Source organism: Hylobates moloch, unplaced genomic scaffold (genome assembly GCF_009828535.3).
Source record: "Hylobates moloch isolate HMO894 unplaced genomic scaffold, HMol_V3 SCAFFOLD_2, whole genome shotgun sequence".
In the NCBI taxonomy this organism is placed as follows: domain Eukaryota; kingdom Metazoa; phylum Chordata; class Mammalia; order Primates; family Hylobatidae; genus Hylobates; species Hylobates moloch.
In genome coordinates this window covers 163,515,382-163,659,560 of record NW_026652277.1, presented here as the reverse complement: position 1 = coordinate 163,659,560, position 144,179 = coordinate 163,515,382, and the positions used below count along the sequence as shown (strand labels likewise).

At 39.3% G+C, this 144,179-nt stretch overlaps 1 protein-coding gene across 1 annotated transcript; it reads left to right on the top strand.

Annotated features, from left to right (window-relative positions):
• The first annotated feature begins 38,686 nt into the window (after window positions 1-38,686).
• Window positions 38,687-99,800, top strand: NOX3 (NADPH oxidase 3). Its single transcript, XM_032161111.2, has 14 exons — window positions 38,687-38,773; window positions 39,395-39,490; window positions 39,603-39,713; window positions 41,043-41,127; window positions 50,769-50,914; window positions 54,322-54,503; window positions 57,903-58,032; window positions 63,764-63,856; window positions 65,653-65,906; window positions 71,835-71,997; window positions 83,598-83,744; window positions 87,745-87,869; window positions 98,045-98,198; window positions 99,432-99,800. The coding sequence occupies exons 1-13, from the start codon at window positions 38,726-38,728 to the stop codon at window positions 98,169-98,171; spliced, it is 1,707 nt and encodes a 568-aa protein (XP_032017002.1). The 5' UTR covers window positions 38,687-38,725; the 3' UTR covers window positions 98,172-98,198; window positions 99,432-99,800.
• Window positions 99,801-144,179: the final 44,379 nt, after the last annotated feature.

Here is a 144,179-nt window from a genome sequence, read left to right as displayed (position 1 = left end):
ATGCTAGCTAAAATTAGGTAGTAAGTATGTGCATTAGTTTTAACTATGAATTAAGCCATTTGTTTACTTATCTACTCATCAACTTGACTGGAAAACACAAAGAAAACATCAAAGTGTTATCTCCTGAAAGTACTCCATTCTCCCCAGTGCCTTCTTTTGGTCACTGCCTTACTTGTTCTAGGAGAGCCCTTACTTTCTCTATCATTTACCTATAATATTTTTTTAAATCCCTACTAGGTGGTTGGTAAGAAATATAATGTGAATTTGGACTAATAAGTGAATATGGACTAATTTGGACTAATAAGTGAATATAACAGAGTGAATTAGCCCTTTCTGATATTATTATATTTTATCAGAGACCTTCAATATTCAACATAAGTACATGATGCTGCAAGCATCAGGTGACCTAGAAGTTTGAAAGGAGTGAGACTTTGAGTCTGGAAAGTGCTTTTGACCTTTTTAAAAGTAAACTTTATTTGTCTAGCCTAGAGCCAATGCTGGAAAATACTAGTAATATGTCTCTGGTCCTAGAATAAATCCACATTTCAATGTTGAAAGAACTGCTTACATTATTTGCTTGGGGAGATGACTCAAGACGTCTGGCATAAGCCGCAAAACAGCTCAGGCGAATTGAATTTGCATCTGGGAAGTAAGAGGCTTACCATAAGCATTCTTCTGTGATTACTCACATAGTCAAGGGAAGAAAACTCCTGACTAAATTTTTGCACTCATTTCTAGAAATCCCTTTATTATAAGGATGGAGAGACCCACTAGCTCAGTTGTCTCTCTATCAAGGGAGGACACTTAAACCTCCCTTGACTGGTAAGAGATTAAGGATCTCCCAGGAAGGAAATGCCACTGCTTCTTGTGATTGTCTTTGCCAATGTGCCATTAAAAATAAGACTGTATGTCTCCTTGCCCCTCTTGCCCTGATTCCAACCCCTCTGAGTCTCCCTTTTTCTCTTCTTTTCAGAATGCCATTTTCACTCTCCTGACCCTCCTCCCCTCATCCACCCCCCACCCCAGATTAATCTTTGCCAAGTGTGTTAGTCCATTTTCATACTACTATGAAGAAATACCCAAGACTGGGTAATTTGTAAAGAAAAGAGGTTTAATGTAGTCACAGAGAGGAGGCCTCACAATCATGGTGGAAGGTGAAGGAGGAGCAAAGTCACGTCTTACAAGGTGGCAGGCAAGAGAGCACGTGCAGGGGAACTGCGCTTTCTAAAACCATCAGATCTTATGAGATTTATTCACTATCATGAGTACAGCACGGGAAAAACCTGCCCCCATGATTCAATTACCTCCCACCAGTCCCTTCTACGACACCTGGGGATTATGAGAGCTATTTAATACAATTAAATAGAAGCTCTGGGTGGGGACACAGCCAAACCATATCACCAAGCTCAGAGAATTCCAGTGACTCTATTTGCTTCCAGAATAAAAACCAAACTTACCTGGTGCTCCAGATTCTTCATCAGCCACCTTAATCCTATCGTTTTAGGCTGACATCCCACACTCTTTTCAAAAATCCTCTGACTTCAACAAAGCTAACCATTGTGCCTACCCGCAGTGATGCAAACCTTTTCACACCAGCTCCTAGTGTCCTGTCAGCCTGAGTGTTCTTTGCTACTTGCTTCCACGTGAGTGTGCTCTACCTGCCTTTAGCACGAATGCGTCCATGAAGATTTATTTGCTACTGCTCATGATTTCTCCTCCTAAACCCTTGGGGAATTGTGCTTTTTCCTTTCTTGTGATAGGTACATGGTCTAACTTGCACTATTTTACCATCTTCCTCCCTGACTACATGCTCTCCTATAGCAGAGCCTAGTACCATGTCTTGCATCCAGTAGTGCTCAATAAGTGCTTATCAGATAGCATCAAACATTTGCCAGTAACCTGAGTTTATTCACAAACTCAGATGCCAATGAAAAACAAATCAAGAAGGACTAAATGGCATATGTGCATGTTCATTTTAGCTTTTCAGAATATTGACTTTAATCACTTAATTCAAGGGAGTTTTGTGGTTATATCACTGAGTCCTTTGTTATGTACATATGTGGTGATTAGAAGAAAAGGAAAAAAGTTCATAACTTGCCTTCATCAAGTTTTAGTGCTGATAAACCATGCTAGAAACTATTCACATTTCCCTTGCTTCTGGCTCCCTCACCACTTTTTATTCCATTGGTGCTATTGTGTCCCTCTTAACATTTGTGTGCTGTTCTCTTGAAGTCTTTGGAGTTCTTGCAGAGTATCATAATGCCTTATAATCAGTGAGAAAAATGGAACAATTCAATTTCCCACCAACATAACTCTGGGTAATCCTCCTTTGCTGCTAATTCTAAAAAGGACTGGAAAACACACACAAAAAAATCAAAATGCTATTTCCTGAAATAATTCCATTCTCCCTGATGCCTCCTCCAAAGTGGCAGCAGAAGCAGAAGAAACAAAGTGAGCTTCCAGGAGCTAATGATAGTGCCACCATCCAGGACTGCAATAATTGAGTTTTAATGTCCTGAGCTGTTGCTTGTCATAAATCCTCTATATGTAAAACTGGAGCATCTGCTACACAAGATTAATGGTTAGCAGTGTATATAATATTTATTAAACCTCTTTTTATGTTGCTTGGCAATCTGTGCTACCATCAAACAAGTCGAAATAATTGACATTTAGCACATCAACCTGCTTTTGACTGAGAAGCCTGACATTCATGTAGATAGTAAACATTTGGCAATTGCTGTAAATGTCTCCAAATTTAACGTCATGACCTTTTCTCAGGTAAATGTTTTTGGATAAAATGTAAATAATGATTCACTGTATGTCAAATACCACAGTATGTCAAATACTGTGCAATGTCAGGTTTACTGTCTTGTTACCCTCCAGGGGTTCATAGATTGGTTGACCTGTTGCATCTTTCAGTAAGTTTTATATGAAAACTCACTATTATTTATTATAATTCATTGGCTTTCCCTACTTTGCCCTCACAATATTTCTGATTAAGAAGAAGTGTGGTTTGGTTTCACCATATAATTAAATGAAACTTGGCACTTTAAAAATCCATACTCCAGCATGAAAAAATTAATTCTATTGCAGTGGCCTCAAAGCACAAGGATGCATAACATGCCATAGGATCTCTGGAATCAGTCACTTTGAATGGTCAAGTAGAAGGTAGCACTAACAGATTCAAGGGGCCCATCCTTTCACCTTCCAAGATCTCTGGGCTCTTCTCCAATCATATAACAAATGCTAATGTTATGAAAGCATAATGTAGCTACATCTGATTGTGCTACTCTACAAAAATTCATCTTCATTGATCAATGTGAAAGGATTGCTCTAAATAATAGTCCAATAGTTCCTTCCAACTGACTACTACATTTAAGTGGTTTCCCTAAGAGGAACTAGACTTTTCCATGATGCTCACTTAGTACACACCAAGTATAAATGGAATTTTTTATGCATCTTCCATTCTTTTAGTTTAATAAAGTAACCTAGACAGAGTATTTTGCAACTGTTGAAGTGATTCAATTACAGTCTTTTAATATAGCAATAGAAATAGATATGTGTTGATGAGCTAACAATAAAATGAAATCTATTTAAATGTTTTTTCTATGTTCAAAGATAAGACAGGCATTTAGGCCTAATTCCTAGAAAGATTTCTGGAAACTCATATAATCAGTTAAAAAAAAAAAAAGGTATGAAGACCCATTGTGTACCTGATATTCGCTTTGCATTTTGAGTATCGTTTTTTTTTTTTAACATTCCTTTGACAGAATTTTCCTGAGTCCCTACTATGAGAAAAAGGCACACTCTAGACATTGCTACTTCAGTTCTGAAGAAGACATCAAGGTGTCCTCCATCTTAAAGCCTACACTATGGGGAAAACTTTATATTTGTCTTCTTTTTGTTTCCACAACACTAACTGGGAGTTAAAACTATTGATACTTTAGAGACCATTTCTTCCAATACCCTCATTTCAGACACGGTGAATTTTAGTCTCAGAATTTATATGTGACTTGTCCAAAGTCGCATACTTCCAGTGGCAGATTAAAGTAAGAACTAAGTTCTTCTGCTTCCTAGGGAACTTCACACTCTACCTACTTCATTCTTGAATCCACTTACAATTGGATTGCAGCTGATGGAAGAGTTTGAAAAACATTATCCAAATTCTCATGTAATTGCCACTACCTGAAGACACAACAAACTCTGTCTGTGCATTTTAATATCTCTTAGGAGTAATGTTAGATTGTGGGTAAAAATAATAATGATGACAATAATCTTATCAAAAATTTTTATAATGCCTATTAGCTTCTAGATCTATTTCTGAGTCTTTTACATACGTGAATACATTGAATCCTCACAACAACCTTATAAGGTACGTATTGCTATTACCCCCACTTTACAGATGAAAAATTTATTAGGCACAGAGAAGTAAAGAAACATGCTCTTAAGATGTTCGTCAAGTTAATGAGTCAGTGCAGCCATTAAAAAGAAGGAGTTTACAACGTGCACCGATGTTGTAAGATTTCTACAGTACATTGTAAAGTGAAAAATTATGTATTTATCTATGCATGTAAATATATATACATACATATATACACATAGGTGTATGCCACTATTGTTTATTTTAATCACCAGAGAACTTTGTCAAAATATACTATCCAGAACTCTAAAAAATCAGAATGTCCCTGCATGGAGGTTATACTCACGGATTCATAAATAGATTCTAACAAGTACTACTGGTTAAGATTGCCACCCTGGTGCAACTCAACTCAGCAGGGAAATGGGGTTCTAGTTAACTAAGCAGAATAAATCATATTAAGTTATAAAGTCCAATACTCTTAAAATTTTCAAGATATATTTATTTTTAAAGCTACAAATATATCTCACATCATGTGCAAAAAATATACACATAACCAGAAGCAAAAGTTGGTACCCCTTGCTGACCCTGGACATCCACGAAATCTCTCATGTCACCAGTATGCCAGAAAAACAGGCATTTAATTGTTAATCCCTGATTTAGACCATTGAACTGCAATGCCCTTTAAGGCTAAGCTAAATTTTAAATTCAATTCACTTGAAGGAGTTCATTGGTGACCTTTGAGAAATCAATTTCACAGTATCCCAGAAAAAAAATGATCTCACTTCCCTGTAAATTGATGACCTGAAAAGACATGTGCTTTTCCTACCAAATAGATTGGGAGAGTGCGTTCACGTTTAAAGTTTAGTGACAGTCTGTTATGTCCTAATGGGAAACTTTTAGTCTCCACAAAAAGAGAGAGTGAAGGGATGAACGGTGAGAGGCAGCTCTGGATGGAGTACTTTTTGCAGAAACATTTAGCAATTTTGATGGGCACTTTTGGGGCCTTATCCACTCATTATTTTGACTACTTAAATAAAAATTAAAATTTTTTTTTGTTAAAATCTTTAAAATCAGAAACTGTTTTTTGTTGTTGAAGTGAAAGTAGTTTACACGGAGACAAAACTTCAGAGGTAGTTATGGAAATACAATGTTCAGAATGGAGAGACAGAAAATAGTAGACATCACAATGAATTCTCCTAACTGTCCAATGAATACACCTCCCATGAGTGACCTTAGTCTGACTGTGTGCTCTCTCTGTCAGGGGCCCAGGATCCCTAAACATCTAGATTCAGGATTCCCTGTGGCTGAACGTTGTTTCCTTTATCTTTCTTATCAATGCCAATGGACCCTCCCAAATGGCATACAACCTCCCTCTGTTGAGAGTCCTGATATCCCAACCATAGCTACTCCTGGGGAAGTCCCAAATCGGCTCCACTATCTTAGCTAAAGAGACAGCAGGAGTCCTTTCAGAGAGCTCTATGATCGACTTCAACCACCAGTTCCTAATTTTGGTGACAATTATTCAATTAATAAATCTATCTATGAGGCCTGGCATGGTGGCTCATGCCTGTAATCCCAGCACTTCGGGAGGCCAATAAGGGCAGATTACATGCCTGTAATCCCAGCACTTTGGGAGGCCAGTGAGGGCAGATTGCTTGAGCTAAGCAGTTAGAGACCAGCCTGGGCAACATGCTGAAACTCTGCCTCTACAAAATATACAAAAAATTAGCCCAGTGTAGTGGTGTGCACCTGTGGCCCTAGCTGCTCATGAGACTGAGTTGGGAGGATCACCTGAGCCTGGGAGGTAGAGGCTGCAGTGAGCCGAGATCACACCACTGCACTCCAGCCTGAGCAATGTGAGTGATACCCTTCCCAAAAAATGATTAATTAATAATAAACCCATCAGTGAGGTAAACAACTGAGTACAAGATTTAGACAAAACAATGAGACAATTCTTGTTTCGTCAGCTCAGTATAAGCTTGTAAGAAAACCGAGAGTTGGTCCAAGATATAATGACAGACAGGTTAAGAAGTCCCAAGTTTCATCTCTTTTCAAGGAGTATTTATGGATTACCCTCTGACTTAGCAAACAATGACTCAAGTCCCACCTCCTGTCTGCGTACCCAGCAGAGTTAAACACTGCTACTCCGGACAGCCTTATATAAATAAGTTATGGACAATATATTGCCAGCTTCCACCACCTAATAACATCATGTATTTTTTATGTATTGTTGGGATTCGTAAGTTGGAGGCATATCCATTGAGATGGATAATGGTCGTCTCTTTTATTTTATGCACTTAGCCTTCTTATTGAGAACTGCATTAATCTTGTGTTTTATAATGCTGAATGCCAAAGAGGTGTCTGTCTATTCCTCTCTGTCTGTTACAACAAAAAACAAAGAGTCCTATTTTGGCTTCTAATATACTTGCTCCTCTGGCCTCTTCTCTGCTTAGACATTTTTATTAGTATAATTGTTTTTAGAAGAATAAACCAAAAGCTAGAATCTAAGGAAACAAAACTTCCTATGGGGTTGATTTATGATCCAATATAATAAAAATCCTTGTACTTTGAAATTCAGTCCCCAAAGTCAAGAAGGATTTGATGTCAGAATGTTTTTAAATCATTTTCTAGAGGAGATCTAATACAAGTGCCTTGAGACACTAAGGTTCCTACAGATGGAGTTAAACTTCGTATTGATTTGTATTGGTATCAAGCAGTATTAGGTGATTTAACCATCATTAGTTTCAAATTGTTATATGGATTGAATAGCTATTTTATTCTAAATGCAAACACAATAGCACAATACAGAGCTATTATTTAAATATTTTAAATAGACTGTAATTTTGAATATTTCTAGGATGACAGTTTTCCCCCACTCCTCTGCAATAAGCCATGCTGCAAATGTGAGAACAAGAACAAGTCAGTGTAAACACACACCATTACACCACCAAAGAGAGGCTTGGACCTTAAGTAGATAAGGGTTTTTTGCAACTGCAAATCTGTATTGACATCCTAATAATTTCCTTGCTTACAGAACATCAGAGATAGACGGGACCTTCAAAGAGAATTTACTCTAGCACCTTTATTGTACATTGGACAACCTGAGTGGGTCAGTAGATTATCACATAGCTATTTAGAGGAAAAGATTAGGTAAGAATGGAGGGCTGCTGTCTTCTACTCTAATGTTCTCTCCACCAGACCGTATCATGTCTGTGACCTTAGAAAACCAAAGCAGTTATGCATACATGAAATTATTTGCCAACCTTGAATGAAAATGGGAAGGACCCCATGATCAATACAAAGGAATCTAATGTTGATATTTTACAAAATGAAACTAGGTAAAACTCAATTTTTTTGTGCATTACAAAGAATACTAGCTACTTGATATTTCCTATGTTCATCGTTTCATTTTTATTGGCGGTTCGTAGGACTTGTTTTTACTGCATCTCTAACCTTGAAGCTGCTGTTTTGAAAGCGATGTTTTCTAACCTTTGTCTCTTGTTTTCACCTACGGGGCAATTATTGTGAATACTTTGTTAAAATTTGAAAAGGAATATCTGTGTCATTTTGCTAATGCTATTCAGAGCTATCACATATCTACCACCAATTACTCTATTAGATGTACACATTTTCACACTAAGTCTAAGAATGTGACTAAGATCACCAGAATAAGGATCTGAGAGGACAAATCTAATTGACATGTTTATATCAATCTTAAAAATTGAAATGTATGAGTCTCACAATAGCTGACATTTGTTGAGCACTTACTGTGTTCTAGACCCTTGTCAAGTGTCATATATATACACATACTTTCTCAACTTTATCCTCTGCACAAAACTAAAAGGTGGATTCAATTATTGCTCTAGTGCTGAAGAAAGAGAAGTTCAGAGAGAACTTGTTCAAGAACACATTGCTAGCAAGTGATAGACTAGGTTCTCATCCCTGGCAATCGGACTCCAGGGCCCTTACCTTTGACCTCTGTGATCTAAAGGGCTAGGGCATACTGTCTCAGCTAGATTCTGCTGCCCTTAATTGGCTCGCCAAGCCAGATCAAAATAAGAACCTAGCAAATCTGACTCAGAAAATAGCATATAGTAACAGAAAGCCAAGTTGGTTTCACTGATCGTGAGGCCAAGTCAGGGTCCAAGGACAACTCATTAAGAGCCTCACTGGGAGCAGATTTAGGACCATGCCATCTTCAACGATGCAGATAACAACTTCATGAGATTTGAAGGTCCTTGTTCCAATAGCCTTCATCAATTGCTTTCAATTTCTTATGTAAATAAATTTATAGATATGGAAATGCCAACTCACTGCAGAAAGAAAAGCCTGATAAACGCTTAATGGATGTAACCCTTATTAACAGCTTATGGTACCAGTGAGAACTCTGCCTATAATTTAAAGCAGCAGCATAATTATTCCATTTTCCATAAATGGCTACTGTAATAATACCAAGTTTATAGTTTGTCACAGGGGTTGGCAGCACAAATACATACGTAGCTGTTGACTTTTAATAAGTCAGATACATTGGTGATATTCTCTAGCATTAGGAATATGGGATACATTTATGAATACGTGGAGACATTTACTTAATGATATGAATTAACACATTAAAGAAGAAGTAAGCACAGCACACAATGAAATACAGCATACAAATAAACAAAAATGTTTTCACACATGTTGTAACCTTTGCCTTGCTACCTCTATAACTTTCCATTTACACCATGTTTTCAGTTAATCTCAGGGTGAAAAATGTCACTACAATCACACTATGTTCTATCAATGTATAAGAAATCATTTCTGTTATAAAATGAAGGATGATAAACTAAAAATCAATCAGCATACGCACATCTGGAAATACTCTGGAGTCCTGTTTCTGAAATATTAGTATTAAATACGAAAGAATTGCTTAATTATTTGATGCTGTTGCTTTAAGTAAACTTTTTATTATTTCACTTCAAAGTCTAGAATATTGATAATGAGATGATTCATAGATAGTGATGACAGTAACCTTTTACCTTTGTTATATCTTGAACAGTCACTTGGTTTTATGGACTTTTATAGGCACTCATTTCCAGTAATTGTGTACCACATTTCAGTGAAATCAGATGTATAATGTCACAGGAGAAAAAGATGCTCCAGCCTAATTTTGCCCTACATCTTCTAGATTGAAGGTCACAATGATGCGTTTTTTACATTAACTTAGTACTCTAAGAGACTTACACTTGAATACATCTAGGATGACAGAAAATGATGTAATGAATCTTCAGTTAGTGGTCCTTATGTTTGCCTCATAACATTGTGTTTTCTTCTATTATATTGCTCTGTAATTGTCTATTTACTGGTCTGTGCCCTACCCCAAATTATAAGCTTCTTGAGCTGGTGATTGTATCTTGCTCCTTTTAATCTTCATGTTCTTCTTTGGGTCCTCAGTGCTGGTACAGTGCTTTGCACATGGTAGACCTGTGCTATACATTTGTGAAATGGAGAAGAAAGGACAAAAGGGAGAGAGAGAAGCAGAAATCAGAGGGAGAGAGGAAGGGAGGAATTCTGTTACATCCTCTTGACAAACCAAGGAAGTCTATCCTTCAAGTCCTAACCAAGGCAAACATATGAAAGACATATCAATTTCTAGATGAAGATATTCACACTGATGATAATGATACCAAGAAAAGGCATCAGCATCAGCAGAATGTTCTGCTGCTATGAAACTTAGAGAAAATTCCTTTGGTTACAATGTATTTGGAGTTCCATTCAGTTAGGTTAATCAGGCATAAGATCATGCTCATCATTTTTTTTAATAATAATTTTAAAACACTCAAGTAGTGTTTATTAGTGTCTAGTATGAGTCCAGTATTATGCTAGCCTCTGAATGAAATGCAAAAGAAGTTGTGCAATCATCCATTCATTCAGCACTTATTGAGTGTTTAGTCATTTGCCAGATGTGCTGAGTGCTTTCCCTGCCCTTGAGATAATTACATTGTTCCTGGGAAGCCAAAGCATGCAAGTACAAAACAGAACACTATGAGAACACTGAGATACACAACAACATTTCATAAGAAAGGTGGTAGTAGCCAACATTTAGAAAGTGCTGTGTCAGGCAAGGTGCTAAGCATTTTATACACTTTATTTTAAGTTCACTATACTTCATACTCATTGTCATTGATATCCCCATTGCACAGCTAAGAAAAGCTCAGCTCAAAGCAGTTAGTTAGCTTGCCTGTGTTAGTCCACTCAGGACTATAACAAAATACCATAAACGGAGTAGCTTATAGACAACAGAAATGTATTTCTCACAGGTCTAGAGGCAGGGAAGTCCAAGGTCACATGCCAACAGATTCAGAATCTGGTGAGGGTCCACTTCCTTACCAACAGTCGTCTTCTTACTCCAACTTCATATGGCAGAAGGAGGAAGGGGCCTCCCTAGGGTCTCCTTTGTAAGGGCATTAATCCCATGCATGAGGGTTCAGGCTCTACCTCTGTGATCTAATTACCTTCTAAAGTCTCCACCTCCTAATACCATCACCTTGTGGTGAATTCTAACATATAAATTTGGGGGAGACATAAACATTCCAAACATAGCGTTGCCCAAGTCACCAGGTAACAACTTGAGCCAATAGTCTTTCTGGTTCTGAAGTTTATGTACTTAAACACTATGAGCTACAACTTCGGATCACCTGCCTAAATTTTTGGATGTATATAATACATCCTAAGGAATAGAGAGAGAGTCTGTATTGACTAAAATTATAAGAAAGATTTCATGGAAGAGATAATACTTGAAATACAGGTCTTGAAGCGTTGACACAATTTATATAATGTGAACAGATGGAAGAAAACAGTGATAATTTCAAGGTGGAGGCAGGGAACAGTAAGTCCCTAAATGTCAATGGAAACTTATTTAAAATGATGAGTTCTATCTAGAAGCAGATAATTTAGTGGGGCCAAAGCTTTCAGTTGTTAAACCTACCAAGATGAATGGACATGCTCAGGATGGCAACCTCGAGCTCCTGAACCACCATATCAACCCCCGACCCTTGGCAACCTCAAGCTCCTGAACCACCACCATATCAACCCCCTAGCCTCACTGTCGCCCCATCCTTTATGATGCCAAGTTCTGTTCCTTTAACCTTTGAATCCGTTTTTCCTTTCCCTCCTCTACCACCCAAACCTTTAGTTCAAGGCTTCACAATTTCTTCCTGGCGTTAGTGCTCCAGTATTAACCTGCTTTGTGACCCCATGCAAGTTACTAAATCTCTCTAATCCTTAGTCTTCCTCCTAGCGAATGGGGCATGATAATAAAACCTTTCTCGCAGGCTAGTGTGTGCATTAAGTGAGACAATCCATGTAAAGTCCATACCTCAGTGCCTGGAAAATAGTATGGAATGATAGGAGAAGAAAAACTTTTTTTCCTCTACCCTCTTAGGTTCAGTTACTAGTGGCTGGCAAATTAAACTGATGAAAGACTTATTAACAAGAGGGGAAAAAATATTTAGTTCCATACATATTTATGTTCTTAGAGCCTTTCCTGTGTCTGCTATTCTTCAGTTGCTGCAAAATGAGTGCTCAAAATGATCCTTATGCCAAAGTGACATATTTTGGGGGTAGAATATTTTAGTCCCCTTCAAACTCAATAAATATTAGCTTTGCCATATTTTTATCTTGTCTCTTTATGATCTGTCTCCCTATTATCCATCTCTTAAACTCTGGTTCGAGTTATCTTTCCAAAAATACGTCTATAATCATCTCAGTCTGCTGCTTTAAAATTTACCAATGATTTTTAATTGCCTCTAAGATCAAACCCAAACTGTTTGGTCTGATATTAGCTTTGTGACCATTTGTCTATTGGTAGATTCACTTAATTCAAAACGAATAAGTAAGCCCCTTTAGGAACTATCCCAGATACACAACAACAATCAATAATGACAACAATAAACTTGGTAATTCAAAAGCTAGTGCTCAACGTGAAGTTCTGGACTAGAAATTGAGATTTGGACTCATCATCATGTGAACTCAATTTCAAGTTCAGAAATGACTATTATATTGTCATTTCTATTAGAATATTCAGGAGTATCAGCATGTGAGTGATCCGTGGGCATGGCTGAGATTACTGATGGAGAACATGTAGCATAAGACAAAAAAAGGGTCTAGAATAAAACCTTTGGAACCCCAACATTTAAGGGACAGACAAAGGCAGGAGAGTCCATGAAGGAAACTGATAAGGAACAATTTAGAGAAATTGAATGGGAACAAGATGAAGCTGCCATTAAAGTCAAGGGAGGAGGAAGCAAAGAAGAGAGTGATCAACCCCACAGGTCAATAGATTCTGTAACTAGAAAGCCATCTGTGAAGTATGCCATGGCAGGGGTGGAAACAACTGCAGTCACTTGAAAGAGAATGGTAAGTGAGAAAATGAAAGCAGGGATTATAGGTTATTTTTCTAGGTGCTTCTCAGTGAAGTGAAAGACATACATATCCCACCCCCACCCCTGCATCTCCAAAAGTCACAGCCAAAAATTTAGTTTTCTTTAAAGGAATGTCTTTATTTGCTAGTAGCTTTTGACACTGGCTGCCCATTAGAATCACTTCAAGATGCTTTAAGAAAGAGACACCCTAGCCAATTGCCAGAAATTCTGATCTAATGAATTTTTAAGTCTACCCGGCATCTTTACATTTTTCAAAAACTTCAAAAGTGATTCAAATTTGCAGCCGGGTTTGAGGATTCTTGCCACAGGCTGCAGGGAAGGACTCCACCACAAAGCCTCCTGGCCATCTCACCAAGGCCATCTCATCATACTTTACCATGGGGGTTTCTGTTGTATGTATAGAGGAGGAAAAAGATCTTTCCTTCAACCGTTCTAAGTTCTCGGCTGGGGCCCCGGTAACAAAGAGAGATTCACAAGAGAACAACAAAGAGATGCTTATTAACATGTATATCTCATATATGTGTGGGAGAAACTCTGGGAATGAGCAAAGATGTGGTTTGGAACGGTGGCTTATGCAGCATCTTCAACAAAGAACATGAAGTTTGTAGAGAAATGAAAAGACAAAGGAAAGTGGTTTTAGGCTTCCAACGGCAGCACATGAGGGCTGGTAAATGTATGAGAAACTAATGGTAGATAAGGACTAGTTAGTAGAGTTTATTACATAGATTCCTCTGGTGTCAACTTCCGGCAGATAAGTTGTCACTGGTGATTAACTCTTGTCCTTCCTAGTAGAAAGGAGAGAAAAGACAACTTTGAAAATTTATGTCCTGCTTTTAGGCAAATAAGAGGAGAGAAAGAAGCTCTTATATCTGCCTTTTCTGGATTGCCTTCAGCTCAAAATAATCCTTATGTCCAAGTGGCATGTTTTGGAGTGATTATTCTGGTTTCCTTCACGTGAGAGGAATTTTCAGTCGCAATAATTAATGTGTTTTATGTACCTCTGCTGCACTATGCCCAGGGATTGTTGTATATCATTTCAGTGTATCCTCACAGTCAACCTGTAAGGTATGTATTGTAATTATCCCCTCTATCCCAGCTACGGAAACTGAGGCCTGGGAAGATTCATACTTTACCTGAATTTAGCCAGCTAAACTTAGAGCCAGGATTCACAAGAAGCCAAGCTGTGGACTACAGCTGACTGTGTGCCTAAATGTGCTGTCTCCCACCTTTAAATTATCAATCCCACCACAAAAGCATTATGGCTGGCAATACAGAATAACCAAAAAATCTAGCCCTACAGTTATTCAAACAAAAGAAAATGCCAGACATAAAGATTTAATACTAAATAACAACACAAAACTAACTACATTGTCATTTTTACTAGAATATTCAGGAGTATCTTGTTGTAAATTTCCAAAATTATTCTTGGCTAACATCATTTACTTGGCTAACTGTATACTCCTGAAATTTAATTAGCGATCCAGCATAATCCAGATAAACCACTAGACAGAAAATTAATTTTGCTTAAACTAACCCTGAACCTGAATGGCACTTCTATCCTACCTTCTTAAGTGACCCCAAACTGAATGGACACAATGACATAAACCTAAATAATGATTTACTAGAGCAATTACCAACAGTTTAACATTTTCTCATAAATTAGCTGCATAATAAAGCACCCTAAGTTCACATATAAATGAAAGTTCATAAATTATTGAAGACAGGTGAGCAGAAGAGTATCACCAGCTGCCCTGAATTGTAACTTATTGTAACCAAAATTCATGTCCTTGGGCATGCACTTGGGAGTATGCATACATACAAACAGTGCTGTCCTCAAGGAGTAGACATAAATATGTTAGCATATATGTGCATGTATTAGTTCATTTTCACATTGCTATAAAGATATACTCAAGACTGGGCAATTTATAGAGAAAAAAGGTTTATTTGACTCACAGTTCCTCATAGCTGGGGAGGCCTCAGGAAACTTACAATCATGGTGGAAGGCGAAGAGGAAGCAAGGACCTTACGTGCAAGCAGGAGAAATTCCAGACTCTTATAAAACGATCAGATCTCATGAGAACTCACTCACTACCACCAGAACAGCATGACGGAAACCCACTCCCATGATCCAATCGCCTCCCTCCCTCCACAAGTGGGGATTACAATTCGAGATGCAATTTGGGTGGGGACACAGAGCCAATTCGTATCAGTGCATGTGTGCAACAAATGTTCACATGCTCCTTAACATTGAAGAGCTTAGATCAATCACCACACCTGTGGTTGCACCGATAGCCATGGCATTATAGGAAGGACTAAACAATGGATACTTTTTTAATTTGTAAGTGACAGGATGAAGAATATTGTGGATTTTCCCCACCAGACTGTAACAATATTAAGGTAAATCAAATTTTGCACCTCATTTATTTAACAATGTTGTTTTTCAGTTGCTACAGGGTTTTTTTTTAGCCTCTCAGAATACAAGGCTGCACAAATTTCCTAGTACTTATTTTTGAAAAGAGAAAAAAATTGTTAGCTCTTGAACACTTAATTATAATTGGCTATGCTTCTTTTCTTTTATTAAGTGATAATTTATGAAAGACTACTTCAAGATCATCTAAAACACTGCCTTTGGAAAGACTGAAGCAAGGGAATATGTAATCACAATGTAATGTAATCACAATATTTAATTAACATGTCATCATCAAAGAAGAAAATAGCCTCCTAGCATTTGCGCCCAAAAGTCAACAACAGGGCCCTATTTAAAAGGCTATATATGCTTTAAAATATATTTAATGGAGACGACATGTCCATTTATAAAGTGTTTGCTCAATCATTCTTACATTTCAAATAAAAAATAAAACCTGGCCTAGAACTTCGTACTAAAGGGCTACTGCCTCTGGTCTTCAAATCAATTCACACACCCCTCTACCTCCCCAGCTCCCAACAGCTTCGCATTACTCTCCAGCTCAATACTTCTCCATTCACATCCTCCTCCATCTACTCCATACATTTCTCCTTTCAGCTGAGTCTTGGACTCTTATTTAGGGCTGTCCCCCAAAATCACATCTTTGTTATTTTTAATTTCTGATTAATTTTTTCCTTTTTAAGGATCCATAAGAACATATAGAAATACAATCACAGAAATTCACTGGGAAAATGGGGAGAACATTATTTTATACACAAAATCAACGGCAAAATCCAGGTTAAGAGATTAATTTGAAAATTAGCCTGGCGTGATACTGTATGCCTGTAATCCAAGCTACTCAGAAGGCTGAGACACGAGAATCGCTTGAACCTCAGAGGCGAGGTTGCAGTGAGCTGAGATCACACCGCTGCACTTCAACCTGGGTGACAGAGTGAGCCCCTGTCTCAAGAAGAAGAAAAAAGAGATGAATTTGATTAAGAATCATGAAGATAATATTAAGAATTCTAATAGAAAACAGAATTAAGCACCTTTTATACATACTCCTATTCATGGACATGAAGTGCTTTAAAATTTATTACTGTTTTTAAAAGCTGCAATATACCTTTTGTGTGTATCTCCTTGGATACATGTGTGAGTTTCATTAAAGCAGGTGACTAGCAGAACTGCTAGGTGGTAGGGTTCACAAATATCCCAATCAACTGCATTCTACTAAATGGCTCTCCAAAGTGGTTATAGCAACTCTCCCACCAGCAGATAATAAGAGTTTTTTTTTTTTTTCCTTTCTGCCTGACAACTCAGTATAGTCTGGCATTTTAATTTTCACCAAATTAGTAAGAAAAGGTGGTACTCTGTTCTTCAGCTTTATTTCTCTGATTATTAATAAAGTTAAATTTCCTTTTACATGTGTTGACCAATTTGATTTTCTCTTCTCTAAGTTGCCCAGTTTTATTTTTCTAGTTTTCTAGAAGGTTCTTTGTATCTTTCTTATTCTAGAATTTCTTTATATCTCCTTTATATTAAAGATACTAATCCCATGCCAGTTAAATATGTTAAATTTTTTTTCTTTCAATTTTCACATATTTTAACTACATATGGTATTTATTAGTGTATATATTAGAACTTTAATTTCCATATGGTCAAATTTATGTATCTTATCTATATTATAAATCTTCTTTAGAGTTGTGCTTTTTGTATCTTGCTTAAGACATCTTTTTCTATTTTCAGACAAATCTATCTTCTGTATTTTAATCCAATAATTTCAAAATTTTGGTTTTTAACTTAAGACATTTAATCCCACAGAATTGATTTGTACATGGTGTGAGGAAGGGACCTAAGGATATTTTTTCCCATAATGAAAGTCATTTATTTTTTAATGTGGGTTGAACAGTCCCTTTTCTGCCCTCTGTGCTGCAATCTCTCATATAATTTCTTACATACAATGAATCTGCTTCTAGACGTTATATTCTGTACTATTCCGCAATTTATTTGTGTCCCAAAACCACATAGTTTTATATTATATATGTGTATTTTTTATATAAAGCTTTATATCAAGTCTTGGTACCTGATCCAACAATTATTCCTTCTTTGCTTTTGTCTGTTTCTCCTGTTTAATTTTGTTTTTGGAATTGTCGCAGATATTTTTGGACTTTTACCTTTTCATACTCATTTTTTAATGTTTCTGAAATTTCAAAAACATAGTGGTGGGATTTTGATTGCAATTGTATTGAATCTAAAGATTGATTTGGGGAAAATTGGTTTTTATGGTTGTTAGTCTTCCCATTCATAAAAATGGTTTATCTCTTGATTACTTTAATTCTACCTCGATGTTCTTTAACAAAATTTTCCATGAGTCTAACTCATCTTTTTTTTGTCTTGTTTTGATTTTTTAGAGACAGGGTGTCACTATGTTGCCTAGGTCTGTGTCCAACTCTTGGCCTCAAGCAATCCTTCTGCCTCAGCCTTTCAAAGGTATTGGTACTATGGGGGTGAGTCACCATGCCTGGCCTCATCTTTTAATTTTGTTCCTGGGTACCTCAGAAATTTTATTGCCATTGTAAATGGGAAATACTAATTGAATATATTTTAGAAATAGAAAACCTATTAATTTGTCTACATTATTCTTTTATGTAGTAACTGTCCTAAAATTTTGTAGTAGTTATAATATTTTGTCAGTTGATTCTCTTAGATTATATATTTCGATACATCATCTGCAGTCTATCTTTTTCTTTACAATTCTATACATTGAGGTTTTATTTCTTGTCTCATCTTGCTGGTCAGGTTCATGAGAACAAGGTTGAATGATTACAGTGAACATCCATGCCTTATGCAGTGCTTTAATGGGAATGTTTTTAAATTTTATCATCAAGTATAAGGTTTAATATACGTTTTATTAGATGATTTTCTTTAGTTTAAGGGCTTGACTCTATTCCTACTTTATTAAGAATTTTTATCATAAATAAGTATTGGTTTTATACAATGATTTTTCTCCATCTATTGAGATAAATGTATGGATTTTGATCTGAATTTACTAATGTAGTGCATAATATTAGAGAGTTTTCTTTCTTGTTTGTTCACTTTTTTAAAAAATTTTAACTTCCATGGTATGCGCGCAGGATGTGCAGGTTTTTTACATAGGTAAACGTATGCCATGGTGGTTTGCTACACCTATCAATCCATCACCTAGGTATTAAGCCCGGCGTGCTTTAGCTATTTTTCCGAATGCTCTCCCCACCACCCCCCTGCCATCCCCCGACAGGCCCCAGTGTGTGTTGTTCCCCTCCCTGTGTCTATGTCTTCTCATTGTTCAGCTCCCACTTATAAGTGAGAACATGTGGTGTTTGGTTTTCTGTTCCTGTGTTAGTTTGCTGAGGGTAACAGCTTCCAGCTCCATCCATGTCCCTACAGAGGACATGACCTTGTTCCTTTTTATGGCTGCAAAAATCCTTGCATTCCTCAAATAAACACTGGTTGGCCCTAACAGATTTTGCTATGTACCCTTATATTCAGTTTGTTAATATCTTAATTAGGAATTTTACATCGTTTCAAAATGAAATTGTCTATGATTTCCTTTTTTGTATTTCCTTTATCTAGTTTGATTATCAAGATTATACTAGCATGGAATTACTTTTATGAGGGAAACCTCTTCTAAAGGTTCCATAAACCTCTTTTAAAACTACCTGGACCTGTTGTCTGATCACTAAATTAGGAAAGAACAGGGTAGACTTTTGATTATCAATGCATGTCTTTATTCATTACTGTTCTACTCACATCTTCTATTTCTCCTTGAATACACTGCACTGATCCCTATTTTTTTGGAAAATAACATATTTTATCTAGCGCTCTAAATTTTATAGAGTTGTTTATAGTATACTCTGAAGCTTTAAAAATATCTATGTTTTTAGGTTAGTTGCTTTTGTTTTATCTTTAATATTTTGTCTTACTTTTCTTTCATTATTTCATGCTCTTATTTAATGACCATCTTCCTCTTATAACTCTATTTTAAACATGTTTATCTTAAAGTCTCTTTCATATCTCTCTATTATTTGTTTTTCTAGAATTTTTTACTGTGGAAAATATTAGCGAGGATAATATTATGAATCCCTATGCGCCTGTCCCAGATTCAAAAGTAATTAAATTCTGCCCCAATCTGTATTCATTTGTTACCCCTACCTATTTCCTCTTACCCCTTGATTATTTTGAAGTAAATCTCAGACATTGTGTCATTGCATCTCTGCATATTTCCATACATATCTCTAAAAGATAAGGACTCTTTCTAAAATATAACCTCAGTAACATTGCCATCCCTGAAGATATTTTTTAAATTATTTAATGTTAGCAGATTCACTCAGTGTCCAATTTTCTTTACTCTTTCATAATTTTTTATGATTTTATTTTCCAGTTAGATTTTTATTAAATCCATACACTGAAACTATTAATGTCTCTTTCTTCTAATCTAGAGATTTCCTCCAACTTTTGATTTGTGATTTGTTGTTTGAAGAAATTAAGTAGGCTGTCCTATAAAGCATTTCATCGACTAGACTTTTCTAAATGCATCTGGATATTATTTTAAAAATCCTTTATACCCAATATTTTCTGCAAATTTATGGTTAGATATAGAAGCCCAATCAAATGAAGGTTTAATATTTTATTTAGCAAAATACTTCAAAATATTATACACAATGAAAAATTCATAATGTCTGATTGAATTTCTGTTTATGGCAGTAGCAGCCAAAGATGATAAATTTCCTAGGTCCGCTGAAGTTGGGATTAGTGTTAGGGTTAGGGTTAGGGGTTGCAAAGTGATCATTCTTAATTATTTCCTTTGAGATCATAAGCTTGACTACAGTACACCTAAAAAGAGAATTCTCTTTGCTAATTATCTGCTTACACCAGGTACAGTTCAAACAGCAAGATAACACAAAAATGTTAAAATGTTTGATTTTTTCCTTTTATTTATCAGTTTCCAAAATAAGTTGGTGCCCCAACAGCTTCCAAAAGTGACAAATGAAGTGTTGTTTTTTACTATCTTTATGAACTCATGCATTTTAACTTATTTGATATGTTATTATTTTTATTGGTCCTCAAATTATCCTATATCTGGCCAGTGGTAACTATTTCAATTTGATCTTCAGGATCCTTGACATGTTACTTGGGGTCTTTGCCAGCTTCCTTGCTTTCTGATGTGACTAAATATTCTAGGCTCTTATAAACTTCCTGCTGCAATCTTAAACTCAGCCATTTCTCGGTGGATTTGTGGTTTCTTTTACCGATAAATGGCATTTAGAAACCACAACGTGAGCCAAGGGATACTCGTTGCTCTTCAGCACTTGGTTGTTCTTATTTTTTCTGGATGTTTTCAGTGAACATAGATAGAAAATAATCTTTGGGGGGAGGGAGAGCTTCAGGATAATAGCTAATGCATGTGGGGCTTAATGCCTGGGTGATGGGTTGACAGATGCAGCAAACCACCATGGCACACATTTACCTATGTAACAAACCTGCACCTCCTGCACATGTATCCCGGAACTTAAAATTAAATTAAATTAAATTTTAAAAAAGAAAATAATATTTTAAATAAAATATATCTTTTTTTTTACTGATACTTCTCATTTAAACCCATAATTATAGAATTTCTACTTGACCTCATTGATCTCACTTCTGCATCTTTTTTCCCCCCAAGCAGAAAACCTTAGTTCTCAAGGACACCAGTGTAAACATTCATTTTTCTTTATCCTTCAATACACACAACCATTTTGAAAAAAAAAATATTTCCACTAAAATTATATTTCACTTCTTTTATTCTTATAGCATATGCCTCAAAATGTAGGCAAATTACTTTTTAAAAAATAACTTGCAATAATTCCTCTCTGTGTAGCTATTGATCTATTATTCCTGATCATTTAGACAATACCCTATGTATTGTCTATGGACTATCTTGCTTTGTACTGAACCTGTATGTATTAAAATTTCTATATGTAAGGTCATTTCTGTCTTAAGGGAAACTCAACAGTAGAGCTCTACATTGCATAATATATTTACCAGTACTTCTGCCAAGCCCCTAGAGGTTTCGCTACTTAGGAACCACTTTTACATAAATTTGTGACTCTACGTTTCATCACCTTTTAGATAAGTTTAGGGTTACCATTCTCAAGATAATTCTGTTTCCTCCCACAATAAAGAATGAAACATTCTCTCCCAGGCTTACGAGCAAAGACATTTTTGTTCCTATTAATAGAAAGGGCAGTGATTTCACAGCTTCTTCCAATAGGCTGGAAACACGGTACCATGTCGTGGGTATGCCTGGGGCGTGTTCTCTAACCCATGGTTCCTAAGGTGGATTTCTATCCTGGAACCCCAAAGCATCCCTACTGCTTTGTGTACACTCTGCATTTGGGAACCTAGAGTTTTCCATTCTTGTCATAAACCTGGTTATGTATTTCTTAATATTTAGAAATATTATAGCTGGCATTTCTATGTATTTTAAGCAGTAGTGGAGCTCCTTGCACCCATGAAGGTCACAGCCATGACCAGAAGTCTCAAAAAGTAAACTTCCACAGACAGGTTCACACAGTTCAGAAAATCCAGGTAACATCTGGAAGCTTTCTTCATCCAGATATTTTGGTATTTGCAGATATCTGAATATTTGCCTCAATTTTTCACCTACAAACTGGAGTTCATGTAGATGTATGTCTGGTTTAATTTTTGGTCATTATTTCAAATGATTTTTAAACATTTAATGTATGTTCTGTAATATTTCTACCTTTAACATGATAGTTAAATTATCAGTGACTCAATGAGAATGCTTTATTGCATTCTAGGTAATGTGACTTCACCTAATGCATAATATACCCTTTAAAGCCTACTAGAAGCTACAGGCCTGAAAGCTTTTTCTCTAGGTGTGCATCAAGCACTTCTTAGGGGCACTGTCTTGCCGGATCATTATTTAGTAAACTGTTCTGAAGGAGACTTTGAGTCTCTTCAAGTGCCTTTTCATTTAAGCTACCAGATTCCTCAAATTTAACCCCCATCCAATTTTTAAAGTTCACTTTTTTAAAAGAGAAAGAATTGTGTTTTTTTCAACATTGCCTTCTATGTCTTGTTTAAAGACGTATGTTATAACTTAACATGATTTAAAGAAGATATTTTAAAATTAAATTTATCACTTGGCAATTTGATTTGTAGGCTAAGGAGAGCAAAGTTTTACAAATGAAATACTTTTAAATAATCATAATTAATTAACTATGCAAACGTATCAAATAAATTTGGATACATAGTTAGATGACTAATTATAGTTCAGAAAGGTTAGAAATTGTAATACTATTTTTTAGCTTGGTTAATATAATATTATAATTGGGGTTGCTTTGATCATTGGGAATGTCAGAGACAATAATTTTTCAAGCTTAGATGATTTTGAAGTCATATGGTTATGAGTATTAGCAGCTTAATATAAAATGTGGTGCTGTCCACAAAGTTAAAAGAAATTATTTTTGTCATAATAAGCTATATTAATTTAATTATTTGTGTATATGGTTAATTTTTTATTTGAAAATGAAAGCAGAGTGATAGTTGATAAATGTAGTTCCTGAAAGAGAAAAAGGAGCTCTTTGATATTTGAAATAATATACAGGAAAAAAACTTCTGCCTCCATAGATTTTATTATTTCATATAGTAGATTTTTTAAGCCTCCCTTAATTCATGCTTTCATTCTGTAAGCCTTCATATGGGGCTCAATAATGTGTTGGGGGCTACCATTTCCTTCGTTAACTTTCACACACTGATATGATTTGACTGTGTCTGCACCCAAATCTCATCTTGAATTGTAGCCCCCATAATCCCCATCTGTCATGGGAGGGACCCAGTGGGAGGTAATTTAATCACGGAGGCAGGTTTTCTCATGTTGTTCTTGTGACAGTGAATAAGTCTCATGAGATCTCATGGTTTTATAAAGGGCAGTTCCCTTGCACATACTCTCTTGCCTGCTGCCATGTAAGATGTGCCTTTGCTCCTCCTTCACCTTCCACCATGATTGTGAGGCCTCCCCAGCCATGTGGAACTGTGAGTCCATTAAATCTCTTATTGTTTATAAATTACCCAGTCTCGGGTATTTCTTCACGGCAGTATGAAAATGGACTAATCCACGATTACTCCCGATCTACTGCGGGGGCTTCCCAATCTACTGCGAGGGCTTCCTACTTTGCCTTCCAGCTCCCAGGCTCACTCTCTTCAGTCTATCCTCCACCCTGACACCCAGGGCACCCTCTGATACAGCAGTCTTGGGCCAGTACCCCTGTGTTTCATGCTCTTTCAGGGCTTATCATCCCCTACAGTGGAAGTCCCAAATGGGGGAGGGGGGCAGTTGCGGGAGGGGGCTCCATGAGCCATTTCCAGCCAATAGATGTGTTTCTTGGGTTCATATTGTGATTTTAGTCTTATTTTTGTTTTAATTTGAGGTTGTTTCCAAATTAAAGAGTTTCATGTAAAATTGTAGAAATCTGACTTTCCTGTAAAAATTGAAAAGATATAATAAGGTTGGCCCACATTCCTTCCAGAGCCAAGCAGAGGCTGCTCCCTTTAGATGAAGTCACCACTCTGGTCAGCTGGGGGGCTTCAGGCACCTCTGGCCCTCTTGACTCATTAGCAGAGGCTGCCTGGAATCTGGATCTGTGGTCCCTGAATGCAGGCTCAGATCCAAATTTATTATTTTTCCTAGAAGGCTGTGGTGGGTTGATTCATGACACCCAAAAGATATGCCCACCAGGAACCTCAGAACATGACTTTATTTGGAATAAGAGTTTTTGTAGCTATAATTAAAGGAAGTATCTTGAAGAAAGAGCTTCCTGCATTAGGGCAGGACTCCAATATGATGGCAAGTGTCCTTATCAGAAACAGAAAAGGAAATTCAGAGACACACAGAGAAAAGCAATGCATGTGAAGACAGAGCATGGAGGCAGAGACTGGAATAAGGAGCAGCCCCAAGCCAATGAACGCCAGGGGTTGCCAGCAGCAATCAGAAGCTGCCAGCAGCCATCAGAAGCTACCAGACAGGAACAGAGGGGATTCTCACTCAGAGTCTCCTAAAAGAACCAGCCCTGCACATACCTCGATTTTGGACTTCTGACCTCCAGAACTGTGAGAGAATAAAATCTGTTGTTTCCAGCTCCAACTTTGGGAACTTTGTGATGGCAGCATGAGGAAACAAATAGGACCCTGGGTAACCTGGCCTGGGCTACCATTCCCATCTCCTCTTGTCTGCCCTGTCTTCACCATTGACCTCTGTTTCCATCCTGGCAGTTCTCTCACACTCATCTGGTTTTGTGACTCTGTTTTTGCAACTGCTTCTCCCCCTGCCTAGAAGACTTTTCACATCTCTTTCTTCCTGGTGAAATTCCAAATTGTGAAGACTCCTATCCTCCTTATCCCCAGGCTGAGCACACTGCTGCCCTAGGTGCATTGCTGTTCCTTGAGATACCACACAGCTTTTTAGCACTTTCCACACAAGGCTGAGGAAGAAACCGTGCAAAGGAGGTCATATTTGACCCAGCTCTTGAAGGGGGTTACGTTTATGAGGCATAGGATTGTTAATTTTATGTGTCAACTTGGCTAAGCTACGCTGCCCAGTTCTTTGGTCAACCCACAGTCTGGATGCTGCCATGAAGGTATTTTTAGATGTGATTGAAATTTAACTCAGCCAATTTTGAGTAAAGTATATTACCCTTTGATATGGTTTGGCTGTGTCCCCACCCAAATCTCAACTTGAATTGTGTCTCCCAGAATTTCCGCATGTTGTGGAAGGGACCCAGAGGGAGGTAATTGAATCATGCGGGCCAGTCTTTTCTGTGCTATTCTCATGGTAGTGAATAGGTGTCACGAGATCTGGTGGGTTTATCAGGGGTTTCTGCTTTTGCTTCTCTCTCATTTTCTCTTGCCACTGCCATGTAAGAAGTGCCTTTTGCCTTCTGCCATGATTCTGAAGTCTCCCCAGACATGTGGAACTGTAAGTCCAATTAAATCTCTTTTTCGTCCCCATCTCAGGTAGGTCTTCATCAGCAGCATGAAAACAGACTAATACAGTACATTGGTACCAAAAGAGTGGGGCATTGCTGAAAAAATACCCAAAAATATGGAAGCAACTTTGGAACTGGGTAACAGGTGGAGGCTGGAACACTTTGGAGGGCTCAGAAGAAGACAGGAAAATGTGGAAAAGTTTGAAACTCCCTAGAGACTTGTTGAACGGCTTTGCCCAAAATGCTGATAATGATACAGACAATAAAATCCAAGCTGAGGTGGTCTCAGCTGGAGATAAGGAACTTGTTGGGAAGTGGAGTAAAGGTGACTCTTGTTGTTTTAGCAAAGAGGTTTGGCAGCATTTTTCCCCTGCCCTAGAGATTTGTGGAACTTTGAACTTGAGAAAAATGATTTAGGGTAATTGGCAGAAGAAATGTCTAAGCAGCAAAACATTCAAGATGTGACTTGGGTGCTGTTAAAGGCTTTCAGTTTTATAAGGGAAGCAGAGCATAAAAGTTTGGAAAATCTGCAACCTGACTATGTGACAGAAAAGAAAAACCCATTTTCTGGGGAGAAATTCAAGCTGGCTGCAGAAATTTGCATAAATAGCAAGGAGCCCACTGTTAATTGTCAAGACCATGGAGAAAATGTCTCCAGGCCATGTCAGAGACCTTCACATCAGTCCCTCCCATCACATGCCTGGAGGCCCAGGAGGAAAATGTGGTTTCATGAGCCAGGCCCAGGGACCCTGTGCAGTGTGCAGCCTAGAGACTTGGTGCCCTGTGTCCCAGCCACCCCAGCCTTGGCTGAAAGGGGCAAACTTACAGCTTGGGCTGTGGTTTCAGAGGGTGGAAGCTCCAAGGTTTGGCAGCTTCCACATGGTGTTGAGCCTCAACCACATGGTGTTGAGACTTTCCACAAAAGTCAAGAATTGAGGTTTGAGAGCCTCCGCCTAAATTTCAGAAGATGTGTGGAAATGCCTGGATGCCCAGGCAAAATTTGCTGCAGGGGCGGGGCCCTCATGGACAACCTCTGCTAGGGCAGTGCAGAAGGGAAATGTGGGGCTGGAGCCCCCACACAGAGTCCCTACTGGGGCACTGTCTAGTAGAGCTGTGAGAAAAGGGCCACTCTCCTCCAGACCCCAGAATGGTAGATCCACCTACAGCTTGCACCATGCACCTGAAAAATCCACAGACACTCAATGCCAGCCTGTGAAAGCAGCCAGGAGGGAAGCTGTACCCTGCAAAGCCACAGAGGCACAGATGCCCAAGACCATGGGAACCCACCTCTTGTATCAGTGTGACCTGGATGTGAGACCTGGAGGTAAAGGAGATCATTTTGGAGCTTTAAAATTTGACTGCCCCTCTGGATTTCAGATTGCATGGGCCTTGTAACCCCTTTGTTTTGGCCAGTTATTTCTCCCATTTGGAATAGCTGTCTTTACTCAATTCCTGTACCCTCATTGTATCTAGGAAGTAACTAGCTTGCTTTTGATTTACAGGCTCATAGGCAGAAGGGACTTGCCTTGTCTCAGATGAGACTTTGGACTGTGGACTTTGGGGTTAATGCTGAAATGAGTTAAGAGTTTAGGGGACTGTTGAGAAGGTATGATTGGTTTTCAAATGTGAGGACATGAAATTTGGAGGGACCAGTGGTGGAATGATATGGTTTGGCTGTGTCCCCACCCAAATCTCAACTTGTCCCCAACCAAATCTTGTCCCCAACAAAATCAACTTGTCCCCAACAAAATCTCACCCAGAATTTCCAAGTGTTGTGGGAGGGACCCAGAGGGAGGCAATTGAATCACAGGGGCCAGTCTTTCCCGTGTTATTCTCATGATAATGAAGAAGTCTCACAAGGTCTGATGGGTTTATTAGGGGCTTCCACTTTTGCTTCTCTCTCATTTTCTCTTGCTGCCACCGTGTAAGAAGTGCCTTTCACCTCCCACCATGATTCTGAGGCCTCCCCAGCCATGTGGAATTGTAAGTCCAATTAAATCTCTTTTTCTTCCCTGTCTCGGGTATGACTTTATCAGCAGCATGAAAACAGACTTATACAACCTCCATAATGTGAGTGATTCTCACAGTCAGGTGAAGGCCTTAAGAGCAAAGACTGAGATCTCTCCAAGAATATGGATTCTCCTCAAGACTGCAATGCAGAAACCCTGTCCATGCTTGCATCCTGCTGCCCAGAGGAATTTAGATTCAAGATGACGGTATCCACCCACCTGATTTTCCAGCCTGCTGGCCTGCCCTGCAAATTTCAAACTTGCCAGATTTCATACAGTCATGTGTGGCAATTATTTATGATAAGCAAACAAAGGTGTGTGTGTGTGTTTGTGTGTGTGTGTGTGTGTGTGTGTGTGTGTGTGTTCTATTAGTTCTGTTTCACTGGAGAACTCTAATACATGGCAGAAAAAAGAAAGAAGAGCATTTCAGAAAGAAGGAACAAAACATAAAATACAGACCTCCTGGTTGGCTCTGGAGTAGCTGGCTTGTAGGATGTGCTGGGACACAGAAAAACAAAGCTGGAGTGGGAGCTCAGAACCAGTCTCTCATGGGAGTATTTCAGACATATAAGCGGAGTTACAGCATGATTCATTCTGTGCTTTGGAGTAACTACTCCAATGGCAGAGGTGGGGTCAAAGTAAAATAACTGCAGGCAGATATGTCAATTAGGGGTAATTGAAAAAAATGCAAGTCAAATGTAACAACGGCACATAGGGGGGCACCTGGAATGGATGGGAGGGGATCTGTTGAGATACAGGACAGAATCAAGCAACATGATATGGTGGCTGGCTTGCTGCACTGTGGGTGCTGAGCCTATACCTCATGCATCTGACACCCAAGGTCCTAGCATGCCTGGGACATGGCACTCAATGATGTTTGTTAAATTAAGGAATAAATGGAAGACTACCCAGGAGGAGAAAGAGAAAGGATCAAAAATAACCTTGATGCTTGTATATCAGAATGGCCATTTTTTTTCCTTTCCATAGCTTTTTTAAGTTCTACATCTCCTTGCCCATCCATAAATTTGGATAGTCTAGGAAGAATCTGGAACCAGGTGAGTGTAGCTGCCCAGAAAACTTATTCTCCCTTGGCCTGATTTCCAATTTTGTAGTGGATCCAATCTCATCCTTTTTTCTTTCTTCACTTCTCCTTTGTATCCTTTTGAGCCAGGAATGTATGAGATATGATCAATGAATGCAAGGACAGGTTGTCTCGGCAAGGAGATCAAGTTTAATGAGGGGGGGAAGAAATCAAGGTTGGTCAGAAAAATAAAATATTAAGTTTTCAAACTTAGGAAAAAAGACCTACCTAAACAGTGTGGAGAAGCAGAGAAATAGAAAACAGTAAGAGCACTGTTAAGTATTTTGCAATCACATGATTGCAAGGATGAAGCCATAGTTTGACCAAATGCTTTTGCCAAAAGCCAGATTGTACATTGCACCACCTCAATCACCTTGTCAAGAAATCTTCTCCCTTTTGACAATAATATCATACCAAGACAAAAATCTCTTGCAAATTAAGTAAGTACTAATTATAGGCAGAGTAGTATAGTAGTTTATGGCCAGGCTAGCTCCATCTAGGGAAACATGCAGGAAGGTATATGACAGAATGTCATACCACTAATACAGTATGAGGTATGAGGTAAAATTGTAGTTAAGTATAAAACCCTGAAGTGCCAAGTACAAATTGGTTTATTCACAACCAGTACCAATTAATCAAATGATGGGTAGCCATGATGCCTCACCTATTGGGTCCAATGGCCTTACCTCCTCAAAGAGAGTTTGAACTAAAAAATGACAGAGCTACAGTTAGGGACTGCAGCACCTGGAGCTTCAAATGACACAAATTGGCTGGAAGGGTTGAGACCACATAAAGAGGAATGTAGAACTAGACATCAAAAGCAACTATATGATGATTTTCAACATACGTACAGGACTTCATTGCTCTTGTTGAAGATCTATCTTCTAAAAAGCACTCTATAAACAGACAAAATAGAATGGGAGAATATATTTGCAAACTATGCATCTGACAAAGTTCTAATATTTGGTATGTACAAGGAACTTAAATTTACAAGCAAAAAACAATCCCATTAAAAATGGGCAAAGTACATGAACAGACACTTCTCAAAGGAAGACATATACACGGCCAACAAGCATATGAAAAAATGCTGAACATCACTAATCATTAGAGAAACACAAATTAAACCAGAGGTCCCCCCATCCAGGCCACAGGCCAGTACCCATCCATAGCCTGTAAGAAAGCAGGCCATGCAGCAGGAGGTGAACAAGCATTACCACCTGAGCTCCACCTCCTATCAGCTGAGTGGCAGCATTAGATCCTCATGGGAGCATGAACCCTATTGTGAACTGTGCGTGTGAGGGGTCTAGGTTGCATGCTCCCTATAAGAATCTAATGCCTGATGATCTGAAGTGGAACAGCTTCATCCCAAAACCATCCCCTACCTTCAGTCTGTGGAAAAACTGTCTTCCACAATAACAGTTCCTGATGCCAAAAAGGTTGGGAACCACTAAATTAAACCACAATGAGATACCATCTCATACCAGTCCAAATGGCTATTATTAAAAAGCCAAAAAATAACAGATGCTGGCAATGCTGCAGAGAAAAGGGAATGTTTATATGCTGTTGGTGGAGATATAAATTAGTTCAGCCACTGTGAAAGCAGTTTGAAGATTTCTCAAAGAACTTAAAACGAAGCTACTATTCAACCCAGCAATCCTATTACTGGGTATGTACCCAAAAGAAAATCATTCTACCAAAAAGACACACACACTCATATGTTCATTGCTGTGCTATTCACAATAATAAAGACATGGAATCAACCTAAATGCCTGTCAACAGTGGACTGGATAATGGTACATATGCACCATGGATTACTACGAAGCCATAAAAAAGAATGAAATCATGCACTTTGCAGCAACATGGATGGCACTGGAGGCCACTATTCTAAGCAAATTAATGCAGGAACAGAAAACCAAATACCACATGTTCTCACTTAAGTGGGAGCTGAACATTCAGTACACATGGACACAAAGAAGGGACCAATAAACACCCGAGGCATACTTGTGGGTGGAAGGTGGAAGAGGATGAGGATCAAGAAACTACCTATCAAGTACTAAGCTTATTATCTGAGTGACCAAATAATTCATCCAATAAACCCCTACGACATGCAATTTACCCATGTAACAAACCTGCACATGTACCCCCAAAACTAAAATAAAAGTTGGGGGAAAAAAGAATCCTCTTCCAATAAATTTTTCTCAATATAGACTTAAAAATTCCTTTTTGTGTTCAATTCTTCCATTCACTGAAAGAAAACAGTTAATATTAAGTCATACTAAAAGCAAGTTTCTATTTACTTTTAGGATTTGATTTCTCTATGGGCATGTGTGGCAGAAAGAAACTTCTTCCATTACCACCTTCTCAATGTGTGCTAACAAATTCTTTATTTTGTTAAACTCTTCCATTTTATGAATAAAAACAATTAATGATGAGCCATTCATTAAAAATAAACATAAATTTAAAAATAAAAATAAAAATCACTCTAATATAGGTTCTGAGCAATTAATTTGTTTCCTCCTGTCGGCCAAAAGAATTGCTAAAAATAGGGCAATGGGAAAAATTAATTTCAGTTTTAAATTATCTACCAGTAATAAGGCATTTCTTCAGGACCACTGTCCTATTAAATTTTATTCTTCCATTGGGAAAATTCACACTTTAAGTATAAACTTGTAAACATTTGACATAAAACCTACTCTCGCTCAAGAGTTACATCCTCAGTGAAGGTGGGCAGAGTAGCACCAGATGACTGATCCTCTCTTTTCTTGGAACTGCAACACAGCCTCATGGCCCCAGTCATTCTGAGTAACACTTTTTCTTTATTGGTTCAAGTTAATCAGCCAGGCCACAATAAAATGTCTCTAGCTCTGGATGCCAATCAAAACAGAAGCATTCATGCAGATAAAGGAAGTTGCCATCCCTAGTTGTCATCATATATCTGTGCATCTGTCTTAAAAGTAACATGGTCAAGCAGGAAGACCACAGGACTGGGGCATCACACAATGGGCTTGCAACTCAGCCTGGCCTTCACTAACTAGGTGATCTTAGGAGAGTACTTAGCCTGTTTGCATCTCCACATCCTTCTCATCTATAAAACAGACTTTATCATACCATCCTAATAGGTCTGCAAGAATTATATTTAATAACATAAAATACCTGGCACCTGGGTGGCCCTCTAGAAATAGCCATACTCCAGACTTTTGGAGAGTGGTTACATTTTTCCAATTAGCATTTCCCAGGCAACATTGTCTAGGACTCGGGCTCCCAGAGTGAGTGCTCAGGATATGCTTTTTGTTAATTCTTTCATCCCTGTCCACTGTACACTGCAAAGTCGTGAAAATAGAAGTGGAGCGAGTGATAAAATGAAATAGCCAGTGGATCTGAACACCAGCTCTAGTCTCGTTTCTCCACTAACCGGACCTAAGCCTAGTCCCTTATCTTCTTGGTCTCTATTTTCTCCTTTGTAACATGAGAACATTGGTCTACAGGATCCCCACGATCTCCTTCCATTCTTGAGGGTCATGATTCTAGGGGAAATTTTCATTCAAAATATGGGACTCTGCAAACCATATCTAAAAAAAGTATTACTGAGTCTTTTTGTGTGTATGTGTTCTGGGTTATTGGGTGACGGTTATAATGATGGCAGTGGACAGGTTTGCTTTACTCCATTTTGCCAGTTTCTTGTGAAGTGCTTACGGAAAATTCATAGAAATCTCATTATAGTACTAAGCAAACGTAATTCTTTTACGTGCTCACATTCTTTCTTCTATTTTCCATGTTTTAAATTTCCATATTGCTTCGGTCCAACTTCCCAATGGCCCTTTGACAATAAAATGAATCTTTAAGACTGTAATAATGCAAACATTGACAACTGAGTAGAATCATAAAAAATTGTGCATAAGATGACAAATGAACTGCAAGTCATATCATCCTGGAAGAGAGATATTACCGAACCTGCTGAGTGACATTGGCATCCTTCAGAACAAATGTGCAGTGCTTTCTCCAGCTGCTATTTTCATATCTGATGGCATTTAAAAAAAAAAACTAAACCTTTGTCAGATGTTCCTGTTCTTTTCTGAACTCTGATCAAATAGTCCCAAGTTTGGCAAACTGGCTTATAAGGTACTAGGAGGATAAAAAGTAAACTTTCCAGCTTGTCTAAATGGATCATGAAAATGGAATATTTCAATAGCTGTTTATTTGCTTTCTTATTTGCTACTGGAAAACTCATGGCTGTTAAAAGAAATATGTATTTGGAGGAGGCTTGTTTTATGTGATTTCGCCTATCCCCTGTCTATTAAATCAACTGGATGTAACTCATTGTGTGAGTGCTGGGAGCCTTCCCCTGCGGCATGCAGTGATGGGGCGCTGGGGGAGGGGGTGAGCACGCAGCCTGAAAGAGCAACAGGAAAAGATGGTTGGAAGTGCGCTCCTCATCACAAATATGTGTCTTCAATATTTAGTTGTTGTGGCAGGAAAACGCCAACAAATACATGAACTGTAAACCATCTGGCTTGAAATATGTTCAAATATGACTGTTCATCTTGAAAAATGAAATCTATGGAATTCTGGCATCCACTTTGACTTTTGAGAGATGAACAGCTTGGATATGCAAAGAAGGGATTTCTAGACTAGCCTTCTTAAACTTTAAATTTTCCTGAACTCAGAAGTTAAATGATTCACTGCCTAGAAAGGAAAACTTCCCTTTCACTTTTACGCTTTCATGAAAACCACTGACTCCTTGAAAATCCCTGGGACTCTATCTGTGTCTTGTGTGTCAAAAAGCAGAGAAGTAAATGTGTTTCTATATGGATTACTAAATGTTTATTAAGTTCTAATATGTGCTAGATGCAATATAAAACACTTAAAGAGCATGATAATCCTGGCTTTCACCAAATTTTAAAATTGAACATTTAAAACCTGCAGAACTGGAGACTGAATTGTGCCACTTAATTTGGGGTAAGAAATGATGAATTAGTCACTCTGTTCTCTTATGAACTGAGATCCTCAGGTAACCTAGCATCAATGCCCTACCAGAAGCAGCTATCCCATCAACTTTGAGAAAGGTTTCAGGTGACTTGATAAATGGAGAGAAGAAATGCATTGCAAACACATGTGAGCGATGACGAAGATGAGGGCGGGAGAATGGGAAGGGAACCAAACACAGACATTCTGGGCTTAGACCAGACCAAAAGCGACCGCAAGAAGAGGAATGGAGGCAGGGATGTTTTCCCCTGCTGTTTGATGTTTTAGGAGCATAAACAAGACTCTGAGAGAACTTAGAGATTCAAACTTACTTTCCTCCTTCTCTCCTTCACACTATTTTCTTTTATAAAAGCCACCTCAATCCACCGTGTCTGAAGGATTCTCCCTGGAGGCTCTTACCTAGGTCTCTTCCTGTGTCAGGAGCCCCAGCTGTGCAATTTCTACCACTTGAGGATAGCCTCACCTTTAAATGATTATTCAGCCATTGCACGTGTACCTGTGGCCTCCCCAGCTGCGTTGTAAGCTTCCAAATAGGGAAGCCAGACCTCTAATACCCGCTGTGTCTAGGATTGTGTGATGCAGGCAGCGGACTCAGAGTGAGACTGTGAGAGTTGGATAAAGGAAAGAATCATGCCACAAATACGGGGGAAAGCTTCAGTGGTTAATGTAAACTAAGTTTGTGACACAAGCCACTTTTAAATGATATTAAGAGAATACAGTGTTTTCTGAAATAAAAGCCTAATATACTTAATTCAGCAAAGGTAAAATACTAATTTAAATTAATTAAATTTTATTTAAAAATCAGATATATGTTAATGTATGGATTTTTTTCTTTTGTTCTTCTTTTCCTTTAAAAATGAAATTTATCCAACATAAAATTTATCTAATATAATTACATAATTATCACAATAAACACTCCTCAAAATAGCCACGTAAGGATCTGGGATTATATGTGTTTGCATTTTTTCTTTCGTTGCCATTAATGTTCACCTTAGTACTTAAATGTTTATAAATGCTTTAGGAAAAGGCAAAAACGTATTTAATGCTTAAGAGAGAATAATTCTGCAATGCTATTTTTTATACGTTATGAATTCTGCTACATCCACAGGGAAACTAGATCACAGGAGGCAGCAACAAAATATACTAGGTGATCAATCTTGCTCTTGGAAATCAAAGTATTTCTTTGTTAGGTCAATTGATCAACTAAGGAACTAAAAATAACTAAAATATAATAGAGCAAAACCAGTCAAGGAATGTAGCATCGTTAGCGTACAGTTTGCATTCACGTACACAAGCAATTAACCTGCTTTTTGTAAATGTATTTGTTCTGTTTCTCTCCTACTTTTTCCATTATAGTAGGTTTGTTACTGGTGAGATTTACAAGGGAAAAAGCCCACATCATCTTTTGTGGTGAGCTGGAAAAGTCAATGAATATACCCATTACCCCAATTAGAAAGCCAGTAGCCACCTCAGAAACAAGGCAAATTTCACTTCGTTTGTTCTGAGAAAATTCTGAGAAATGAAGTGAGCACTACCTATTAGTGATGGAAACAATTAGGTGAAAACAGATCAAATTCTGAACATTTATATTGTTTCTGTAGATTTTGGTACAATTCCCTTTCTTTTTAAACACAACCCCATTAACTTGGGAATCATTTCTTAGAAAGTGATTGAGAGTCTTGATTTCAACTGTGATCTGTACAGATTCCTTCAGTGAAGTAAAAACTGAGGTTGACCTCTGGGCATGATGTGCCTCCCAGAATTTTCACCAGGTAAATTAACAAATAATGAGAGCAACCTAATACCTTGTTTATAAAAACTGAGTGCTTGTGTAAAGGAGCCGGCAGGTGGAACTGAGCTGGACTTTCGTGTGTGATAGAAGACATGGTATCATGAGTCTTAGGAAGTCTGATCTCAGTATTGCAAAACAATCATTGGTGTCATCAGGTTACTCTTAAAAGTATTAATAAAAATAGAAAAGTTGAAAAAATATATTCATAAATTATACAAAACTGTTGAGCTCTGAATGAATTTGAATATAATTTGAAATCCACATATGATTCTTCAATACAAATGAACTGAACATCATTGCACATTTTATAAAAATAAAATCTATGAAGAAAAATGCCCAAGTTAAATCATGAGCTATATTTCCATAATACAATTGCTAACCATCTTTGTATACTGTAAATGAATAATAGCTACACTTTAACATAACATAATGTTCTTTACATATTCAAAATGAGGAATAAAGAAATCACATTTAGAAATAAGGATGGAGCATGTAAAGATTAATTTTTAAAACTAAACTTCAAGTTTTATTTTTACCGTGATACTAGAAATATTCTAAGCAATTAACAAAAAAGTGTGACCATACTTTTTTTTTTTTTTTTTTTTTGAGATGGAGTCTCACTCTGTCACCCAGGCTGGAGTGCAGTAGCGTGATCTCGGCTCACTGCAACCTCCACCTCCCAGGTTCAAGTGATTCTCCTGCCTCAGCCTCCCAAGTAGCTGGGATTACAGGCATGTGCCACCAAGCCCGGCTAATTTTTTTGTGTGTATTTTTAGTAGAGACGAGGTTTCACCATGTTAGCCAGGATGGTCTCAATCTCCTGACCTCGTGATCTGCCCGCCTCAACTTCCCAAAGTGCTGGGATTACAGGCGTGAGCCACAGCGCCTGGCCAACCATACATTATTATTCAGCAATATAAGTCTCTCCTTTGTAACACTGTGTAAAGAACACAGAAGGCAAGAACATTTCAACTCTTCCTCACTCATTGAATCTAAAATAGAAGAGATAGTATAAAATTCTAGATGTATTCTCTCTGAATTAATTTTTATAACCCAACTGAATAATGCTTCTAAGATATGTAAATCCTAAACACTTCAGAAATAACAAATCATTTTATCATGGAAGATTATTGGCTTAAAGAAATGAATATAAAGACTTTACATCTTTATATTGCTCACGGTTAAAGAAGCTACTAAAGATATCTTACTAACTGCACTCTAATCTCAGGTCAATGCTGCCAAAAATGCCTGTGCTTTCATATATTTCTACAGCGAAAAAATCCCTTAAAAATGATGTCTTTCCAAGAAGTAAATTTACTATATTTTTTATGGGCCAGTCCAAGACTTCTCCAAAAGAAGCATCATCTTGTTTAATTGTGAGTGTGTTTATGAGTGTGTGTATGTATTAGTCAGATTGGGAGTGAAGGGGGAATGGGAATGACCCTACAAGGTAGGTGTTATTAGTCCCATTAAACTAATGTGGAAAATGAGAATCAAAAGAGGTAACACATCAGAGCTGGGCGACAAGTAGAAAACTCACCTCTTTGTCAAAATACTTAACCAGGATGAATGAGGAGGCAGAAGGTTTAAGGGGAGAACACAGGGCAGAGCCTTCTTTGTGGCTTTCACGGGAAGAAAAGAGCAAGTTTGTATAATCAGGGGAGCAGGTTTAAGATTGGATAGTTTGAATAGATTCCGCAGGCCCGGGGCTACAGGTGTGATTGGTCCCTCGTTGTCCAGTACCTGGCTCTGAGGTGATCAAGGGCAGGGGAAAGGTTGACTCTATGTAGGAGAGTTTAATGAAAGAGAGGGTTAGGGGTTTGGACTATGTTTGGTTTGCATATCAAAGACATGCTCCCAAACCAGTTGTTTGCTATCACTAGGAATGAGCTAATCCTAACTTAAGCAGTTTCTCCCCAAGACTGCAAGACCCTGAGACGTCAATGCACCCCAAAATGCAGAAAATAAAAAATATTATTAATACAATAGAATAACATCCATTTTTCTGTAATTCATTGGCATTATGTAGAAATAGTGTACTTAATCACACATGGCAACATTTATTTGTAATTAAATTCCTATAAGTTAAATGTCCTATTTACAGCACTGCAATTTATATCTGTATATTCAGTGTGCTTTGGTGCACAGGTCCGTGTATTAATATTTCATAAAAGAGACAGTATAGGGTAATGGTTAGAAATGAAGATGTTAAAGTCAAAGAGAACTCAATTCAAATCCCAACCACCTACCTACTGCAAGTTACTTCATTTAAGCTTGTTTCCACATTTCTGTAATGGGTCTCATAATAATATCGACCTGACAGAGTCCACGTATGATTTAACTGACAATACTTGAAAAGTCCTTAACCTAATAGTACCTGGGTAAATAAAGATAAATGAATATTCACAATTCTTACTCTTACCAGGTTTTTAACAGGAGAGATTTGATTTTCCAAAATTGATTCTCCTCCTATTTTCATCTTGTCTAAAAAATTTAAAGAAACTATTTGGGCCAAAACCAGCCAGCAAATTGCTTCAGTTGGAATAATTTTGCCTACCAGAGTAGAATTATGGTCACTATATTGAACAACTATGACTTACACAAAATCAGAGACAGACGAGGCTCCCGTGCAGCCGCTCCTGGGGTGACTGGAGTATGAAAGGATATTTGCACTTGCCGCATGGGTGCACCAAGTGTGATTAATGACACGTATTACATCAGTCCCACAAAAAAGTTCATTTTTTATAGTCACACTTTTAGATTTATATGAGAGTTTTCTATCTGATGTTTTTTAGAATCTCTTTTCACCATCTTCTGAAAGACGGTTTAATTCATATTCATTTAGCCCACACTCTTTGTCTTCTATAGAGAGATTTTTTGAAAGAGGGGAAAAGGAATTAAAGAAGTGGAAAAAATATGGCTGGTCACGGTGGCTCACGCCTGTAATCCCAGCACTTTGGGAGGTCAAGGCAGGTGGAGCACCTGAGGTCAGGAGTTTGAGACCAGCCTGGCCAACATGGCAAAACCCTGTTACTACTAAAAATTCAAAAATTAGCCAGGAGTGATGGTGCACGCCTGTAATCCCAACTACCCAGGAGGCTGAGGCAGGAGAATCCCTTAAACCCAGGGGGCAGAGGTTGCAGTGAGCCCAGATCGTACCACTTCACTCCAGCCTGGGTGAAACAGCAAGACTCTGTCTCAAAAAAAAAAAAAAAAAAAAAGTGGAAAAAATAACAAATAGAGAAAGAGCTTTGCTATATGCAGCCTTCAGCACTTAGGTTATTTCTCAAATTTACATCAAGACTTATTATCATCTTGACGGCAATCATGTAGAAAATGAATGAGTATAAAGTACATGAGGACAATTTAATAAAACCAGCTTTCTTTTCTTATAAAATCTCTGAAGAAAGGAATCATTAGACAGAGACTTGCCTTGTATTTACCCAGGTCATGAGGCATGTCAGTGTGGTGATGTGTGCCCTTGGCAAGAAGTCCTTAATTAGAAATTCCTCGAGAGCTGCTCCCTGTAGGTGCTTCCTATGACAAAAAGACAAAATAATTTACTAGGGAAGCCCTTACTAAGGACCCGACATCCAGACACAGGTGAGGGAAAAGAAATTTGCTGACAGCCAAAGAGCAACAAGTATCATGATGGGGTGCTGGATTTTGAATGAGGGTCTCTCCACCATATTAGTAGTAAGTATCATTTTTGTTATTCAACTTTAAATATATAGATTGAGTAGTCTTTGATTTTTAGGAAAACTTGTATAGGAACGCTAAATAGCTTGAAGTATTACTCTAGTTAAAAGACTAAAACTTGTTAGAAAACATTCAGTAGATATATTTAATTTCCCTTTATAGAACCATGCAAAGTTGTTTTCCGATTGAGCTCATTTTTAATTATTTTTAAAGTCAAGTAGTTTGTTTTTGCATAATGTATGAGTGTTTCTCTAAATCAAATGAAGTCTGAATTAGACTATGAAATTGGAATTTTTCTAGAGAACTCTCGGAGTTGTTTTTAAAGATTTCCTCTTTCTTGACATCATTGTCAAGCAACGTTGATTGAGAAGGTTTTGTAGTTTCATTAAATCACTTAAAGTTGACTCATATGTGTTTAAAATCTTTTTAATAAAGGTAATAATGTATTACCATTATAATCCTATTAAAAACTAATCTATGAGAAATAAATATGTGGAGTAATTCTGATTAATATTGAGAAGCTTTTCATTCCACTTTAAAAGAAGAACCCCAAGTGATTTTGAATAGAGAAAAAGCTTGAAGGTAGTATTCATTGGTTCTCTTTCCTTTCTACTCTAGCTCTCATGGCTGGGAATAAATTTTTATCTGTTTATTGACACGTTCTACTGGTATGAAGAGGAGGAGTCTTTCCATTACACACGAGTTATTTTGGGTGTAAGTACAGTTTATGGTTAAACATTATTTTTTCAGAAAACAAAATGCATTTTATTTTCCCTGGATCCTTGTTTTCCCTGAATCTCTTTTTTATGTCTTTACATGTGGACAGTCAACACTGGCTTGGGCACGAGCATCCGCACTGTGCCTGAATTTTAACTGCATGCTAATTCTAATACCTATCAGTCGAAACCTTATTTCATTCATAAGAGGAGCAAGTATTGTAAGTACTAAAATATTTGAAATAGTCTCAGCTGTTATGACTTCCTCATGTAAGTGCCATTGAAAACAAAAAATGTACTTTATTATGAAATTCTCAGTAATTCTGTTTAAACTTGGGTTTCTTTGTTAGAGATAACAGAAAGGCTAAGACAGAAAAACAGTAATCAGTACATCTATCTGATTTGGCTTTGGCTATTGCCATTGATTTCCTACATGACACTCAACTCATTGCTCAACAGTTTCCTGATATATTTGCCCCATGAAGATGGAAGCATTATAATAGCTGGAACCATCATTGTTTCTGATTGAAAGAAAACAAATAAGCTTTTGAGACAAACACCACCAGGAAACATCTCTCTGGGTTCTCACCTACAAAAGCATAATCACAGTACATAGATTTTAGTATGTAGATTTTAACCTCTCCCAAACATAATGGGGTATTTCTCAATTACATTGATTTCACTGTGTTAGGAAATTATCTGTGCTTCCTGTCAAACAAAATGGCATGCAGGGAACGAGACCTTCAAAAATTTTACCAGGTAAAATACTGTATTATGCAGGCATCCCTCATTTTATTGCACTTCCCCTTATTGTACTTCTCAGATACTATGGTTTTTACAAATTGAAGACTTCTGGCAACCCTGTGTGGAGCGAGTATGCTAGCGCCATTTCTTCCAATACCATGTGCTCACTTTGTGTCTCTGTGTCAGCATTTTTTAGCAATAAAGTATTTTTTAATTAAAGCATGTACTTTTTTTAGACATAATGCTATTGCACACTTAATAGACTACAGGGTGTATAAATATAACTTTTATATGCACTGGGAAATCAAAACTTTTGTGTGACTTGCTTTATTGCAATATGTGCTTTATTGCAGTGGTCTGAAATCAAACCCACAATATCTCCGACGTATACCTGTATAATCATCATCAAGATTTTATGAATATTTACATATAGATGCATATTTGCCTTTGTATATGTAGGACTAATTTGCAGACTACCTAAAACACATGAATGAAGATGATGGCTATCACCTTAAATTTTTAAACAAAGAAGCTGAGTGAGGACTGTATTTTGGCAGGCTTATTCAAGAGTTTTGAATTATAACCAGAGAACTAATAAGTCAATCATTTTTGGGTTGAGAGTTCAGCAAAGCAACTAATAACCTTTTGAGTTGCCTGTTTGGCTAATGGCCATTAACTTTTTTGTCACATAGCCCCACTTTAAGCAGTTTAGAGGCAAAGCCTGATTCCTACTCTCTTAACTTTCATGACATTGTTTTCATTGTAATTTTTCCATAAATCAGGCATATTTTTTTTTGTTACTCTAGTGCTGCAGAGGACCATGGAGGAGGCAATTAGACAAAAACCTCAAATTTCACAAACTGGTCGCCTATGGGATAGCTGTTAATGCAAGTAAGTACTTATTAATTGCTCAGTGGATTTTATAATATCTGATGCCTAACTTCATAGTTTTGTTTTAACTCTGCCTTCCCCAAGTCTCACCCTCAGGTAAAAGAAAACTTTGCCCTTTATTTGACCCTGTAAACCTTACACAAATGGGTTTTTACATTTTCAATTTATACTTACCTATGAGTTTTCCCCTACCAAGACCTCAACTGGTCAAAGAAAAGTTGGTGAAACTTCATTTGTGAATAGTTCAGCTTGTTAGTAATACAATAATAAATACTTACTTGAAAAAGGAACACTTTGTTATTCAATATAATTCACTTTGGAAATAAAATTGACCTCTGTTCAACATCTCATTCACAGTCGTAGGAAAATGACTGTCAAATAGTATCATGGGCATTAAAAAAGATAAAAAAGAAAAGAAAGATCATGTGAGCAAAGTTCTGAATCATATTGAGGTAATGGACATAAAAGGGTCTTGAAAAGACATGAAGCTTTATCAGCATATAAAGTGGTATTGCTATTATTATATTTCTAATTCAAGAGGAAGGCACTAGAAATTAGCCTCCAAGGCCAAGGGTAAACTCCAATGAGGAAGAAAGGAGGAGGAGCAGTCATCAACCAGCTTGTGGTTTTGCTGGGAAACAAAGACACTGAAATAAAAGGCTATCTGAGCGATAAAGAGTTATGATTCAGGGCTGTTTCTCTCAAACTAATTTAACTATAAAATGTTTTCCTCATTTGTTTTTATCCTCTCATGCATAAAAAAAAGCAGAGTAAAAGGAACACTCAAAACAAATGTGAATTTAATTAAGCAACAAGACATGACAGACGATGCCCAAGTGCCAATTAACACAACTTTGGGTGTGCAGTGAGACACGAGGGGAAGATGCTCCCACTGATTGTCTTCAATGCTGGATTAAACCAACCCGAGAACTGCTTTGTAAAAGGTCTTTGTGGTTTGTTAGGAAATAAGAGTAAAAAGACATCGTGTCCTAGAGAAAACCAGCTCAGGGATAAAGGGGAAAAAATAAGGCTCGTTCATCTTTGTAGTCCAAGGCCCACAATAGTGCTGAGTATGCGTAGGCACCAATGACTTTTCATGAATGAGCGAATGCATGAAGGAATAAAGACTCAGGGAAACAGATTTTGGCTCAGGAATGGAATTCTTTTCCGGACCTTGAAAATTACCTAAAATTAGAATGAAGTTCCCCTAAGAATACTGAATTCCCCATCATGGGTGATGTCCAAACAGAGACCAGATCGCTCCTTGATAGGCTCATCACAGAAGGAATTCAAGAAATCTCTAGGCTTCCTTTAAAATCTTAAATAGCTTGATTTCTGCATAACAGAGTAAAATGGCAACAATATTATTACAATACGATAGCTTTAAGACAGACTTGAACTCTAAGAGAAAGTTTTAAAGATATTACAGAGAGAAGGGGGGAAAAAACAGCCAGCATCAAAATACATCAGAAAAGAGGCCAGGCATGGTGGTTCATGCCTATAATCCCAGCACTTTGGGAGGCTGAGGCAGGTGAATTGCTTGAGCTCAGAAGTTCGAGACCAGCCTGGGCAATATGGTGAAAGCCCGTCTCTACCAAAAATACAAAAAATATTAGCTGGGCGTGGTGGTGCATGCCTGTGGTCCCAGCTACTTGGGAGGCTTTGGTGGAAGGATCACTTGAGCCCAGGAGGTGAAGGTTGCAGGGAGCTAAAATTGTGCCACTGCGCTCCAGCCTGGGCAACACAATGAGACCCCATCTCAAAAAGAAAAAAAAATACAACAGAAAAGAAAGCAAAGAATAATAAAAATGTGTGTTATGAAATAGTTTTCTCCTTAAAATTTTGGGCATGTACATTTCTTTATATGTAATCATGTATCAATAATACCAATGCATTAGAAAAGTATAATGAATATCCCCCATGTTAAAGATACCATGAAAGCAGCTATAACTTTCTGAAACTAGTGTGGTAAGGGCTGTTTTAGGATGGAGTATAATTTAGTATAAGCAGCAGTTGACTAAAATCAGGTAACCAAATTATTTTATACCCCTGCTACTGATTGGTAGTGTGATAGCTGATAAGTTCCTCATGCTCTTTCTTCTGTGGAGTTAAAAGGGCCAGGCGTGGTGGCTCACGCCTGTAATCCCAGCACTTTGGGAGGCCAGGGCGGGTGGATCACCTGAGGTCAGGAGTTGGAGGCCAGCCTGACCAACATGGTGAACCCTGTCTCTACTAAAAATGCAAAAACTAGCCAGGTATGGTGGTTCACACCTGTAATCCCAACTACTTGGGAGGCTGAGGAAGGAGAATCGTCTGAACCCAGGAGGTGGAGGTTGCAGTGAGCCGAGAATGCCCCATTGTACTCCAGCCTAGGCAATAAGAGCAAAACTCTGTCTCAAAAAAAAAAAAAAATTTCAATGAGATGTGCAGATTATTATCAGGACCAGAGTTAGTTGGAAATTTGCAGAATACAGGGTTATTCACTTGCTGCTATTGCAAATAAAATCAAGTCCAAAGGCCTTAGCCTGACCAAGGGCTCCAATGACCTTGCGTGTGCCCCCTGCCTGTGCCCCCGCCACAGTCTTATCTCCTGCCACATCCCCTTGGCTTTTCCCCTTGGGCACACCCAGCTCCTGGGAGTTCCTAAGCATTCTGTGCCTTTGCTCCAGGGATTCCCTTTGCCTGAAATGCTCTTCCCTCCTCATGGTGCTAAATGGGTGAGACATGGCCATGCCCAGGACTCATATCCTGGCCCATCTCCCCCAATGCAGCCACTTCACTGAGGGGTCTAAGGTCATACTTTCTACCACAGAGTGAAATTCATTCCCCAGAGGCTGATCACCTCCAGGGCTGAGCCTGTGCCTTTGGCATCTTGGCTGCCCTGGTCCCTGGCACACAAGAGGTCCTCAACAAATTTGGTGAAAACTGAGGATGAGTAGGAGTCAGTCAGCAGGCAGGAGGGGTTGAAGGAATCACTGGGAATGGTACAGGACACATGTGCATGAGTTGTTCAGGGAGTCATGAGCAGTCCGGGGTGGGCTGAACAGAGTGTGGGGAGGGAAAGGATTCAAACGATGCCAATTGTCCAAGATAATACATTCACATTCTGCTGCAACCAGAGAAAGCAGGGTGCCCTTTCTCCCTCTTTCCCTCACACAACCCTGGAGAGAATCAAGTGTTCTCTCCGGCCCCCTTCCTCCTGAACCCCACTGCTTTGCCAGGCTCCCAGATGTCTCCTGGGGCTCCCCCAGCAGGGTCAGAACTGCGACCCAGAGCAAAGTGCCCCTCATCCCATTCCTCCATGGCAACCAGCAGAGCTGCAGTGTTTCCACTCCCTGCAAACGCAGGAGGCTGGGGAGAAAGCTTTTCGCTTCTCCCAAACCCTGACAAAGCAATTATTACATTTCACATGAACGAAGAAATGCGTCTGGCAACTGCGCTTTTAGGAGGAAAAAAAAAATGCTAAGCCTTGGTTTCATGGAAACACCTCTGCTTTTCACATTTTGTTCTTCTGGTAGATTCACTCGGGAGCAGCTGAAAATGTCCCTGCGCTTATTTTATTAGCATCGCCCATTATGCTGCATTTCAAATAGCCGGCTGGCTTAATAGAGGTGTGTAACCTTGGAAAAAGTGCGACCACATCGAAGTTTGCGTGCCAACCTCTAATTTCTCATCCGTTCCCCTATAAGCTGAACTGCAGGCTTTAATTGGTCAAATCATTAAAGGATGTAATTAGAGACTGGTGGAAGAAGGCAAGGGAGGAGGAGGGAAGAGGCAAAACAATGGTATCTGTAATCAAGGACATCGCGGAAAATGCAGTGACAGGAACTCTTCTTTTGGCTTCCTGCCTTCCTGGTCGTCTGCCTGTGATAAGAGCTGCCGGAGCATTCTTCAACCACTAATAAATCATTTTCAGGGACCTATAACCCCACGGGTATAAAAATCATAGTTTCACAGCCTCTTCGTTCTTATTAATGCAGATCTTTCTGTAGTCCCAGGTCCACAGCAGACCTTGAAGACCCTTCCAATTGAAAAGTAGTACTTTGAGCTCCAGCTTCCATCAAGGGGTGTCTAAATAGTGACCCAGGCAGCTCTCCCTGGCAGAGTCGGCAGCTTGCTTCTGCCAGGTTCCAGGAGTGAACAATTAGACGAGTGCAGCTCCTGATGAGTTGCTAAAATTAGTCTACAAACATCAATAAACATAACAAGGGCAGGGTGAGAGGAGAGAGCACAGAATAAGGGTGCCCAGAAAATAAAGATTTGGAGACGCAGCCTTGAGAATAGCCCTAAAGGCACAAACTCTTCAGTCCTGACCCCTCAAGGATTGCTCCTAACCGGTTCCCCCTGAGGCTCTGGGAGCTTAAGGGAAGCTCCATCCCCAGTCCTGCCTGACAGGATTTAATGTGATTTACAAATGCGTGGCACACACAGGGTGCCAGAGTCAACGAATCCTTCTACAGAAATCAGACCACAGGTTTAAAAGTTTGCAGCCAAATTCTGGCTGCAGAAGCACAGCCAGAATCTGTCCCTGGGTCCTTGTTTCTGAAGGCTGCTTAATTGGGAGGTGACTAACTCCAAAATGACTGTTATCACTGACAGGCAGGCGGAAAGACAGCAAGGACAGACCACACTTCCAAGATTCCCCCCAATTATGCTCACTTTGATCTCCTGAAAAATAAAATGAAAGAAGGAAAGTAAAAGAACTTTTTCAGGGCAACTGGCTCTAATAGTAGCCTTTATGATTTTTCTCTTTTTTTGTTCACTCTTCAATGGAAAGCTCCTTATTTGAACTCAGAAGTTCACATACCAATTAAATGCGCATGTGTAGTGTTTCCAAAATTGCTGCTCTTTAAAAGTACTTCGGGGAGAACACAAAATTATAGAAAGATCCAGCTATAGCACCTTTTAGCCTGGCACGATTGAGTGGGTTATGGGAATATGTGTCTTGCGGTCCTCCAAGGGCACAGAAGTGCGTACTGTAGAAAGTCCACAGAGGCCCAGGAGGAGCTCCCCCACATAGCTAATGGCGTTGGATTTACTGCAAGACTAAAGAGCCCATTTAAGCCAGAGTTGGCTTTGGAAACATGAAAACATGAGCTTCATGTTTGCATTACTTCCATATTGGTCTACAAATCCCTTTTAGATGATAAATATGTTCCCAGTTAACTTCAGAGAAAGACACAGGAGCCACACAGCTGGAAGGGGGCTTAGATAACCTTGTTTAGTACAATCTACCCATTTCACAGATGGGAAAAAAAGGGGCTGAAAGAAGTTAAGTGACTGAGAAGTATCCTCTTCGGTATTCTTTCTGTTACATACTAATATCAAATCTAATAACATGAAATTATATTGATGACTAAGAGAGAGAGAAATCAAACCATATCACTGTTTTATCCCATCTCTGTAGCCCTTGTCCTTGTAACATAAACAGCATGGCTACTTATATTTTTAAAAACCTAAAATGTAGAAAGGAAGGAATAGAAAACATAATGTCTAAAAAAGAACAAAAATAGTATCTCCCCTGGTGTCTATCAAGTCACAACAATTCTGAATTTAGCGGTTGGTATATCTTTAGTTCCAAGCCAAGATTGCTGTAAAATTAGGATCAGATCTAAGAGGAAAATAAAATGTTTAGACAGACAAAATCGGCATAAGCAGTTTTCTCTCTGAGAATGCCTGAGATAAATAAATAAAATATTCCACTTTGTATGTTCTACCTTGTGAAAGAAAACAAAATGGAGGTAGCGAGAGCAAGGGAACATGTAAGACATGAACTTTAAAGTGTGTGACAAATACTGGAGAGAATAGTTTTTACACATTCCCTCAGAAGCTGCCTCTTGAAAACCATCTGGGGCTTTCTTGTACTCCTTCATTAGTTTCTTCAGCTCTCTTACGGGAGACCTGGCAATAAGAATAAATAAATAGTTGAATATCTTTGTTCATTCAATCGACATACTTAAATTTAGTTTAACAGTGTCAAATTCTCATGTGGAAATCAATCTAACAGAAAACAAATTGCAATCAACAACTTATTACAGGGGAGAAGAACATTATAAAATATAAGGCAAGGGGTGGTGGCTCACGCCTGTAATCCCAGCACTTTGGGAGGCCAAGGAAGGCAGATTGCCTGAGCTCAGGAGTTTGAGACCAGCCTGGGCAGCATGATGAAACCCCATCTCTACTAAAAATTAGCTGGGCATGGTGGCGCATGCCTGTAATCCCAGCTACTCAGAGGCTGAGGCAGGAGAATTGCTTGAATCCGAGAGGCAGAGTTTGCAGTTAGCTGAGATCATGCCATTGCACTCTGGCCTGGGTGACAGAGTGAGACTCTGTCTCAAAAAAAAAAAAAAAAAGTTATAAAATATAAAAAACTTATCCTGCAAAAAAAAAAGTTATAAAATATAAAAAACTTATCCTGCCTTCTCTTTCTGACTATCACATATGGATTATGCAATGGTAAACACATCAGTTAACTTGGTCCGAAGCTCAGTTTGTATTTCTGTAAATTGGGAACAGCTTCACTCCCTGTCTGGAGCGCCCTAGTCTATGGAGACAGAATTAAAGAAAGCTAGGAGGAGAGGAGTGAGGGTCAAGGGGAAGAATATAAAAGGAACATTCACACCAACCTACAATGAGGACTCCAAATGTTGTAATCAGCCAGAAGCCTTAGAAACGGTTGGACTCTAGATTAAAGACACCAGGTAAACCATTGAGAGTTTTATCTAAGCCCATAGAAAAAACTAGTTTTCAATTAAAAATCAGGTATGATAATTTCTCATTAGTCAAACAAAGCAATGCAGCTTGATGGTCAAAAGATGGGGCACCAAGTCACGCAAACCACTAAACCACTTTCATCACGAATCAACAACAAATTCCTTAACTCTTTGAATACTGGTCTGTGAAATGAGAAGAAGGTTGATACCTGAGGAGGGTTAAATCAGATAATATGCCTACAGCATTTACAACAGTGTCTGTTGTATAGTAAACATTCAATATGTTTGCTATGAGATGCACTACCTGCTTTTTAAACACTTAGAGATAATTATCAGAAAACAGCAATTAGGAATATTGGACAATGTTTGTGTTCAATTTAGCAAATAGTTTCCATTTTGCATGTAGCATATTGGAAAGGACTCCTGCTAGATAAGCCTTTCCAGCTTTGTGGATGCTGAGGCTAAACAAGGCAGCCCCTTCATAGACATGGCTGCATATGTTGACAAAGCACCTCGGGAGGAAATATCGTACCTCGTGGGTGCTAAGCTCTCTGAAGCCATAAGGAGGCAGTAAACATCATGATGCAGAAACACTATCACGTGCCTTGTTTTCTTGGGTGAGCCTCAACCTGAAGTATATTTGACTTGATTTTCAACTTAAAAGCTAAAGAAAAATCTGCAATATATTATATATCGCACATATATATGTATATATCAGCAGAGAAAACACTACTCCAACAAGGTTGTTTTTATAGATTGATTTTCCAACCCTTTCATTACCTCTTCTACCTTTCTTTAATCCCATTGTCACTAAGCAAATAATTGTCAAATACAAACTGGTGCTGAGGTTTCAAGGATGAATAAAGTCCATCCTTGAGAAGTCAAAGTTCATCAGGGGGTACAGGGATAAATAGATACTGCAACAGTAATATCTGAGAAATGCTATGGTCATGTTATCATTTGTGCTGGTGAAATTGAAGAATGTGTGATAGAAGTCAACTTTTGAAGTGAGTTGTAAGGCATGAGTAGAAAATTTTGCAAATCAGAAAAGGGAGTGATAGCAGGAACTCAGGTAACAAAGAAAAGAGGTTGCATAGAAGATAGCATTTCTAAATAAATCTGCTCCTAGGACCACAGGGACCAAAATGACACGAATATTCTCAGAAGTTCTTGCTGTTTTCTTTTTCCCCATAATATCTTCTTCCACACCTCAACCCACAATGTACAGCCACGGAGGATCCCATAACTCACTCACAACCTGTATATACTGTATGATAGTCATAGGCCCTGCTACTTCTCACTGTGGGTGCAGAAGAAAAGAAAGTATCAACTGGGAAATTATCTATACCCTGGGCAATGAATTCTCATTCACACACGAATCTGATCCCAATGGCAGTTATCAACCGGCCACCCAGAGGGAGTTTTATTTGCAGGAAAAGCATCAGTATGTCGTTGTCTAGCTGTGACTGCTGGCTTCCCAAAAGATTTGGAAAGAGCAGCATCAGACACAGAATCCTCAGGCCAGACGATGCTGTGTTCTTAAGCTTGTTCTCTTCATTTAGAATTTAGACATCACCAAGTCCCAGAATTAGAAAGCTCCATTTACTTCTTAAGAATATACAGAAGGTATGTTTAGTTCCATAAATAATGGCTTATTTCAATCCACCAGGAATAACACATGCAAATTTATGTGCGAATGTGTATGTGCAGGGGTATATATACATATAGAGTAGTCCCTCCTTGTCTGCGGGGTATACATTCCAAGACCCACAGCAGATGCCTGAAACAGTGGATAGTACTGACCCCGACTGCCATCCATCGGAACATGTTCCGTTTCAGGTCTTCCACCCACAAATGAAAAGCTTTTTTCATCATAAATAAGCACTTATCATGCATTGTGGCTGTAACTTTTGCAGTTTGAGGTGTGATAGCGAAACTAGCACAAATGTCTTTTTTCTTCTTCACAATTTCACATAGAAGATTTGTTTTTACCGTAGATCTTAGCAACTTCCACATGCAGTTTTTTTCCTTTCCTTATTAAGTAGAGAACTTCCCCCTTTTCACTCAAAGGAAGCACTTGATGGCTTCTCTTTGGCGTAGCCGAATTGCCAGCATCACTACTTTTCCACTTGGAGGCCATTTTTAAGTAAAATAAGGATGACTCACACACAAACACTGGGATACCGTGACAGTTGATCTGATAACCAAGAGGGCTACTGGATATGCTGGACAAAGGGATGATTCACATCCCAGGTGGGACAGAGCGGGATGGCATGAGATTTCATCATGCTACTCAGAATGGCATGCAGTGTAAAACACGAATTGCTTATTCCTGGAATTTTCCATTCGATATTTTCTGACTGTGGTTCACCTCAGGTAACTGAAACCGGGGAAAGTGAAACTTCAGACTGGGGAGACTACTGTATACTAAAATGTGTAAAGGAATAAACAGAAAATACAGTGTCTGAAAGAGAACAAAAACAATATCTCTCCTGGCATTTATCATTTACATCATATACATACATATCAGCATGTATAGTGTACAGTATTCTAGAATAATGCTTTCCGATTTCTTAAGAAGTGATATATAATTATTTCTTTTAGAATTATATCATATATAATTACGCTGAGCTATCATAACATTTATTCCACTTCCATGATAACTATACACTTTAAATTATGATGAACTGAGATTTATTTATTTATTAATATAACTTAAATAAATGTGGAGATTTCTGTACAGTATCTTTGGAAGTATTCAATCCACTCCACTCAAAGCACTGGGAAAGATGTGTAAATAAATCACTTTTCCTTGGGGATTACAAAAACCAGAACAGAGAAACTTGAGCACAGAGACATTGCATTTTTTAGTAACTAGGGAGAAAGCAAGCCACAGGGTGCATGTTTGGTGTCGTCTCCTCGTCCTAGCCATCCACAGCGTGGCGCATTTCTTCAACCTGGAACGCTACCACTGGAGCCAGTCCGAGGAGACCCAGGGACTTCCGGCTGCACTTTCCAAGCTGGGCAACGCTCCTAATGAGAGCTACCTCAACCCTGTCCGGACCTTCCCCACAGTGAGTTCCTGCATGCTAACAAGCTTCTCCCCTGAAAAATCTGTCCTTTTCCAGTCCTCTAATCAGGAACGCTATATTGAAAAGCTTTTAATAAAAGAGCTGGAGAATGAATTTACATGTGAATTTGTTTTTAATTTCACATTTTCTAGAAAGTTATTTTCTTATCATTAATGTTGCTGGGAAGTTATGAGCAAGGAGAAAAAGATATGTCACCTAATTAATTTATATATATATCTATGTATATATATATATATCTATGTATATATATATATCTATGTGTGTATATATATATATATATACACACACACACACACACTAGAAATGCAGTAACCTGTTAAATTCCTAATATTTTAAAATTTAACATTTTAAAAGCAGTTCATGATTAGATATTTTTCACTGACGTTAGACTCGTAAAGAAGGTGAAGTGCCATCTAAACACAGAGATTATAAATTGGATGTCTTCATTTTCAATCTGCAGATTGTTTTCCGGATCTCTTCTCCGAATGCCTCATACATTGGCACATATGTGAATAGCTGCTTTGCCAAATCAGATGCTGGGCAAAGCCGCTAATTTCATAATGAGAGCTGCATGGCCAGTGACATCATTAATGCTAATTACCTGTGTGCACAGACTGTCAGCAGCCATGGGGAACAGAAAGAAAACCAAAAATGTCACCACAGCAATTTATGTTCTGAGATGAAGACAGTCGTCTCCCTTAATTCACCCCTACCTCTTTCTTTGTGGATGATCTCAATTTTTTTTCCATGTACCACCATATTGGCATATGTGTGCAGCACGTTGACCAAACTAAAAATATCTTTATTGCCCAAGAAAAGCCCTAAGGTAATACACTTCAGCAGTGAAAATCCCTCCATTCTTATCCAGGCCATCTCTTTAAGTGACTATTTCCCCATGCAGCCTTATTTAAAGAACAAAAACTCAAAATCTGGTTTTGGGACACTTGTTCCCTGTCATGTCCCCTAATTAGCCTAAGATGATTTTCAGTATCAGGCCATTGATCAGGTTTAGTTGAGCTACCTTTTCTTTTATTTTTTATTTTTATTTATTTATTTTTTTTGAGACGGAGTCTCGCTCTGTTGCCTGGGCTGGAGTGCAGTGGTGCGATCTCGGCTCACTGCAAGCTCCGCCTCCCGGGTTCATGCCATTCTCCTGCCTCAGCCTCCCAAGTAGCTGGGACTACAGGTGCCTGCCACCACGCCCAGCTAATTTTTTGTTATTTTTAGTAGAGACGGGGTTTCACCCTGTTAGCCAGGATGGTCTTGATCTCCTGACCTCGTGGTCGGCCCGCCTCGGCCTCCCAAAGTGCTGAGATTACAGGCGTGAGCCACCGCACCTGGCTTGAGCTACCTTTTCTTAGCTGACAGCTATTGGAAGCAAAAATTTCACACTTCCGAATCAGAACGACAGCTGCCCTAAATGAGTGGGGATGCCTTTGTGTCAGTCCATTGAATCACAGCATTTGTCTGGGCACCTACTGAGGTTACTGTTTTTCCCCACTAAGACGCTGGAAAATCCATTGCTACACACACTCAAGAATAAATCTCAACATTTTGCATAGTCTATATAATAAATAGTATTTATTAAAAATACTTTTCAAGCAATGTGATTATATATTTCACTAGCAAAATAATTAAGCTACTTCCAATGCAGTAATTTCAAAATTTTAGAAGCAATATACTATGTAAGTACTAATTAAGCTCAGGAAACCCTCTAGTTTAGGGTATTTGGAGAGAGATGAGTATCAATAACACAGAGTGTACATTATAGAGCATTTTTAGAGATGCAGTGGGATTGTTTTGGAGGATAAATTGCCACTCTAACCAGTCTATAAATGTGTTGCAAGAACAGAGACATGGCGATTTGCCTTAATAGGCAAGAAAGAATGATGTGAAATTAGCACATCATATGATGTAAATGGATTTCTAAAATGCCTGAATGTACTTGAAAAGAAAATATTTTAAATGTTTGAGACATACCCCTTTCAATTTTATTTCCACTCTTTGCTCTATGAAGAAAAAATAAACAATGAAGAAGTCCCTGTCCAAATTACCTCCAGATCTCAAAGCCGCCCAAATTAATGAGATTTCACTGACAAAAGATATAGTGAGTTTATTGAGCTCGTGGCCGTCTCAACGATAGTAACACAATGTATGAATACTAATGACTTGGCAAGAACATGGGAAACTCACAATGAAAATAAACTGCTGTGTGATGCATATTCTAAAAGGCTATTTTACTGTCCCTTGCACTCACAGGTCAGAATTCTGGCCGTTTAGCGGTGTCCACCAGATAAGAATAGCTGCACCTTTATTGATCACCTAGGATTCACCAAGCCTTATTCCAGGCCCCCGGAGATGGCGTGAAAGAAATGCAAGTCATGGTCTTTCCAATTAAAAAGCAAGAGCAAGGAACAACTACCAGGGGAACTGAGTGTGCAGCTGCTTTATTAGGAACGCCCCAAGGGACCTCTCAAAAAAATGTGTTTATTAATGTTAAAATGCAGTTAAGCATGGTGATCCACATAGTTATTTTAAAGATGAAAAACTTAAAACTCAAATTAGCCGGGCGTGGTGGCGGGCGCCTGTAGTCCCAGCTACTCGGAGAGGCTGAGGCAGGAGAATGGCGTGAACCCGGGAGGCAGAGCTTGCAGTGAGCCGAGATCGCGCCACTGCACTCCAGCCTGGGCGACAGAGCAAGACTCCGTCTCAAAAAAAAAAAAAAAAAAAAAAAAACTTAAAACTCAGATTTATTTTGCAATATTTTATCTTAAAATGCTCTTTTCATGCTGCCCTAATTTCAATTCAACATAATAACTTTGTTGTCTTTTTTTTTCTCTTTTTTCCCATTTTGTTATTGTTGTTGTTGTTTTAGACACAGGGTCTCACTCTGTCTCCCAGAATGGAATGCAGAGGCAGCATCACGGCTCATTGCAGCCTCACACTCCTGGGATCAAGTGATCCTCCCATCTCAGCCTACTGAGTAGCTGAGACTATAGATAGGCTCAAGCCACCATGCCCAGCTTTTTTTTTTTTTAATTTATTTATGCAGGGTTTTTTCCCAGTATAATAACTTTGATGTAAAATGATTTACACAAATAAAAAAATGCGATTGATGAAATGGTATTTTATGAAATTTTAGCAAAGCAAGTAACCACCGTAAGCTGGTGGGAAGGGGCAGGAAGAGGAAGCTCACTTCTTGAGTTGCACCTGCATCCTCGCTGAGGCTAACATGCTTCTGAGTGAAACACTGTGAATGGCTCCCTGCTTGAAATCTCAAGTACTGGTCCTGAAAATGAAAAAAAATATATATATATATATATATATGCCAGGATATTTAATGTCACGGTGTTTTTTGTTTGTTTGTTTCTTTTTTTTTTTTTTTTTAGAACACAACCACTGAATTGCTAAGGACAATAGCGGGCGTCACCGGCCTGGTGATCTCTCTGGCTTTAGTCTTGATCATGACCTCGTCAACCGAGTTCATCAGACAGGCCTCCTATGAGTTGTTCTGGTACACGCACCATGTTTTCATCATCTTCTTTCTCAGCCTGGCCATCCATGGGATGGGGTAAGTCCACACTGTGCTCCTCCGCAAGGATTTTATCTCTGAGAGTCCCAAAATAATCTTAGAAAAAGTCCTTTAGACGAAGGAGTCCGGCGTGTGATGACTAAAGGACTCGTACAATGTGTGAAAAGCACATTGACTGTGGCAAATTCTTTTTCAGTAACACTGAAAATAAGCTACATAGATGGTGAAGTATTATATTTATTTTTCCTCGCTGACTTTGTTAGTGAGTCTTGGCATGTTTATAAAATTCAGGAATCCTAATGAATGCAGGATGACAGTAGATCTGTGTTTCATTCAGTACCTGTTCTGCAATCCAATTTATGTGAGATTACTCAGGATATATATTTTTGACACCAAGATTTCACTTCTGCTTAACCAAAACCATCAACTAGGAAACCCGGTGTTCGGGCAGGGACAATGTGTGGCATGGGCAGTCTGGTGTGGGGTCCAGATCCAGCTCTGACACCAGTTATCAGAGTAAGTCCTTCAGGTCCTCTGGGCCTCAGTTTCCCCATTTGACCTCTAGGACTCCATTTTGCTCAGACATCCCTTAAAACACTGTTATGGCATTCAACACCTGCCTGATATGGTTCATCTCTTCATCAGAAAGCTAGCATAGCCCCTGATGTGTTCACCCTCAAATATAATGCTTTTCAATACTTTAAATATTAATAAATGGCTCTGGACTAATGAATCAATTGCTATCTGTGAACTAGCTTGTCCCTTTTCATTATTTCAAAAACTGATTGCCTTTTTTTCCATTTTACAATTTTCAAAGCACATTCATATACATTATCAACTTGACCCTCACAACAGTCCTGTCATGTAGAGAAGGTGCTGTTGTCCCCATTTCATAAAGAGGAAAAAGGTGTTCTGAGGGTTAAGTGATGCCCTCAAGGTCCCATGATGAATAAACGGCAGAGTCAGATCTAGGACACCAGTCTTTGGACTATCAAACCTTTACTCTGATTTAGCAAGCCCTGGAAGAACAAGTCTTCCGTTTTATGAATTAAACCTTCCTCAACACCAGCAAGAATGTGGCCAGCAATGTTGCTAACGCCCTTTTTGGCTGGCCAGCAGCAACTCCTCTGTTCCTGCACCGCAGAATACCCTCTTCCGCCCCTCATTCTCCCACCATTGCCGCTGCTGAGTGCAGAGGGTCCTGTCCCGGAGGTGGCCTCCATCTCTGCACGGACCTGGAAGAGCAAGCGCATAGCTGCAGAGTGGCATGGCCTAGGAAGTCACACATGCCTTGGTGACTCTGGATCCCATGTAGGGCCCACAGACAACTGTTTGGGATTTGCCCCTCCACAAGTCAACAGCCCCTCCAGTCTCCCTCCTCACCTTCTCAGCCCCCTACTTCTGGATGGGGGTGGCTGGTCTGCCGCTGCCACTGCCTGTGCCTAAGACTTCTCCCATGGTCCCTCAGCTGGTGGACAGAAACACATCTTCCAAGGAAGAAGTGCCCCTGAGGGTGCATTTTACCCTAAAAGACCGCCTGTGCCTCTGCTGAGCCTTAGTAACCGGGTCAGTGCACGTTCACCCGTACTCTGCTGCCTGGCTAGAGGGTTTCCATTCTCTTTCAGCTAGAGGTCTCTGGGACTGGCTTTTCTGAATGTGGAAATCTCAACATTCCTTTTTGTACTTGAGGGGGGCAAGGTGGATGGTGTATAGTCCTAGTGTGTTCCAACTCAGAGACTATCAGTCCTCCCTTTCTACTGCTGATTCTGCCCCCAACGCCGGGGTTGTTAACCCCTGAAGCACATTCATGAGGCTATCTATAACCAGGGGAGTCTAGAAGCCCTATTCACAGACATAATGTGCTTACCCCCCTAAACATACGTCCCCCGCATCGACACCCTGGTGCATTGTAGAAGCACAAGAGAATTTCAATGGGCAGTGTTTTTCATTGGAGATATTTTTGATATCCAAATAACATCTCATAAGATGAAGTTTTTTAGTCATTTTAACCTAGTTGAAAAGCTTATTTTAGGATAAGGGCCTCATTTAATCTTCTCAGTGTGAAGTATTCTACAGCTACTGTTTACAGCGAAAGCAATTTGCAAATCTACACAAAGTGCCAAGTGAAAGTAGGATTATTGGAATGTGTTAAGGCCCACTAATCTTCCTATTATGGGATGGCATAAAGGAAGACATTTCAAAAGTTTAAAATTTTTAAAAGATACAGCATTTGCGGAATGACATGAGGCTTCTTTGAGACACTGTGGGGAATGCTGCCTACAGCCTGGGAATGAAAGTGTTTAAGTGTCTGCAATCCTTCCTCTGACTCTCACTTACTATTCACCCTGCCTATGTCTGGGCAACATTTGTACATTGGAGATTTACAGATAGTTTTTCTCATCTAACTCAGAGGGATGTTATCAAGTTTGGATGGCTTCCATAAAACAGACTGGGACAAAGGCCAAGATGTCAGTTCTAGCTGACACCAGGCTGTTTCCAAGGATGTATTACTGCTCCCTCCCCCCATGCCCTGTGATATGACAGGGGCCACGCCACTCCACAGGCTGTCCAGGACATAAGTCTGTGTGATGCTAAGGTTTCTCAGTCTAGAGTAGCATGTTTCTCAAAACAGATCAATGCATTTTATTCACAAACATCTAGGAACTGAACAATTCCCAGATTCCCTGACCTTGACGTCTTGGGCTTTGCTGTCTGTGCACCAAGGAGGAACCCTAGGAGCTTGCACCAAAGCTCCTTGTCAAAGGTCAGTCAGGAGTGCACTCATGGCAAATATCATATAGCAGGATTATAGGACTCTTCGTCCAGTGCTCAGTTCATTAAGACTGCCTTCTCTTTCCATTCCTAAATGTATCAATACCGTCTTGAAGACACACTCCATTGTGACCTGTTTTGACCGAGTCAAACACTGGCTTGCTGGTGGTCACTAGGGGAAAAAATACCATTATTCCGGGCACTTCTTTTGACTTCTTCACTTGAAGACTTCTAAGCACTCAGAAACAACCCAAGGAGGGTAGAAGTTAAATAAATCTGCAAAAGAACCAAATAGTACAAAGTTAGCCAATTAGCCCAAATCAGCAATCAGGACAAGATGAAACCTAATTAAATTCAACAGTCTACAAAAGGATGTGTTCAAACAATTTCCCTTCATTATGAATTCTCTAATATAGACACTTTCAATTTAACACAGGATACCACAGAGGGGCACTTCTTTTCTGGGATCTTCAAAGTTACTCGAAGCTTCTTAAATGCTTATTTTTAAAGAAGCTGGGGGAAATGAATGACAGCCCGAGTTTCAAGAACTGGAAGTGGTATTTCAGAGCTCACTGTAGAATGTATATCTGTGGGAGAACAAGACTGCTCAAAATCAGTTTGACGTTTTTGGTTTTTTGTTTTGTTTTGCTTTTCTTAAATAACAAGTCGGATTGTTCGAGGCCAAACCCAAGACAGTCTCTCTCTGCACAACATCACCTTCTGTAGAGACCGCTATGCAGAATGGCAGACAGTGGCCCAATGCCCCGTGCCTCAATTTTCTGGCAAGGAACCCTCGGTAAGAATGAACCCGGGAGCTTTTAAAAATAAATGTCACCACAGTTAAAATATAGAGCTTTTATAGGCTTGAAAAAAAGAAAGCACATTTCACCACTAGACAAAGCCAACTCTTTATTAAGTGTGCTAATGGAGAAATCGAGTTACAGATAATTTTTAAAGAGGTTTACTGCCAAAAGCACTATGTTCAGCTTTGAAATGTATTCTTCTACTTACCTTTAAATTCTAGTGTCTGATATTGTGGGAATTCATAACAGCACAATGATGTCCCTGGAGGAGTCAGCCCTGGGCCTTACCACCCTTCTCTGTGCTCCCTGCATCCTTGGCCACCTGTCCTCTGCATAACTGCCGCCCCAGTCTGAGAATTACCGGCACCCCTGCTCAAACCTAGGTCAATGAGCAGCCCGATGAGGCTCAGGCCTTCTTTATAAGCTTGCCTTCTTTCTTTCGACAACTTTAGGGATCAAAAACTTAGTGTGTCAAACGCATTTACTTCTTGTTCTAATTAAGCTCCTGTAACTGAAATAATGATGATGTTAGCCAAGAAGATACTTAATTGATTTGTGTGGATGATAATGTCCACAGATCTGAAAAGTCCGATTTCCTGGGTAGGTGGTAACCATTATAGTTGGTAGCATAGGGAAAGAGAAATAATATTCCTATCTTTCAAGTGATGCTTGAAAGAAAATAAATGCAGGCCGGGCGCGGTGGCTCACGCTTGTAATCCCAGCACTTTGGGAGGCCGAGGCGGGCGGATCACGAGGTCAGGAGATCAAGACCACGGTGAAATCCCGTCTCTACTGAAAATACAAAAAATTAGCCGGGCGTGGTGGCGGGCACCTGTAGTCCCAGCTACTCGGAGAGGCTGAGGCAGGAGAATGGCATGAACCCGGGAGGTGGAGCTTGCAGTGAGCCGAGATTGCACCACTGCACTCCAGCCCGGGCAACAGAGCGAGACTCCATCTCAAAAAAAATAAAATAAAATAAAATAAATGCATCTGGCAGATAAACAGTAGGAGGAAATAAGTGTCCAAAAATACGTAACTTAAAACATGGAATAACAGGGTATAATAGTATATAAATGATGAAGATTTAGGAAATTAAGTCATCAACATATGAAGAATATATAAGTGATTGCATTGTTTAAAAAAAAAACCTTCAAATATATTAAATTAAACACTGGATTTTAAGGGTGAAAGTACTAGGAGGAATGTTTAAAACCGAGAGAACCGGAATAGATGTGCCCATTAGACTGTGGTTCTTTTAATGGCCGGTGTAGATTGTCTCTGTCTCAAACTCAACTCTCAGTAGCCACTATCCAACCTGCATATTAATGAGGAACATGAATACCTCTCTAAAATTTTCAGCTACAGCGTCTCCATAAAAAAATCAACACTCCCCCACACCTCATGAATACAGACCAGGGCCTGCTCCCAGCAGCGTTTGCTGGCATTAATTATCATTAAGAGGGAGGCTTACTCATCTCTCTCTAACTCTCCCTTGCTCCACTTCCTTGCACACCCAAACTCAGGGTGTCACTCTCTCCCATTATTTGTAATGGATCCTGATTCAAAGCGTGTGTGGGCTATGCAATTACCGCTTGGCTGAACTGTACGATATTCTCTCTGATGTCTTATAGACACTGAATCCGAAAGGCATCCCAAGGACAAGGAAGGGTTCCTGCGCTCCACTGCACCACACCTACTCAGTCTCTGCAAAGCTCCATTTCTCCTCCCTTGCCTCTCTTAACTCAGGGCGTTTTCACGGTGCTCTGATCAATAGAATATGTATCATTTCTCCTTCAGTGGTTCACTGTTCCCAGTGTTAGGACAGAGAATGCTTTGTACCTCACCTTGTGTAAATGGAACTGATTAAAGAAACCAGCTATACCCGTCAGTCCCTCCTCCCCTACTTGTCTCACGTGGAAAATATCAGAGACCATGTCTGATTTGACATCACCAAAATGAAGTGTGTGATGCCCCAAACTTTCTAAAATGTGTAGGGAAGATTATTTGTAAAAATATATGAAGGCTGAGTGTCTTTGCAAATATCTCTTTTAGCCCATTTAGAAAGAACTGCATTCTTGCTCTCATTTCTGTAAACATCCAAAGCAATTCTCAAAAAGCTTTCTGGTTCATTCAAGCATAAGAGACCTAAGGATTCCTTTGCTCGGTCCAACCCCATCCTTCCCAGGGACGCTTCCTAGATTTCCCTTACTCTGTTCATCTTCACAACTTGTCTCAGTCTCCCTTTCCAGCCCAAATGCACTGACAAATGTAGGACTCCAGATTTCTGGTTTGCTGCTGATGCAATCCAGTCTCAAAACATGCCTGGTCATCCTAGGCCAAAGAAGCACTTTACGTCATTTAACTACAGCATCAACTCATCATAACCATGAGGCTGACACTTTATAATTATTAGGGAAAGCTGTGAGTGGTAAAGGAGAAAGCCCTGATGGAGGTAGAGTCAATTCAGCAAACTTTCATCGAGTGCCTAAGTGCATTGCTTGGCAATGCAGTAGACAGGATTCAGAGACGTGGCACCTGCCCCAGGAGATCTGATTGTCTAGAAAAAGAGGCTATTCATAAACACACACATAAAATAAAATCAAAGGCAGCATGTTCTTATTCTCTGAAAGGAATGAAAAACCAGGAGTGAAAGTGAAGGAAACAAGTTTCATTATTGCTGCTTTTGAATCAACATCGTTTTATTTCTATCATAAAATATTCACTGTAGCGTGACTTTTTGAGTATTTTTTGGAGAAGAAGAAAATAAAGCCAAGAAGCCACGGAGTATTTTAGCATTAAGGAAACTTAGATACTAAATAGTTCTTCCCCGTTATTTAATAGCTGAGGAAATTGAGGTCCAAGCAGTTTTAGTGTCTTACCTATGGTCACAAAATGCATTCCCAGTAAAGCCACATCAAAGAACAAGAGCCCCTAACTCTGTGGCCATGAAATTTCTCCTCCACACCCCACAGCATTCACTCTAAATCTCTGGCTTCCATAACCCTCATTTTGTCAGCACTCTGCTGCTAGTTACAAGTACATAGCCCCAACGTTCTACTTATCTCTGTGAATAAAGCCAAAGTGTTTAAGAGCTTGGAGGGAACCAAATAATAATTTTCTCCAGCTAGTTCCCATTTTACAAAACAGGAAATTATGAACATAATAAATCTCAAGATGTGCCTAGTGGCACAGAGTGAGGGGTGGTGGCCCCAAGGCCAGAATCCAGGTCTTCAGACACCCAGCCCAGCATCTACCTTGACACACGGCCCTCTTGCTATGAATCAAAGCCTCCTTGTCTTGATTCACTCTTGTCTGTCCCGGGTATCACTGCAAGGACAGTTCCCTAATATTCATCCCTGGCCATCTCTCCCTCAGGCCCTGACTTCCAGGGGCTCCAGGCACAACACAGGTAACTACACTGGCTACCTCCTCCTGGAGCAAAGGATAGACTAAGATTGAGATGGAGTCGGGGATTAATGGCTTATATTCTCCTCCCTGAACCATGGAAAGAAAAATAATCCATCGCATTTTATCAACGTGGAAAATATCAGAGACCATGTCTGATTTGACATCACCAAAATGAAGTGTGTGATGCCCCAAACTCTCTAAAATGGGTGGGGAAGATTATTTGTAAAAATATATGAAGGCTGAGTGTCTTTGCAAATATCTCTTTTAGCCCATTTAGAAAGGACTGTATTCTTGCTCTCATTTCTGTAAACATCCAAAGCAATTCTCAAAAAGCTTTCTGGTTCATTCAAGCATAAGAGACCTAAGGATTCCTTTGCTCCGTCCAACCCCATCCTTCCCAGGGACGCTTCCTAGATTTCCCTTACTCTGTTCATCTTCACCACCTCATCCACAGCATAGGGGGACAAAAGGTTTATTCTCTTTGCTGTTCTGAACACATTGCTGGGCCCCACTGAGGCAGAAAAAAATAAGTGGGTCAAATTGCCTTGTGTTGCCCCCATAGATCTAGATTTTATGAGGCCAAGAGCCCCCCAGGAGAAAAAGCAGAGGGTTGATGTAGGTGAGAAGAGGGACCACGCAAAGAGACCCAGAAATCAACAAAAAGCAATAGACAAAACGAGAAAGGTGACTCAAAGGAAGTAAAAATAATGCTAAAAGGCTTGAGACCCATCAACAGAAGAGACAGAGCCAGATGACTGGTGAGGGAGCACTGAGTAATGGGTCAATCGGTGAGGGGTGGTGAACGTCTGAGTTCTGAAGACCGAGACATCCTTCCTGCCCCCCCAGATACTATTCAAGGAGTAAGGTGGTGGATTTAGAAAACCTAGGAGGAAGTGTAGGGACATATGAAAAGGCTTGAGTTCTAGCCCTGGCTCTCTCTGGTCCACCTCGGACTCTCCAGGCAAGTCAGACCCATTTCCAGAATGTCAGGATTTTCCTTCTTTTAATTCTAAAAGAATTAGAGGATATTGAATGTTCCCAATACAAAGAAATAATCAGTGTTTGAGATGATGGATAGAGTAATTTACCCTGACCTTATCATGATACACCGTATGTATCAAAACATCATAATGTACCTCGTGAATATATACAATTATTATTTGTCTATTGAAAACAATAAAAATTTTAAAAAGAAAAAAAAGAATTAGAGTAGATTTCCAAGAGCATGCAATATCCTAAAATTCAATGAGTTCATGAGTTTCTAATGTTTTGGAAAACAAGCCTCAGTATCAATTTAGCGCTGGACAGAAAGGACCACGACAATATGGCAATGCACATGGGAGGTAGCCTGGGGTCCTGGTAAGAGCTCAGGCTGGGTAGTCAGGCATATCTGAGTTCACATCTCTACCAGACACCTTCGTCCCTTTATGACCTTGGACAATTTGGTTGATCTGACTGAGTCTTAACTCCTTCCTCTGTAAATTCAAGATAATACATGTGCCTCATGGGATTGTTCAGTACAAATAGAACTCTTCAAAAATTGTAACTTCCCATTTCTTCCCTTTCACTGAGGAAGACACCTTATGTTGTACAGAGTGCCTGATACAATAGCCTACTGGTAAACTGATCATCAGTAATGCACATTATACTCATCAAAAGTTAACGTAGCATCTGATTTATTTAAAATAGACATTTTCACCATCACAATTCTCTAGACAATTATTCAGCCTTTTGCTGTGATTAGATAAACTTAAATTTAAGGTGCCAGGAAACTGACTTTATATTTTACTCCAAATAACTGCGTGTGTGTGTGTGTGTGTGTGTGTGTGTGTGTGTATTTCTGTGTTTATTCAGGCAGACCCTGTAGTTGTGATGCATTCTTGGCCCAAAAAATTACTATTTGAGATTTTAAAATGTAATTTTAAATGTCCTGTGTTGGGTGAGTAATGTAGCTTTGACTTTGGCTTGAGTTTGGGAGCATTTACGACCCTATCATATGTAACATAAACATCAATCTGCTTTTTTATTTCTTTGCAAATTCAATTATTTCTAATTACATAAAGGCATCATTGATCAAGTAAGCATAAAAACCAATATAGAAGAGTTTAATCTCTTAAATAAGCTTGTAAACTTCAAGAAATAATTGAATGTTATAGTATATAATACAAGGAGACATCTTTGTTGTTGATAACTGGCTCAAAGTTAAAGGAAAAATATCTAAACCCCATCATGTTGTATATTAATTTGGTTCAAACTGAAAATATTTGGATTCTATTTTCATTTCCTTTTTCTCTCTCTCTCTGCTACTCTCTTCAGGCTTGGAAATGGATTTTAGGCCCTGTGGTCTTGTATGCATGTGAAAGAATAATTAGGTTCTGGCGATTTCAACAAGAAGTTGTCATTACCAAGGTATGCGTGTAGCTTTATGTCTGAATAAAAAGCCTGAGTGTAGATGAAATTTTTTTATTAGCTTGAGTTTTTAATTTGCCATTTTTATTGCAGAACTGTCCGTAATTTAGAGGCTCATCTTCTGTTCTAATAGTTGCTTGTATCCTGAGCATCTTTTAGTGTGACTAATTTTGCTGAAGACAGGGATCAGGGCTCCAGACGGTACACAAAATTCTGATAAAGGTTTATTGTACAGCACTGGAATGATCCGCTTTGTCTTTATTTTGCTTTCTCTCTAGGGGGACATGCAAGGGGAGTGAGTGTGCTTTACATGGGTCATAGTGACTTGAAGGATAATCACTTCTTCACCACGTAAAGGCACAAATTTTGCAAACAAATAACATTTTCAAATCTATACACTCTCACTGGGGACTACCAAGCAGAGGAAAGAGAAACAGTCACCATAAGTTTCAGAGCAAGAGGGACCACTGTGGGGAAGAAAAACGGAGACGAAGGATGAAGACGGAGTTCTACCCTCATGAGCGGCATGCTCCTGATAGCATTTTTCAGTCTTGCTCCCCATCCTCACATCTCCACATCCTCACAATGTTTACCTCTTGCTGGAGGAAGATGGGAAGGGGTAGACCCAGACCAAAAAAATGCATGCCTAGGAGAGTGAAAAGGTGCCAAATACTCTCCCCCAGCTTTTGAAATGTCCAAGAAGAAACTCTCTGTTAGCCAAGCCTATCCCACTTTGCTAATACAATTTTAACAGAATCCTGTATCTCTGTAGCCGCCTTCATGAAAGCAGATGTATAGAAATTGCTTCCTATTTCTGCTTTAAGCTGTTTCTATGTTGCTGTTTTTAAGTTAAGCACCAAAGGATGTCAGGCTGTATCAAAAGCTAGACTGTAAAACTTCTGGAAACCTACTCGAGCTGTTACTAGGGAGACGGTTTAACAGCAGTGTCAGAACAGATACCAGGAGGGAGAGGGAAAACTTAGAACCAATGATTAAAATGCTGTGAAATTCTCTTTTGAACGGAAAAATACTGCCACAGTATCTAGATGCTAGATTTTGTTCCCTTATACCTCTTGTCACAAAAGAAGATAGGAGGGCCTGGAGAGATTTTTCAGGAAACAAGATGGAAATCTAAGAAGGGAAATTAGCTCTTTCCCTCTGATAAGCAGCAAGTCATAAAGCTTTTATAAACACTGCTAGAAACCTTGCCCAATGCTTCCCGACATCTAAAACTCAGAGCAGAGTCAGGACACAAGATGAGACTCAACTAAAAAGAAAACAAAACAAGAAAAGAGTTTGAAGTGAGTCTGAAGATTGTTTTTCACTTAGCCTGAAGAAATAAGAGGGTTAATTCACAAGACATTGAGAAAAGATGCAGTTCATTGAAAAAGGTAACAAAATGTTCCTAGATGTTAAAAACACAGAGATAATGTGGTGACTGATTTTAATAACCCTAAGCATAATAATATGCAAGCTTCTACTCTCTTGGGTCTGGTTGACTGTGCTGTGGAAAGCCTGGCCATTTGACACATGGACTCACATGCTGGGCACCAATTGCACCCGGGTGCAGCTATTTCAAACGCTTCCCTCTGAAGGAGAGGAGCATCATTCTTGCTGGAGTTGCAAACACAGATGTGACAGTGGTGGCACATATCTTTGGGAGCTAATAGCAGATAGGATATGTAAATCACACCTGAAACAAGCTGATCTAAAATTTTGAACATCTTTGATGGAATGAAAAGTGTTTCTTTATTATTTTGATGACAAAGGCAAACAACTCTCTTGCTCTCACATAGGTGGTAAGCCACCCCTCTGGAGTCCTGGAACTTCACATGAAAAAGCGTGGCTTTAAAATGGCGCCAGGGCAGTACATCTTGGTGCAGTGCCCAGCCATATCTTCGCTGGAGTGGCACCCCTTCACCCTTACCTCTGCCCCCCAGGAAGACTTCTTCAGTGTGCACATCCGGGCATCAGGAGACTGGACGGCAGCGCTACTGGAAGCCTTTGGGGCAGAGGGACAGGCCCTCCAGGAGCCCTGGAGCCTGCCAAGGTTCGTGCCCATTTCTGTCATGTATAAATCACAGCATTATAAAAAGTAAGGTATCTTAATGCATCAACATGCTACCTGATTCAGCAATATCTTTATTAGATGGTGAGTTTGAGACTGTGTTTAAATTTGAGAATGTGTGTAAAAACTGTAATTTTGTAGACTTCTAGGAGACACACAGCTATTCCTGTAAAAAAAAAAAAAGAAAAAAAAGACTAATGTTCAACCAAGAGAGGGTGACCCAGGAAGGTGTTTCTCGCCCAGGTCCTAAAGCATCACCTGGTTACTTCTATGTAGCCTGCAACTCTGGGCATTTTTTTCTATCACAGTCTGAATTTTTTTTTTTATTATATTTGTAAAGTAGGGTCTTCATAACAAGGATGCTATGTTTCTGTGTCCTCTTCTTATAAAGACCCTAGTCATATTGGATATAAGGGCCCATACCACTCCAGCATGATCTCATCTTAGCTTTATTCATTATGTCTGCAACCCTATTTCTAAATAAGGTCATGTTCTAAGTACTGAAGTTAGGACTTTAACATATCAATGGGGTACACAACTCAACCCACAGCGTCACTCTATTCAGAAAAGTCTGGGCTCACGCCTGTTATCTCAGCACTTTGGGAGGCCAAGGCGGGCAGATCGCTTGAGGTCAGGAGTTTGAGACCAGCCTGGCCAACATGGCGAAACCCCATCTCTACTAAAAATACAAAAATTAGCCGGGTGTGGTGGCATGTGCCTGTAATCCCAGCTATTTGGGTGGCTGAAGCAGGAGAATTGCTTGAACCTGGGAGGCAGAGGTTGCAGTGAGCCGAGATCACGCCACTGCACTCCAGCCTGGGCAACAGAGTGAGACCTTGTTTAAAAAAAAAAAAAAGAAGAAGAAAGAGGAGGAGGAGGAGGAAAGAAAAAGAAAAAGCCTGGGCACATGACAGAAGTCCCAATGTAAATGACCACTCCTTGGCTCTGTTCAGTAAACAATGGCTTCAGGTCAATTCCCACTCTTCATGCAGGGTTACCCAAAAGCATACAAAGCACACATTTGGGGCTCTGGAAGAACAGGGACGCCAAAAAAAAATGAGAAAAACATTTTTGGAAGAATTTCATATTTGAAAAGAAGCATCAAGAGATTCCTACTTCTGCCATCCTTGGAGGGTATCAGGAACTACCAAGGAGCAGCCACTGCCGTGAGCACTTTGGTAGGGAGCTCGGTAGAGACACTTCAAATGGAAGTTCCTGAGGGCAGGACATTGTCTTTCCTCCTCGGAATCTCCAGTGCCTACAACAGTGTCTGACATGCAGTGCATACAGAGGAAAGAATTCACAAAAGAATTAATGAAGCCCTGGAGCCAATATGGATTCTTTATCTCATTTAGTTTGACAAATATTTATTGGCGACAAACAAGGCACCACAATAAATTTGAGACACAAAATGTAGCCAGCTTATTGTCCTGCTTTCCCTGTTTTCATAGGCTACTGAGCTGTAACTGCACCCCTGGGCTTGGCTGTATTTGGTGGGTAGGAAGAGTCACAGGCCTCCTTTCAAACACTCATCCCTGAAAAATGGTATGATGCCAAGCCAAGGAGAAACATCATCTGCTCAAGCCAGAGCCCCAAATCAGATGAGAACACCTATTTTCTTTTTTATAATGGAAAGGAAGCAATGTAATAAAATTTTAAGGTTCAGAGTGCAGTGCAAATGCCTAAAATCAGAAATAAAAGTAGATGCACTGCACAGCACCCCCACTCTCACCAACCCCCCCAGCACACACACACACACACACACACACACACACACGCACACACACACACACGGCACAGTGTCTAACTGCTTTTTCGGTCCCTGCTCTCCCTTTGGCATCGCCAAGGCAAAAGCTTTCATCCTTTTTGCTACCTGGCTTCTGCCCTGTGTGTATACACTTATCTGCTCTATCAACCACCCTTCCCCTTCACAAACCAGATAGCATTTCAGCCAGTCCCCCAAGAAGAACTCGGTCCTGGTTACTCAGTAGCTGATATGCTTTCTGCCTGTGGAGTGCATCTCCAGCTGCAAGTTCCAGCAGGATCCCCAGGGCCTCCCTGGGCTCATCTGTTACAACTCCTGCTCCCTCATGGGCTCAGCTCTTCCAGCTTTCTTGTTGTTCACACACACTGAAAATGTAGTCCTCAGTGCCTTTGCCATTGCTGTTCCCTCCCCCTGGAATGCTGTTCCCCACATCTCTGCTGGGCAGCTCCTTCTCTTCCTTCAGGTCTCTGTTCAAATGTCTCCTTCTAGTGAGGCCTTTCCTTCCCACTGCACATGAAACAACCCCCAGCAGTCACTCAATCGCCATGATGCCACATGCTGACTTTACTTTTCTTTATAGTACATACCACCACCTGACGTGCTAAATGTTTTCTTGATTGTTTGTTTACTGTCTATCTCTCCACACTAGAATGGAAGCTCTATGAGAAAAGGGGCTTTGTTTGGTTCACTTTACCATCCCCAGGGCCTAGAACAGGCCCTGACTCTCAGTCACTCAGTAAGTCATTATGGGCTCGATAAAAATGAGTTGTCATAAACAGGGCTGCTTCCCTCCATTCACTAATTTGTTTCACCCTCTGCCTCTGTGTGTGTGTAGGCATATGTATTAGTGGCAAAGCCTTCCAAAAAACTAGAATTTGTTTAAATCTTCGACATACAAAGAATCAGGATGTTATTGGACTTCCTTGGATGATTTTACAGTTCCCCACTGTCTTAATTTTGAATTACATTTACCATATTGGGGAGAGCACTATATCTTTTCACTGCTTTGGATCCCAGACAAATTTAATCCAGCCCCTGGAATTCGTGAGTGAGAAGCCCAGGAGGAGAAGCAAGCCCAAAAAAAAGAACAGGGAAACCTCTTCCTCTAAGCCCAAGAAATGGGGAGAGAATGTGAGCTCTTTCGAAAGACTGGACTTTCTGAAGGAACACAGAGGAATTTCTCAGAGTTGATGGAGTTTTCAGCAAGTTATCCTTTGCCCAGAGCTGGTGGCCGCAATGTGAGAGGAGCTGGGTTCAAAGACCAACTTTGTGTATGATCTTGGAGAATGTGTGCAACACTGCCTCAGTTTCCTCCTCTGTACAATGAAGATGACAGTAATAGTACTCATGGCTTTGTTTAGGATCAAACATAACAGTCCATAAAAACACTTAACATAATACTTAGCACATGGTAAGTGCTCAAAGAGTTAGCTACTATTATTATTAGCAAGATAAGAATGGTCACCTACCACAGAGATTGCAATGGAGGTGTTTGTTAGAGGAGGAAATGCAGTCAGTTCAGAAAGATGAGACTGGAACTTAACGGGGTAGGGTGGGGTGCTGCTGAACTACCCAATAAGATCTCACAGGACATGGATGCAGGCAAGACAAATCATTTTCTAAGCCTCATTATTAGAAATGCTGTGTCTAAATCAAGGCAGGGATAGCTGCATAAACGTGACAAACAAGAATTTGTGCAAAGGAAGCTGATTCAGATTTTAAAAATCTAGAGAAATGGAGAAATTTGGGCCCAAAAAAGAACAACTGGGATGTCGTGATAGCTATGTTCAACTATTTAAAGGCCTGAGATGTAAAAAAGGAAAAAGATCTGGAATGTGCTTCTCAGAAAGGCAAAAGATGAGAGTTGTCAGAAGACAGATTTCAGTAAGTCATGAGAACAAATTGTCTAATACTTAGAATTGCCCCTAAGTGGAACAAGGTGCCCCGCAGTTTAACATCAGAATATGATCATCTCTCAGGAATGTGGCAGGAGGATTACTGCATTAGCAGGGAACTTAGACTAAATATTTTCTCCTGTAGCTTTGAGTTTCAATTCTAAAGACGTAGAAATTTGTTTATTGTATATTTCTGTGAATTAATTACAAAATTCTTCTTTGGATTTAATTGATATCTTTTTAAATCAGTGTCAAATAAATTCCCAATATGACTGATTATTTTTAATAAATGAACAATAAGACGTTTGAATCTATGGACAGGTTTTTTTTTCTCTCTTTCTCTCAATTTCCTTTATGTAATTATTTATGGAATAATCTACAGTGGGCTAAGATACTAACCATTTCTGGTTAATGACCTTTTATTTTTATTCTTCCATTTCCATATATCAATATGTAATAAAGCCTTATTAATTAAGATTAACCTGAGGAGAGTTCATTTGAATTATTAGGAAGTCTGGCATATAGAATAATTTAAAATAAACCCAATTGAACTTTCATGAACACGTAGTAAAGCTCAAATGGGCCAACCTCCGGTGTCTTCAACAGACACCCCCTAGGGAATGGTTATGAATAACTCAGAAACCTTTTAATTAGCATATCTTTGTTCGTATGTAAATGTGTGCTTTTGGAATAGTTGAGGTTATTTAATACATTCTGCTGACTGAAATATTTTAAACATTCCCTTTACAATTTATTCAACCAATTGTTATTGAACAACTTCATGTCAGGGAGCGCTGGGATTATAGCAGTGGGCAAAGACAGCCCTGACTCCTACTTTCCTAGACCTCACAGCTCTAGACAGACATCAGTCAGATCACACACACACACACCAATAAATTGTAAAATTACAGCTGTGATGAGGACTATAGAGGAGGGAAACATGGAACTATAAATTATATAAGAGGGGATTTAACCTGATCTGAGGGTTTCAAGAAGGCTTCCACAGGAAAAGAATGATTGGGATAAGACCTACTAGAGGAATAACTACTAATCAACTAAGGAGAGAGGGAAGAAACTGGAGAAGATGCCAGGCACAGTGGCTTATGCCTATAATCCCAGCACTTTGGGAGGCCGAGGCGGGCAGCTTACGAGGTCAAGAGATTGAGACCATCCTGGCCAACATGGTCAAACCCCGCTTCTACTAAAAATACAAAAAAATTAGCTGGGCATAGTGGTGCGTGCCTATAGTCCCAGCTACTTGGGAGGCTGAGGCAGGAGAATCACTTGAACCCAGGAGGCAAAGGTTGCAGTAAGTGGAGATTGCATCACCGCACTCCAGCCTGGTGACAGAGCAAGACTCCGTCTCAAAAAAAAAAAAAAGAAAAGAAACTGGAGAAGATTATTCCAAGGGTAAAGGGTACGGCATGCAAAGGCCCAGTGGCAGTAGGGAGTACTGTGTATTTAATATTTTAGAAATATTAACATCTCACCAGTGTGAGAACCAGTGATGAGAGACGGAAAAGAATTCAGAGGCCAGTCTACATAGGACCATGCTAAGGACCCTTTTATTTATTCAGTGAATATATTTTATCCTTACTAAGAAAAATTTGCTAAGCAAAGAAAAATACCAGTGCTACCCAAGGCCTAATTACCACAGATTTTGAGTCAGTATAATCTAAAATAATGGGTTTTAGAAGTTCCACATAACTGACAAATGACTTCACAATTATATTTATTCCAAATGAATAGCTTCCATTAGACTAAAATTACATAAACCTACTAAGATGTGTGACCAAATGTAAACAGGGAAGAATGACATTAGGAAGAGGAAATAGAAGCCCGCTAAGCTACCTTGATGCTTCCAGATTTTTCCCTCTGATGGCAGCTGGGGTGGAAAGGGAAATAGCTCTTCCAGCAGCCTCAATGATACTTGGAGCCAAAACAAGCTTCTAAGAACTTTAAGGAGAGCATGCCACACAGAAGAGGCCTGAGCTATAGCGAGAGATGTCAGGCTTTGGCCTTCCATGAACAGTGCCTGGGCCAGGACAACCTGGCTGTCTGCCAATAAGGCAGAGCTGAAAATCCTCACGCTAACCCCAGGCTCTCCAAATAGGGCATTTTCAGGCACAGAGTCAACCTCTGCACGCACTGGCAAACACGTCCTATAAAAAGCACCAGCTCCGGATGGTTTTCGGTTCACGAGCAAGGTGTTCTGAAGGTCAAATAAGCTGCATTCTTCTGTGATTCCAGGCTGGCAGTGGACGGGCCCTTTGGAACTGCCCTGACGGATGTATTTCACTACCCAGTGAGTGTGTGCGTTGCCGCGGGGATCGGAGTCACTCCCTTCGCTGCTCTTCTGAAATCTATATGGTACAAATGCAGTGAGGCACAGACCCCGCTGAAGCTGAGCAAGGTATGGAAAAATCATTAGTTCACCCTTCCATGGATTGAAAGGTTCAATGTCCTTATATCTATCATCTGCCGATTCTTGGGGAGGATTTTAATTAACTATGAGGGATAAACTCAAGGATCCTTAACTATACTTATGTTCTTAAAAATCTCCACTCAGTATTACATTTATGAGTAGGGTTATGTCTAATCTTGTTAAAGATGACAAGACATAAATGTTATTGCTTCATTGCCATTATAGGACATGTAATTGCTCATCTCAATAAAATATGGACAGGCTGCAAATGGCTATGTGACTGGGTGGCAGTTCGCAATATTAACAGGCAACCTCTCCTTAGTCTCTTTAGCTTCAGACTATGGTTGCAAGTGTGCAATTCGATGTCTTCCTCTTGTGGACTCAGTCCTAACAAGAAACCACAGTTGGGATTTATTGGCTGGCTTGCTGTGGGGTGGCCATCCCGCTCTGAATCTCCCTTTTGTCATTTCTTGTATGTTTTACAACTAGATGCCTCTAGAATTTCTTTCCCTCCTTTGTCGCATCTAGACACTCCGTCCGATACTTTGACTCTCTTAGGACCAGCAGCAGGCACTAGAGCAATGGTAGTCAAGCAGCCCTGATAACCTAAAGCCATATGAATGCAGGGGGAGTGAGGATGGCAGGCAAGCTTGGTGCTGGGCCCAGTCCTGCATATCTTCTCTGCTTAACCCTGTCCACAGTGTCCTCATCTATCAAAGGGAGATGCTTGACTTAACCACCAGGTCTCAATGTGTAAACCATGGGACATCTATCACCTGACATGATCCACTAAAGAGAATCCTGTAGTCAAAGGAACTTAAGCAACGCTCCTGCAACATCGCACTCTAGAAGACATTATCCACTAGCCATTAAATAAGTTCTGCAGGGGTGGGGTGCAGTGGCTCATGCCTGTAATCCCAGCACTTTGGGAGACTTAAGTGGGAGGATCACTTGAGGCCAGGAGTTAGACACTAGACCAGCCTGGGCCACATAGTGAGACATCATCTCTACAAAAAAATTAGATGTTAGGGAGTTCAAGACAGTGAGCCATGATCGCACCACTGCACGCCAGCCTGGGCAACAGAGCAAGACTCTGTCTCTAAAAAAAAAGTTCCACAGAAAAGAGCCTCATTCAGTTTTGTTTCATCTATCTTTCCCAAGCTTATTTAGCCACAGAACCTTTCCTCACCTAACACCTATCAAGAAATTGTATTCTGTGAAGCATCCCAGGTGATGCAGGCTAGAAGATCTCTAAACTCGGGTCTCTGCCAACTAAGAAATAGGAGTTAGCTATTTCATGAGTTTCCAAGTGACAGGTTCTTGACATACATTTTCTCATTTGAATTTTTTAATCTCCCAACCACCTTATAAAGTAAGTAACACAAGGCCTGTTTTCCAGGTAAGGAACCTGAAGCTTAGAGAGATTAAATTGATTTTCCTGAAAAGACATGGGTAATCAAAGGCAGAATCAGGATTCAAACTCAGGTTCATCTGGCTCTTTCCATGACAAAACCAACACATGGTAGACGTGACCCCCAGCTCTTCCTGCAACCCTAGAGCAATATTGTGGGAAGACCGTGGGATTCCTGCTCATAGAATCAGCACCTGAATTTTGCTGTCGTCAAAGAACATGCCTGATTCAACCCTGACTGAAATACTGCCGGCAGTTCACCTCTCTGAGCTGAGTTTCCTGATCCACATAACGGAGAAATAAGAATCCATATCCAACAGGGAGTTTAAATGCTAAATAAGACAAATAGTATGGAAATATTACTATAGAAATGTGTATACAGAAATGTAGATGATTATCTAAGTGCTGATTATATCAACGAGAGATATACATAGGTTACCAGTACTACTACTGTTGGCCTAGATTTATCAAGCACTGACTACCTCACAGGAAGGGAACTGGGCCTTTTACATGCACTATCTCATGCCATCTTTTCATCGCACTTATCATTTTCATTCCCATTTTACAGATGAGAAAACTGAAGCCTGATCACAAAGCTAATAGAAATGATCGAGTCATTTTACTAAATGCTCATCATAGCTCATTGAGATAGGTAATATTCTCAATACTGATGAGGACCCTGACACACAGAGGGCTAAATAATACTAGAACTAGAGTTTGAATCTAGATCCTTCTGGCACCAAAGCTCATCTTCTTTCCTCTACACCATAATATATTTAACAAAGCAAGCAAAACAGTGACTGGGATTATTTGGACCTCAGAGTGATGCTTTGTTTTGGTTCGTGATGATTTTTCAGCCACCCTAAGTTCTTCCTTCCTTCTTGCTGCCTACCAAGCAAATCCCACTTAGAGAGGTGGCTCACTGCTTCATGGTTTCCATGACACTAAAAGTCACTTTGTGCTTCACAGGAAGATGGTGGTGGATAGCGTGTCTCACTTTCATTCACTCACTAATCCAACTAATATTTCAAGTCCTGCTCAGAGACATGCAAAGTCTCACTCTCATCATATCCGACTCACAATCACCTCCCCCTTCTCTTAACCTCCACCACTCCTTTGCTGCCCTCCTGTTATGTCACATATCTTTCCTGTATTAAGATTCGTGAAACAATCTTATTTTCTCTAACAGACTGTGAGTTCCTTGAACATAGCTTCTCTGAATATCTTCATACATATATATACACATATATAATATGTGATAACTATATATAGTAAAAATATTGAATAAATCAATGAGTGAATAAATGTCTACACGTCCAAAAACAACGAACAATGGCTTCTGTAAACAATTTTCTTTAAAATTTAAGGATATTAAGATATTGTTTATGTAACCAAAAAAATTGTTCAATGATTTTTACTAAATTCCAATTATTTTACTAGGAATATAGAGGAAAAATTTTTTTTTTTTTTTTTTTAAGACGGAGTCCCGCTCTGTCGCCCAGGCTGGAGTGCAGTGGCGCCATCTCGGCTCACTGCAAGCTCCGCCTCCCGGGTTCACGCCATTCTCCCGCCTCAGCCTCTCCGAGTAGCTGGGACTACAGGCGTCCGCCACCACGCCCGGCTAATTTTTTGTATTTTCTTAGTAGAGACGGGGTTTCACCGTGGTCTCGATCTCCTGACCTCGTGATCCACCCGCCTCGGCCTCCCAAAGTGCTGGGATTACAAGCGTGAGCCACCGCGCCCGGCCGAGGAAAAATCTTATAACAACCCCCCAAAATTTTAAATTCATACAGGAGCCCACAAAATCTTACTTCTGCGTCCTTTCTCAGCATTCCATTGTCATTCCTGGGCTCTGCTTGTGGCCTTTCTCAAGGCTTTCAGCACTGCAGTCACCACAAAACCATAAAATAGGGACACTGATCTCTATTCCAAGAAACAGAAACCGTAGAGTAAAAAATATAAAAGCAATGTTTTCATCGCTTATAAAACTGTGAGGGACTATCTGGACATGACTCAGCTGAAAATAAGGGCAGAAATCATGTCATATGGGAGAAAGGAAGCTCAAGTGTGGAATCAAAAAATAACTGAAAGGTCCTAATCTCCTAGCTTTGCACAGGACCATGAAAGTCAGTATCTGTACTTCCAGCCGAGGTGATTTCACCAAAGTCACCCAGCTGGTTCACCACTGAGTCAGGACCTGAGCACGTGTTTCTGATTTCTGCTTCAAAGTTCTTTCACGGAAGAAGTGAGGTTTTCATGCTATTGAAAGTTTAGGCTGAAAATTACACTTCAGATCCAATTCCTTAGCGTCTGCAGGCATGAGAACAGGTTTAGGAAGTTTCTCTCTTTTAAAGCAACTTTGTGTTGGTTTGAGTACAGCTACCATTAGGCTTATGTAACTAATATTTGTCAGGGCTAGCCACGTGCTTTTCAGATATAAAGACTACTCCTTCCACTAAACTGTCAGCATCTATATAATTTTTGAAGTGCCGCAGAGCAAAGCAGTACGTATTTATCTAACGGTGTCTTCACAATTTTAAGTCTGGACTATAGTTTTCAGATTGTCCTCTTTTGTAATAAGGAATGAAAGGACAACTCGCATAGGCGCTGAGAGCTGGAATTTTAAGCTTAAATGGTTAACTGCGATTAGGTGGGATTTTTTTTTCCTCCATGTGTAAAAACACTGGTTGGCATAAGGCATACATTTTTACACACAAAACTCAAGTTGCAAGTCTACAGGAAAAAATGTGCACCAAAGTTTTCTCAATTGTCACCGTTGCAAACTAGAACTTCTTTACCCTTCTCCTCTGCTGCATCATTCTAGAAAACTTCTAAGTAAAATGCAGGAGCATAACCAATAAGATGCCTGCCACTTCCTTAGTGGGAAGCGTCATAAGTAGTACTTTCCATTTGGAAGCTGATGTCTTAAAATCTCTTTGTTTCTAAGTACCTTTTATTTTGAAAGATCTGGGAGGGGGCGGGGAGTGGAAGGAGAGTGGGAAGAATGGGCAGGAGTGGATTTCCCAAGAAGGCAAAATAACAAGTATAGTGATGGCTTGCTGTGATGAAAATGGAAAAAAGTTGTAATACATGAAAGAAATATTTTCAACGCAGAAGTAAGAGCCAAACTTCACTGAGTTGAAGGCAGCTGACAATGCTGTGCCCCTGTGGAATGAGGGAAGGCTGAGGGTGGTTGAGAATTCTCTGTGATGCAATATGGAGGAAGCTGAATGCTGGGGGGGGGAAATGCCCTCTAGCGATATAGTTCTCCACCTCCTGCCTAACGGGTATGATTAATTCTACATCACACTCAATTTGTGAAAAGAGCTCTTGAAAAAAAATTAGGACGGTTTGCTTGTGCAAACTGTCAAAATGATGAATGAAATAGGTGTGTATGAATGGGGAGGGAGGGGGAAGGTTGCTGACATAAATAGATTGGCTTACACATTTTAGTTCTCCCTAATATCACAGCTGTGCAGTCAGAACTGAGAGAACTGCCAACTGCAAGACGCAGTTCGTTTTCTTAACTGCATATGTAATCTTCAGACTACAATACAATAGATTATACAAAAACTGAGGTAATCTCATTTCTTCATAAATTGTCTTCCTTCATCAGCTCCATAATATATAACCATGATAATGGGTATTTATAGTGTGTCCCATGCAAAATGGCCTTTGGGTTCTTAACCTAATATAATAAACAGATAATTCAAATAAAAAGACAGCACGGGCCAGTGGGAACAAGGGAAAGAGGCCAAAAAAGACAAAAAATCCATACTCTACTAAAATATATTAATAAAACAAAGGAGGGCCTGCTCTCTTTTCCAGTGAATGAAAAATACATTTAATTTAATCTGTTTACTTTGAGAAATTACTTACTTTCACTTTCCCTCACACTGGAGCTCTGGCGACTCCTGGAATTGATCATCTCTACTAACCATCAAGATTCCTGCCATCAGTTGGCCTCTTTAGGAGGGGCCATTCATGCCTCTCTTGAAGAAACGTATGCTTCTTGTCTTCAGAAGGCCTCAGCACCCCATCAGCCCTCACCATTGCTCTGTGTGGAAGTGACCAGTATTAATATGTTTAATATCTTGGTCTATTAACCACAGATTGCGTGACTACAGTCTTCTTGTAAAAGAGTCCAATGAAATACACAAACATTTTAAAATCTCCCTTCACCTCCCTCCCCAAACTAAACACCTCCCCGACTTTGATCCCTAAGAAACTCACCATTAAACGGTTGAATATGTCTCATTGCATTCCTTTTCCATGCATTTATATGCATATACCTATACACATTCATGCATAAATAGGGGTGTGTGTGTGTGTGTAGAAGGAAGAGGAAGTGCAATTTGTTCTGTTTTTTCATTAAAGCGTCACTTGGGGCACCTTCAGTGTCAATACCTGATGATCTATTTCATTTTGTTTGATGTCTTTAGAGTATTCCATAGTATGGATAAGCCACAATTTATGGAATCATTCTGCTATTAAATAATGTTTCAGGCCAGGTGTGGTGGCTCACACCTGTAATCTCAGCATTTTGGGAGGCCGAGGTGGGCAGATCACCTGAGGCCAGGAGTTGGAGACCAGCCTGACCAACATGGCAAAACCCTATCTCTATTAAACATACAAAAATTAGTCAAGCGTGGTGTCAGGTGCCTGTAATCCCAGCTACTCGGGAGGCTGAGGCATAAGAATTGCTTGAACCTGGGAGGCGGAAGTTGCAGTGAACTGAGATTGCACCACTCCACTCCAGCCTGGGGGATAGCGCAAGACTCTGTCTCAAAAAAAAGAAAAAAAAAGAATGTTTCAGTTGTCCAACAAGGATTATTAACTGTAATTAGACCAAACGGAGGCCCAAAATAGATCAGTCCTCAGCCACAGAGCAAAGTAGCAATATAGTCATGAAATAGTTAACATTGAGGATAATGACATTCAGAAAATGTCTTAAGGATGAAAAATTATTGACAAAGCCTGGTCTTGGCCTTATAATGGTTCACCAGAAAAACAATTTTATAACTGTATCACTTTAAACTAGAAGTTTTACACATTAGATAGGCTTATCGTGAAGAAGAAATATTTCTTCTTTTATTTCTTCTTATTTGCTATTGTATTAATCCAGGATTCCCTTAACAAAAACAAAATAAAAACCAGGACAATAAGAGTGATCATTTATTGAGGAGGTAATATATTTTCTAAACACCAATCTTTATCATTTCACAGACAGAAATTCTCCTTTTGGAAAATGATCCTGATTCCCCTCTATGCAGAGTTTCTGTCATCCTGCTGGCTTCAAGCTTCTGTCTGTTCTGTTCTTTCTTTTGCACAGTGTGGGGTACAGAGGCCTGCTGCCCAGCAGGAGGCAGGTGGCACTGCAAGCCATGCCCTTCTCCTTGAGGAGGCGATGGTCAAGGTGGGCCCCTGGCTCCCTGTAAAATGCCTCTAAGTGAGTTTAGCACACACCGAGTCTGGTGAGGGACTTCTCCCTCATGGAGCACATCTTCATGATGAATGCCGAGATTCTGGTTCTGACACTGGTGCTAGAGGTCAAGTTTGGCTTCCCTTCTCAGTGACCAGGAGTGACCAATGGGAATACATGCCAAGCAAGGTGCATGTCCCTCTTTGCTCTATAATATATTGTCTTCATTCTTCATTCTCTAAGCTCCTCCAAATGATAAACAAGGATAGTAACAATAGCAGCTAACATCTTCTGAGCACTTACTGTGTCTGCCAGACATTGCGTTAAATGCTTCAGTAAAACATATCCTTTCATCCTCACAATAACCTCAGGAGCTATTGTTCTGTGTTTACTGCCATTTTACCTATGCAGTAATCTAGGTTCGAGTTAAATAACTTTTGCCCAGTTGCACAAGTTATTTGCAACTTCTACCTGCATGGTGAAGCCAGCAGCAGTCTACGACAGTGGATGAGCCTCACAGGCTCACAACGCTGAGTTGTTGTACCATGCTACACTATATCCTAAACCTGTATTCTTGTGTACACTTTCTTTGTTTAGAGGGGTTCTGGGCCATAAATGAATACATAGGTAAATAATTTTTTTTCTGTTTCATCCTCTGGAAATTTATTTTGGATATAAAGACACACAGATTGTATTTGTGAAAGTGCCCTCTGCCCGTGTTCATAGATATCTATTCAAGATATGGCACAAGCTTTGGAAATGTAATCACCTGAAAGCATCCAAGTTTGACTGGAGAGTCGGAGCTCTCGTAGTAACACAGATTGGTAATGCTTCTCAATTCATGTTCTGAAATTGTTTACCAAAATTTAGCACAGTTCCATTTCCTACTGGCTCCAGACCTCTTTGACCTGGTCCCTATGTACTGCTGAAAAATTCTTAAAAAGAAGCCTTGGCCTGGGAAAACATGAAAATGAGAAGGGACACACAAAGAGCCCAAACTTGTGACTGTCACTCAGACCCAAGCCCTTTGCAAATGGACATGGCTGAGTTTAGGCTGATCGTTAGTGCTTGGGAATGATGTGAAACTAAGGTCTATGACAGGCCACATGCACACAGAACCCCTCAACCCCACAATAGTCCCAGAGTGGTCTCCCAAAACATCTAGGCATCCACTATATCTACAAGAATGTGGCTGGACACAATGGCTCATGCTCGTAATCCCAGCACTTTGGGGGGCCGAGGTGGGTGGATCACTTGAGGTCAAGAGTTCGAGATCAGCGTGGCCAACATGGTGAAATCCCATCTCTACTAAAAAATACAAACTTAGTCGTGCATGGTGGCACATGCCTGTAATCCCAGCTACTTGGGAGGCTGAGGCAGGAGAATCACTTGAACCCGGGAGGTGGAGGTTGCAGTGAGCCAAGATCCCGCCATTGCACTCCAGCCTGGGCAACAGAGAAAGACTCCCTCTCAAAAAAAAAAGAAAAAAGAAAAGAAAAGAAAAAAAAGTGTTGGATGAGTCCTGTAAAAAAAAATAATTTTATTACTATGAAAGTTCAGAACTTTTGTTATTTTACTGAGAATGATTTTCTATTTAATAAAATCTTTTAAAGTAAACTCAGGCATTTTGGGTCTGAGTTTGGACCCAATTCAGTCCAATTCAGCTATGGAATTCTGAAAAGGCATGCTTTCTACAGGTAGCTGATTTCAGGGTTGTTTTATTTTTGGAGACTAAGGTGGGGTGAGCACTGGAAAGCACAGATCACAGAGTTGTGGCCTATTGTTTGGGATACTTGGTCTCTCATTGACCAGGTCCTTTCTTATGGGCGAAATGCAGACATGGAACTCTTATGTCCCTTCCCAGTGAGCATCCCCCACCATTAGAAAGATGAAAGAAAGTCAAAGTAAATACCTTTTTCTTCTGTTCAAAGTCCTTTTCTTTCATTTTCTGCCTGAAACACTTCTACTGAGCCTATCCATTTTTCCTCCATAGCCTCTTACACCAAAGCTGCCCAGTGTCACTTACAAGTCAATTATGGAGGGAAAAACACACAAAGCCATTACGAGGAAGCAAAAAGTGTAAAAGGCTTGACAAACCCTAAGAACACTGACACGCAGCTAGGCCACGAGAAAGTAAGGAAGGATTTCTATTTGAAAGGTTAAAGTTTCATGTACAGAGGAAGCTAAGATGGGGATAGTTTTCAAGAAAGGATGACTGGGACTGGATTTGAAATTGGAGGATTTTTTTATAAAGAAAATGTTCTGGTTTATTATCCAGTTATGAATGTGTTTTAAGCATGTTCCTTAAAGAGTGGAAAAGAGAGAAAATAAATCAATGATATTTGCTCTATGCCCAATGCCATACTCTGAGATGAAACAGGCTACCAAGGCCAGTGGGGAGGGGGTCGTGCATAGGTGAGCACCGCATTAATTCGGCCAGTAGATTTTTCATTTCCACCCAGAGCAAAGCAAGGCAAAATGAGAGCTAAGGTTTTCAAAGAGTAATTTGGATTAGGCACCATACAAAGCAAAAAGAAAGCAGATAGCAGTATTCATCAGCAACCTCGAATATAAAATCCGCCCCTAACTGGCCTCCTTTCCTCCTCCCTCACCCTCAGTACCCTGGGTCTATTCTCAATACAGCAGCCAGAGAGATTCTGCCGTGGGCCATGGAACTCCCTGCCCACCAACTCCCTGTGCTTTCCTGTCTCTCGGAGGGAAAGTCAACGACGGCCCGAAAGCCCCACAATGCCATGGCTCCACCAGCCCTCCCCTCGCCCATCTCCTTGTTCTCCCCAGCCTCTCTGGGCTCCAGCCACACAGGCCTCCAGGCTCTTCCTGGAAAGGTCTCACTCAGGACCTCTGCACTTCCCACCATCTGCAGAGCTCTTCCCCTAAGCGTTTGACTCCCTCAACCTGTCCAGGTCTTTGCTCCAATGTCCCCTTCTCATGAAGAGGGGACATGAATCTCCACGAATTGAGGGTTCGTGTCCATCCATTACTGATTCAACAAATATGTATTGAATGCCTCCTATGTCTCTAGACTGTTCTACACCCTGGAACTATAAAAGTGAACACAAGAGACCAAAAACAAGAGAGGGCTCATTGAGCCCCCGTTTGACCATTCAACTTAATATTGCAACACTTCCTAGCCCACCTGGGGTTTCTGCATGCACTTCTCACCATCTGATATAGCCTATATTCTACTTATCTATCATCTTCCTTCTCCCTCTAAGATGCAAACTCTAAGAGGACAGCAATTTTTTTTTTTTTGTCTTGTTCACTTTTATGGTTCCAGAGCATAGAAGAGTCTGAACAGGTAGGAAGCACTCAATACATATTTGTTGAATCCATGAACGGAGGGATGAACATGAGCCCCTTGCTCATGGGGATTCAGAGGGTGTCACAAAGGGAACCCCCGCTTAGCTCTGCCTGGAGAGGCTGTGCACAGATCATCCCTAGGAAGAAATAAAGTGTCAGGAAAAGAAAGGCAACCCTCTCTCTTCCTGAGAAAAGAAGGTCATTGCGCTTAGAGACTGAGGGATTATTTGTCCTGAAATTAGTGTCTTATGTCCCCTTGTGAACAGGAGCTGTCCAACAAATATGTGGACCTAATTCTTGAAAGAAGAGGCCTTATTCTCAGCATCTTTTACTCTCACAAATAATTAATATTATAAAGTCCTGCCTAAACATGAAGAGAATAGACAAGATGTTTAGCTTTGAAATAAACTTTTTGATTTTTGTCTCATGAATTTGATCTATTAATTAAATCTCATTTATATCTCTGATTATATGATTGTGAGCTTACAAGCTGGCTGGCAGACAGGGAGAGAAGAGAACATTGATCACTGGATGAGGTATTTCCAGGTGGGGATTTACCAGGCGCAGCTGGAATCAAGACCAGCCCTCATGGATATTATTAAGCCATAGAGGTATCTCTTTGGGGAGAAGGAACAAGAGAGAGAGGTGTGGGCAGCAAGGGGTGGGAGTGTGAGAAAAATTGGGAGAATTAATAGATTGATCTCCTGTGGTTTCTTCTAGATGCAATTATTTGAAACTTGAAGCACAAAAACTAAGCTTTTATTTTAGCAAACCCAAACTACTTTTTGTCACATGCCATTTGCTTAACACCGAGAGTTAAAAAAATAATTCTTCCTAGTCATAATTTCATTATAGCAGTTGACACACAGGCACAGCCGCCACCCACCAGCTTCCTTGGACACTGATATGTTTCACTGAGAGGAAATTTCTGGCCTGTGTGACTTGATTCTGAAATTACCATAATCTCCACTCTCCAGAGGTCGTAGCTAGTGAAGTGGATTAGTGTCCAAGCCTTTGGGGTCTCTGGAGAAGAAAGTTCAAATCCAGAGCTTAGGTCATAAGTAAAGATGAAGGGGTTGGTCTAACGGTTTATCCCCCTTTGGGAGCAGTGAAAGGCACAGCTAGTTATGATTATTAATTTTGTTCAGAAGCAGCACAGCCAGAAATGTGGTGAGTTGATCCTCATCCAGAGAAACTGGCACGGCCACAGGCTCCTGACTCTGAATTCACTCTGGGCTTTTTCAAACACATTGTGAATTTTTTCAAAAGAAATCACAGTGTGACTGTTTGTTCACTGACAGAAAAAAAAAAAGCATGTTATTTTGCAGAAGTGCCCATTTGGGCTCAAATAATTTAATGGAGATAAAGTAGTCTGTGATTATCGGCACATATGAAAAGAGAATAGATCCGTTCACTTGCCTTCTCTCTTGACAGGTGTATTTCTACTGGATCTGCCGGGATGCAAGAGCTTTTGAGTGGTTTGCTGATCTCTTACTCTCACTGGAAACACGGATGAGTGAGCAGGGGAAAACTCACTTTCTGAGTTATCATATATTTCTTACTGGCTGGGATGAAAATCAGGTACTGATAAGACTCAGAATAAGCAATATTGCTGAACTCATCTAATAGCAATGAGGAACAATTTCAATAATGAGCTGTGTAGCACTCTGATAGCATGACAGAATTATTTTTATGTTCTTAAAAAGGAAAGGAGAATAAAATAAAACCAGATTAGCAAGAGTGATTCAAGTTGTAACAATCAAAGAACCAAAAAAAGAAGCTACAGTTAACTTGCTGAGGAATAGAAAGTGTCAGACAATGGAAGACAATCCAGGGGCTGGAAATCCCAAATAAATTTGCATTTGTCCCTTTAAAAGTGACATCAAATGAATATTACTGATTAGCTGTATCATCTCATTGAGTTCCTGACTGGTTCTATTTCTGCGCCTTGAGCTGTTCAGAGTTAAGCAAAAAAGATTCCTAGGTGTTCACATTCAACATTTTGTATTGTAAAGTATGTGAGCAACTATAGAAAATTATTATTATGAATACATGATTTGTCCAGAGTTTGTTCTCTTAAGGTGTTCTTAGAAATTGTGTGCACGTATGTTTATTTACCTAAGATTAAGGTGATCTTTTGTTCTGGCAGGTGTTCTGCAGTATATTGTATTAATGAAATATTAAGATTGAATTTACCAAAAATAATGTATACCAAAATATTGATGATGGTAGTATTTCAATGTTGATACTATTGAATGATAACTATTACATTGTAATCCATTTTAACTCCTCAAATATGGGAATTAACAATGAAGTGATTACTAGGTTACACAATATATATTCTAATTAGCAGCTATTATTGATATATACTTTTAAGGAAAGCGTATTTGAGCCTGGGAGATTGGCATTAATCACTACATTTACAAATGAATGCTCTGTGTGTGTACATCACACATACACACATACACACACACACACACACACACACACACGGGCCTTATAGAACATCGCTGTAATTTGACTCTGCTTCTGCAAATGAATAAGACTCTGCTAGAAATTCAGTAGCTTAATGAATTTTTATGGACTTATTTGCAGTCCTTCTTAAATATTTAATCCTTTGGGATAATTTGAAATGTAGCTTTCTCGGGAACTAGGCTTGAAACATCTTAATGAATTATATAGTGTTAATTATGTTTTCCAAACAAACACTTTCCTTATTCAAGTGGGATTTTTGATTGATGAACAGTTTGGTGAAGTAGAGACAGCTTCTGTCTTCTGATTTCAAGTACTGTGCCTGCTCTTCTACCCTAAGGTGCATTGATCCCTGTGTGCACCTAGGTATTCCCTGCCAACTGGGAGCTCCATAGCTCCCATACTGAGGTTCTCAAGTCCCAAGTTATGGGACTCATAACTCAGTCCCATACTGAGGTTCTCATAACCAAGAACTGAAATTGATTTGGCGACAACACAATCCTGCCCCCTCCCGTCTCTACTACTTCCAAGAATATGCTATAAAATATACATTTTTTTCTAAACACAAATAAATTAAAATAGATGTCTTACATTTTTGCCATGACATGTTGAAAATTATTTCGACTCCTAAATTTCAGGCATAAAAATCACTAATTTCAACATTTAAAGGAAAAATAACTGGTGCATTCTGTTGGGAAAGAATCAAGAGGCTGTTTTAGAAATACCCAATTGTTAAACTGAATTCAACAACCTCAAAGTGGCAAAATGACAAGAACAGAAGGGACAGATGGAAGAGGTATTGTGAAGGGCAAATCAACAGAGTTTGGAGATTAATTGAACATTGGGCTGAGAAATGTGGAACAAATATCATTCCAAATGTCTGAATATCAGTGATTGGCGGTACCACAAGTGTAAGGAGGGAAGGCCCTTTTTGTGTGTGAAATGGTTCCTGAACTTCTCAGCAAGGACTTTAAGGCCCTTCCCAGCCTGACTCCCACTCACTAGTTGTGTCCCACCCACATCGGTTTCCTCTGGCACCAGAGCCACCAAAGGATGCGGGTTCACCCATCACACTATGCACGGTCACACCCATGGCTTTGCTCGTTCTCTCCTCGCACCTGGCGTGTCACTTAACACCCTCTGCCACTGTTCCCCACCTTCTTCTTGCTCGGAGTCCTATACCCCAACTCTTTTCCAGCAGTAGCTTTGCCACCTGGGGTCAGACTTGCCTGCTCACAACTTCCTACGACCTGGATTTCTTTTTATATTTTCTTTATTTTTTAGATTCAGAGGGTGCGTGTGCCCATTTGTTACAGTGGTATAGTGCATACTGGTGGGGTTTGGGCTTCTAGTGTACCCATTACCCAAATAGTGGATATCATACCCAGTAGGTTCTTTGTCAACCCTCACTCCCTTCTCACCATCCCACCCTTTTAGAGCCCCCAGTGCCTATTATTTCCATCTTTATGTCCATGTGTGCCCATTGTTGAGCTGCTGCTTGTAAGTGAGAATATAGAGTATTTCGTTTTTTGTTTCTGAGTTAGTTCACTTAGGATAATGGCCTCCAGCTCCACCCACGTTGCTGCAAAGAACATGATTTCATTCTTTTTATGGCTGCATAGTATTCCACAGTATGTATATAACGTGTTTTCTTTGTCCAGTCAACTGTTAGGTTAGTTCCATGATTTTGCTATTGTGAATACTGCTGTGATGAACGTATGAGTTCAGGTGTCTTTTTATATAATTGGCCTGGATTTCTCAGATCCAACCTGCCATTGTCTCCTGACCTGTTGGGACGCTTCCACTATTTTCAGCTGAACCTCCCTAGATTCAACTACTTTTTTAGACTGGAGAGAAGGCCAGCCAGGAAAGTCAGGCTTACAGTGGGAACCTGGGGCATGAGTTGCACCCAGCAGGGTTGTTACCCAAACTGGTCAGGGTCAGGATGAGTCAGAGGGTGAGAATGAATAGAGCACCGCATAGGGGTTTAAGGGAGGAGCACTGGAAACACAGATCCCCAGAAGTGAGAAGCAAGGTAGCTACTAGAATGCAGAAGGGGCTAAAATAAATGACAGCAACTTAAAACATGATCATGGCCAGGCGCGGTGGCTGATGCCTCTAATCCCAACACTTTGGGAGGCCAAGGCGGGTGGATCATGAGGTCGGGAGATCGAGACCATCCTGGCTAACACAGTGAAACCCCATCTCCAATAAAAATACAAAAAAAAAAAAAATCAGCCAGGCGTGGTGGCACGCACTTGTAGTCCCAGCTACTCGAGAGGCTGAGGCAGGAGAATCGCTTGAACTCAAGAGGCGGAGATTGCAGTGAACCTAGATCACGCCACTGCACTCCAGCCTGGGTGACAGAGCAAGACTCTCTCTCAAAAAAAACAAAAACATACAAACAAACAAAAATGATCACAAGGGATTATGCTGTGGGCTCTCATTTATTGACCACTAGCTACATGATGCCTGGATGGAGTCGCTTAATTCCAAGGCAAACGATTAGGCACAGAGCTCCAGCCAAGCCGCCTGCTAGGCTCTGGCCACCGTGTTCCACCTGCCAGGATCCACATCCTCCCAGCACTTGAAACTGGACAGTATATATCACACCGTTTCAACCCACTAGGCAGGTCTGATTGTAAGATGCAGTTTCCAGACATTTCATAGCACTTTAATCTGGCAATGCCTTTCTCAACTCCCCAGGAGCCAATGTTAAGTGAAAGGGGATAGCAGGTAGATATTAATTGTTGAAAAGTTTGGCAGGAAAAGAAGGAAGTCGTTTAGTGCTTGCTTTCTCTTAACCACATTTACTATATGACTTTCATCCTTTTAAAGGAAAATATTCTTTCTAGGTTAACGTTATTGCACACCTACTAGGTATAAAGAGGCACTTGGTTCCAACGAGGCCTGATTCAGACATAAATGAGATATGATGCTTGCCCTAAAGTGCAGCATTGGCGACATCTGCAAATAGTGATAAGCATTGCCAGCCCTGTACACATTTTTTAATTAAATCTACAAATGAACATGATTACTTTATTCTTTATTTATAGAAGACTTATATATTTTTTTCTAAATGTCATCTAATGCCACAAATTTACTTTAGGCTGTTCACATAGCTTTACATTGGGATGAAAATACTGACGTGATTACAGGCTTAAAGCAGAAGACCTTCTATGGGAGGCCCAACTGGAACAACGAGTTCAAGCAGATCGCCTACAATCACCCCAGGTAAAGCAAGCTCTTGCCTGTCTCCCTGCCGGGCTCTTCTCTGGAGAAATGCAAGGGCTGCTGGAGTGAAAAGTTAGTCTGCAGTACTGTGAGTCTCCGTTAGAGACAAAACATCTACCTTAGAAAAGCTGGTCAACGGTATATTTCAGGGGCCACAAGCCTCTCCGGAACTGGCTTACAACCTCTGACAGTTATTGATTATGTTGCAATTTTTCAACACTTAACCTCCATCTAAAGATGGTATTTCTTCAACTACATATGCTTTCAAGACATCTTTGGTGGGTACAGCTGATCTCTAATTACCCAACTGGAGAATTCACTCCTGTCCAACTGTACACTATAGAGCATGTCTAGCAAAAGCAGAGAGAAAATGTTAGAAGACAAAGCAGGGATTTCGGGTGGTGGTTAAGGATCCAGCATCTGGCTGTAAATCCTGGTTCTGCCTTTACTGCTGGTTGACCTTGGACAGGTTATCTACCCTGGTACTGACTCTGTCTCCTCCTCTGCAAACTGCAGAAAATAATAGTGCTTTCCTCCTAAGAGTCTGCAAGGATAAAATTAATGAATGCATGTAAGAGGCTTAAAATAGTGCTTTGTATGGAGTTCGCAAGAAGCACTAGCTGCTATCACTGCTATTATTATTTTTATTATCATTTCCATTATTACTATTATTATTATCATTATATAATAAATTTCGATATAGAAAAGCAAGAATACTTGTTCTGGGGTCACAAAACTGAAGTGAAGCCTGCACTTCCTCGTTCTAGAAGTTACTGGCTATGTGACCTTGGACGAGGCAGCTTATTTGAGCCTTTGCACCCCATTGAAAAATATGGATAATAATATCCATTCACAGTGTTGTTTTCATAATGTAAATATACTTGTAGTATGGAGCACTAATGCAAACAGTTATCATTGTTATGATGTCTCCTAAGTCAGTCTTTGCTTTGAACCTTTGTTGTCTATGGCTCTTAAAAGTCAGCATATCCTAATATTGTCTTCATTAAAGAAGAGTTTCCATATTTGAGGAAAGATTTGAAGGCAGTGAAGGAGTGTGCCATGTGGGCAACCGGAGCATGTGCCAAGGCCCTGAGGCAGGAGACACCATTCCTGGCATGATCCCAGAAAAGAGGAAGTGAGAGGGAGAGCAGCAGGAGCCAGGCTGTAGGAGAGGTAACAAAGACAGCTGTGAGTCATTGTAAAGCTTTGGATTTTATTCACAGAGGGGAAGGCACTTACAGGTTTGAGCAGTAGAGTGACATGGGATCACTCTGCAAGAGAATGGAACATGAGGGGCCTGGGACAGAGGTGAAGAGGCCAGAGAGGATCAGCAGTGGTGGCGGTTTGGATTAGGGAGCAGCAGAGGAGATGATGAGAAATGGTTAGATTCTGGAGTCTTTGCAGTTTGAGCTGAATTGACTATGGATGGGATATGAGGTGTGACCCAAGCTATTCAATAGAATGGAATCCCCACTTACCATATGGCGATGACTTTAAGAGGAGCAGCTGGTTGGCAGACATGGGGTGTCAGGAGTTCAGTTTGTGACATATTTAGCTTATGATGCCTGTCATACATCCACATGGAATTATGGAGTGGGCAGAAGAATATAAGAAGCAAACATTCAGGGGAGAAGTTCAGCCAGAGGTGTGAGCACATGGACTGTTTGGAGCCATGAAACTGAATGAGATGACCAGACGGGCAGATATAGATGGACAAGAGTTCCAAGAACTGCAGTGTTGGAAGGTCAGGAAATAGACTCTCTATTGACGGGTCACAGAGTTTAATAGATGACACTCATATCTGCCTTAATAATCATGCCCCTTAGGTCTTCTATACCCTGACCTTCTTTCCAACCACTTTCTCTGTATTGCACCAGTAAGAGTACATTAAAGCCCACTAAGGTACCTCTGACTGCTTCCATATCCCCGGTGATTTTCCCATTGTCTTGCATCCTTCAAAGCCTCAGTCCTTGCATTTCTGCCTTGTGGGTTTCCTGCACAGACAGCATGCTTCAATAAACTCTTTGTACTTCCTTCGTATTTGTTCTGCTTCACAGAGTACTTCTCCGGTGAATATTATTTATCTTTTGGTCATTTTGGCTGCTCCTATTTTACATTTTTTTCACACTCTGTCTGTACCAGAAAGATGCCATTTTCTTTGTTATCAGTTGTCATGGAATTCGTTAGACTCCCCAGACCAGCTATTTGAAGGAGGTTAACGAGGAGGGAGATGTGGAAGGATTGATCAGGTAGCCGTCCAAGATTCATAACCCTCTGATTCCAGTCACCTTCTTCCCTGTGAAGTCACTCAGACCTCAACTGCCCTGTGCTCTGTGAGGCCCCTGCTGACCCTCTCCGCACCCTGCACCCAGCAACCTGCAGAGAAGCAGGAACCTGCAGAGAAGCAGAGAACCTGCAAAGAAGCATGTACCCAGGGAAGAGACGGTTTGAAGGCGTGCTTGTGGGGATTACTCCTGACCCACATTCAGCCCAGGAGTAAAGGCTTTCCCAGCAGGACATCCCAAGAAAAGCATCACTTTGAGCATAGGGTTGGGGAGGGAGGGCGTGGACAAGCTGCGCAACCTTGCAATCTTGCTCTTGCCCCACGGGGCTCATTCTGATGCCCCATAAGCTGTGGCAGTGGCCTTGGAGACTTTTCCAGGTGTCACTTCCTGACACCTCCTTGCTCCATTTTGCTTCTTGTCCTGACTCTTGCTGACATATGGCCTAGAATCCAGTTCTGGTTCTACCTTCTCTCCAAATGCGGTGCTTCCAACCCATCCTGGCTTCTGCGGCCACAGAATCCAGTTCCTCTGAGCTCCTGCTCCACACCCAACCCTGGATCCCAGGCTCCCAGTTCTTCTGAGTCTAAGTCACCACCCCCGCCTCACACCCACCCAGAGGAGAGACAAGATCATTTCATCTGCCATTTCCTTGAAAAGATTGTAGGTAGAAACTAACAAAATATTACAAACTCATATGAGAAAACTCAGGGGGTTTTTGTTGCTATTTTCTCCTTTTGGGAAAAAAAACATATATATTCACTGATAAATGTTTTACATTTGGTTTTCAGTCATCATGGAATAAATGTTCTCATTTCACAGGCTTTTGACATGGACATCTAGAGCTTGGTTTTCAGTTTTTCTAGATAGTCTCAGTTTTTATTAGGATTGTCCCTTTTTGACATCTCGCATGGTGTTTGTTTAGTTATTTATTTATTTATTTTTACACACAAAGCTTGCTGCCCAGTGGGGAACGCCTTTAAAACCAAACTATTTAATTATCTCCCTTCCCTCAAAAAGGCATGAGCCAGGAACATGGACCATCAAGAGACCAAGGGTAAAACTGGGTTTGCACAAACTCTGCCCAGAAAATTATGTTACTCAGTGCTGAGAAGTGGGCCTGTCCAATTTTTTTGCAGGGAGTAAAGAGTAATCAGTTTTAAGGTGGCAAAACTGTATTACCATCACTTTCCCTGTTGCTCGTACCTTTCTAGAAGCCATAATCAAAGTTAAGTGCAGAAATGTACTTAATGCTCAATTGTATTTTGCAGCACAGTAGCTATGCAAACTCTCTCTCCTTGATGGATGATTTCATCTCTTTCCGAGTAGACGAGGCCCCCAAGGCTTGGAATCACTGAATCAAACCTCTACAGCATACTTCCCTGTCCCCAATTTTTTGATATTGTATTTGTAATAGCCTTAGACTCTAGAACAGGGTAACTTGTTACATAGCTTCAAGCATCCATGTCATTAATATTAAACACATGAAGGCAAAGTCAATCATTTTATCCCTGGAATGCCAGATCCCTGGGAAAAGACAAGCCTTCGGTCAAAAGCTTAGCACTACCCTTTAAAAAGACTTTTAAAATGACCTCCTTAAAATAATTTTGTTTTCTGCTGTGTAAAAGGAGATTTATGCTTAATGAAGCTTTTAATGAAGAAATCTCGGAAAGAGAATGCCAATAAAATCTAATTTTTAAACAAGAAAATCTAATATTGAGAAGTATTTCAATATCCTGGCCTTTGTCCAGATATAAATGAAACACACAATCCAATTACTGTTCTGCACAAAGGACAAAGTAACATTAATTTTCCTCAGGATGGTTATTAAAGAGATAAACAGTATGTTTTCCCCTTATTATGTCAAGGATATGTTTGTTCCCAAGCCTGCCTGGCTACTCTTACAAGACAGTTCTGTCCTGTCATTAGCTCATATCTTTTGGCAAAGATGGGCAGAAGAAATTGGTGGATTTGTTAGTGGCCTCAGAAAAGGTTCTTTGTTCTTGAGGGCCTTTGAAGTAGGCTCTCAACCATTTCTATTCGTCAGCTCGAAGCCGAGGATTCTCCGGACTTACTCTTTCAAAAATATTTACCTGTTCACTCAAAGCTGGAGTTCGTTCTTGTTCTAAGAAGGAGTTAAATCAAAAGAATAAAGTGAACGGGGCAAAAAGATTTTTTATAGAACATGAAAAACAGGACCAAAAATAAAGCTTGAAGGGAAGCAGATCAAAGAGAGTAGTACAAACTATAAAGGAACCAGAAAATTGCAAAAATAACAGTAATAGAGAAACAAATTGATGGGCATCAAAATGAATACAAATAAGGAAGAGAGAAGAAAAATTAAAAATAGATCAAAGGCTGACAGTAGAAAATAGAAAAGTGTGTTCTATTGTTTTTATTTGTAATTAATTTTGGTAATTATATTAGCTATATTACAAAAACACCAGTATAGTTTTGAAAGACAATCAACAAATATTAAGTGGATGCATTATAAGCCTTTTACTAATATATTCGAATTCACATGCATGTGAAAATTGTATATTATTTCAGTTAGACAAAGCACAGAAAAGTACTATAAAGCAAAAACATTAAAAATTATTCTCCCAATTAAAATATAGTAGGCTAATTAAATACTTTCATTGACATCTATGTCTTACTAATCTAGAGAAAGGTATCTTTTTCAAAAATGGAAACTGTATTGCATTTTTTGTAAACATTGTCAATACGTTCCCAAGCTTTAGGTAAATGTTCAGAAAATCAGGAAAATATTTCCAAGAATGTAGACAGAATGAAAATAAAAATACCCTTGTCACATCTAGTTACTTTTTTGATAAACACACACTGTACAGATACTCAGATTTCTGAATTTGTGGATCAGTTGCTTTTTATTAATTGAACAAAATAATTTTCCATAGGCCTTAAATCTTTGATCTTACCCTTCAGATAATGTTTATAGTTTTCTACTTTTGACCTATCTGCTAATAACATGCCTTTTAGGTGTAAATTTGATGTAACTAATTACCATAAAAACTTTAAAGTTTGGTCATTTTTTTTTTTTTGTAATTTCAGTAGACGTGTTTCTTTTAACTTTCAAGAAAAAAACAAAAAATAGAAGAGTACTACCATTTGTTAGAACAGTTTAACCCAACCTAACGATGAAGGAAGGTGTCAACTTACCATGTGATTGGGGGCTTCTAATCCATATTGCATGAATGTATTTTAGACCATCCATTGTTTTCAGAAACGTGAAAATACCTTTATACTAAATTGAGTAAATGTGTCCATCTGGACCCACATTTGCTTGTGTATGCACCCTTCAATTCTCATTTGTACGTGCATATGTGCAAAATGTTTTAAAATGATATTTTTAAGAAATTAGCATTCTGATTATAGCATACAGGGCCCTTTATCTAACAGGATATCCTAAACATTCATTATATGACTCAAATGTTCAGAATACTCAAAGAAATAGACTTATAGGGAAATACAACACATGATAAATTACAGCTTCATGGGAAAAATAAAGATACCATAAACTTATGATGAGGAAATTGTCAGCATATTCCCATAGTTCCTTCCCACGAGAAGGCATCAATCTCTCTGGTTAGACTCAAGTAAAGATTCGATGAAAATTGCTGAAATTGCTCCATTTGTGATAGCGGGGATTGGAGAGATGGGTGAATACAGGGTGGATTTATCATTATGCTGCAAAGTTTCTTCAATGGCATTACCTATCTATCAAATTGTTAGTTTGGCAAAATATTTGGTTACTTATGCATGAAGGCATATATATGTTACCATTTTATTGGGGTGGGGGAGGGTTGGCAAAAATAGCTCTACCATTCCCTGGGATCTGCTGCTACAAGTCAGCTGCTTTCATTTTTCTTCCCCATTTGACCATGAGCTTCTCAAGGGCTTATAGCTATAAGCAACTTTATCTATGCACCTCAGAGCCTAGCAAAATGGCCAGTATGTGCAAGTGGCAGCACCATGAGACCAATGAGGGAGCGGGGACAAGAGTCCGAACGGCACAGTTCTGGCTGCCAAAGAAAACAGAGCCTGTGGAGCGTGGGCAGGAGCAGAATCACAACAGTGAGCCTGGTTAGGGACATCTGCAGCAACTCATGAGCAACTGAGTAATTAGGACACAGAGAAAAGTAATGTCGTCGGCTGCTACAAATTAACTAGGAGATAGGTTAAAAAAAAAAAAAAAAAAAAGGCTGGCCAGCACAATTATCATCTGCGGTTCTGAAAAAAGAAGGTGTTGTACAAAATATAATTATGTGATGAATCATTTGGAGGCATTTCTAATGAAAAACACTCACTAGAAAGGATTAACCAGAAGTTGTGTCCATTGTCTGATACAGAGTTTGTAGCTCTCATCTTCTTTCTAAGCTCCATAAGTCCACGGGACCCTTCTGTTTATCGATTTTATTTGCAGAATGCACTCAGGGTATAAAGTAATTTGATTTTTTTAAAATGGGGTTTAGGGTCTGCCCCTACAGGGTTATAACTTACAAGCATAAAAGCCAACACATAAAAACAAACATACAATTTAAGGAGAGAAGGGCTCACAGCAGCAGAACCTGGGAATTCAGCGAGGTGGTGGCATTACTCCCGGGCGCACCCACATGCCCATATATCTGCTGGGCTGAAATCTCCTGGTGGGTGATATTTTGGATGCCTTTCATGCATGGCATCGCTGAACTGTTTGTGAAAAATGCACCAACCCCACAGAGAAGAGCACAATAGTTATTTAGCAGACATAGAGAAGGAAAGGAGAATTTTCTTTATTATCAGAGCTAAAAATAATGCTGTGAATGTTAGCCATCTTTGCAGCTTGTGTAAAATTTGTCCTTTTCTCATCAAAGTCAGCAGCCCAGACTGATCAATGCCGTTAACGTTGTCCCCGATCCAGCTCCCCCATGCGTGTGCAAGCTCTGCGGCTTGCAGGCTGTAAACTGAAGAATAGCACCTTGCGTTTTTATACTTCTTTTGCAGAGAATCTCTATTTAATTCCAAGCGATTGTGGGTAATTAAATTTTATAGAAGAATTTTTTCTTTACCAACCCCATTAGAGTTCTGTTGCACTTGTCCGTTGCCTCATAAAAGAAAAAAAAGGGAAGCTGCCACATCTGTCCCTTAACCACTTTGCGTGGATTCTCTGCCCTGTGATTCACAGTATGCATTTGTGACAAGAAATTCTCCACACTTGGAGTCACAAATGCCGAGAAGAGTAAGCCAGGCAAGCAGAAGAATGCTGTATGTGGGGACAGTGATGCACAGAGAGCCAGTGAAGGGCTGACCTTTCCACCTTAGCAGAAGGTAGATAATAAATGGCCTTTGTGAGACTTTTTGGTGATTGCATCACCATGGCGGTTATGGCCCCTGAGTAAAGTGTGGACTTAGCTGTGCAGTGTAATAGCCACAACTTCAAAAGAGGCAGGGGAGCTGTGAACTGCTGGGGACACCAGTAGAACACCAGGCAGCAGCAATCAGAATCCTTTGAAATGGAGTCTTAAAGGCAGAGCATCAAAGGGCACCATCAGGTCTGCAGTTACTGTCGCTGCAAACGAAAGGGCAGTCTTAGCCTGTTGGAGTGGGCCAGTGGGCAATCTCTTTGGTGACATCTACACTAATGGAAAAATATCACCACCCATAACAGCATCTTTGAAAATAGATGCAAGGACACCTCTGGGCATCAGACACAAAGCAAAGCTGTGACTCCTCACTGGGAAGGGTCTCACCTGACCCATCTACCATTCAAAATGTTTCAGTCCAGAGCTCAAAAATCTAGTGCTGATCTCAGTAAGCCTACATAATCACCTCTGTGTTAACACCCTGCACCACATCTTCTGTTCAGCTTCACCGCGTGGGAAAATAACATCGGGAAGCTAGCCGTTCCTGAGAGCGCACCACGTGCCAAGCACAGGACCAGCGGCCAGACCTGCAATGTCTTGCTTAATCCTCACAGAGATTCTAGGAGCTAGATTCTATAATTCTCCCCATTTTATAGATGAGAAACTGGGGGCTTTGTGAAGGTAATTAACATGCCCAAAGTTACCCAGCAACGAAGTGGTGGAGCCAAGAGCACTCTTAACCATTGCCTTTTATTTCCATAAACACCTCAAAATCTCTTCATTAAGCCATAAACTCATACTTTTCCATGGGAAATATTTTCTGAAAAATTACTTTCTCAAATTTAGTCATGGGAATGATTTATTTGAAAGTAGTACTGCTACATTTCAAACATATTGTCATTTGTAAATTAAGCCATTGATAAGTTCCTTTGAAGCTGTAGTTTGAAATGCAGTGGAACCATCAATTTCTACTGTGGATGTGATGGTCCTGAAACACACAATTAAAATGTGGCTATGACACATGGCAGAGAACCATGTTAACATATGAGCTAAGAAGAGCTAGGCTATATAGGCACTTCCCAGCAAGATCCATGTCTGAAGAAACAGAGATGGTATAGTGAGCTGGTCCTGAAGCCCAAAGAATGTCTTGATGACAGTGTTTCTCAAAGTGTGGCTCACAGGGCGATCTGCCTCAACACCACCCGAGATCCTTACTAAACTTGCATTCCTTGGATTCCAGCCTAGGAATCTACATTTTAACAATCTGCCTAGATGATTTTATGCACAGTAAAGCTTGAGAACTTTTGATCCACACTAGAGTAACTAATTCAGCTTATACTAGAGATTGGAAAAAATGCTACAAAGAATAGTAATATTCAAGACAAGAGAAAAAAGACACGGTCTCTAAAAATCTCTGTAGAGACTGATACACCCCACCTTCCAGAAACAACTTTGAAACCCTGTGCAGATGTGGTATTTATACATAAGCTAAGTCACAAGGCATTTTAGCAGCTCTGGGATAGTCACTATATGCAAAAAGTATCTCTCTGGCATAGTTTTCTGAAATGTCAAGATTAGAGATGACAACGTTTGGGTGACTATATTTTCAGCAATGTCTTTTTCTTTTACAGCTCTCCCTTCTGGCCTTCTTTGAAAATTAAAGTAATTCCAACAGGAGAAATTAATTAAATTGCTATTACTTTAGCATAAATTTTATTATCTATAAAAAGGCAGGGCTGAACAGGATATTAGTAATAACTAACCTTTTTAAAACCCTTTTGAATGTATTATCTCATCTTGCTTTTGATAAAACATACAACTTAGTCCTTATCGTCTTTTATACATGCAGAAACTGAGGTCTAGTGACTTGCCCAAGACCACGCAGATAATACTCAGCAAAGCCATTTAGTCATTCATTCAGCAAATGTGTGCTGATTGTCCACTGCGTGTCGGGCACTGTTGCAGGTGCTGGAATAAAACAGACCGGGTTTATGTTCTCAGGAAGTTTACATCTGGTCGCGTATCCAAGAAGACATGAATCAAGGTCACTTGGCCAAAAAGGAGGCCAAGTCCAGGTATTGTGTAAGTGGCTGCAATCATGTAGGTCAGGGATTAGGAAACTCTTCCCGTAAGGGGCCAAATAGTAATCATTTTAGGCTGTATGGATTGTATGGTCCCACTCTCAACTACTGAACTCTGCCATTGTAAAGTGCCAGCATTTCCAGGTGTTGTATCAAAACCCCTCAACAATCTGATGGCCCCTTTCCTGCCTGAGTCTTCTTGGCTCCACCTCCCTGATTAATTCAGGGGAGGATGCTGGGAACCTGGGAGAGAGCACGGTGCTGAAAGTAGGTAGAAAAAAAGAATCTAAGAAAAAAGGACACAGAGGGAGAAAAATAAATAAGTAACCTCACAGCCACAACCACTAATCTTATCATTATCTTGGCTTATCACTAATCTTATCATTGTCTTGGCTTCTGGCTGGCCTTGCCTCCTGGTGACATTTTCTTTCCTTTTCTTACCCTTACTGCAGCAGCAGCATTGGTGTGTTCTTCTGTGGACCTAAAGCTCTCTCGAGGACACTTCAAAAGATGTGCCACTTGTATTCATCAGCTGACCCCAGGGGTGTTCATTTCTATTACAACAAGGAGAGCTTCTAGACTTTGGAGGTCAAGTCCAGGCATTGTGTAAGTGGCTGCAATCTTATAAGTCAGGGATTGGGAAACTCTTCCCATAAGGGGTCAAATAGTAATCATTTTAGGCTCTATGCACCGTATGGTCCCACTCTCAACTACCGAACTGTGCCATTGTAAAGTGCCAAAATTGCCACAAACAATAACGTCAATGAATGGGCATAGTTGTGTTCCAATAATATTTTACTGATAGACACTGAAGTCACATTTCATATAATTTTCTTATATCACAAAATTTTTAAAAATTGTAAAAGTCACTTTTTGCACATTGACCATCCACACACTCAGGGGGTGGGCTGGATTTGGCCTGTGGGCCGGAGCTTGCTGACCCCTGGCATAGGCTGTCTTTCCCAAACTTGTTTCCATGCCCATCGTTACATCCAACATGGAGACTCATGCTGCTGCTTGGCCTGAAGTCTCCTTTAGAAATCATTTCAAATTTTCATTTCCCTGATGGCAGAGACACCCGCCTTATATCCAAACCTGATCTTTTCTGCTTTAAACTTAAGGTCCTTTTGTGCTTTTGTTCATCCTCTGTAGACCGGAGAAATCACCAATGGAGGTTATCTTTCACAAAAATCCTTTAGATACTTGAAAATGATAATCAAATCATCCCTTTCCGATCCCTTTTCTGGTCCAAACAATACTAAATTCGTAACCTTTTGGCCTAGGATATATATTCAAGCCCTTCCATCATCTTGTTGCTGTTTTTCAAATTCACTTCCATTTCTTCACATCCTTTTAAAATGCATTGAGAAGCGTGACTAGTATTGAGCAGAAGAGGGACTTTCTTAGAGCTTATATGCGATATATTTACAAATAAATTCTGTGTTTTCTTTTCTTCCTTCTTTCTGCCTTCCTTCCTTTCCATCTTCCTTTCATATTTCTTTCTCAATCTCTTTTAATAATACTTGTTATTCTACCACATTTTGGTCTGTGGTCTTCTTAACACTTATACTCCTACTCAACTTCTGCCCTACAAAATAACTGAGATTTTTTTTAATTCCCATTGCACCAGTCTTTCTATACTATGCAGCTATTTTACTCCCAAGATGTTTGCAAAGTATTCCTCACATCTTATAATTCTTGCTACTAATATTGATTAATTTTTTAGAATTTTTCTAATATTTCAAGATTGTTTTGAAGTTTAGCCCCAGACACTACTACTGGTATGTAGCTTGTGATATCTACATATTTCATTGATAATATCTCAAATCTTTTGTTTAGGTTTTCAATCAAGTTATTGATTCCAAAGAACTCCACCAGGAATTCCTGTGACGGCCTGTTGATATGAGCTCCCAGTTGGGAACTGGTGAATAATAATTAACTATTGCAAACAGTACACCATACCATACTTCCTTAGCTTATAAATAACATGTCATATACAACAGAACAAAAACATTTACTGAAATTAAAATATATTATGTTTCTCAAAGGCTTCTTATCTTTGTGGACTGTCATTCTGCCATAAAAGAGAATTACATTGATCTAACATGATGTGTTTTGACAAAGGCAGCCTCTTGAGCTCTTCTAAGTATTTCTAAATTATAAATTGATCACTTCTTTTTCTTTATCCTCAGATTTTTATGTTGACCTGATGATTTCTATGATAATATTGATTTTATAAGTTAGGAATATTCCATTCATGTCTAAAAAAATTATTTCTACTGTCTCTGCATTGGAATTTCTCAGTAACTTGAGGTATTGCTTGATGCATGTAATTCAAACTCTACTAATTTGAATAGAACCAGTCTTTCTGTGTAATCATTTCCCCATTTAAGTTTAATTCAGCCTTTGCAACCAGAAATTTCTATAGTCAAATCTAATCTTTACTTTATCAGGATATTAAATATATTAAAATTTTTTCTCTTGGTCATGTTTAATTATTACTTTTCTTTCTCTGTCTACTTGAAAATAAAAGTACTTTTTGATCATCTAATTTTGTCTAGTAAATTAGAATACACTTGCCCTTAAACACAGATTTTGCCACTTTTTTTAAGCTCCGGGGATGCTGTTTGCACCCCCTTTTGTGTTTTGACCTTTATGCTACTTCCCTACATACTATGTAGAATCAAACCTATCTAGACACAAAAAATACAGAAGTCAATAGGTTTCTTTAATGCAGCAATGACCAAATAGAAAATGTGGAATTTAAAAAATGAAATAGTCCTTCAAAACAGAAACAAAAATCCGGCAAACCTGTAAGTTCATTTAACAAGAATTATACAAAACGATTTGATAAATAAACATGCAATTCATAGGCAGACATTTTTAAATGGATAGAAATAGCACGTTTCTAAATAGGAATATTAAACATACTAAAGTTACAAATTTGTCCCAAATTAATTAATAGTCAAGTGAAATTCCAGTCAAATTTTAAATTCTCTTTAGATTTTTTGGAAGGATAAATATCCTAAAGCTTATCTAGAAGAATATCTGAGAAAGAGAGATGCCAAAAAAAAATGTGGAAAAGAAAAGAAGAAGAGAAGAGAGGAGAGAAAGAAGAGAAAACAAAAAGAACAGAAAGGAAAAGAAAGGAAGCAAGGCAGGTGGGGGGTGGGAAGGGGGAGGAAGGAAAATTTCAAATCTGGAAGCATCGTTGTTAAATAAAAGACCTTAAAGCAACCAGAGAGGAAAAGATCAAATACCTGCAAATAAACAGAAGTACATCTGGCAGCTGCCTTCTCAAAAGCATCCACAGAAACCAGATGATACTGAAATAATATCTTCAAAGTGCTGGGGGACCATAACTATCCATTGAGAATTTTGTCTGTAGTGACATTATTATTCAAAGATGAAGGCAAAATACAGATATCACCAAACAAAAGAAAACTGAAATGTAACTACCTCACCAAAATAACTACTGAAGGATATATTTAAGGAAGGAGGAAAGACAATTAGTGGAATGCAATATGCAATGATGAGCAAAGAAATTGAAAAACATTTTGGCAAAATCTCTAAGCACTGACTGTAAAAGAAAATTAATGAGTATTTCCGAGGGAATGTTCTTTTAAAAACAAAACTACTTTGTAGGGACATGGACGAAGCTGGAAACCATCATTCTCAGCAAACTATTGCAAGGATAAAAAACCAAACACCGCATGTTCTCACTCATAGGTGGGAACTGAACAACGAGAACACTTGGACACAGGAAGGGGAACATCACACACCGGGGCCTGTTGTGGGGTGGGAGGAAGGGGGAGGGATAGCATTAGGAGATATGCCTAATGTAAATGATGAGTTAATGGGTGCAGCACACCAATATGGCACATGTATACATATGTACCAAACCTGCACGTTGTGCACATGTATGCTAAAACTTAAAAGTATAATAAAAATAAATAAATAAAAACAAAAAAATAAAAATAAAAACAAAATTAAGGATACGGACAACAACAATATGAAAGATGGGGAGATGACACCGGAATTAAGTCATTCCAAGATCCATGGATTGTTCAGGAGGGTGAAAGCAATGTTGATTAAATGTAGCCTTTGTTAAGCTTTATAAGTAAACTAGGAGGGGTAACCTCACATGGATTCAATGCCCACCACTATTCCTTTCAACATAACTTCTCTACTCTTGAGTTTGTATTGAGCCTAAGCTACTAGTTTGTTTGACTGTCAAGCAATATGTTTTAAGAAGGGCTAACAACTGTTATATTTCCTGATTTAATTCATACTGATATTTGGCTGAATTTTGTGTTCTTAGACCATATTTTCTTCCCTTTAGAAGTTTGAAGATAGGACTCTAGAATTTTCTGTCATTTAATATTGCTGTGGTGAAGTAAGAGGCCAAATTCAACCTCTCCCCTTTGTAAGTAAGTTACTTTTTTTGCTGGATGCCTAAATAATTTTATCTTTGAACGTCGTAGCAATTTGATATTGATATTTCACATGAATTTTTCCTATATTGCAGTGGTTTTTTTGTTTTTGTTTTTGTTTTTGTTTTTGTTTGAGATGCTCTGTCACCCAGGCTGGGGTGCAGTGGCGTGATCTTGGCTCACTGCAACCTCCACCTCCCGGGTTCAAGCAATTCTCCTGCCTCAGCCTCCCGAGTAGCTGGGACTACAGGTACACGCCACCACGTCTGGCTAATTTTTTGTATTTTTAGTAGAGACGGGGTTTCACCATGTTAGCCAGGATGTTCTCAATCTCCTGACCTCGTGATCCACCCACCTCGGCCTCACAAAATGCTGGGATTATGCGCCCATCCCGGTGTGTTTTTTGAACACTTTTTTCTTCACTTCAGAAAATTTTTTTATTAGGTCTTTAAATATACTTCTATTGCTTTTGTTTGCCTCATTTCAAAAGCATCAATTATCCTTATACTGGATTTTTTTTCTATTTTCCATTCTTTTAGTGTTTCTAATTAATTTAATCTCTTTGTTTCTTTTATTTACATATCATTTCCCCTATTTTATTACTGGCCTACCATCTCTTTCTGAAACCTTTGAAGCCAGATATGTTTTGGAATTCGAAATGATTTCATATTTTAGAAAATAACAAACGTATATCCCATATATTGTATGATGCTCTCAGTAGAGTCTGGGAAGCACCCAGTATTCAAAAGCATTAATGTTTTATTTTTTCAAATAGAACTATAAATATGGATAATCAACTTGCATAAGAAAGATTATAAATAGCCTCACATCTGTTCAGGACACAGTATGACATTATGCTGCCAAGTGGGGTTACAAAAAAAAATACTCTCACTTTTCATAATTTTTTATATTTTTTTGAATTTCAGATTAGGGAGAGATTATAGTCTTGAAACCAGCTTTCAGTGATATTTATTCTGTTCCTGTTTAAAAAAATACTTAATTTGTTCCATAAAGATGTTGCTTTGAGCCTTGATTTGTTACCTTAGACCTGCAATACCCCTTGTGCTCTCATTCTTTTTTATAATTTTGTCTTTTATCTCTCTTATTAAACTAATATTCTCATTAAGTTCTCCATACATAAACAAATAGTGAAGAATTACCTGAGTTATGATTTCTACCCGACTGAGTTGTTTTTTCTTCTACTACATGGTATTTTCCCTTTTTGCCTGTAGTATCTCCACACTTGCTATATACGTGATGTATTTTTTTTCACCTTCTCATGTTAGTTGACCCTGCCTAGATATGTTATTGGTTCTTCTATATTGTGATAAATTTTTGGTTGTTTCCCTCCACCCCACCATCTCCAAGACCATGTTTCTCCCCTCCCCCATAGCTTTATTGAGATATAATACACATACCATAAATTAACCCACTTTAAATGCATCATTTCATCATTTTTAGTATATTTATAGAGTTGTGTAACCATTCCCACAGTAAATTTTAGAACATTTTTATTTATGCATAATAGATGTACATAGTTCCAGGGTACATGTGGTAATTTAATACATACATATAATTTGCAAAGATCAAATAAGTGTGTTCGGGATATCCATCATCTTAAATACTTGTCTATTCCTTTTGATAGAACCATTAGAATTCTTCTCCTCTATTTCAAAGTGTACAATACATTATTGTAAACTATAGTTACCCTACTGATCTGTCTAACATTAGGTCTTGTTTAGTCTATCAAACCATATATTTGTACCCATTAATCAACTTCTCTTCATTCCCCCTCCCCACTACCCTTCCCCAGCCTCTGGCAGCCACCAATCTACTCTCTACTTTCATTAGACCCACTTTTTTTACCTCCCCCATATGAGTGAGAACATGTGGCTTATTTCACTTACCATAATGACCTCCAGTTCCATTGATGCTGCTGCAAATGACAGGATTTCATTCATTTTTATGGTGAGTAAGACTCCATTGTGTATATGTACCACATTTTCTTTATCCAATCATCTGTTGATGAACACTTGGGTTGACTTCGTATTTTCACTGTTGTGAAGAACATTTTTTTTTTTTTTGAGATGGAGTCTCACTCTGTTGCTCTGTTGCCCAGGCTGGATTGCAGTGGTGCGATCTCGGCTCACTGCAACCTCTGCCTCCCAGATTCAAGCGATTCTCCTGCCTCAGCTACCCGAGTAGCTGGGACTACAGGCAAATGCCACCACGCCTGGCTAATTTTTTGTATTTTAGTGGAGACGGGGTTTCCCCGTGTTGCCCAAGCTGGTCTCAAACTCCTGAGCTCAGGCAATCCGCCTGCCTCAGCCTCCCAAAGTGTGGGATTACAGGCATGAGCCGTGAAGAACATTTTTATCATTCCAAAAAGAAAGCCCATATCCATTAGCGGTCAGTCTCCATTTCTCCTCAACTGCTGCCCGCCCTAGGCAACCACTAACCTTCTTTCTGTCTCTATGGATTTAACTATTCTGGACATTTTATGTAAATGAAAACATACAATAAGTGGTCTTTTGTGTTTGGCTTCTTTCACCTAGCATAATGTTTTCAATAATCATCCATGTTGTAGCAAGTATTAGTACTTCATTATTTTTCCCAAACTAATATATTTCATTGTATGGTTATGCCGTACTGTATTAATCCATTCATCAGTTGATGAACATTAAGTTCTTTCCACTTTGGGGCCATTATGAATAATGCTTTTATAAACACTCATGTACAGGTATTTGTGAACCATGTTTTCTCTTCTAAAGCCAGGAATTTCGGTTTTAATCCACTTTTTTGTAGTCTGAGAGAACAGCAGCTGGCATGGAGTGTTGTGCAGAAGAGCACAGAAGCTCAGTCTGAGTGGTGTGGAGACTACGTTTGATTTTTCGGTTCCTTTCTATCTTCTGAGATGACATGGACTGTCCTGAATCTGAGTTCATTCCAACAAATGGAGTAGAGGAGAGAGCATATAATGTATTTCCACAATGAGGTATTCCCAGGCTTTGAACGCTTTCCCCCAACTGAGTGTGAATTTTGGATTCTTCTCTTTCAACAGAGAAAGCTGGCTCTCTTGATTTTTTTCTTTATTGATCCATTTAATTCATACTTTCCCAACATCATATATTCTCTTACATTCCACAAGCAAGAGTTTCAGTGAAATTTCTTGGGACTTTTTAACCACCAGTGGGGCTTCAGAGGAGTAAATAAGGTAGAAGCCAAACCATGTAGCTGCTCTCCATTTTCTTCCAGAATCCTCTGTTCTTTCTCTTGCGCACAAGTTTTTGAATGTATTAGATCACATTTTTCCTTTATCTTGTCTATTGGTGGATGTGTGTGTGTGTGTGTGCACGTGTGTAGAGCAATAACTGTCCAGAGTTGAATGTCCACAACATTCTCTCTTACCACACTCAACTGGATTATCTCTACAACTATAACTATTTTCAAGGCTCACCATAACCTCCGTGGTGTGAAATTCAACTTCATTTTATTTTTAGCAGCAACTGAAATGGATGACCAATTCTTCCATCTTGAAACACTTCCTTCTTTTGACTTCTGTCAAAACAATCTCTTTGCTTTTGTCTCAGACTCCTCTATCCAATTTCACAATGTTGGCATGTCTTTGAATTGGTCATAGTCCCTCTTCTCTTTTTCTGTCTATTCTCCTCCCTTGACTAATATTATACGATCCTGTGGCTTCAAACACCATCTGTTTGCTGATGAGGCCCAAAATTTAAACTCTAGTGTAGACTTCTCCCCTGGATTCCAGTCTGATATATCCAACTGCCTACTCCATCATTGGAAGTATAATAAGCATCTCAAATGTAACATATCCAAAGCCAAATTTTTTATTTTTTCTCTTCATAATGCCGTTCTTCCTCCAGCTTTTCTTATTTTAGTGAATGGCACCATCATCTACCAAAATGCCTAAGCTAAAATCACTAAAAACCTATGAGTCATCTTTGGTTCCTCTTTCCTTCGTCACTCATTCCAAACCCTATCCCAAACCACAGTTTTATAATCTTACTTGTTTCATCTTTTCCTATAAACCTTTCAGGAAAGTATAAATTGTACTTTCGTGGCCTCCAATATGTACAATGCAAATTTCCTAATTGCCTAATCCCACTTTAGGCAAGCTATACAAACTTACAGGCAAAGTTCCTGCATGCTACTGTCAAGAATAAAGCCCTGCTCACCGTGCTTCATTAACCAGTCATTCCCTGGTTGGTAAATGAAGTGGAACATGTTTCTATCAACATAGGTGACCTCACTACCAAATGATTTAAAGTGTCTTCTTATACATCTACTAGCTATTGCCATGTTGGGATTTTTTTCTCTTTTTTTCTTCAATTTTTAAATTGTTTTTCCTATTATTTTTATAAGAATATCTGCAGCCCTCTAAGTTACTTTCTCCCAGGCTCTTCTCAGAAGCTGAACAGAAGAAAAACTGTTTTAAGAATCCTTTATCAATTTCAAACACCTTCAAATTATTATAAAAATTCCTTAAAAATATAAATAAATAAGTAATTAAAAATAAAAATTCCTGATTGGTCTTTTTTCTTTCTTTCTTTTTTTAAAAAAAGAAAATATATGCTTTTATTTTTCCGTGATTACAAACACAACTGAATATCAAATGCACAAAGTAAGAATTATACGGGGAAAAAAAATCAGATACGTTCATATATATATCACCTTTTCAAGGCTATTTCCATCCAGAATAACCTTGGTTTGCCAGGGCCAATAGAAAGAAGTCACAAAATCGCCTTTAGTCAAATTTGTGTGTTTGCTTTCTTCTATAATTCCAATACCTCCACCATCAACAATTTCAGATAGCTGCCAAGGTGTTATATAATCAGTGCCAGTGTCTTCATTCATTCTACAACGAAGGCTGTTACTTCACACTTGGAAGGTCGCACAGCGGCCAGGCAGAGGCGCTCCTCACTTCCCAGATGAGGCGGCCGGGCAGAGGCGCTCCTCACTTCCCAGACGGGGTGGCCGGGCAGAGGCACTCCTCACTTCCCAGACGATGGGCGGCCGGGCAGAGACGCTCCTTACTTCCTAGACGCGGCAGCCGGGCAGAGGCGCTCCTCACTTCCCAGACGGGGCGGCCAGGCAGAGGCGCTCCTCAGTTCCCAGACAGTGCGGCCGGGCAGAGGCGCTCCTCACTTGCTAGAGGGGGTGGCGGCTGGGCAGAGGCGCTCCTCACATCCCAGACAGGGCGGCCAGGCAGAGGTGCTCCTCACATCCCAGATGGAGTGGCCAGGCAGAGGCGCTCCTCACTTCCCAGACGGGCGGCCAGGCAGAGAGGCTCCTCACTTCCTAGATGGGGCGGCCGGGTAGAGGCGCTCCTCACATCCCAGACGATGGGCGGCCGGGCAGAAGCGCTCCTCACATCCCAGACGGGGTGGCCGGGCAGAGACGCTCCTCACTTCCCAGATGGGGCAGTGGCTGGGCAGAGGCGCTCCTCACTTCCCAGACGGCGGGGCCGAGCAGAGGCGCTCCTCACATCCCAGATGATGGGCGGCCGGGCAGAGGCACTCCTCGCACCCCAGATGGGGCGGCCGGGCAGAGGTGCTCCTCACATCCCAGACGATGGGCGGCTGGGCAGAGGAGCTCCTCACTTCCCAGATGGGCCAGCCGGGCAGAGGCGCTCCTCACATCCCAGACGATGGGTGGCCAGGCAGAGACGCTCCTCACTTCCTAGACGGGGTGGCGGCCGGGCAGAGGCTGTAATCTTAGCACTTTGGGAGGCCAAGGCAGGCGGCTGGGAGGTGGAAGTTGTAGCAAGCCGAGATCACGCCACTGCACTCCAGCCTGGGCAACATTGAGCATTGAGTGAGCGAGACTCCGTCTGTAATCCCAGAACTTCGGGAGGCCGAGGCAGGCAGATCACTCGAGGTCAGGAGTTGGAGACCAGCCTGGCCAGCATGGCGAAACCCCGTCTTCACCAAAAATACAAAAACCAGCCAGGCATGGTGGTATGCGCCTGCAATCCCAGGTATTCGGCAGGCCGAGGCAGGAGAATCACCGGGGCCCGAGGCAGGGAGGCTGCAGTGAGTCAAGATCATGCCACTGCACTCCAGCCTGGGCAACAGAGGGAGACCGTCAAAGAAAGAAAGGAAGAAAGAAAGGAAAGAAGGAAGGAAGAAAGGAAGGAAGGAAGGAGGGAGGGAGGGAGGGAGGGAGGGAGGGAAGGAAGGAAGGAAGGAAGGAAGGAAGGAAGGAAGGAAGGAAGGAGGAAGGAAGGAAGGAAGGAAGGAAGGAAGGAAGGAAGGAAGGAAGGAAAAGGGAAGGAAGGAAGGAAGGAAAAGAGAAGGAAGGAAGGAAGGAAGGAAAGAAGAGAGGGAGGGAGGGAGTCCTGATTGGTCTTAAAGACAACAGCTCAATCATGATCAAATCTCCATTTGGAAATTCAATTAAGCAATCTCCTAAGGAAAGGAACATCATCATGACATATTCATATCATAATCTTGTGCCATACTCTTCAAATCTCCAATCAACTTACCTCAAAAGTCAAACTTACTTTTTAAAAATGTTAGGCATCACGCGCTACATGACTTCAAACTATACTACAAGGCTACAGTAACCAAAACAGCATGGTATTGGTACCAAAACAGAGACGTAGATCAATGGAACAGAACAGAGCCCTCAGAAATAATGCCACATATCTACAACTATCTGATCTTTGACAAACCTGACAAAAACAAGCAATGGGGAAAGGATTCCCTATTTAATAAATGGTACTGGGAAAACTGGCTAGCCATATGTAGAAAGCTGAAACTGGATCCCTTCCTTACACCTTATACAAAAATTAATTCAAGATGGATTAAGGACTTACATGTTAGACCTAAAACCAGAAAAACCCTAGAAGAAAACCTAGGCAATACCATTCAGGACATAGGCATGGGCAAGGACTTCATGTCTAAAACATCAAAAGAAATGGCAATAAAAGCCAAAACTGACAAATGGGATCTAATTAAACTAAAGAGCTTCTGCACAGCAAAAGAAACTACCATCAGAGTGAACAGGCAACCTATGAAATGGGAGAAAATTTTCACAACCTACTCATCTGATAAAGGGCTAACATCCAGAATCTACAATGAACTCAAACAAATTTACAAGAAAAAAACAAACAACCCCGTCAAAAAGTGGGCGAAGGACACGAACAGACGCTTCTCAAAAGAAGACATTTATGCAGCCAAAAACACATGAAAAAATGCTCATCGTCACTGGCCATCAGAGAAATGCAAATCAAAACCACAATGAGATACCATCTCACACCAGTTAGAACGGCAATCATTAAAAAGTCAGGAAACAACAGGTGCTGGAGAGGATGTGGAGAAATAGGAACACTTTTACACTGTTGGTGGGACTGTAAACTAGTTCAACCATTGTCAAAGTCAGGGTGGCGATTCCTCAGGGATCTAGAACTAGAAATACCATTTGACCCAGCCATCCCATTACTGGGTATGTACCCAAAGGATTATAAATCATGCTGCTATAAAGACACATGCACACGTATGTTTATTGCAGCACTATTCACAATAGCAAAGACTTGGAACCAACCCAAATGTCCAACAACGATAGACTGGATTAAGAAAATGTGGCACCTATACACCATGGAATACTATGCAGCCATAAAAAATGATGAGTTCATGTCCTTTGTAGGGACATGGATGAAACTGGAAAACATCATTCTCAGTAAAATATCGCAAGGACAAAAAACCAAACACCATATGTTCTCTCTCATAGGTGGGAATTGAACAATGAGAACACATGGACACAGGAAGGGGAACATCACACTCCGGGGACTGTTGTGGGGTGGGGGGAGGGGGGAGGGACAGCATTAGGAGATATACCTAATGCTAAATGACGAGTTAATGGGTGCAGCACACCAACATGGCATATGGATACATATGTAACAAACCTGCACGTTGTGCACATGTACCCTAAAACTTAAAGTATAATAATAATAAAAAAAATGTTTGGAAGTATAAGAACAGCATCAAATAATACAAGGTGCCAATAAATAACTCTAACAAAATATTTGAAACTTTTACCAAAAAAAGAAACTCTATTAATCAACCATATCTGCCCTGTGCTAACATGAAAATATGACAGAAGTGTTACTCCTTCACCTTCACCCCAATTCCCACACCCTGCCTCCAACCCCAACCTGAGACTGTAAGGGGGAGACCTGTCAATCATTCCTGCCCTGCACTAAGTACCTAGCAGAGGCTAGAGAGTGTGTGTTGGGGATGGGGGAATCACAGAGAGAAGGGAGCTGAAGGAAAGAGTTCTTAAATCTGTGCATGAAATCTTGGATGGTTTCCCAAGAGGCCAGTGTGTGAAACCAACCATAATCAACACAGCCAGTGAGTTGAGAATTGAACCCTGGTGAGGAATACTGCCCAGGTTTTAGATTGGCTTCTGGATTACACATAAGTGGGGCATACCAAAATAGCATGGCAACGCCTTTGAAAACTAAGTTGATATTTGAACCACAAACCACCAAAGTGGGCCAGGATGTGTGTTTCTGAACCTAAACCTGCTAACTGCCAACTAAAATAGAAGATCTAAATAAGAACCAGAGTGTCATAACATTATCCTCAAAATGTACAGGATACAATCCAAAATTTTTGTCATATGAAGAACTAGGAAAACTCAACCCAAATGAGAAAAATCAACAGATGCCAACACCAAGATGACACAAATGTTGGAATTATCTAACAAGAATTTTAAAGCAGCTATCATAAAAACATTCCAACAGGCAATTAAAATCACTCGTGAAACAAATGAAAAAATAGTCTCAGCAAGGAAATAAAAGATATAAAAAGACCCAAATGCAAGTTTTGAAATTTAAAAATATACTAACTGAAAGAAAAAACTCACTAGATAGGCTTCTGGTAGGTAGACTAATCCCTCTCCTCCGACCAAAATGCCCACATCCTAATCCCTAGAACCTGTGACATGTGAGATTATATGGCAAAGGAGAATTAAGGTTCCAGATGAAATTATGGTTGCTTTGAGATGGAAAGATTATCCTAGATTATCTGGCTGGGCTCAATGTTATCACAAGGATCTTAAAAAATGAATGAGAGAGGCAGAAAAGTCCAACAGAGTCAGAGGAGATGTGACCAGAGTCAGAAGCAAAGGTTGGAGTGATAGTTTCAATGGCTTTGAAGGTAAAAGATGCTGTAAGCCAAGGAACATGGGCAGCCCCTAGAAGCTGGGAAGGGCAAGGGAATGCATCCTCCCCTAGAGGCTCCCAAAAGGCCCATGGTCCTGCAAACATTTTTATTTTAGTCCAGTGAGATTCATGTTGGAGACTGACCTAAAATAAATAGATATAAGATAATAAATTTGTATTGTTTCAAGCTGACACATTTTTGGTAATTTGTTATAGCAGCAACAGATAACTAATACAGATCAAAAGGTCCAATGCCATATATATGTCAGTTCTCTTCAAAATGATCTATAAATTCAAAGTAATTTCAACAAAATCAAAAAGAGGCTTTCCATGAAACTTGACAGGCTAATTTTTTCAATGTTTATATAGAAGAATCAAGAGATAAGAATAACCCAACAGAACTAACAAAAAGGAGCCATTAAACTTTTTCCGTAAAGGGGCAGATCATAAATATTTTAGGTCATTCTGGCCACATATGGCCTCTGTCATGTCTACTTCTTTGATTTTCTTTATCATTTAATTCTTTAAAAATTTTCTTAGCTCAAGGGGTGTATAAAATCAAACAACCAGCTGGATTTGGTCCAAGGGCCAGTTTGCTGATCCCAGAATTTAGAACAACATGGATAAGCTTTACGATCATATTGAGAAAAAAAAATTGTAGAAGAATACATGTTAAGTGGAACCACTAAATAAGATTGTAAATCCTACAAAACAGTATTCCTTATACACAAACATACACACATATAACCACATGCATATTATAGGTTTAAAGAATTGTACAGAAAATAAATTACAAGCCCCAGATTCAGAACACTTTTTCTGATGAGAGGGAAGACAGAATGGGAACAGATGAAATAAAAGAGGGCTTCAATAGTCTCAATAATATCTCAATAATATTTATTTCTCAAATTGTTTTTTTAATTTGTATTACATAAGCTGTAATTCTGTATACATCTGTTATATCTCATAATAACTAAAATATTCTTGGCAGACTTTTGCTGTGTTAGGCAAGGGATGATTCCCCAAGTTACTGGGACATGCGTTTTCTTTAGTAGATGGTGTTTCCCAAGCTCATCCTTGCCGAGGCTCTGTACTCCCGTTTTACAAATTAAAGGTGAAAGTTTGGACATTTGGTTTCCAAGAACCAAGAAGAGTATGTCCAATCCATCATTTTATCTGTGACAAGGAAAGCCTGGCTTTTCTCTCAACAACAGATGTCTAGAAACTTCCCAGAAACCTGTAGTGAAAGATACCTGGGCTCTCTTAGCCTCTCCCACAGCACACACACACACACTTGTCTCAATCGTTTGAGGATTCAGATTTTTAGGACTTTGCACCAAGATACTCCAATCCACTAAAATGTCCTTCGAGTGCCAGTTGTCTTTGCCACAGCCCCACCGTCTTGAGTTCCTGGAACCTCCACTCCACTTCTCCTCATTTATTTCCTTCCAACTTGAGAGTGAAGGTCAGAGGATGATAGAAACACAGTCAGAAAACATGAGAAGCAGTCTGCCACAAACCTCCCAAACTACAGCAGAATGGGGCGGGGAGGCAGGCCCAGTCTGGGGTGCAAAAGCAGCTGGGCATGCAGCGAGAGTGCAGTGCCCAAGGAAGAGTCGTGGGCCAGGCCACAGTGGACACTAAGACTTCCTGGAGGAGCTAGGCCCTTCCCAGGAAAGGGAAGCACAGGATAGTGGATACCCCATGCGGGCAGCACGTTGGACTGAAGATGGCTAGTGTCATTATCAGGAAAATGAAACACAGGAGGCCAGGTGCTAGTCACAGGCCTGGGTGTCAGGAGTAGAGATTCCTAAACTCACAGGAGAACAACAAGGTAGTCAGAATCAAAGCAGGGCTCAGTTCTCAGAAGCAGGAACCCAGGGACATCACCCAGGTCATCAAAGGTGACCCAGGATCTGGGAAAGATCACAAGGGGAGAAAGGAGAAGGCAGCCATGGCCCCTCTTCTGCCCACACTTGTCTGTTTCCTCGTGCTTCTCCCTCCTGTCCCCCACCCCGGCATTAATTATTTGTACTAACATCTGCAGCACATTTTTCAGATTCACTGCTGGTACAAAGAAAGAATCACAAAATAAAGTTATATTATTGTATTTGTAAAATGGTGCATCTTTGTTTTAAAATTGCTTAAGTTTTTGAAACGTCTACCCATCCAGCATGATTAATGCGATACATACAGGGGAGCAGCAGAGTGAGTGGAGAATTAGAGTCGGTGCCAGTTCACCTAGAGGCATTTATCTTTTCTTTTTTCCCTGGTGCCTGCGCTGAGCCTGAGGGTAAGCTGACACTTCTTTTTTTTTAAATAAATTAAGCTTCATTTTCTGTTTTGCGTGTGTGCTAAGAACCTTGAAGGGAATGAGCAATGTCTGCAGCCTCCAATACCAGCTGCCATGGCAGGAAAGAAAGAGGTGACAATTTCCCGCAGATTCAGAATGATTGTTTTAATGGGGCTGTGGCGGAGGCAACGAGCACAAAGATATTGTGCTGCCAGGAAAAAGCAGGCTCTCTCTTCCCCAGCCTCACACTACATGATGTAACATTTAGCTTCTGGGTTAACGTGGCATCTCTTCCCTGCATTGATTTATTCCCACTTTTGCAAATCACAGAGGTATGTTACAGGAGATGCATTTACAGCCGTTGTTATAGTTCATTGAGGAGCAAGGCTGTTATCCCCACCAGAGGACAATCTCATGCGTATCAGGGTGAGTGACCTAGAATAAAAGGAAAGAATTTTTTTGAAAAAAAGAGAGAGAGAGCAGGAATATAGCTGCTATGCTAGGACGAAATTGTATTTACCTTGATTGAAAACTCTTTTATTATGAACATAATTTAGATCAGAATGGAAAAGAGAACTATTGGGCTGCCTGCCTGGCTGCGAGTGTTGCTGAGCACACAGCCGCTACAATAATGTAAGTGCATATGTAATGACTGTGTTATTGTGTTTATATACGAAAGCATTATGCTCCATCAAAGGAAATGAAAAATATCTTCATGGGTTTGCTCAGTCAGCTTCTTTAGCAGAAAATGCTTGGAGGTGTAGAATAGTAACTGGTGACCAAAATACAGAGTAATAAAAGAACTATGCAGGCTTAATCTTATGTGGAAGCAGATACCATCTGAAACAGTAAAATGCTGACCAGACTCTGGCATCCTCAGAATAGTTAATGTGGGGCCTTTATTGTGATTCTGGCATAAGTGTTCCTTGAGCACAAATTATGCCCACAGTATTGTGTTGAGTAAAATTTATAAAACAACAGGGCTGTCTGCAAGGAGCTTACAGTCCAAACTGGACAGACAAAACAAATACACATAGAGAGAGCATTAGAAATATAAAGGGAAAATTTCAAATGAGTTGATGTAATTAATCAAATTCTAATGAGAATATTCTGAAAATTTAGTCACTCTCTCTAGAATGTGTGTGTCTGTGTGTTTACAAATACATTATATATATACATATATATATATATATATTTTTTTTTTTTCTAAGAGACAAGTCTCACTCTGTCACTCAGGCTGGAGTACAGTGGCAGGATCACAGCCCACTGCAGCCTCCAACTCCTGGGCTCAAGCAGTCCTCCTGCGTCTGCCTCCCAAAGCACTGGGATTACAGGCGTGAGCCATAGCACCCAGCCTATACACATATACTTAGATATAAGCATTTTTATTTTTATACATGTTTTTACATTTCTAACATGCTTAATTAAGAAGTTTCTGTTTCTGGCTGGGCGCGGTGGCTCACACCTGTAATCCTAGCACTTTGGGAGGCTGAGGCGGGAGGATCACAAGGTCAGGAGATCCAGACCATCCTGGCTAACAGGGTGAAACCCTGTCTCTACTAAAAATACAAAAATTAGCCAGGCGTGGTGGTGGGCGCCTGTAGTCCCAGCTACTCGGGAGGCTGAGGCAGGAGAATAGCGTGAACCCGGGAGGCAGAGCTTGCAGTGAGCCGAGATCGCGCCACTGCACTCCAGCCTGGGCAACAGAGCGAGACTCCATCTCAAAAACAAAAAAAGAAGAAGTTCCTGTTTCCTTGTTTCTAAGACTTTCTCCATGTCAAAGCTACTCTAAGAACCAAGAACCAAGACACAGCAAAAGTATTTGTTTCGTGTTCTACTCATTGCCCATGTATATGAGCCTGCAGGCATTTTTGCTGTCAGTCAAGTTGTTACGGACTTTCCTCCACACAGTGCAGACCAGTGCTGAACACTAACTGAGGAGGAAAGAGCTCAAAGATTGACTCCTTGGCTCATGGTCACGTGATAAATATAATCAATTTCCCCTGCGTAGTCTTGAATAGGGTAATTGTATATATTTATCTTCCCACATAAATATTGTTTCTAAAAGACAAAAACCAAGCCTGCCTTCAGAGGGTTTACAGTCGTGTAGGGAAATAACATTGGGCATACAAAAAAAAAAAAAACAAGAACGAATGGTCCAAGGCAGTATATGATTAAGAGAAAAAAGAATGTGCACAGTGGGTGTGTTGACATCTGTTTTTTCTGACCCACCTGACACTTTCCAAGTCTTTCACCAGCAGCAGCTACTCACTCCCACATCTACCTCATTAGGGTAGGAATGCGGCTACTAACCCACTTGGTTTTGTGTAACCATATTTTTTTGCAGGCCAAAATAGCCTAAGAGTGAAAATGTAAACAGAGAACATTTTTATTTATAATACCAGTTTACCAAAAAAAAAAAAAAATCTGACTCTGTCCTCATAAATTTATAGCTAGTGATTCTGAGAATACCCAGAACAGTTCTCTGTCATTCTCCTCTTTTCTTGTACCGGCTCACGGTGGTGAAATGTATCACTCATCAAAGGTCAGCCATGGTTCTGACACGGATTAAAGACACTGCTAACAGGGGTCAGGAGAAGGAAGCGCCTAAGAATTTGGGGTCAGATGCTGCAGTTCTAATCCCAGTGAAATGTGCATGATAGCCATAGCACTGAGGCTTGGATGACCTAATACCACAGTGGGAGGTCAGGCTGTCACCACCTTAAGATCATGATCAATTTCAGTATCACTAATGGTGAGACAACCAGAAAGTAGATACTTCTCCCAACGTGATGCTACTTAACACATACAGCAACACGTATGAAGGATTCTTGCTCAAATGTTTTACTTGAATCTAATTGAGCCTTTAAATACAAAAGATAGAGGAATGGGTTAAATGACACCACAAGGAAACAATGAGACAAATACAGAAGGAGGAACATTACACAGGACAACAGTTCTGGTCCCTTCGAAAGCCAATGTGATGATTTTTTTTTGGAAAAAAAAAAGGATATATTGTACTATTTTAAAAAGAAAGGAAGGAGGACTTTTCTATATTAAAAGATAGTTAAGAGACATCATAATCAAATGCGACATTTAATTTGATTCTGGTTAAAGCCAATGAGCTATAAAAGACATTCATGGTGGGGAATTGGGGAGATTTGAATACAGCTGAATATTAGATGATATTGGAGAGCTGCTGTTAATTTTGACAAGGGTGATAATGATAGTATGATTATGTAGTAAGTGTCCTTATTTTTCAGAGGTGTATATTGAAATATTTAGGAATGAACTGTCATCGTATTATCTGTAACTTAGTTTAAAATACTTCCACCAAAAACCTACTCAAATACAGCAAAACGTATATAATTATTGGATGTGGATGATGAATCCGTGGGTAATTCTTATTCAGACACTTTACTTTTCAATATGTAAATTTTCATAATAAGAAAATTTAAAGGGATGATGTAATGCATGTGAGTTATTTAACAGAATTCCTGGCACACAATAAATGCTTATTAATATTGGCTTTTATCATTATTGTTGTTTTTGTTATTTCCAAGCTGTCAGTGCTGCTGCTGGTGCCTGCTGATGTTACCATGAAGGCTGCTGCCACCCAAAGGTGAGAGCATAGATGTAGATTCGGAGCATCATCTCCAGTTCCTGTCTAAGCTGCAAAAGCCAATGCTGGTGAGGCCTTGTGCTCTCTATAACCCAGCATTTCTCTTTTTCCTCTTTTAGCTTTTCATCACTCTTAATGTAGTCTGTTCCACAGAAACTGAACAGAATGATAGCACTGAGCTCCACTCAGGAACACAGCTCCTAAGATATTGACGAGCAAGCTGTGCCGCAGTGGGGTGAGTGTTGGAAGCGAGAAGGCTCCAGAGCCCAGGCTTCATTCTCTCACACAAAGAAACAACAGGGAGAGGACACTCTTTGAAACTCTCCACCTCCGTCACTCTTCTCTAAGAAAGAGAGTTGCTTTATCTCGCTGACAAATTTGGAAGCAAACACTGGGCATGAGCAACTCAGCTCCTGCCCATACAGGACTCAAGCTCTGGTGTATTCTCCACATGCCAAAGCTTAATGGCACAGACTCTGTCCCTGCAGCGGGAAGCTATGGCACTGCCTGTGATTGGGAGTGTGGTTGTCTATTCTGAGATTCAAGATGGAAGCCTCCATTGCCCCTCCTAAGCCATGCTTTCCAGCATTGTAATAAAACTGGATTTTTTTCCCTCTATCTCCTTTATTCCACCTTATCATTTGGGTTAGCATTCAGAAGGAGGGAAAGAGGCTATTATGTGTCAACCTTCTCAAACCCCAACATCCTGGATCAAACATGTGAGCCTCTAACTTTTCTACTGAGATAAATTCTTTTCCAGGTCCTTCATGTAAATAGATACACATTCTGCTTTGTGAGTCCTGTAGAAATGCCCAAATATGCCTGCATTTTAGAAAAACACAGTTGACTTGCGATTTCTGTTCTGTGTATGTGTTGTTGTTGTTTTCATAGAGATAGAGTCTCACTGTGTTGCCCAGTTTGGTCTTGAAGTCCTGGGCTTAAGCAATTCTCCCACCTTGGCCTCCTAAAGTGCTGGGATTATAGGCATGAGCCACCACACCCGGCCTGTTCTCTGTGTTTTTAAAAAGCTCAATAAACTAGCTATCTACATATCAAAATCTTAGAACTGGGCAAATGGGTTGTATATCCATCTTATATTTAGGAAATGTTCAAGTTGAACATTCTGAGTGAAGCTGAGTGAAGTATGAAATTGCCACCATCTCTCCAGCTATTCAAATTTTTCAAATTAAAAAGAGGAAAAGAACAAAGCTCTACGTGCTGCAAGTGTGGAATTAGTTAGTAATCAATTTTTGCTATGGCTTGGGGGAATGCTAAAGTAAATCTTGGAGTTGAAATGGAAGCCCTCCCAGTAACCATCTTGACCTCTTCCTTCCCTAATAATTTCAACTATCAGCAGATATATTTCCTATGAGGGTATGTCACCAAATTAATAATGCAAATCAACTAATACCTTGGATTTTGATGAGTGCAGAAAACACCTACACATGAACCAAATAAACTGAAGACAATTATTTTTACATTGTGGTAAAATATACATAACATAAAATTTACCATCTTAATAATTTTAAAGGTACAGTTGAGTGCCATTAAGCCCATTCACATTATTGTACAATGATCACTACCATCCAAATCCAGAACTCTTTTCATCTTACAAAATGAAATTTCATACCCATTAAACAAAAACTCCTCATTCTCCCGCCTCTAGACCCTTATGGGTACCACCCTTTCTGTCTTTATGAATCTGACTAATCTAGGTTCCTCATACAAATGGAATCATACAGTATCTTTTGGTAACTAAAGACAATTATTTTTAGGTGGCTTCTCTATATCCTCTGCATGTCACTTATATATGCCTTGCCATGGATTTATCTGCTTGATAATCCACCCAGGAATTGTACCAAAACATAATCCAGGCTAGTTGACATTCAGAAGATCATCTTTCTACTTGATTTTTGTATCTAGAAGTCACCATGTCAACAAAAGCCACCAAGTCATAGACTGTTTACTTTGTTTGAAGTTAAATTCACAAAGTCAGAACACTCCCAAATTTGCCTTGTGCAAAGAGCCCCCTCTACACCAATTTCTGGAAGCCTCCTACATGTGGTATTACCCTAGGCTACAGGCAGCAGACACCAAGAAAAGAGGCCAAAAGCTAGACTCAGAGAGCCAAAATAAGCAGCCAGAAGTCTAGAGGGAAGGCTACCAAAAGAAGGTGAATATCAACAGGCAATATCACAGACAAAGTAGTCAAAACTGAAGTAACGCTCACTGTGAATGTTCAATAGTGCCACTGGAGTACAACTTACCACATGTGACAGATGCCGACCCCCACCAGCAAAATGTATCTAATATAGGAAAAACACAGTAGGAAAATACTCTCTTATCCATTTTTATTATTTAATATTGAAATGAATTACTTTAATTCTATCTCTCAATTCAGTCATCTCATTTCTACCCACAGAGATACCAAATCCAAAATCTGAATGGTGTCTCACCATTTAATTCAATTTCTTCTACATAAATAGCTTGCTTTATTTAAAAATTAAAAAAAAAAAAAGGCTTGGTCTCAGGACCCAGAGGAAAGAGAGATCTTTTGCCTTGGATAGTCCTTACTCTTACAAAAAGTCATTTTGAGAATAAAAAATCAAAACTAGTTTGAACTTTTGACTTGAAAGAGCATACACTAAATATCATGAAACTATGATTAGAAATAGTTTTGAGGAACCAATGATAATGTTTTCCTCTAACTGAAACTGCTACAGGTTGAGTATCACTTATCCAAAATGCTTAAGACCAAAAGTGTTTGGATTTCAGAATTTTTTTGAGAATTTGCATTTTACTTATTGGTTTAGCATCCCTAATACAAAAATTTGAAATTCTAAATGCTCCAATGAACCTTTCCTTTGATCATCATTTCTGTTCTCAAAAAGTTTCAGATTTTGGAGCATTTCAGATTTTCAGATTAGGGACACTCAACCAGTATTTATAAAACTTGGTAACTAATTCTGAGACCTGGTACTTTTTTCTCATTTTGAGCAAATTCTACCTTTCTGTGTGCCTTCAATTCTTCATATGCATAGTCAAGATAGTGAGGTCCTGACAAACAGGTATGTTCGTCATCACTGAAACATATTAAAGAAATAAGCAATTAAAACTTAAGACTTACCTTAGTCCGTTTTGAGCTCCTCTAACAAAATACCACAGATTGGATAATTTATAATAAAGAGACATTTATTGGCTCATAGTTCTGGAGGCTGGGAAGTCTGAGATCAAGGGGCTGGCCTCTGGCAAGGGCCATCTTGCTGTGTCAGAGGCAGAAAGCAAAAGGATAAGAGAACAAGAGCAGGATGAACTTGCCCTTTTGTAATGGCACCAATCCCACACATTCGGGTGATGTCCTTCTGGGCCTAATCACCTCTTAAACTTTCCGCCTCTTAATACTGTTACAATGGCAATTAAACTTCAAAATGGGTCTTAGAGGAGACAGACATCTAAACTATAGCAAGACTTTAACTCACATGAAAGTGTCATGGTCCTAGAAATGACATCTCCATATGCCAAATATCAGACCACTTGGGCATATCATTGCTCCTAACATACAATCTACTATATAGTCTTAGACTGTTAGAGGTAGAGTCTGGGAAGCCAACTATAGAAAATTATTCGTTTTTCAGTAGAAGAAACTTAGGTCTAGACTGGTTTAACTTATTTGGTTAAGTCTTGTAACCAGAATAAAAATTCAAACCTCTTGAATCTAATTTCAATGCTGTCTTCATTACACCAAAGAAAAATACCTAAATAGTGAATAAAGTAATGAATCTTAGTTTGGAATCCACCTCCTAGGAGATTCTCCGAGTCCTCTCATCCTAACCAAACATCTCCAAGACAAGGGATGCTACTGAACAGAAAAAAGCTGGGTCCATGAGGTTAGATAAACTGGCTCATAAATAGACTGTTGGCCATGATCCATGTGCATAATGGCCTGCTGTAACACCTACAGCAACCTTCATAAAACAGGCTGCTAATGTTGGGGAAAACAAATGGTTAACAATTGTAGGGGCTCAGTTTGAATCACTCCTGGGCCAAATTTAAGTTATAAGTGACTTCAGTCTAAGCTCCAAGTAAAGTAGATTCTATGGAGAATTTTAAAGATAAGCAGATTTCCAGTGTCTTAATATGTAGAGGAGATAATGATATAAGGAAGAGAATTGTAGAACCAGCATATCTTTTGGGATAAGTAGAACCTATATAGAAAAAGTAGGCTGCCATCTGAGGTAACAGCACAAGGCTGTTAAGGTATTTTGCAAGTTTCAGAAAGTTTAAAAGTAAGGAATGGGAAGGAAAATGGATGGAAATATAATATCTGAGTCATCTAAGATTCAAATACAGCAATCAAGGAGAAGGTTGAGGGTATATCAGAAAAAAAATAAGGATAATAAAATAAAGATGCTCTAATCTAAGAACTAGTGGATGAAAGAGGTAGTGAAAGACCAATTCAGCATGCAAAACTGCTTCAAATAAACATTAAAGACTTACCAGACCAAATGGCCATATGGGAACTCTTGGCAACAAATGAGGACTATGATATAATTAGCAGGTATGGAACCAGCTAGTCTCTTGCTGCCAAACAAAATCTCCTTATAGGAAGGATATGGTGTAGGCACACAGGAGAAGATGTGACTTTGTATTTTAAGACATTGTAAACCAGGGATGTCCAAACTTTTGGCTTCCCTGGGCCACATTGAAAGAAGAAAAATTGTCTTTGGCCACACATAAAATACACTAACACCAATGATTGATGAGCTAAACAAAAAAAAATCACAAAAATATCTCAATGTTTTAAGAAAGTTTATGAATTTGTATTGGGCTGCATTCAAAGCCATCCTGGGCCACATGCAGACCACAGGCTGCAAGTTGGACAAACTTGTCTTCAACAAAAACAAGTTGCAAAACTGTATAAGAAAAGGAAATATGATAGAATCACTGTGGATAGAAATGCTATACTTAAATATCTAGATTAGGGGTTGGCAAACTACAGCCTACAGGTCAAATCTGGCCCCACTGCTTATTTCTCTATAATTTTCAAGTTCTCATTTTTAAATGGTTGAAACAATCAGAAGAAGAATAACACTTCATGACACATCGAAATGGTGGGAAATTCTCATTTCAGTCCATAAACAAAGTTTTATTGGAACACAGCCATGCTCATTTGTTTACATAGTGTCTATAGATGCGGTTACACTACATCTGCAGATTTGAGTTGCTGCGATGGAGACCATATGGCCCACAAAGCCTAAAATTTTATGATCTGGCCTTTTATAGAAAAGTTTGCCAGGCCCAATCTAAATAATACAACAGAGCCTGAAATAGTAGAGGGTAGTAAAGTTGCAAAATTATCTCTAGTATTCATAAATGAGGAACTTCAGTTATCTACACATTAATCTGTGGAAATGTAAAGTTAAGGTTTTTTTGTTTGTTTGTTTGTTTGTTTTTTTTGAGACGGAGTCTCGCTCTGTCACCCAGGCTGGAGTGCAGTGGTGCAATCTCGGCTCACTGCAAGCTCCGCCTCCCGGGTTCACGCCATTCTCCTGCCTCAGCCTCTCCGAGTAGCTGGGACTACAGGCGCCCGCCACCGCGCCCGGCTAATTTTTTGTATTTTTAGTAGAGACGGGGTTTCACCGTGGTCTCGATCTCCTGACCTCGTGATCCGCCCGCCTCGGCCTCCCAAAGTGCTGGGATTACAAGCGTGAGCCACCGCGCCCGGCCAAGGTTTTGATTAAGACAACTACTTCCTATGACAGGCCATTTTAAAACTTACAGGGAAAGGACCCTGTATCCAAGGCTCCATGTAATGGGTATGAGCTGGATAGAAGGTGCCTGTTGGAAACATCCATACAAGCATGATTCCTGACTGACTGAGTCTGCCTGAAAAAAAATCAGTGACATGGGGCCCTAGTTTGAGAAGGAAATTATTTTTTAAAAGTGATGTTAATAAGAAAAGTTTAAAAGGTTCTCGAGATAACAACCCAAAGAAAATTAAAAATTATTTTAAAATCTATTCTGGAAGGCCATGAAAAATGTAAGCCATAGAGCAAAAGATGAGAATTTCAACAGTAAAAACAACAACAACAGAACTCCATATACTTCATCAGTGAAGTTTAGGAAGAAAAGATACTGTTGAAAAATGCATCATATTAAAACTTAGTGTGCCCAAGTGGAAAAAAACATAAGGAATATCAAATATAGCAGAATATATTTTTAAAAAGTTTTAAAAGCTAAAAAATAATTAGCCAACATTTCTGAGGGACCAACCTCAGTAATAAAATCTTTGTTAGAAACATGGGCAGCAGAAATCGATGAAACCAATTGATTGATGACCACGATATGAAAAGTCCATTCAGGTCTGAAAAAGAGACAGCAGAATGAATAAGTGTATAAAGGAAGGCATTAGTGACATTCTCGCTCCTAAATTAACTTTTGAAGCAGATCAGTCACAGGTACAAAAATCAAACAGCAATAAATAAACTAGATGTTCTTGGCTGAATCAATAATGCATTTGGTCACAATTTTCTCTCCTGAAATTGAGTAATCACTGGAACTAAACGGGCTCCACCCAAGAGTTTAGAAGAAACTCAAGGGTGAAATTTTGGATCCATTCAAACTTGTGTAGACAAATCAATTTAATGGAGGACTGGCAACCTAGTAATGTGACAGGCATTCATGAGTAAAGACCAAAGAATATGGCTCCCTGTACACCTAAGTGTGACATAATCTACAGCTAGAAAGGCAAAAGAGTTTCTGAAGGGGAGGTCATACCTCCCCAATATTTCTAAGGAAGCATATGAAAAAAAAGAATCCAGTAGGTGTCTTCTATTTAAATACTTAGTAAAACTTTGATAAAAGTCCATGAAAAATCATGTAGATTTGATAATATGCCTTATTACAAAAGTAATATATGTTCTTTGTAAATATGGAAAATATAGAGATGCAAAGAGAATAAAATTAAAATCATTCATAATCCGGCTAGAGCAGTGACCAGAGATGTCCACTGCTAATGTTTTGCCATACATTATTTGGGAACAAACGTGTTATTTCATTAACTGTTTTATCTTGGAAGATAGCTGACGATGGCTCCAAAAAACGAGAGAAGGGCAAGAAAAAATATTTTTTTAAATTGTTCCAATTCACAAATGGATGATATGACATAACAAGAGACTATTTCCAATGAAATTCTCAGATTTGCACATGACGCTAAGTTGTTTTTAATAGTGAAATATTATGCCGTTTATGCAGAGGAAACTGAAAACTTCACCATACTGCATATGCACACAGAAAACTGGCAGATGAAATTCCTTATAGGCAAGCATAAGAGAATACATTCAAGGGAGTATAATGCCAATTATCCTGGAAAATGATAGATTCCCATCTACAATACTATGCAGCATGCCATCATTACAAACTATACCCTAAGGGCAATATACCGATTTCACTAAAATATCAAAACTGATGCAGAAACCAATATTCTACTCTCAAAAATAATGGTATATCCACAGCTAGAATACTCTGTGCATTTAAAGTCCTTCTACCTTAACAAGGGCCAAGATGTTTCAAAGAAGCAATCAAAGAGATCAAAGAAGTGAAAACACTTGCCTATGAGAATCAGTGTTAATAATTGGCATTCTCCAATCTATAAAATATAAATGTAATAGCTGAAATATAAATGAAATAAAGGATATAAAACAGTGATATTTCTAGAGTAGGTGATGTCCCTTAGCCCAGGGCCCATGGACTTTAGGTTTACAAACTTATTTAAAGGGCGTGCACATTTTTTTCATATTTATATGTGTGTGTACATAAATATATACTTATATTACCTATATATATTTCTCCTGTTCAGTGGATGTGTAGTGATCATCAGATTCTTAATGAGGTTCATAAAAAATCTCAAGAACTAGTGGTCTAGATGGTAGGGGTGTGGCTTCGGTGAATAATTCCTGGCAGCACATCTTGAGGCTTGAATGAGAAAGCTTTAGTACCAATTTACCCCATGAAATATAAACATATGGAACTCATTTCCCTGACGATTGCTATAGACTAAGAAGGCACGAGTGTCTTGGAATGTTTGAGGGAGGTGTTTGAGGTGGCTCTCTAAGCTTCTGATGTTGGGGCTCCATGAGGACAGAGACTGAGGTCTGCTTTGCTCACCACTCTATCCCTAGTTCTTAGAACAGGGCCTGGCACATAATAGACACTCAATAAATACTTGTTGAATGGATTAATTTATGTGCTGAAGGATAGCCATACCCCCGCTTCCAAAAGAGAGAGAGAAAGAGAGAGAAGAAAGAGAGAGGGAGGGAGAAAAGGAGGGAGGATGGATACACTGGAGTGGAAGGGGAAACATGGCTGTTCTTCAGCACATTAATTTATCAATTTAACAAGTATTTACTGAGTCTTCAGCACATTAATTTATCAATTTAACAAGTATTTACTGAGTGCCTGATATGCACCAGGCACTGTGTTCTAAGGTTCTGTTTTTAAACACTCGATCTTGGTGGCGTGTCAGAGGCAGTTCCCGCGTGAGCTCCAGGTCTGCCTCTGTGTGGCATTTCTGATATTTACAAGGATGAGGCTGTTTCTTTCCTGCCCTCCTTCCCATGTCCCCATCTCATTTTTTTGTTTGTGCATCTACCACAATGAAGACACCTAGACTGCGGAGGCAGGAGTGGCATCATGTCAGCAAAGAATTATGTGAATTTGGTCTACAGGGAAGAAATCAGAAATGAAATATCAAAGCAATGAAGAGTTTATAAGAGTTTATCAACATAAAACGTGCACAACTGTTAAATGGAACACTGTCAAGCAGATTAATTAGTTAACATTTGGAAAGTGCATTAAAGATGAAAATTGCCAAATAAGGGTTTCATCTTGACCTAATTTCTCATCCATTATAATTTGGTGGCATAAGAAATAAACCCACTAACAGCTGAGACAATTATTGTGCCCAAAATGGGATATAGAAGATCTGTTGCCCTTGGGAGGCTGAGCCCAGCATAGCCCTCCTCTAGGATTTGGGGTGAAGCCTGTTTCCCCAGGCATCTGTATTTACAGTGGTGGAGTTCCACTTCCTCAAAGTTCTCCGCTTTTGTCGGCCAATTCCCCCACCCTCTAGGTCCTGAAGACGGCTAGAGAGCCCTTGTGGGATACCTCTTAGTTCCAAGCGAAGACATGGTAAACCAGCCTTGTTAGAATCTTCCAACCCTAATTTAGACTTTGTTAAAACAGGTATTTTAACTAACATTCCCTGGATAGAATGGTATTCCATTCCTTAACAGCACTGAAATATTGAATTACCCAGACATTCTTGAAATACAGCATGACAAGACCCACAGCTACCTCCAGCCCAGCCAGAACAGAGATGCTCTCCCTGGAAGCAGCAGTCAATGATGAGAGAATTCTGAATCAGAAACCATCCAAACACCCAAAATGTAAAGCCAGCATTTTTATTTTAACCAACATTTGTTTTGATTTCCAAGTTTTATGATCTCTTCTACCTCCAAAAGAAACTGAAGCAACTTATAGATTAAAACAAAGTATAAAGAACTAAAGCATTTAGAGATAAAATAGGACAAATAATGTATCCCTGTGCTGGAATTTATAAGACACAGTATGCTTTAGTAGAAAAAGTGTTAGAATTGAAGCACAAAAAAATCCTGGGTTCTAGCCTTAAGTCTGTGTGGTCTTGTGTAATCTTTATTCTACTGGCAAAACGAAGTCTCTAAAACTTTTTCAATGTGGTTTTTTAATATATTTAAAAATAATATGCTAGCATTAGTACGTCAGGCAAAATGCGGTGGTTGAGGTTGTAGAAGAACCAGTTAAGAGATTAAAGAACGATTAGGTATGGAGGATTAACAGTAGGAATAGAAAGAAAAGGAGGGGGGAAATCTTTTAAGGAAATGTTTGACAGAACTTGGAAGTTGATTGGAAATGAGAATGAGCAAGATGAGTCCGAGATGACTTTGAGTGTGTGTCGTGGGGAGCATGTTATCACTGCAAACAGAAACAGGGAAATGTTTCTAGGAGAGGAAGCTAAGCTGGGACGGAGCAGAGTGAGCTCAGCCTTGCCAGGTGGAGTTTGTCCTGATGGGAAAACATCCAAGTGAAAATATGGCATAGGCTTTTCTGGTATGAGCTGAACCTGAGGCAAGAAAATAAAGCGGGAGATAAAAGCACAGAAGTCATTGGTGTTTCAGTAAATGAGCAGAGATGGAAAGATAGAAACACAGGAAGGGTAAGGAGGAAAGGAACTGAGGGCTCAGTCTTGAGTTAACCAGGACCAGTCAGCCAAAAATAGCCCCCAAGACCAGGTTGTTCAGTACCAAGCATTTGTTTCTGTAATTACATGGTCTTCACTTCTGCTCTTCTCAGTTGTCTCTAATCCCATTCAAGCATTCCCAAAGAGAATGCCTGCTGGAGAGGACCAGCACACAGGTGAGAGGCAGAGTTTTTGATGGGGGTACAGCCGAGCCTGTGGACTCCATTGCGTCTTTCTACTATTCATTCTCTTCATTGGATGGACCCACTTAGTTGCATATCCTCTGCTCAATGTATGTTGATCACAGAGAACCTGGGATTTCCAGAACAAATTCGTTTGACTCAGTGTGTCTCATCCAACTGAGTTTTATTTATATTTCCCCAAACCTGCCCCTGTTCCTTCTAAGTTTCCCACTTCTAAAGGTCATCTTCCTTGCCATGCTCACTGCAAACCTTTTCCAGAAACCTTGAACAAGTTAGTCATGAGTTTGCTAAGGTCTCTTTCCTACTCTTCACCAAGAACAGTGGCACAGATCCTGTGTTCAACTCCGTGAATCCTCCTGATCCCTTTCCCTAGAATTGAACCCAACTTTGTTAACCCTCAGATGCAGGTAAATAGACCTAGGGTTTCCCACTTTATCATAATTGCTACTTGCCACATAATTAATTATGGACTGATATGCTGAACTACCAAAATACTTATTTAAAAAGAAAAGCATTTTTCTTCTTGTTTTTGTCTTTCCCCTTCTAATCTCAGAAACAAAGATTCATTAGTTGGTAAAATAGAGGTTAATGTGACTTGAGAGAATTCGCTTCTATGAAATATGAATTTGGATATCTTTTAGTATAACATATACATATATATTACATTACACGGCATAATATATTATAAATAAGAACATCCTATGACTGAGTACTTTCTAGTGGGGTGTGTTGCAACACATAAGTCTTAGCAATTACAAGACTGGATGTCACTCAAACCTAAAACATCTTTTCCATAACAGAGTTATAAATGATATTAGCAATGTAGTTTATGGCAAATCAGCTTTTCTAATGATATTCATTTATGGCACAAATACAGCAATAATAAGACCAGGTGCAGGAAGAAATGAGATATGAAAGATAAAGGAAAGGGGGAACAAAAGCTGTAAATTTTGATTCTGGCTTCCTTGGAGAACTATTGATGGAGAACGTTACTCCCTGGTAGCCCTGGTGCTCTGTGAGAAGAAAGATTCTCTTCCCTTCCCCTCCATGGCTCCTGGCTACACTGAACTTAAGTCAGTCTTAGATTGAACCAAGGAAGCCCTCAGGCACAAATGAAGTACAGAACAGCCACAGCAAAATAGTTCTTCCCTCTGCACACAAGGAGGCCAAAATCAGATGTATGAGTCTAGGGACAGAAGGGGATGGTTCGAACGCCACTGGCAAGGTAAAAGTAAAAGATAGAAAGTATGTGTTTGAGAGGAGAAAAGAACAGTTGTAGAGGTGTCCCACAGGGGAAGCACTAATCTGAGGAAGAATGAGATGCCTGTATTCCCCACTGCTAGAAATTATTTACACCACCTCTGCCCTGAGATATCACTAAATATGTATTTGGAAGGTAAGTGGAGAGGTCTGAAGGCATAATAGGAAAACTGCCAGAATTAGAACCAAAGGATTGGATTATCACTATGCCACTTCCTAGCTGTGTGGTATTAAACAAGTAATTTGACCTCTCTGAGTTTTTTTTATCATTAAAATGGGAATGGTAATAATAATGTATTCCTCACAAAGCTGTTGTAGGGATTAATAAGAAAATGCAGCTAAAAAGAGTTTTGTGAAATTTTAGTGCTGTTCAAATGCCAGTTATTAGCAATTCTCTAAAACCAATTATTTAACTATCTATTTTTTATTATTGAAATTGAGTTCAGTTCACTTAGAGGTGAGCAAGCTCAGAGGGCACTCTGGCAGATGTGGAGGTGATTTAAGAAGAGCTGTCCCAGAGTTTGGGAAGACAGAGTGTATGGAAAGTAGCAACGTGCTTGCAGGGGCCACCATGAGGGGTCTCCTCCACAGAGACCAGCAGACCCTGGGGGCCACTGGCCTTCTTTCTCAGTGCCTTTTTGCCCTTCCGTGTTTCTACTTATTACAAGCTCTCTTCTTGCCTTTCTACTTCCCTCCTTCTTTCACCCTTTTATATCATCCTTTTCATTTTCCCTTTAAATGGTCATAATATCATTTAAGTGAAAAAAATAACATTTTGGATTTTCTACTCCTAAAAACACATATACTAAAATAATTTACAAGTCTATCTTAGAAAAACAACAACGAAAATAAAATTAGATTAGTTTATTTAATGTAATGGTAAATTTTATGCTTTTCTTTCTCAGAGACCTTTGATAGAAATTTGAATTTGAAGTAGTCTTCAGTGTAGGTAGTCCACAATTGTTGCAACAATGAGTTCTTGAGAAACTCCATCATAAAATATATCATTGTAAAGCAGATTGTAGTTTCCCATAAGAACCAGTTCATAGTTAGGGGTTGTGTTCTTGATTAAGGACTCAGAATCCAATAAATCATACGTATCACCAACAATATGTCACAAAGGAAAAGAAACAACTATAAAATTTTATAGTCATTTGAAACGGTAAAATTAGGCCCCAGGTTTTAAAAAATGAGCAAAAACAGAACATGCACAGGAATTATGTAAGGGCCCTAACCTACTGTTAAATACATTGATCATATAAAAATACAACTCTACCTTATTGTAAGTTTGACTAAAAATTAATATATTATCTATAATGAATATTAAACATTTAATTAACAATAACTTTATTTGCTGTCCTTGACTTTAGAAAAACTTTCTAGGGAGGCTTTGGGTGAGTTTAGCCTCCTTACAAATTCATCTGCTGCGCAGGGACCATAGCAGAGAGCCATGGTTAGCCCTGGACTGAGTTTTTTTTTTTTTTTTTAATTATACTTTAGGTTTTAGGGTACATGTGCACAATGTGCAGGTTTGTTACATATGTATCCATGTGCCATGTTGTTTTGCTGCACCCATTAACTCGTCATTTAGCATTAGGTATATCTCCTAATGCTGTCCCTCCCCCCTCCCCCCACCCCACAACAGTCCCCAGAGTGTGATGTTCCCCTTCCTGTGTCCATGAGTTCTCATTGTTCAATTCCCACCTATGAGTGAGAACATGCGGTGTTTGGTTTTTTGTCCTTGCGATAGTTTACTGAGAATGATGTTTTCCAGTTTCATCCATGTCCCTACAAAGGACATGAACTCATGTTACATATGTATCCATGTGCCATGTTGTTTTGCTGCACCCATTAACTCGTCATTTAGCATTAGGTATATCTCTTAATGCTGTCCCTCCCCCCTCCCCCCACCCCACAACAGTCCCCAGAGTGTGATGTTCCCCTTCCTGTGTCCATGAGTTCTCATTGTTCAATTCCCACCTATGAGTGAGAACATGTGGTGTTTGGTTTTTTGTCCTTGCGATAGTTTACTGAGAATGATGTTTTCCAGTTTCATCCATGTCCCTACAAAGGACATGAACTCACCATTTTTTATGGCTGCATAGTATTCCATGGTGTATAGGTGCCACATTTTCTTAATCCAGTCTATCGTTGTTGGACATTTGGGTTGGTTCCAACTCTTTGCTATTGTGAATAGTGCTGCAATAAACATACATGTGCATGTGTCTTTATAGCAGCATGATTTATAATCCTTTGGGTATATACCCAGTAATGGGATGGTTGGGTCAAATGGTATTTCTAGTTCTAGATCCCTGAGGAATCGCCACACTGACTTCCACAATGGTTGAACTAGTTTACAGTCCCACCAACAGTGTAAAAGTGTTCCTATTTCTCCACATCCTCTCTTTTTATGATGGCCTTCTAATTGTGTGAGTGGTACTCATGTGTTTTGTTTGTTTCTCTGAGCGGCCAGTGATGATGAGATTTATAAATGTCTTCTTTTGAGAAGTGTCTGTTCATGTCCTTTGCCCACTTTTTGATGGGGTTGTTTGTTTGTTTGTTTTTTTCTTGTAAATTTGTTTGAGTTCATTGTAGATTCTGGATATTAGCCCTTTGTCAGATGAGTAGTTTGCAAAAATTTTCTCCCATTCTGTAGGTTGCCTGTTCACTCTGATGGTAGTTTATTTTGCTGTGCAGAAGCTCTTTAGTTTAATTAGATCCCACTTGCCAATTTTGGCTTTTGTTGCCATTGCTTTTGGTGTTTTAGACATGAAGTCCTTACTCACGCCTATGTCCTGAATGGTATTGCCTAGGTTTTCTTGTAGGATTTTAATGGTTTTAGGTCTAACATTTAAGTCTTAAATCCATCTTGAATTAATTTTTGTATAAGGTGTAAGGAAGGGATCCAGTTTCAGCTTTCTACATATGGCTAGCCAGTTTTCCCAGCACCATTTATTAAATAGGGAATCCTTTCCCCATTTCTTGTTTTTGTCAGGTTTGTCAAAGATCAGATAGTTGTAGATATGCGGCATTATTTCTGAAGCCCTGGACTGAGTTCTATTCAACATTTTTTATTAGCTACTTAGATACATGAACTGGAAACATGCTAAATAAATAGTGGTCCACAATGTTAAGTTCTTGGTTAAAATCAATAAGAATCACAAGTTGGAGAAGTGGGCAGGCCTAAAACACAACCAAACTTGATAGGGATTTATGATAAGAACACACGGCACCCGGATGGAAAAACTGTGTATCATTCTCATCAAAGCACACTCAAACACACACACACACACACACACACACACACACACACATTTACTGAGTACCTGCCAAGCTAGGGGAGGTGTAACTGTGGTTTAAGAGGTCTAAAAGTGGAAGAAGGGCTGATCATCATAGAGAAATACAAGCTAAATTTAATACCTTAGGTTAAAAGCAAACAAGATACCCATAAATAGACATAAAATAGGCACATTTTGTAAGTATAGCAGATAGACGTAAACAAAGAGTCAATAAAAGCAGAAACTGTAAAGTTTATGGGTTCCCATAACCCCTCTGCCCACTCTAGCAGGATGCATGGCACCCAGGATGGCACTCTCTGTTGAGTGATTTTGCCATCTTCCTACTTGGCTGTGCGTTTCTTGTATCATCATCCCGTTTTCCATCTATCTGACCCATAATAGGCAACCAATAAATATTTGTTGAATGAAAGAATAAATTAATATTCTGTTTTCTAATGGGAAGCACTCAAGTAGGAGTCAAAAGTCCTGAGTTCTGGTCCCACATTAACCACTCCCTGCATTTGGATCTGGCGTGTGTTCTGATGAGGAGTCCCTTACCTTTTGAACAAAAAGGACCACATTTATTACTTCTCCCCCATGTTGAGCCCATCTCATCTTGGGAAAATTTTGGACTGCCAAATCACCTTCATTAGGCAATAATTTTTTTTAATTTTTCCCTTAAGACAACACCACTGCTAACATACTACGTTGATATAATTATTGCTAGGAGCTGGAAAGTTCCATTTTTATAATCTGTCATTTGTAAGCATTCTCTTTTTTTTAAATGAAAATAGACCATTGCTACCCTTATATTACTACTTTCAGAGTCTGGCCTCCAACTTGAAAGCAAGTCTTGATAGCATCTGTGAGGGCTTTTTGTTCTAACACCCTTGAAATCTACATTATTTCAGGTTAAGACCTAGCAAAGAAAAGGCTGGCACTTCATAACAGCCTATATTCAAATATATGTGATTATGGATAGTTATTTGTGAAGTACAGGAAAAACAGGGCCAGAAAATATGAAATGAATTATGTATTTAAAAAAATTTTTTTTAGAGATAGTGTCTTGCTCTGTCACTCAGGCTGGAGTGCAGTAGCTTGATCCTAGCTCACTGTAGCCTCCAACTCTTGGCCTCAAATGATCCTCCTGCCTCAGTCTCCCAAAGCACTGGAATTACAGGCATGAGTCACCATGCCCAACCTGGAATTACCTATTTAAATAGAAGCAAGAGGAATGCAAGCTTTTCTTTTCGAAAACAACAAGCATTTCTGTGTTCACCACAGATTTACCAAGGAGACATTGGTAATTCACATGGTGCTCTAGAAAGAGCTTCAAAAAGGAATGGTCCTTCCTCACTAGCCTGAGCCAGGAACCCGTTTCTCAGCATTCCTAACTGGGGAGTTAAGCAGGTGAGTGAGAAAAACCTAGTACAATGCCTCCCAAACCAAACGCTGTACAGATGGCAAAGCTAGAGGACTTGTTAACCATGTTCCCAGAGAATGAAGGGCAAAGGGGATGAGGAGGGGAAGAGGAGGGGAGAAGAGCTGAGAGCAGCAGAGCGCAAACACTGCCTCCCTGGGAGAGAGACAACAGCCATCCTGAGAATGCCCTTCTGACTCTGGAGGAAAAGGCCCAGGACAATGGTTTAAAAAAGAAAAAAAAAAAAAAAGAGTTTCCAAATCCTTCTTCCACATAAAGAGAATAAGAAGAGAATGAGAGAAAGGAAAAGATTAAGAGAAAGAAAAGATTTATTGAGAAGAAGAAAAAAGAGAGAAACTAAGTGCTGATACAGGCCAACTTGAAAAGAAATGGTGGAATGTGTAAAAAAAGAAAAACTGACTTCAATGAGCATAAGAATAAAAAAGAATGCCAAATAAAAGGCAAAAGAAAAAAGCACTAAAGTGAAAGCACTTCCAGAAAAGAAAGAATGTCATGTAGAGACATGTAGAGATAAACAAGATTTTTTTAAATGGGGGAAAATGTCCTCCAAGCATTTTTATTTAGTTAGCCAAAGAAGAATATGAATTCAAGAGGAAAGAGGTGATTAAAAAACAAAAGACATTCTATTTTTTATTTATTTATAAAAATTAAATATTACTAAAGAAAATAACAAGGAACAAAGGAGAAAAATGATTTTGGAAAAGGAAAAATAATCTTACATAGGAAATTTTCAGCAGCTAAATTAGGTTAAAAGTCTTGTTATAAACATCATTCTCAATAAAAAACATGTATTGAACTTACCCTGAGCCTGGAAAAACACAGGTAAGGGAGAATACAGAGCCGCTAGAAAGAGGAACCAAGACACACCAGAAAGCAGAGCTAGTTAACCTGGAATAAGAGCTCCAGGGCACACGAATGTCTTTCATCCTGCCACCTGACACAGAGGAGGCATTCTGAAAATACAAATATTCTGAAAAATATTTGTGGAATGAATGAATGAATGAATGAATGAATGAACAATTAAGTCCATGGAGTTTCAGCAGTCTCTGGTATACCCTCAGCTCCTAATGACACAGAAATCTTCTCTATTCCCCAACACCTGCTCCTACCCCATTGTGGAGCTGCCTCTTCCTTCTCCTGTTCTGCCAGCAGAAATGACAAAATCCCTGTGGTCCTTGGTCTACTCATAGGGAGTCATCCCAGCCCCATTTCTCATTAGCAAGAAAGAAGGGGAATGGTGAAAATTTTCAATTTTTCAAAGCATTTATTAAAAAAAAAGAACACTTGTTTTACCCCTGGCAAGTTAAATAAGAGCATAATTATCTTCAAGTAAAATCAACATTGAGAAGTTCAGTGGTCATTTGAAGGACCCCAAAAAAGTTGAACAATACAGGTCATGAGGAAGGATAACGCAATACTAAGATCCCGACATCTCTTTAAGAGAGATTATGGAACTACTGTGGATGGAGACAATTTAGCTTCCTTCATCCAGGATTTATTTGAAGAAGTGAGACATTAGCTAGGTTTTAAAATTTGAAAATATAAGACTTGAGGAAATTAAACTAGGAAATGGGACACACACACAGACACACACGCACGCACTACACTTAAAGCAGTCAAAATCAACATTGAGAATTCTAAGGGTCACTTAAGTGGCCCTGAAGGAGGAACCAAAAACTCTTATTTCTTTCAATTATTTTTATAATAAAACCTACTTCTTATCTACCAAAGCCTATTGCTAAATTTAAGACATTTTTCCTTTAAGGGGTACCCCTTTTTTAAGTTATTGTGACAAACCTAAGGAGACACTGGGCAATAATTTTAAAAGATTAAATATGTATTAATCTCGAGCTTGAAAGTATGCAACTACAAAGGATGGCCTCAGAATACACTTTGAATTACAGAAAGTGATCTTAAGACCTCAGAAATTTTTCAGCAGTTCCCTGAGAGCCAGAGAATCCAGACTAAGAAGTATGGCCAGGCTTCAGAAGAGCAAATCAGAGATAGACAAATATGTTTTCACGTCAGTCCCAAAATTTCAAGTATCTTATTAAGTATGGCACATTTAAATAAACACATTTTAAATCATAGCATAGTAAGCCATGCTTAATATCAAGTTGTCAAGAAACTCAGTATATAAATAACATACATTTGTCCTTTAAAAACATATAGTTAGCTGGAAAACATATTTGAGATAGGATTTTGAGAAGTCACTCAAATTAATGGAATTCTTGAAAGTCGCCATGTGTAGTATCAAGTTTCATCTCTATTTGGGAATAACCAGATTTTCTTTCATATCTTCTGTCTTTAGCTCTGAGGTAAGTAATTCAAGTGTTAAAAGAGCTAGTGAGATATTATTACTACCTTTAACTTTAAAAAATCAAAATATTGGCCGGGTGCGGTGGCTCACGCTTGTAATCCCAGCACTTTGGGAGGCCGAGGCGGGCAGATCACGAGGTCAGGAGATCGAGACCACGGTGAAACCCCGTCTCTACTAAAAATACAAAAAAAAAAATTAGCCGGGCGTGGTGGCGGGCGCCTGTAGTCCCAGCTACTCGGAGAGGCTGAGGCAGGAGAATGGCGTGAACCCGGGAGGCGGAGCTCGCAGTGAGCCAAGATTGCGCCACTGCACTCCAGCCTGGGAAACAGAGCGAGACTCCGTCTAAAAAAAAAAAAAAAAATCAAAATATTAATCTGTTTCTAAAGTGAATACAATTATTTAATTTACTTAACATGATTCATTGTTTTCTTAGCTTGTGCCACCAGAAATGGATATTACTATTCTCTTCAATTGAGCAGAATTTAAACTCAGACTCAAATGTAAATCAGGGTCACAGAATCAGAAATTAATATGGTTTATATATGAAGAGAATAAAGAAATTTTCTCAAAATTAGAGGGAACCTTGGCAATCATTATAGGCATTTAATAAATACGTGTCAATTTGAAAATCTTACCAATAATGAAATAACTGGATCTTGAAAAGCAATGTCAGTTATATATGAATCCTAATAAGTGACTATTGTCAGCAATTTCTATTTAAATAGGAATATTTTTGTTTGCAGTAGAAGATAAAGAAGAATTGAATGATAACAATCATGAGCCAGAATTAATTTTTGCTGTTGAATTCATTGCCAGAAATCACTCCTTTGTTATTATATATTGACAAATTATAGCTGTATATATTTATGGGATACAGAGTGGATTGTGGTTTTTTAATACAATGTGGAATGATTAAATTAAGCTAATTAACATACATATCACCTTAAATATTTAACATTTTTGTGATGAGAACATTAGAAATTTACTCTCAGTGATACTGAAATGTACAGTACTCAATTATTATCTATATTCAGCATGCTGTGCTATTGATCTCAAGAAAAAAAGCAATCAAAGTTATTTCTCCTATGTGAGGCTTTTTACCCACCATCTCCCCATGCCCCTAACCCTCCACTCTCTGGTAACCACCAGTCAGTCTACTTTGCTTCTGAGTTCAATTGCTTTAGATTCCACATAAAAGTGAGAACATGTAGTATTTGCCTTTCAGTATTTGGCTGATTTCACTTAGCATAAGGCTGTCCAATTTTATCCATGTTGTCACAAACATGTTGTCCATGCTGTCACAAATGAAAAAATTTCATCTTTTTAAGGCTGAATAGTATTCTATCTTATACACATATCACATTTCCTTTATCCATTTATCCCTTGATAGAGATTTAGGTTGATTCCACAACTTGGCTATTGTGAATAGTACTTCACTGAACAAGGGAGTACAGATACCTCTTTCATATACTGATTTCATATCATTCAAGTACTATCCAGAAGTGGAATTGCTAGATCTTATGTTAATTCTACTTTTAATTTTTTGAGGAACTTCCATATTTTTTTCCATAATGGTTGTACTAATTTAAATTCCCACCAACAGCATAAAGTGTTCTCTTTTCTCTATATCCTTGCCAACACTTCTTTTTTGTCTTTTTGATAATAGCCATTCTAACAGGTATGTGGTGATATTGCATAGTAGTTTTAATTTATATCACTTGAATGATTACTAATGTTGGACATTGTTTTCATTTATCTGTTAGCCATTTGTATGCCTTCAGTTGAGAAATATCTATTCAGGTCCCTTTCCCATTTCTTAACCAGATTATTTGTTTTGTTTCTATAGAGAGGAGTTCCTTATGTATTTTGTATATTAATCCCTGATCAGATATATGGCTTGCAAATATTTTCTTCTATCCAAAGGTTGTCCCTTCACCCTATTGTTTCCTTTGATATGCAGAAGATTTTTATTTTGAGGTAATCCCACTTGTCTGTCTTTGCTTTTGTTGACTGCACTTTTGAGGTCAAATGGAAAAAATTATTGCCCAGACCAATGTTGTATAGTTTTTCCTCTATGTTTTTTTCTAGTAGTTTTAAAGTGTCAAGTCTTATGTTTAAGTCTTTAACCCATTTTGAGTTGATTTTTTGTATATGGTGTGAGATAAGGGTTCAATTTCAGTCTTTTGCATATAGATATCCAATTTTCCCAACACCATTTATTGAAAAGACTGTCCTTTTCACATTGTACATTGTGAATTGGAAGATCAATTAACAAGAGATGTGTGGGTTCTTTTCTGAGTTCTCTATTCTATTCTATTGGTTGTTGTGTCTATTTTTATGCCAGTGACATGCTGTTTTCATTACTATCACTTCACAGTATAGTTTGAAATCTGGTAGTGTGCTGCCTCTTGCTTTGTTCTTTTTGCTCATGATTGCCTTGGCTATTCAGAGATTTTTGTGGTTCCATATGAATGTTAGGATTTTCTTATATCTATAAGAAATGACATTGGAATTTTTATAGGTATTGCATTGAATCTTGAGATACCTTTTGATAGTATGGAATGTTTAATAATATTAATTTTTCCAACCCATGAGCATGAAATACCTTTCCATTTATTTGTGTCTTCTTCAATTTACTACTGTTCTATAGCTTTTAGTGTATAGATCTTTTATTAGTGTTTTTATAGCTTTTAGTGTATAGATCTTTTGCCTCCTTGGTTAAATGTAGTCATAAGAGGTTTTTTATTTGTTTTTGTTTTTTTAGCTATTGTAAATGGGATGGTACTCAATTTCTTTTTTGGAAAGTTTATTGTTAGTGTACAGAAACAATACTAATTTTTGCATGTTGATTTTGTACCCTGCAAATTTACCAAATTTATCAATTCTAACAGGTTTTTGGTGGAAATTTTAGGGTTATCTATATATAAGATCATGTTGTCTGCATACAGAGACAATTTAAATTCTTCCTTTCCAATTTGGATTCCCTGTATTTATTTTTCCTGCCTAATTGCTCTGGCTAAGATCTCCAGTACTATATTGAATAGAAGTGGCAAAAGTAAACATCTTTGTCTTGTCCCAGATCTTGGAGAAAAAGCTTTCAACTTTTCCCCATTCGGTATGATATTAGCTGTGGGTTTGTCATATATAGCCTTTATTGTGTTGAGGTAGATTCCTTCTACACCTAATTTATTTAGAGTTTTTATCACAAGGGGATATTGGATTTTGTCAAGTGTATTTTCTGCATCTATCAAGATGATCATATGAACCTTATTCTTCATTCTGTTAATGTGGTGTATTACATTTATTGATTTCCTTGTGTTAAACTATCTTTGGATCCCAGGTATAAATCCCACTTGATTGTGGTAAATGATACTTTTAATGTGTTGTTGAATTCAGTTGTTAGTATTTTGTTGAGGATTTTTGCATCTATGTTCATCAAGGATATTTGTCTGTAGTTTGTTTTATTCTTGTGATGTTCTTGTCTGGCTTTGGTATTAGGGTAATGCTAGCTTTGTAAAAAGAGGTTGGAAGTATTCCTTCCTCTTTGATTTTTTGGAATAGTTTGTAAAGAATTGGTATTCGTGTTTCTTTCACTGTTTGGAAGAATTCAGCAGTGAATTCTTCAGGTCCTGGAATTTTCTTTGATGGTAGATGTTTTATTATTCTTTTGATCTCCTCTCCCCTTATTGGCCTGTTCAGATTTTCTATTTCTTCCAAGTTTAGTCTTGGTAGGTTGTATATGTCTAGGATTTTGTTCATTTCTTCTAGAGTATCCAATTTGTTGATATATAACTATTCATAATGTTCTCTTACGATCCTTTGTATTTCTCTGATGTCATTGTGATGTCTTCTCTTTCATTTCTGATTTTACCTATTGGAATCTTTTCTCTTTTTCTCTTAGTCTAACTAAAGGTCTATCAATGTTGTTTATCACTTTAAAACACCAACTTTTAGTTTTCTTGATCTTTTATATTTCATTTATTTCTACTCTGATCTTTGTTATTTCTTTCCTTTTGCGAACATTGGGCTTAGTTTCTTCTTTTTCTATTTTCTTAAGGTGCAACATTAAGTTGTTTATTTGTGACTTTTCTTCTTTTTTGATTTGGCATTTATTTCTATAAACTTTCCTCTTAGAACTGTTTTTTCAGTATCCCATACATTTTGATTTATGTTTCCAATTGCGTTTGTCTCAAGATATTTTTAAATTTCCTTCTTTACTGATGCATAATAGATGTACATATTTTAGGGTCTCTGTGCCCATGTAATACATTCATATAACTTGTAAAGATCAAATCAGTGTACTTGGGATATGTATCACCTTAAATGTTTGTCCTTTCTTTATGCTAGGAACATTGAATTATCGTCTTGGTACTATTTTAAATTATATAATAAATTACTGTAAACTATAGTCACCCTGTTGATCTATCTAACACTAGGTCTTATTTACTCTCTCAAACTCTCACTACACAGATATATGAGACAGGGTATCACTCTGTTGCATAGGCTGGAGAGCAGCAGCATAATCGTAGCTCACTGCATCCTCAATCTCCCAGGCTCAAGCAATTCTCCTACCTCATCCTCCCAAGTAGCTAGGACTATAGGCACCTCCCACCATGCCTGGCTAATTTTTTTATTCAGAGACAAAGTCTCAATGTATTGCCTAGGCTTGTCTTGAACTTCAGAGCTCAAGGAATCTTCCTGTCTTGGCCTTTCAAAGTGCTAGGATTACAGGTTGCCCACACCCGGCCCAAGCCGTATATTTGTATCCAATAATGCACTTCTCTTCATGCCTCTTCCCCAATTACCTTCCTGGCCTCCTGTAACCAGCAATCTACTCTATCTTCATGACATCCACAATTCACTTTTTTAGCTCTCAAATGAATGAGAACATGCAATATTTGTCTTTCTGTGCTTGAATTCTTTTACTTAACCTCCAGTTCCATCTGTGTTGCTGCAAATGATATAATTTCATTCTTTTTTATAGCTCAATAATATTCCATTGTGTGTATTTGTCACATTTTCTTTATCCATTTATCTGTTGATGAGAAATTAGGTTGATTCCATATTTCAACTATTGTGAATGGTGCTGCAATAAACATGATGTACACACGTCTTTTCAATATAATGATATCCTTTCTTGTAGATATATATACAAGAGTGGAATTGTTGGATCATATGGTGCTTCTATTCTTAGTTTTGTGAGGTGCCTCTATACTACTTTCCATAGTAGCTGTACTTATAGTCTCACCAATAGTATACAAGGCTTTCCCTTTTTCCACATCCTTTATTGCCTATCTTTTAGATGAATGTCATTTTAACTGGGGTGAGATTATATTTCATTGTCGTTTTGACTTGCATTTCTCTAATGATTAGTGATGTTGGCCATTTTTTCATATACCTGTTTGCCCTTTGTTTATCTTCTTTTGAGAAATGTCTATTCAGGTCTTTTGCCCATTATTAATCAGATTATTTAGTGTATTTCTATTGAGTTGAGCATTATAGACTAGTTATTAATCCCTTGTCACATGAGTAGTTTCCAAATATTTTCTCCCATTCTGTGGGTTGTCTTTTCACTTTGTTGATTGTTTTCTTTGCTGTGCAGAAGCTTTTTAACTTCATGTAATCCCATTTGTCCATTTTTGCTTTGATTACCTGTGCTTTTGAGGTCTTACACAAAATATCTTTGCCATACCGGTGTCCTGGAGAATTTCCCCCAGGTTTTCTTTCTGTAGTTTCAAGTATTAAAGTCTTTAATCCATTTTTATTTGATTTTTGTATATTGTGAGAGATAGAGTTCTAGTTTCACTCTTTATATAGTTATCAAGTTTCCCAGCACCATTTATTGAAGAGACTGTTCTTTCCTCTATTGTATGTTCTTGGCACCTTTGTCCAAGATGAGTTGGCTGTAAATGTGTGAATTTATGTTTGGGTTCTCTATTCTGTTTTCATTGGTCTATGTGCCTGTTTTTCTGCCAGTACAATGCTGATTTGGTTACTCTAGCTTTGTAGTAAACTTTGAAGTCAGGTAGTGTGATGTCTTCAGCTTTGTTCTTTATCCTTGGCATTGCTTTGGCTCTTTGGGGTCTTTTGTGGTTCCACATAAATTTTAGGATTGTTTTTCCTCTTTCCGTGAAGAGCGTCATTTGTATTTTGATAGGGATTGCAGTGAACCTCTAAATAACAGGTTTGGGTAGTATTGTCATTTTAACAATATTAATTCTTCTAATCCATGAACATAAAATATCCATCTTTGTTTCCTATTCAATTTCTTTCATAAGCCTTTTACCATTTTCCTTATATAAATCTTTCATTTCTTTGGTTAAATTGATTCCTAGGTATTTTATATTCTTTTTTTAATTATACTTTAAGTTTTAGGGTATTATACTTTAAGTTTTTTTATTATTATTATACTTTAAGTTTCAGGGTACATGTGCACAACATGCAGGTTTGTTACATATGTATACACGTGCCATGTTGGTGTGCCGCACCCATTAACTTGTCATTTAGCATTAGGTGTATCTCTAATGCTATCTCTCCCTCTTCCCCCCACCCCAAAACAGGCCCCAGTGTGTGATGTTCCCCTTCCTGTGTCCAAGTGTTCTCATTGTTCAATTCCCACCTGTGAGTGAGAACATGCAGTGTTTGGTTTTTTGTCCTTGAGATAGTTTGCTAAGAATGATGGTTTCCAGCTTCATCCATGTCCCTACAAAGGACATGAACTCATCATTTTTTATGGCTGCATAGTATTCCATGGTGTATATGTGCCACATTTTCTTAATCCAGTCTATCATTGTTGGACATTTGGGTTGGTTCCAAGTCTTTGCTATTGTGAATAGTGCCACAATAAACATACGTGTGCATGTGTCTTTAAAGCAGCATGATTTATAATCCTTTGGATATATACCCAGTAATGGGATGGCTGGGTCAAATGGTATTTCTAGTTCTAGATCCCTGAAGAATCGCCACACTGTCTTCCACAATGGTTGAACTAGTTTACAGTCCCACCAACAGTGTAAAAGTGTTCCTATTTCTCCACATCCTCTCCAGCACCTGTTGTTTCCTGACATTTTAATGATCGCCATTCTAACTGGTGTGAGATGGTATCTCATTGTGGTTTTGATTTGCATTTCTCTGACGGCCAGTGATGATGAGCATTTTTTCATGTGTCTTTTGGCTGCATAAATGTCTTCTTTTGAGAAGTGTCTGTTCATGTCCTTCGCCCACTTTTTGATGGGGTTGTTTTTTTCTTGTAAATTTGTTTGAGTTCCTTGTATATTCTGGATATTAGCCCTTTGTCAGATGAATAGATTGCAAAAATTTTCTCTCATTCTGTAGGTTGCCTGTTCACTCTGATGGTGGTTCCTTTTGCTGGGCAGAAGCTCTTTAGTTTAGGATTGACTTGGCAATGCAGGCTCTTTTTTGGTTCACATGAACTTTAGTTTTTTCCAATTCTATGAAGAAAGTCATTGGTAGCTTGATGGGGATGGCATTGAATCTATAAATTACCTTGGGCAGTATGGCCATTTTCATGATATTGATTCTTCCTATCCATGAGCATTGAATGTTCTTCCATTTGTTTGTGTCCTCTTTTATTTTGTTGAGCAGTGGTTATCTAACTATTGAGGGAATCATCTCTGGTTATATGATTAGTGTTTGTACCAATCATATAACCATCAGTTCCTCAATCAAAGAAAGCTTTTGAATGAAAGGAAATAAAATTTCTAACATGCATTGGTCAATTTTTGTTCATTGTTATGCAAGACTTCCAATGATAGAATGATTCCAAATTAATATCTGATAACAACTTAACTTTAATTGCATACAACTGTATACCTTTCCTCCCTCTACCCCCACACATTTTATATTTTTGATGTCTGAATCTATATCATTTTGTAATATGTATCCCTTGACAGTTTACTTTAGCTATAGTTGTTGTTAATAATTTTGTCCTTTAACCCTAGTACTAGGAATAAAATTACTTTGCACATTACCATTACAGTCCTGGAGTATTTTAAATACAACTCAATATTAGTTATACCACTGGGTTTTGTGCTTTTATAACTTTTATGTTATTAACAGCCTTTTGTTTCAATTTAAAGAAATCCCTTTAGCAATTCCTGTAAGGCCAGCCTAATGGTGAGGAAATCCCTCAGCTTTTGTTCATCTGGGAAAGTTTTTATTTATTCCTCATTTCTGAAAGACAGCTTTGCTAGGTAAGGTGTTCTTGGTGGCAATTTTTTTCTTTAACACTTTGAATATATTATCCCA

Bases quoted from the DNA above. Each gene is read 5' to 3' on its own strand.
- NOX3 (XM_032161111.2), top strand. From the start codon at position 38,726: ATGATGGGGTGCTGGATTTTGAATGAGGGTCTCTCCACCATATTAGTA. The intron at 39,491-39,602 runs GTAAGTACAGTT...ACATGTGGACAG, and splicing joins ACACACGAGTTATTTTGGGT to TCAACACTGGCTTGGGCACG. The intron at 54,504-57,902 runs GTAAGTCCACAC...TTAAATAACAAG, and splicing joins CTGGCCATCCATGGGATGGG to TCGGATTGTTCGAGGCCAAA.